Below are 144179 nucleotides of genomic sequence, written 5' to 3'. Positions count from 1 at the left end.
TCCTCCGCTCTGGACAGGATGGATCCTGAGCTCTGGAGAGAATCAAGTGGTACTCGACCAGTAGTTGAGACAGCTTGTGACCCCAATTCTGTAATGTACGGCTAGTGATGTTATCTGTTGTGACGCCAGTGCTAGTCCAGCACACAGGTGGGATGTTGGTACCTGCTTGTATTCCCCAAAATGTTTGGTAACCCCCCCGGGTTGGTTGTGTGTTCCTTGGGCTCTTGTCACAGCAACCTGGAGTGGCAACTGACCCACTCGGGATGTCGGTACCACCACCCACAGAGAAGGGGAAAAATAACCCAAGGTGGTGTGTGTATGGGTGCAGGTGTGAGCAGAGATCCCGGCGCATTTGATATAAAAATATAACAATTTTACTGAGGAACTTTGGTAAGATAACAGTACATGTTTGGAAGACAGTAGTAATCTTGACACTGACTTGAGTGCTTACTTAGTGCTTGAGGTAGGTGCTTGGAAAGAGTAGAAGTAGTAGTGCTTGGTAGAAGGTAGAGAAAAGAGGAGAGGAGTTTGCCAGAGGAGCCATTGCCCAGTATGGACCTTGTACTCTGCCGGAACTATAGTGGAGATCTATAAGTAGTGTAGTGATACTCATACTCACGTTTAGACTAAGTCTGACTGGCTTCTGCCCCTGGTATCGTATAACCCATCCTGGGTGGGTAGCATGACCCCCTGTTTTCAGTTATCTGGGTGTAGCTGGTGCCCGAGATTTCCCAGTTACCTGCACTGCGCAGTAGGATACATAGACCTTCTTTATACGGTAGTTTTGTCCTACTGGGGTCAGCTTCTCTTTCTTCAGGAGTCTGTCCTGCACTTTTTAGAAGGGTTCCTGGCATGAGCTAGGGTATTCCTTGGTGGGTGCTCTCCCCTACTGTTAGTTTAGCAAAGCATTATACACATATATGCCTGTACAAAGAATAAAGTCTTTTGCTACATCTGCCCTTGGTTCCTGTCAGGGGTCCTGGCAAAAGCAAGGCCCTGGCTTAACTACAGCAGGTGTCCTCTCTTACTGAGAAATCTGACTAGACTGACTCACTTCCTCCACCAGTGTAACTCCTCCTACACGGGGACTATCTAAACCCTCCTGTGAGTGGTGGGGCTGAATGTGGGTGAGAAAGAGGATAGAGAGAAAGAGCACCTGTGATAGGTCAGCAGATAACATATGACATAAAAAATTTAACCAATAACCTTCCTTCAGCTGTGCAACAGAAAGATATTTTTTATATATATATATATATATATATATATATATATATATATAGAACAGTGACACCCAGTGGGGAAACTAAACACTTCATCAACCACTAAACTAAACACTTCATCAACGACTTACTGGGGTACACGTACCCAACACCCTTGGTGGGACACCACAATAGGAAGGATCCCCAGCTATGGAGAAGGCAGGAAGGATCCTCAGCTCTGGAGAGAACAGGACAAATCCTGAGCTTTAGAGAGGACAGAATGGGTCCTCAGTTTTGGAGATGACAGGACAGACTCTCATCTTTGGGGAGGACAGGACACATCCTCAGCTCTGAATAGAACGAATCCTCAGCTCTGTAGAGGATATGATGGATCCTCAGTTCCTGTCTGCTGCATTGATATCAGGGCAGAGTATAAAGATGAGAGCGTTTTTTCTCGAGGGTCCCTGCGTAGCTTAGTATGATCCCCCCGGACGGTGCTCTGCAGGCCGTCTGAGCTGAAAACACCGGATTAGGCCGACTGGGGAGGATTAAGCTTCTGTTTTAGTTCTGCAGATGTAGAAAAGACCCCATCCGGGTGTAGCTGTACCCCCGTGGGACCAGAAGGTGAAGTCAGGCAGAGTACACAGCACTGGGAGATACTTACCCATAGAGGAATGTGGGGCGACCAAGAACTGTCCCCGCCACTCCTGGGGTGCGCTTCAACACATGGATGCCAGGCGGTCAGGGTGGTGGCCATATTAGTGGTAGGGTGCCGGATCTATGCACTGCCCTGTCTGTGCTTTTGCTTAGGGCGGCTGCTTCTAGGACTACTGCCGGGTTACTGGCATCCACCCTGACCCACCATACGGCATATGATAATTGTGCAGCCATGTAATAAGCACACATATCGCCACACATTACTGGACACATATCGCCACACATTACTGTACACATATTGGCATACATATCGCCACACATTACTGTACACATATTGGCATACATATCGCCACACATTACTGTACACATATTGGCATACATATCCCCACACATTACTGTACACATATTGGCGTACATATCGCCACACATTACTGTACACATATTGGCATACATATCGCCACACATTACTGGACACATATCCCCACACACTACTGGACACATATCGCCACACATTACTGGACACATATCGCCACACATTACTGGACACATATCGCCACACATTACTGGACACATATCGCCACACATTACCGGACACATATCGCCACACATTACCGGACACATATCGCCACACATTACTGGACACATATCCCCACACATTACTGGACACATATCGGCATACATATCGCCACACATTACTGGACACATATCGCCACATTACTGTACACATATCCCCACACATATCGCCACACATTACTGGACACATATCCCCACACATTACTGTACACATATCCCCACACACATTGCCACACATTACTGGACACATATCGCCACACATTACTGTACACATATCCCCACACATTACTGGACACATATCGGCATACATATCGCCACACATTACTGGACACATATCCCCACACATACCGCCACACATTACTGGACACATATCCCCACACATATCGCCACACATTACTGGACACATATCGCCACACATATCCCCACACATATCGCCACACATTACTGGACACATATCGCCACACATTACCAGACACATATTGGCATACATATCGCCACACATTACTGGACACATATCGCCACACATTACCGGACACATATTGGCATACATATCGCCACACATTACTGGACACATATTGCCACACATTACCGGACACATATCGCCACACATTACTGGACACATATCCCCACACATATCGGCACACATTACTGGACACATATCCCCACACATTACTGTAAACATATCCCCACACATATTGCCACACATTACTGGACACATATCGCCAGACATTACTGGACACATCCCCACACATTACTGGACACATATCGCCACACATTACTGGACACATATCAGCATACATATCGCCAGACATTACAGGACACATCCCCACACATTACTGGACACATATCCCCACACATATCGCCACACATTACTGTACACATATTGGCATACATATCGCCACACATTACTGTACACATATTGGCATACATATCACCACACATTACTGGACACATATCCCCACACATTACTGTACACATATTGGCATACATATTGCCACACATTACTGGACACATATCCCCACACATTACTGTACACATATCGCCACACATTACTGGACACATATCCCCACACATATCGCCACACATTACCGGACACATATCGCCACACATTACTGGACACATATCCCCACACATTACTGGACACATATCGGCATACATATCGCCACACATTACTGGACACATATCGCCACATTACTGTACACATATCCCAATACATATCGCCACACATTACTGGACACATATCCCCACGCATATCGCCACACATATCCCCACACATATCGCCACACATTACTGGACACATATCCCCACACATATCGCCACACATATCCCCACACATATCGCCACACATTACTGTACACATCCCCACACATATCCCCACACATATCGCCACACATATCCCCACACAAATCCCCACACATTACTGGACACATCCCCACACATATCCCCACACATAACTGGACACATATTGGCAAACATTACTGTACATATCCCCACACATTACTGTACACATATCGGCACACATTACTGGACACATATCCCCACACATTACTGGACACATATCCCCACACATTACTGGACACATATCCCCACACATTACTGTACACTCACAGTATCCCCACACATTACTGGACACATATCGGCATATATATTGGCACACATATGGGGCCCCTAGAGTAGATCTGGACAGTTGCCCGCTCCGCAGGAATGGGGTGAGGAGTCTGTACAAAGTCACAAAATTAGCTGTAGGCAAGGGCTCCGGGGTTCCCCTATGTAGGAGTAACAGCTTGGGCAGGAGGACTAGTTTAAAAATATTAATACAACCACCAGAGACAATAGGAGGGGGGGGGGGGGGGGCGAGCTTTTAGCTTTCGTGTCATCACCTCCCAAGATTCAAGGATGGAAAGAGGCGTCCATCACAATGAGCAAAGAAGCAGCTGCTGCAAAGATAGGATCAATAGTATCCAGCGGGTGTAGTACAGAGAAGGGGTCACTAGTATCCAGCGGGTGTAGTACAGAGAAGGGGTCACTAGTATCCAGCGGGTGTAGTACAGAGAAGGGGTCACTAGTATCCAGCGGGTGTAGTACAGAGAAGGGGTTACTAGTATCCAGCGGGTGTAGTACAGACAGAGAAGGGTCACTAGTATCCAGCGGGTGTAGTACAGAGAAGGGGTCACTAGTATCCAGCGGGTGTAGTATAGACAGAGATGGGGTCACTAGTATCCAGCGGGTGTAGTACAGACAGAGATGGGGTCACTAGTATCCAGCGGGTGTAGTATAGACAGAAAAGGGGTCACTAGTATCCAGCGGGGGTAGTATAGACAGAGATGGGGGTCACTAGTATCCAGCGGGTGTAGTACAGACAGAGATGGTGTCACTAGTATCCAGCGGGTGTAGTACAGACAGAGAAGGGGTCACTAGTATCCAGCGGGTGTAGTACAGAGAGAGATGGGGTCACTAGTATCCAGCGGGTGTAGTACAGAGAAGGGGTCACTAGTATCCAGCGGGTGTAGTACAGACAGAGATGGGGTCACTAGTATCCAGCGGGTGTAGTACAGACAGAGATGGTGTCACTAGTATCCAGTGGGTGTAGTACAGACAGAGATGGGGTCACTAGTATCCAGCGGGTGTAGTATAGACAGAAAAGGGGTCACTAGTATCCAGCGGGTGTAGTACAGACAGAGATGGTGTCACTAGTATCCAGCGGGTGTAGTACAGACAGAGATGGGGTCACTAGTATCCAGCGGGTGTAGTATAGACAGAAAAGGGGTCACTAGTATCCAGCGGGTGTAGTACAGACAGAGATGGGGTCACTAGTATCCAGCGGGTGTAGTATAGACAGAGATGGTGTCACTAGTATCCACCGGGTGTAGTACAGACAGAGATGGTGTCACTAGTATCCAGTGGGTGTAGTACAGACAGAGATGGGGTCACTAGTATCCAGCGGGTGTAGTATAGACAGAGATGGTGTCACTAGTATCCAGCGGGTGTAGTACAGACAGAGAAGGGTCACTAGTATCCACCGGGTGTAGTACAGACAGAGATGGTGTCACTAGTATCCACCGGGTGTAGTACAGACAGAGATGGTGTCACTAGTATCCAGCGGGTGTAGTACAGACAGAGATGGGGTCACTAGTATCCAGCGGGTGTAGTACAGACAGAGATGGTGTCACTAGTATCCAGTGGGTGTAGTACAGACAGAGATGGGGTCACTAGTATCCAGCGGGTGTAGTATAGACAGAAAAGGGGTCACTAGTATCCAGCGGGTGTAGTACAAACAGAGATGGTGTCACTAGTATCCAGCGGGTGTAGTACAGACAGAGATGGGGTCACTAGTATCCAGCGGGTGTAGTATAGACAGAAAAGGGGTCACTAGTATCCAGCGGGTGTAGTACAGACAGAGAAGGGTTACTAGTATCCATCGGGTGTAGTACAGACAGAGATGGGGTCACTAGTATCCAGCGGGTGTAGTACCGACAGAGAAGGGTCACTAGTATCCAGCGGGTGTAGTACAGACAGAGATGGTGTCACTAGTATCCAGCGGGTGTAGTACAGACAGAGATGGGGTCACTAGTATCCAGCGGGTGTAGTATAGACAGAAAAGGGGTCACTAGTATCCAGCGGGTGTAGTACAGACAGAGAAGGGTTACTAGTATCCATCGGGTGTAGTACAGACAGAGATGGGGTCACTAGTATCCAGCGGGTGTAGTACCGACAGAGAAGGGTCACTAGTATCCAGCGGGTATAGTGCAGACAGATATGGGGTCACTAGTATCTAGCGGGTGTAGTACAGACAGAGATGGGGTCACTAGTATCCAGCGGGTGTAGTACAGACAGAGATGGGGTCACTACTATCCAGCGGGTGTAGTACAGAGAAGGGGTCAATAGTATCCAGCAGGTGTAGTACAGAGAGAGATGGGGTCACTCGTATCCAGCGGGTGTAGTATAGACAGAAAAGGGGTCACTAGTATCCAGCGGGTGTAGTACAGACAGAGATGGGGTCACTAGTATCCAGTGGGTGTAGTACAGACAGAGATGGGGTCACTAGTATCCAGCGGGTGTAGTATAGACAGAAAAGGGGTCACTAGTATCCAGCGGGTGTAGTACAGAGAAGGGGTCACTAGTATCCAGCGGGTGTAGTATAGACAGAGATGGGGGTCACTAGTATCCAGCGGGTGTAGTACAGACAGAGATGGTGTCACTAGTATCCAGCGGGTGTAGTACAGACAGATGGGGTCACTAGTATCCAGCGGGTGTAGTATAGACTTAAAAGGGGTCACTAGTATCCAGCGGGTGTAGTACAGACAGAGATGGTGTCACTAGTATCCAGCGGGTGTAGCACAGACAGAGATGGTGTCACTAGTATCCAGCGGGTGTAGTATAGACAGAAAAGGGGTCACTAGTATCCAGCGGGTGTAGTACAGACAGAGATGGGGTCACTAGTATCCAGCGGGTGTAGTACAGACAGAGATGGGGTCACTAGCATCCAGTGGGTGTAGTACAGACAGAGATGGGGTCACTAGTATCCAGCGGGTGTAGTATAGACAGAAAAGGGGTCACTAGTATCCAGCGGGTGTAGTACAGACAGAGATGGGGTCACTAGTATCCAGCGGGTGTAGTACAGACAGAGATGGGGTCACTAGTATCCAGCGGGTGTAGTACAGACAGAGATGGGGTCACTAGTATCCAGCGAGTGTAGTACAGAGAAGGGTTACTAGTATCCATCGGGTGTAGTATAGACAGAGATGGGGTCACTAGTATCCAGCGGGTGTAGTATAGACAGAGATGGGGTCACTAGTATCCAGCGGGTGTAGTACAGAGAAGGGGTCACTAGTATCCAGCGGGTGTAGTACAGAGAAGGGGTCACTAGTATCCAGTGGGTGTAGTACAGAGAAGGGGTCACTAGTATCCAGCGGGTGTAGTACAGAGAAGGGGTTACTAGTATCCAGCGGGTGTAGTACAGAGAAGGGGTCACTAGTATCCAGCGGGTGTAGTATAGACAGAGATGGGGTCACTAGTATCCAGCGGGTGTAGTACAGACAGAGATGGGGTCACTAGTATCCAGCGGGTGTAGTATAGACAGAAAAGGGGTCACTAGTATCCAGCGGGTGTAGTATAGACAGAGATGGGGGTCACTAGTATCCAGCGGGTGTAGTACAGACAGAGATGGTGTTAATAGTATCCAGCGGGTGTAGTACAGACAGAGATGGTGTCACTAGTATCCAGCGGGTGTAGTACAGAGAAGGGGTCAATAGTATCCAGCAGGTGTAGTACAGAGAGAGATGGGGTCACTAGTATCCAGCGGGTGTAGTATAGACAGAAAAGGGGTCACTAGTATCCAGCGGGTGTAGTACAGACAGAGATGGGGTCACTAGTATCCAGTGGGTGTAGTACAGACAGAGATGGGGTCACTAGTATCCAGCGGGTTTAGTATAGACAGAAAAGGGGTCACTAGTATCCAGCGGGTGTAGTACAGACAGAGATGGGGTCACTAGTATCCAGCGGGTGTAGTACAGACAGAGATGGTGTCACTAGTATCCAGTGGGTGTAGTACAGACAGAGATGGGGTCACTACTATCCAGCGGGTATAGTACAGACAGAGAAGGGGTCACTAGTATCCTGCGGGTGTAGTACAGAGAAGGGGTCACTAGTATCCAGCGGGTGTAGTATAGACAGAGATGGTGTCACTAGTATCCAGCCGGGTGTAGTACAGACAGAGATGGTGTCACTAGTATCCAGTGGGTGTAGTACAGACAGAGATGGGGTCACTAGTATCCAGCGGTGTAGTATAGACAGAGATGGTGTCACTAGTATCCAGCGGGTGTAGTACAGACAGAGAAGGGGTCACTAGTATCCAGCGGGTGTAGTACAGACAGAGATGGTGTCACTAGTATCCACCGGGTGTAGTACAGACAGAGATGGGGTCACTAGTATCCAGCGGGTGTAGTACAGACAGAGATGGTGTCACTAGTATCCAGTGGGTGTAGTACAGACAGAGATGGGGTCACTAGTATCCAGCGGGTGTAGTATAGACAGAAAAGGGGTCACTAGTATCCAGCGGGTGTAGTACAAACAGAGATGGTGTCACTAGTATCCAGTGGGTGTAGTACAGACAGAGATGGGGTCACTAGTATCCAGCGGGTGTAGTATAGACAGAAAAGGGGTCACTAGTATCCAGCGGGTGTAGTACAGACAGAGAAGGGTTACTAGTATCCATCGGGTGTAGTACAGACAGAGATGGGGTCACTAGTATCCAGCGGGTGTAGTACCGACAGAGATGGTGTCACTAGTATCCAGTGGGTGTAGTACAGACAGAGATGTGGTCACTACTATCCAGCGGGTATAGTACAGACAGAGAAGGGGTCACTAGTATCCAGCGGGTGTAGTACAGAGAAGGGGTCACTAGTATCCAGCGGGTGTAGTATAGACAGAGATGGTGTCACTAGTATCCACCGGGTGTAGTACAGACAGAGATGGTGTCACTAGTATCCAGTGGGTGTAGTACAGACAGAGATGGGGTCACTAGTATCCAGCGGGTGTAGTATAGACAGAGATGGTGTCACTAGTATCCAGCGGGTGTAGTACAGACAGAGAAGGGTCACTAGTATCCAGCGGGTGTAGTACAGACAGAGATGGTGTCACTAGTATCCACCGGGTGTAGTACAGACAGAGATGGTGTCACTAGTATCCAGCGGGTGTAGTACAGACAGAGATGGGGTCACTAGTATCCAGCGGGTGTAGTACAGACAGAGATGGTGTCACTAGTATCCAGTGGGTGTAGTACAGACAGAGATGGGGTCACTAGTATCCAGCGGGTGTAGTATAGACAGAAAAGGGGTCACTAGTATCCAGCGGGTGTAGTACAGACAGAGAAGGGTTACTAGTATCCATCGGGTGTAGTACAGACAGAGATGGGGTCACTAGTATCCAGCGGGTGTAGTACCGACAGAGAAGGGTCACTAGTATCCACCGGGTGTAGTACAGACAGAGATGGTGTCACTAGTATCCAGCGGGTGTAGTACCGACAGAGAAGGGTCACTAGTATCCAGCGGGTGTAGTACAGACAGAGATGGTGTCACTAGTATCCAGTGGGTGTAGTACAGACAGAGATGGGGTCACTAGTATCCAGCGGGTGTAGTATAGACAGAAAAGGGGTCACTAGTATCCAGCGGGTGTAGTACAGACAGAGAAGGGTTACTAGTATCCATCGGGTGTAGTACAGACAGAGATGGGGTCACTAGTATCCAGCGGGTGTAGTACCGACAGAGAAGGGTCACTAGTATCCAGCGGGTATAGTGCAGACAGATATGGGGTCACTAGTATCTAGCGGGTGTAGTACAGACAGAGATGGGGTCACTACTATCCAGCGGGTGTAGTACAGAGAAGGGGTCAATAGTATCCAGCAGGTGTAGTACAGAGAGAGATGGGGTCACTCGTATCCAGCGGGTGTAGTATAGACAGAAAAGGGGTCACTAGTATCCAGCGGGTGTAGTACAGACAGAGATGGGGTCACTAGTATCCAGTGGGTGTAGTACAGACAGAGATGGGGTCACTAGTATCCAGCGGGTGTAGTATAGACAGAAAAAGGGTCACTAGTATCCAGCGGGTGTAGTATAGACAGAGATGGGGGTCACTAGTATCCAGCGGGTGTAGTACAGACAGAGATGGTGTCACTAGTATCCAGCGGGTGTAGTACAGACAGATGGGGTCACTAGTATCCAGCGGGTGTAGTATAGACTTAAAAGGGGTCACTAGTATCCAGCGGGTGTAGTACAGACAGAGATGGTGTCACTAGTATCCAGCGGGTGTAGTATAGACAGAAAAGGGGTCACTAGTATCCAGCGGGTGTAGTACAGACAGAGATGGGGTCACTAGTATCCAGCGGGTGTAGTACAGACAGAGATGGGGTCACTAGCATCCAGTGGGTGTAGTACAGACAGAGATGGGGTCACTAGTATCCAGCGGGTGTAGTATAGACAGAAAAGGGGTCACTAGTATCCAGCGGGTGTAGTACAGACAGAGATGGGGTCACTAGTATCCAGCGGGTGTAGTACAGACAGAGATGGGGTCACTAGCATCCAGCGGGTGTAGTACAGACAGAGATGGGGTCACTAGTATCCAGCGAGTGTAGTACAGAGAAGGGTTACTAGTATCCATCGGGTCTAGTATAGACAGAGATGGGGTCACTAGTATCCAGCGGGTGTAGTATAGACAGAGATGGGGTCACTAGTATCCAGCGGGTGTAGTACAGACAGAGATGGGGTCACTAGTATCCAGCGGGTGTAGTACAGACAGAGATGGGGTCACTAGCATCCAGCGGGTGTAGTACAGACAGAGATGGGGTCACTAGTATCCAGCGGGTGTAGTATAGACAGAGATGGGGTCACTAGTATCCAGTGGGTGTAGTACAGACAGAGAAGGGTCACTAGTATCCAGCGGGTGTAGTACAGACAGAGATGGGGTCACTAGTATCCAGCGGGTGTAGTATAGACAGAGATGGGGTCACTAGTATCCAGTGGGTGTAGTACAGACAGAGAAGGGTCACTACTATCCAGTGGGTGTAGTACAGACAGAGAAGGGTCACTAGTATCCAGCGGGTGTAGTATAGACAGAGATGGTGTCACTAGTATCCAGCGGGTGTAGTACAGACAGAGAAGGGTCACTAGTATCCAGCGGGTGTAGTACAGACAGAGATGGTGTCACTAGTATCCACCGGGTGTAGTACAGACAGAGATGGTGTCACTAGTATCCAGCGGGTGTAGTACAGACAGAGATGGGGTCACTAGTATCCAGCGGGTGTAGTACAGACAGAGATGGTGTCACTAGTATCCAGTGGGTGTAGTACAGACAGAGATGGGGTCACTAGTATCCAGCGGGTGTAGTATAGACAGAGATGGGGTCACTAGTATCCAGCGGGTGTAGTACAGACAGAGAAGGGTCACTAGTATCCAGCGGGTGTAGTACAGACAGAGATGGTGTCACTAGTATCCACCGGGTGTAGTACAGACAGAGATGGTGTCACTAGTATCCAGCGGGTGTAGTATAGACAGAAAAGGGGTCACTAGTATCCAGCGGGTGTAGTATAGACAGAAAAAGGGTCACTAGTATCCAGCGGGTGTAGTATAGACAGAGATGGGGGTCACTAGTATCCAGCGGGTGTAGTACAGACAGAGATGGTGTCACTAGTATCCAGCGGGTGTAGTACAGACAGATGGGGTCACTAGTATCCAGCGGGTGTAGTATAGACTTAAAAGGGGTCACTAGTATCCAGCGGGTGTAGTACAGACAGAGATGGTGTCACTAGTATCCAGCGGGTGTAGTATAGACAGAGATGGTGTCACTAGTATCCAGCGGGTGTAGTATAGACAGAAAAGGGGTCACTAGTATCCAGCGGGTGTAGTACAGACAGAGATGGGGTCACTAGTATCCAGCGGGTGTAGTACAGACAGAGATGGGGTCACTAGCATCCAGTGGGTGTAGTACAGACAGAGATGGGGTCACTAGTATCCAGCGGGTGTAGTATAGACAGAAAAGGGGTCACTAGTATCCAGCGGGTGTAGTACAGACAGAGATGGGGTCACTAGTATCCAGCGGGTGTAGTACAGACAGAGATGGGGTCACTAGCATCCAGCGGGTGTAGTACAGACAGAGATGGGGTCACTAGTATCCAGCGAGTGTAGTACAGAGAAGGGTTACTAGTATCCATCGGGTGTAGTATAGACAGAGATGGGGTCACTAGTATCCAGCGGGTGTAGTATAGACAGAGATGGGGTCACTAGTATCCAGCGGGTGTAGTACAGACAGAGATGGGGTCACTAGTATCCAGCGGGTGTAGTACAGACAGAGATGGGGTCACTAGCATCCAGCGGGTGTAGTACAGACAGAGATGGGGTCACTAGTATCCAGCGGGTGTAGTATAGACAGAGATGGGGTCACTAGTATCCAGTGGGTGTAGTACAGACAGAGAAGGGTCACTAGTATCCAGCGGGTGTAGTACAGACAGAGATGGGGTCACTAGTATCCAGCGGGTGTAGTATAGACAGAGATGGGGTCACTAGTATCCAGTGGGTGTAGTACAGACAGAGAAGGGTCACTACTATCCAGTGGGTGTAGTACAGACAGAGAAGGGTCACTAGTATCCAGCGGGTGTAGTACAGACAGAGAAGGGGTCACTAGTATCCAGCGGGTGTAGTACAGAGAAGGGGTTACTAGTATCCAGCGGGTGTAGTACAGAGAAGGGGTCACTAGTATCCAGTGGGTGTAGTACAGACAGAGATGGTGTCACTAGTATCCAGCGGGTGTAGTACAGACAGAGATGGGGTCACTAGTATCCAGCGGGTGTAGTACAGAGAAGGATCCGGCTCTGCCAGCGTTATTGTGTCATATCTGGAGATCGGTAGAAAGTCGTGTAGGATGGATGTCTGCAGTCTCCCCAGGTGTACAGCCTGACTGACCTGCCCCCGCTATAGACAGAAGGACTGCACCTAGTCTCATCACCACAACCTTCTAAATAAATGAGTGAAATCGAGCGATATGAGCTGTAGAGGTGCGGTGACTTCCAGCTCTATAGATCAGTGAACAATGTGCTCACCACCATGAAGTCCGGAGCAAGGAGAAGAAATAGCTACAGAAAAGATACAGTGATTCATCTGTGCGGCCACTAGAGGGCACCAGAACACCAGCTCTACCCTGGGCCAACTGCTGAAGTTCACCAATAAAAGGATCCTGCTCTCCCATCATTACCAGGGACCACCACAAGGGGGCAGTGCAAGAGGAACAGCACGAGTCCTACTCAGAGAGACCTCAGGTAATGTAGCTGTCCCCTGCAGTCCTATGTAACAGCACAGATAACACAGTGATATCTCTGAGTACAGATAATGTAGATGGCACCTGCAGTCCTATGTAACACCACAGATAACACAGTGATATCTCTGAGTACAGATAATGTAGTAGTCACCTGCAGTCCTATGTAACACCACAGATAAAGGTGATATCTCTGAGTACAGATAATGTAGTAGATGTCAGCTGCAGTCCTATGTAACACCACAGATAACACAGTGATATCTCTGAGTACAGATAATGTAGATGTCACCTGCAGTCCTATGTAACAGCACAGATAACACAGTGATATCTCTGAGTACAGATAATGTAGTAGATGTCACCTGCAGTCCTATGTAACACCACAGATAACACAGTGATATCTCTGAGTACAGATAATGTACTAGATGTCACCTGCAGTCCTATGTAACAGCACAGATAACACAGTGATATCTCTGAGTACAGATAATGTAGTAGTCACCTGCAGTCCTATGTAACACCACAGATAACACAGTGATATTTCTGAGTACAGATAATGTAGTAGATGTCAGCTGCAGTCCTATGTAACACCACAGATAACACAGTGATATCTCTGAGTACAGATAATGGTGTAGCTGTCACCTGCAGTCCTATGTAACAGCACAGATAACACAGTGATATCTCTGAGTACAGATAATGTAGTAGATGTCACCTGCAGTCCTATGTAACACCACAGATAACACAGGGATATGAGTACAGATAATGTAGTAGCTGTCACCTGCAGCCCTATGTAACACCACAGTGATGTACAGATATATAGACAGATCAGGCACAGTGCAGAGCAACCAATCAGATCGCAGCTTTCTTTAGTAGGAAGGTCTATTAAAACTGAAAGCTGTGACCTGATTGGTTGCTATGGGTGACGGTTGTTCTGATCAGTCTCCATGTTATAGTGGGAGCCAGAGATGGGAACAGACCCAGTGTTACAGTGACTGATCCCCATCCTGATAGAGCTGCAGGGCTGTTACAGTGTTACAGTGTATCAGTGACTGATCCCCATAGAGCTGCAGGGCTGTTACAGTGTATCAGTGACTGATCCCCATAGAGCTGCAGGGCTGTTACAGTGTTACAGTGACTGATCCCCATCCTGATAAAGCTGCAGGGCTGTTACAGTGTATTAGTGACTGATCCCCATCCTGATAGAGCTGCAGGGCTGTTACAGTGTATCAGTGACTGATCCCCATCCATCCTGATAGAGCTGCAGGGCTGTTACAGTGTATTAGTGACTGATCCCCATCGTGATAGAGCTGCAGGGCTGTTACAGTGTATCAGTGACTGATCCCCATAGAGCTGCAGGGCTGTTACAGTGTATCAGTGACTGATCCCCATCCTGATAGAGCTGCAGGGCTGTTCCAGTGACTGATCCCCATCCTGATAGAGCTGCAGGGCTGTTACAGTGTATCAGTGACTGATCCCCATAGAGCTGCAGGGCTGTTACAGTGTATCAGTGACTGATCCCCATCCTGATAGAGCTGCAGGGCTGTTACAGTGTATCAGTGACTGATCCCCATAGAGCTGCAGGGCTGTTACAGTGTATCAGTGACTGATCCCCATAGAGCTGCAGGGCTGTTACAGTGTATCAGTGACTGATCCCCATAGAGCTGCAGGGCTGTTACAGTGTATCAGTGACTGATCCCCATAGAGCTGCAGGGCTGTTACAGTGTATCAGTGGTCGGACCTGCCTGCGCCATGTGTGTGAGGAGCACCCAGCGCCACCTGAAGTGTTTGGCAGGAAAGTGACTGTGTGGGTGGGAGGGCGGCCGGTCCCAACCTGTACTGGAGCCAGATGGAGAAACAACTCATAAAAACTATAAGTCTAAACTCCTCTTCCCCCAAATCTTGTGCTGAACCTCCCTGCAATACAGGAGTGGAGGTCCCCAATATATAATACCGCCACGTGGTGCACAATACACCCTCATGTCCGTGCAGCCCTGCACTATAGTCACCTTCTCCATGGGCCACCACCTTCCCTGGAGCCGACGCCGCTTATAATATATAATACACAAACTACACAACAAAACGTGTCCGTACAACCCCGGGCGGAGGAGAGTATCTACACCGGGGGCGGCGGGATTACTCCTGAAGGGGAAACACACAAACTTAAAGGGATTGTTTGTTCACCAAAAAAATTCATCAAAAGTGCCAGAGATTTGTAATTTACTTCTATTTAAAAAAAAAAAACTTATCAGTTGCTGTATGTCCTGCAGGAAGTGGTGTATTCTCTCCAGTCTGACACAGTGCTCTTTCCCTTACGTCCCATTGGCATCACAACATATGGGGTAAATTCGCCCCTGCGAGCCCCTGGGACGAAGGAATATTTAATGAAAAAATAACAATTAAATTTTAATCCCCTCCTCCATGAGGTATAAATAGGCTCCACCTCCCCCTAGACCTCTGTCTTTTTTTACTTCGTTGCTGTTAGCCCTAGGGGACTTTGTCCCTCCTCCGTTTTTATGCTTTGTTAACCTGTTGCATTCAGGTTTTCTCTCCAGGTAATGATTGCTGGGATGCCGCTGGAGCCGGTGTCCAGGTAGTATCCTGATATTTGCTTCTGCAGGTCTTAGCTTTTAAGTTTTTCTTACCTAGTGCGTCTTGGAACGCACTCTGCGTGTCACCCGAGCCGCTGGCTTTTCTTCCAGTTGCATTCGACTGTGGAACGCATCGGCGGTGAGTGCGTCTCAGCACTGCGGCATCAGCGTCATGTAACTTCCGGGGGCCGGCAGCGGCGCGCGCTCTCTGCATGCCGGATTAGCTGTGTGTTCAAGGCAGAAGGTAAGCTGTTGCTACCTCTAGGTCTGGCTGTCTTCCTCTGGAAGGATTTTCTGTGGCTCATTTGGATCTAATAGAATACATCTGAGTGCAAAGTGCTGTGATCTCTCTTCTATATACTTAAAAGTAAGTGTTGCTGCCACCTAGTGTCTCTTTCCGATATCACTCTAGCCAGGCTAGTGGTTTATATGTATTGTAATACATTGATTATTTGCAGATGTCTGAAATGGAGACCAGTCCTGCTGCTGGCAAAAGACCTTCTAAAGAAGCACTTCATGTGCCGAGTGTGAGACTCCACTACCTGACGGCTATGGATACCGTAGGAGGATCATTTTTTCCAGATAAGATTCATCCTTTCTTTCATAAAAATATTTATGAATGCCTAAAAATATTTAGAATGCCTAAGTACGCTGTCCTTCATGCAGACCTAAAACTATGAGGAGCCTGATGTTCAGGATGTAGCTGTATGGGTCAAGGACTATGTGCAAAAGACTTTAGCGGCTAATGAGAATCGCCGCCCGTGTCCTAAGTTAAAGACCAAATGGAGTATTTCTCTCTCTATTCCCAGCCTTTGAGTATATTACTTTATGGCTGTAGGATTATGGTCATTTTCAGTTTTACTGTGATTGATGAAGTTAACTCATCATCTTCTTCTGAAACCTCTTCTACTTCTGAAGATGAGAAAGAATTATTCAGGGGGTATTTCACAGCTGATAGAATTCACAAGCTCTGCTAAGCTGTGCAAGCTGAAATACACCCTGAGGAAATAGAAGAGGATAGGATTGGTCCTCCTCAAAAAAGCCTAGGGCTTTTTCTGTGGGTAAGACTTCATTGTCTATGTTACAGGCGGCAAGGAACCGGAAAAGGCTCCGGGTTTGAGCAAGAGGTTTAAGACCTTATATGTTCTCAAGGAAGAACAATGTAAGGACTGGATTGAGCCTCCAAAGGTGGACCTGGCCATAGCCAAACTGTCAAAATGTACTGTGCTGCCTGCGGAGGACGGATCCAATCTTAAGGATCCGATGGATAGAAGGGTGGAGGTAGCCCTCAAGAGATCATATACGGCAGCGGCAGCCCAAGGGGCAGTCTCCATTTCTTCTTTTGAGGTTTCTAGAAGCCTAAGAAGATGGCTGACCAAGGTCCAGGAAAATTTGGAAGCTAGAGCTAGCAGGGACAAGGTCCTTCGCTCCTTAAAAAAGGTCATTATGGCCATTGACTTCCTCTGCGATGATGCATCTCAGGGAACCAGGTTAGCGTAAAAAAACTAGTACGCTCTCAACCGCTGCCGAAGGGCGCTATGGTTAAAACCCTGGGTTGGAGATGCTAACTCCAAAATTCAGCTCTGTAATATGGAGTTCCAGCCAGGTAGGCTGTTTGGCTCTGAGCTGGATAAATTAATGGAGGAATTGTCTGACAAGGAGGGGAAGTCCCTACCATTGTCCTATAAGAGCGGTGATTCCTTTCGCAGAGCAAAATCTCCTCAGCGAGGCAAAGGGAGATACCAGTACAGAGGTCGAGGAAGAAACTATTCCAGAAGAGGTTCTGGGAAGCAGCAGAATAAGGACACCAACAAGAAACCAGACTTCTGACGCAGAAGCTGTCCAGTGGGAACACGTCTGAGTTTGTTTCTCCCTGCCTGGGAAGAATTAAGAAAAGATCACTGGGTGTTAAATATTATTCAAAATGGTTATGTCCTTCATTTATCATCTCTTCCTCCTCCAAGATTCTTCTGTCAAGAAATCTTAAACCAGAAAGACACTTAGTCCTAGAGACAGAAATTCTTTACCTCCTTTCCATTGAGGCTCTAGAGGATGTTCCTCTATCAGAGATCGGTCAGGGAGTTTACTCCCCAGTGTTACTAGTGCTGAAGCCATCCGGAAATTGGAGGCTTATTATAGATTTGCGATATCTCAACAGGTGCATCGTAAAGAAGACGTTCCACATGGAGAACATAAGATCGGTAAAATCTATCCTCCAGGAGGGAGATTTTATGGTCACCATAGATCTACCGGATGCATATCTTCATGTACCGATTCTGAAGGCTCACAGGAAAGCCTTCGCCATCCAAATCCAGGGGAAGGTAAGACACTTACAATTCAAAGTCCTTCCATCCGGAATACCTCCGCACCCTTTGTTTTCACAAAGGTAGTGTCACCATGATGGTTCGCTTCCGTCTACAGGGGATAAAGTTATCCCTTACCTGGACGATTGGTTGATTATGACTCAGACTCAGGATCTTCTGGGAGTTCAGTTGATCTATGTCCAGGACATACTTCAACAGTTAGGTTGGCTTATCAACATAGAGAAATCAGACTTAATTCCTAATTCCTCCTCGTCAGGTATCCATAAGAACATAAATGCGCTTTCTAGGGCTCCTTGCCTCAGCTGCGGACGCGGTGCCATGGGCGTTATGGCACATGAGATTTCTTCAGAGAGAAGCACTAACAGTATGGAACCGAGGACTGAAGGACTTGGATGCGATGCATGTTCTATCGACTCAAACAAGACATTCTCTAATGTGGTGGAGACAAGTCAAACATGGAGTTTTATTTTCAGAACCACACTGGATAACCATCACGACAGATGCTTCAGGAACAGGTTGGGGAGCTCATCTGACAGTCATCACGACTGCAGGATCTTGGAGTCAACAGGAATCCGCTCTGCCCTCCAACGTGAGGGAGCTTAGAGCGATTTACCTAGCTCTTCTTCATTTTTCTCCTCCTATTTTACAGAGAGCAGTCAGAATCCGGATGAACGACATGACCTGTGTGGCGTACCTAAACAGGGAGGTACCAGATCCCCTTCTCTCCTCAGGGAAGTAGAGAAGATTTTTCTGTTGGGCAGAAACCAGAATAACCAGACTCTCTGCGATTCATATCAGGGGTGTCGACAATATATTGGCGGATTGAGTCGAGGCCTGACATTACCGGGGGAATGGTCTCTCTCAAGGAGAGTGTTCATTCAGTTAACCCAGAGGTGGGGGCTTCCTCAGAGAGACCTCATGGCATCAGCAAGCAATGCCAAACTGAGGAATTTCTGCTCCCTTTACAGGGCAGACAATGCCACGGTAGTGGACTCAATGACAATACCATGGACATACCAGCTGGCGTATATCTTTCCTCCCATAGCCATGATTCCCAGAGTTTGATGAAGATCAGTTGTCAGTGATAATAATAACTTCCTTCTGGCCGAAGAGGGCATGGTTCACCTTGCCCATGAATATGAGCAGAGGGGAATTTTGGAGATTACCTCTGCATCCGGATCTAATATTCCAGGGTCAACATCTGTGCAGGAATCTTTCCAGCCTCAGCTTGACAGCTCGGAGACTGAGAGGACCGTATTGGACTCTAGTTTTTCTGAGAAGGTATAGTATACCCTTTCTCACGCTCGTAGTTGCACTACAAATAAATCTTATGCACGGATTTGGAAGATTTTCAAGATTGGTGTGCAAGCAGGAGTATTGATGGACTTAAACCTTCTACTCCACAGTCATTGGAGTTTTTACAGGAAGGCTTCTATAAAGGATTAAAACCTAGTTCCATCAAGGTGCAGATAGCAGCCCTCTCTGCACACCTAAACTCACGTTTCTTTCAGATCTTGGGAGGTAAAGAATTTTGTTAAGGCTAGACTAGGCCTAACCTGGTAAAGCAGGTAGACCCATGGGACTTATCCTTTGTGTTGAGACGCCTGTGTCTTCCTCCCTTTAAGCCTTGGGAGTAAGTAGACTTCAAGTTAACATTGAAAGTTTCTCTTTTACTAGCCATTACCTCTGCTAAGAGAGTTGGAGAACTTCAAGCCCTTGGCTCCGCACCTCCATACGTGATTTTTTCCCAGGACAAAGTTATCCTTAGGTTCCTTCCAGGATTCCTGCCTATGGTGACTTCATTTGCCAACATCAACCAGCCAATAGTATTGCCTGTATTTTCTCCTACTGGATCATCTAAAGAAGACTTGGATCTTTCTTTATTGGACGTATCCAGAGCTATCAAGATCTATCTACATAGAGTAGGTGATTTTCGTAAAGACGAGAATTTCTTTATCCCTTTCACAGGAAAGAACAAGGGGAGAAAGGCTTCAAAACCTTCAATATCCAGATGGATCTGTGACTCCATTGCCTTATGTTACTCCTCTGCTGATCTGGATCCACCAGAATTTACCAGGGCTCACTCTACTAGAGCTGTGGCCTCCACTTGGGCAGAGCGTGCCGCTGTGCCACTTGAGGACATATGCCAGGCAGCTACCTGGTCGTCTTTGACTACCTTTGTGAGATATTTCAGGCTGGATACTTCTTTCTTGTCAAGAGCAACCTTTGCAAGATCTGTTCTTAATGCGGACGTAATAAATAACCCGCCCATTGGGGATAATGCTTGCTAATTCCCCATATGTTGTGATGCCAATGGGACGTAAGGGAAGCTAAAATTATTATGTTAATTTGTTTTCCCTAAGACCCATTGGCATCACAAGACTCCCTCCCTGTGTTTTATGTTTCTTTATAATTAGACTGAGGTCTAGGGGGAGGTGGAGCCTATTTATACCTCATGGAGGAGGGGATTAAAATTTAATTGTTATTTTTTCATTAAATATTCCTTCGTCCCAGGGGCTCGCAGGGGCGAATTTACCCCATATGTTGTGATGCCAATGGGTCTTAGGGAAAACAAATTAACATAATAATTTTAGCTTGCTACCTCCTCTTTCCATGTCAGGAACTGTCCAGAGCAGCAGCAAATCCCCATAGAAAACCTCTCCTGCTCTGGACAGTTCCTGACATGGACAGAGGTGGCAGCAGAGAGCACTGTGTCACACTGGGGAGAATACACCACTTCCTGCAGGACATACAGCAGCTGATAAGTACTGGAACTCTAGATTTGTAATATATTTCTATCAAAAAATTTTCTATTCATGAATTAAAAACCTTACAACCATTTGGTATAAACGCTGAATAGAAAGTTACAACTATGTTGAGGTAGAGAACTCATTCCTATTACGGTTTAGAGTAGGATTATCTAGTGAACTTGTACATAAAATATCATTTTCTAGGCAAATATCATGATTACTATTACACTTACCTGATTTTCGGTATCATTTCAGATTCCCCTTGTATCATGAGAGCAAAGACCCCACGGAGATAGAGATGCGCCTGGGTTTGTACTAACTCGCTCTTATATATACTTCATACTATGGGTTTTTAGCCAGACATATACCATGGTTAGAGGATTGGTACCAATTCACACATTAACACGCTACCTTTCTACATGGATGGTGCCTAATCAGCTGTGGCGTCTCTCCGTGGTGCCTAATCAGCTGTGGCGTCTCTCCGTGGTGCCTAATCAGCTGTGGCGTCTCTCCGTGGTGCCTAATCAGCTGTGGCGTCTCTCCGTGGTGCCTAATCAGCTGCGGCGTCTCTCCGTGGAGCCTAATCAGCTGTGGCGTCTCTCCATGGTGCCTAATCAGCTGTGGCGTCTCTCCATGGTGCCTGATCAGCTGTGGCATCTCTCCGTGGAGCCTGATCAGCTGTGGTGTCTCTTTATGGTGCCTAATCAGCTGTGGCGTCTCTCCGTGGTGCCTAATCAGCTGTGGCATCTCTCCGTGGAGCCTAATCAGCTGTGGCATCTCTCCGTCGAGCCTAATCAGCTGTGGCGTCTCTTCATGGTGCCTAATCAGCTGTGGCATCTCTCCGTGGAGCCTGATCAGCTGTGGTGTCTCTTTATGGTGCCTAATCAGCTGTGGCATCTCTCCGTGGTGCCTAATCAGCTGTGGCGTCTCTCCGTGGTGCCTGATCAGCTGTAGCGTCTCTCCGTGGAGCCTGATCAGCTGTGGAGTCTCTCCGTGGAGCCTGATCAGCTGTGGCGTCTCTCCGTGGAGCCTAATCAGCTGTGGTGGTTCTCTATGGAGCTGGTGTAATTCCACCGGATGATTATCGTTAAATCATTCGAATCGAAACGAGTCGTTTGGTTGAAATGCAGTTAACGATTAACGACCGAACGAGAAATCGTTGATTGCTTTATAAGACCTGGATCTATTTTTATTGTTGCTCGTTCGCATTGAATAAGATGTGATTCGGTCGTTCGCAGTAGATAGGAACGCAATAGCGAAGAAAAAATACGATCATAAGTAACTATTATCGTTCCATGGAAATGAGTGAACGTTTGCAGGTCTTTCGCAATAGCGGTCGTTTGAGATAGTTAATTATGCGAACGATAATCGTCCGGTGGAATAGGGCCCTAAATGTTCTACGCTCAGACTTTGTTTATATTACAGAGATTTCCAGTGATATATTTAGTTTTTTGTATATACACCCTGCACCTTCAATGATTGGACGTTACATGCACACCTGGCGCTCTTAGGGCCTTATTACACGGGACGATTATCCTGTGAAAAATTGTTAAATAGTTAAAATTTAAACGATAATCGTTCTGTGTAATTACAGGCAACGATTGAAAAACCGCTTGTATGTCGTTGATCGTTTATACAGATCTGAACCGATAATTATCGTTAATCGTTCGCTGTAATTCCACACTCGTTCGCTCAAGTTCCGCATTTTTTCACTAATCGTTCAGTGTAATTGCACATTGTTCATTGTTTTTCTGGGATCAGACGGAATAAACGATCAGAGTAACGATCCCAATAACGATCATAGTAACTAACGACCATCGTTCTGTGTAATATGGTGAACGATTTCAGGTTAACAATCGTTTATCGTTAAAAATCGCTCAGTGTAATAGGACCCTTGATCACTATATTAGACTGATGGTCCCTTAACCCCTTCAGGACCGGACACATTTCCGTTTTTTCCTCCTCCTGTTCAGAACGCCATAGCAGTTACATTTTTTCACCCACAGACTTAATTTTTCTGTACAATATTCTGTGAAACCAGTCGGTACCATACTTGCGTTTATGCGACTTTTTGATCACTTTTCATTACAATTTGTCTGGATTTTGTGACAAAAAAATGCGCTATTTTGCGCTTTGGCGGGTCTTTGCATTTAAGCCGCTTACCGTGCGCAATCTGGAATGTGACAATTTAATAGTTTGGGCGATTACGCACGCGGCAAAATAAAGTATATTTTTATTTATACAATGGGAAAAGGGGGGTGATTCAGACTTATTAGGGAAGGGGATTTTTTTTTACTAATAAAGTATAATGTTTAATAATGTATAAGTGTTAACATTTAGTCCCCCTGGGGGACTTAGTATTGATCTTCCATAGAGATACATATATACTGCAGTGATCTCCCATAGAGATACATATATACTGCACCGATATCCCATAGAGATATATATACTGCACTAATTCCCCCATAGAGATACATATATACTGCAGTGATATCCCCATAGAGATACATATATACTGCACTGTTCTTCCATAGAGATATATATACTGCACTGACCCCCTTGGGGGACCCTCAGTTTTACTGCACTGATCTTCCATAGAGATACATATATACTGCAGTGATCTCCCATAGAGATACATATATACTGCACTGATATCCCATAGAGATATATATACTGCACTGATATCCCATAGAGATACATATATACTGCACTGTTCTTCCATAGAGATATATATACTGCACTGATTCCCCCTTAGATATACATATATACTGCACTGACCCCCTTGGGGGACCCTCAGTTTTACTGCACTGATCTTCCATAGAGATCACTGCAGTGTACTTTATCCAGCAATGATTGATCAGATCATTGCTGTATAACTCTGGTCTGCAGCAGACAAGAGGAATCAAATGCTGAGCCGCGCCCCCCCCCCCCCCCCTTCCCGCATTAGGATGTACAGTTACTCCCTGATGCGGGAAGGGGTTAATGTGAGAGACAGACCGATGCAACAATCACAAGGTTTTTTTTTATAATGTGTGAAGATTTAAATGAGTAATTGAGGTCATTGCACTTGAAAATGACGGTTCCCCCGCCGAAACGTTGTGCTTTGCTGTGTTGTCTCTTTTGAATGTCTTGAACTTTGCCAATAAACCACCATGTTTTTCACTTCATTGGTGTGCCGCACATCATCGGTTATTCTATCAAAAAATCCCTATAAATGGCGCCCGCTCGGAGAGTCAGGACAGGCTGGAGCGTGTTTGAGAATCCCTCCCCTCTAATGCTGGGCCTAGAAAGGACACGTAACATGTGGGTAACAATGGCGCAGTGGGCGGAGCCAGCCCAGATACTCCAAATAAGCAAACCATTCGTGGCCGATATGGAGAGAGATATATTTGCAGATTTCAGGTTACAGCAGCCATTTGTGTACAGCTCACAGAAAACAGAGTCTACAAACCGGGGATGATGGGGAGCAGGTCCAGCAGGGCGCCCCCCAGAGCCCACCACCATGGATACAGGAGCAGTGAGTCAGTCTAGCTTTTATTGTGGTACACATTTTTTTTTTTTTTTTTTAAATCCAGAACAGTAGAGAAGTCGCCGCACGTGTCGTCATCTCGTGATAACAGAACAAAGGGGGAGGGGGGAGGAGACAGGGGAGGGGCATAGGACACAACCAAAATGTAGTGACGGGGGGGATGGAGGGGAGGAGGAGGGGGTGTGGGCGCTATAAATGATATATATGTCACAGACATGATTTCACGGAGCTCTTTCCCCAGGTGGAGGAGCCGTCGTGGTCGTCCTCCTAGTCTTCTTCCATTGTCTGAGAAAGGTGAAGATACCGGCAAGCACTCGTATAGGTTGGAGGTTACTGAGAGGAAGGGCGGGGGACATTCATCAGGGGAGGTTAAAATGGAGGAGGGGTCAGAGGGGGAAGTGGTTTATGCTGCGATGAGGTGGTGAGGAGGAAGGGGCAGTGACTGGTGTGAATGGCGCAAATAAAAGACTCAACAACATTTGCTCTTCCACCCTGTGACGCCTCCACCACTGCTGATATCTACATTCTCACTGTTGGGTTCTTTGACTGGAGTCTGCAAGACAAGAGAGAGTGTTACATCCTTTACTATACTCCAGAGCTGCACTCACTATTCTGCACTATACGGCAGAGCTGCACTCACTATTCTGCTGGTGGGGTCACTGTGTATATACATTACATTACTGATCCTGAGTTACATCCTGTATTATGCTCCAGAGCTGCACTCACTATTCTGCTGGTGAGGTTACTGATCCTAAGTTCCATCCTGTATTATATCCCAGAGCTGCACTCACTATTCTGCTGGTGAGGTTACTGTGTACATACATTACTGATCCTGAGTTACATCCTGTATTATGCTCCAGAGCTGCACTCACTATTCTGCTGGTGGGGTCACTGTGTACATACATTACATTACTGATCCTGAGTTACATCCTGTATTATGCTCCAGAGCTGCACTCACTATTCTCACTGTGTACATACATTACATGATTAATTATACTCCAGAGCTGCACTCACTATTCTGCTGGTGGGGTCACTGTGTACATACATTACATGATGTATTATACTCCAGAGCTGCACTCCCGCCTCCCCCCGGCGGCCATCTTTTACCTTTCGGAGTATGTCTTCTGCTAACGTGAGGAATGCCTTCTCAATGTTTACGTTTGCTTTTGCGCTAGTCTCAAAAAACCTAATTCCATGTTCTCGAGCGATCTGCAGGGAGGAAGAGAGAGGTTACGGAGGACGGCGGACACACGGTACACTGGGATATCACAGCCGCTTCCTCCTACATGGATATTACAGTCTGACTCCAACCATATTCAGAGCTGCATTCATAGTTCTGCTGGCTACGTAGTGGCTACTAATGTATCCTGAGAGGTGATTGTGTGGAATGACAGGGTCTCCATGAGCTGAATGGACGGTATGATGAATACACCAGCCACTGTATACAGCTCTACCGCTACACCACAGCTTCTGTGTTTAGACTGGATGAGCCAGGTCCACACTGCCCGGGCGCCCGGCCTGGAAACATTTACATCAGGTGACACCAAGAAGTGATGGGACGTTTATGTTACAGGATAATCTAGGGGCGGGGGGTTACAGGCCTGGAGTCATGTATACAGGGGGGGGGGGGGGGGGGGGGGGGGGGCGGGGGGTTACAGGCCTGGAGCCATGTATACAGGGGGGTGGGGGGTTACAGGCCTGGAGTCATGTATACAGGGGGGCGGGGGGTTACAGGCCTGGAGTCATGTATACAGGGCGGTGGGGAGTTACAGGCCTGGAGTCATGTATACAGGGGGGTGGGGGGTTACAGGTCTGGAGCCATGTATACAGGGGGGTGGGGGGTTACAGGTCTGGAGTCATGTATACAGGGGGGGCGGGGGGTTACAGGCCTGGAGTCATGTATACAGGGGGGGCGGGGGGTTACAGGCCTGGAGTCATGTATACAGGGGGGGGCGGGGGGGTTACAGGCCTGGAGTCATGTATACAGGGGGGCGGGGGGTTACAGGCCTGGAGTCATGTATACAGGGGGGCGGGGGGGTTACAGGCCTGGAGTCATGTATACAGGGGGGGGCGGGGGGTTACAGGCCTGGAGTCATGTATACAGGGGGGGCGGGGGGTTACAGGCCTGGAGTCATGTATACAGGGGGGGCGGGGGGTTACAGGCCTGGAGCCATGTATACAGGGGGGCTGGGGGTTACAGGCCTGGAGCCATGTATACAGGGGGGCGGGGGGTTACAGGCCTGGAGTCATGTATACAGGGGGGCGAGGGGTTACAGGCCTGGAGTCATGTATACAGGGGGCGGGGAGTTACAGGCCTGGAGTCATGTATACAGGGGGGCGGGGGGTTACAGCCCTGGAGTCATGTATACAGGGGGGTGGGGGGTTACAGGTCTGGAGTTATGTATACAGGGGGTGGGGGGTTACAGGTCTGGAGTTAAAGAGTAACTTTTTTTTATTGCAGAAATCAGTAGTATAAGCGATTTTAAGAAACTCTGTAATAGGTTTTATCAGCCAAAAAAGCCTCCTTCTGTACTCAAGAAGCAATCTCCCAGCCTCCCCCCCTGACTTCTTATCTGAGCATTATCAGGCAAACACGTCTTCATTACAGAGAAGCCAGTGAAGACGGGTTCTGCTCTCTCCATTGTAAGCCTATGAAGGGGGGAGGGGCCGAGGGAGATGAGGGAGCAGGAAGAGGTGACATGAAGGTCAGCTGTTTGTAGACTCTCTGGGCACCTAAACCGCAGGATTCTGGGGTCAGAAAGGTCAGTGCTTATCTATGAACTTACTGAGAGAAGATTGCAGGGTGTTGTGCTGTGCAGGACTGCTCCGTGCTCACTCACTCCTAACAGCCCCTCCCCTCTCCATAGCCACATAATGGAGACAGAAATCCTGCTTCATTTGATGTGAGGGGGGAGGCTGGGAGATTGCTTTTTTAGTACAGAAGGAAACTCTTTTAGTACATAAAACCTATTACAGAGTTTCTTAAAATCGCTTGTACTGTTGATATTTAATGTTTTCAGAAAAATGACCCTGAAATGACAGTTACGCTTTAAGTATACAGGGGCGGGTACAGGCCTGCAGTCACATACAGGGGGCGGGGTTACAGGCCTGCAGTCACATACAGGGGGCGGGGTTACAGGCCTGCAGTCACATACAGGGGGCGGGGTTACAGGCCTGCAGTCACATACAGGGGGCGGGGTTACAGGCCTGCAGTCACATACAGGGGGCGGGGTTACAGGCCTGCAGTCACATACAGGGGGCGGGGTTACAGGCCTGCAGTCACATACAGGGGGCGGGGTTACAGGCCTGCAGTCACATACAGGGGGCGGGGTTACAGGCCTGCAGTCACATACAGGGGCGGGGTTACAGGCCTGAAGTCACATACAGGGGGCGGGGTTACAGGCCTGCAGTCACATACAGGGGGCGGGGTTACAGGCCTGAAGTCACATACAGGGGGCGGGGTTACAGGCCTGAAGTCACATACAGGGGGCGGGGTTACAGGCCTAGAGTCATGTGGCACAGCATCTGCCATCAACACAAGAAAGCAGCAAATGCACTACTGGAATTGCTACTCAGGGCATGCTGGGAGTTATAGTCACCCACTACGGATAACACACCTACAGCTAATAGAGCGGAGCTGTCCACCAGGCAGTGCTATGGAGGGGGACCCCAGCAGTTATGGGGAACCTGGGAGCATGTAATGCCACATCTCTCCTGTAGTGGCCGCTGCCAGGGGTGGTGGGTCAATTGGTAATTTCAACCCCTGCAGGAAGTAGACTCCACCCCCACCCACCCCCCTTGCAGGAAGTAGACTCCACCCCCACCCACCCCCCTTGCCGGAAGCAGACTCCACCCCCTCCCCCCTTGCAGGAAGCAGACTCCACCCCCTCCCCCCCTTTGCAGGAAGCAGACTCCACCCCCACCCCCCTTTGCAGGAAGCAGACTCCACCCCCACCCCCCTTGCAGGAAGCAGACTCCACCCCCCACCCCCCTTGCAGGAAGCAGCAGAGATGACAGGTAATAGCAGGTGGCTTAACAGTACACAGAGGTACAGGTGTGCGGCTGTCACTCCCCGCAGTCATCTCATACAATGAAAAAGGCTGTATACATATGTGTGTGTGTGTGTATACATATGTGTGTGTATACGTTATATACGGGGTGTCTGGGAGGTCACCAGCACTTGTACATTACCTGCTCCCCTTTTGCTTTGGGCACCACTCTCTTATCCTCCATGTCGCACTTGTTTCCTAGCAGCATCCTCTCCACATCTTCATTGGCATGCTGCAAGAGGAGAGCGAGGGGTTAATGCACAGGAAAGAATGCGGCCATCAGGGGCTCAGGGGGTCCACGTACCAGAGCAGGTGTATGTATGGGCCATAGTGCTGCGTCACCCGCGGGGGGCTCGGCAGGTGTATGTATGGGCCATAGTGCTGTGTCACCACCACCCACGGGGGGCTCGGCAGGTGTATGTATGGGCCATAGTGCTGTGTCACCACCACCCACGGGGGGCTCGGCAGGTGTATGTATGGGCCATAGTGCTGCGTCACCCGCGGGGGGCTCGGCAGGTGTATGTATGGGCCATAGTGCTGTGTCACCCACGGGGGGCTCGGCAGGTGTATGTATGGGCCATAGTGCTGCGTCACCCACGGGGGGCTCGGCAGGTGTATGTATGGGCCATAGTGCTGCGTCACCCACGGGGGGCTCGGCAGGTGTATGTATGGGCCATAGTGCTGCGTCACCCCCACCCACGGGGGGCTCGGCAGGTGTATGTATGGGCCATAGTGCTGTGTCACCACCACCCACGGGGGGCTCGGCAGGTATACGTATGGGTCATAGTGCTGCGTCACCACCACCCACAGGGAAGCTGCTCCGGGGCTATTTTAGGATTCAGCAGTGAAGCAGATATGGAACAAGTGATGTGACCTCTCGGGGTATCAGTGTCCAGAGGAACATAGCAGCAATGGAGAGCAGGACGGACTGATCCTGACCCTCACTAAAGACAGTAACATAGCTAAGATCTGATCATCCAGCACTGGCGTCTTCCCTGCATGCTGGGATCAGTAGTTCACCCAGACACCTTTGGGTACGGCTTAGCTGTGTGTGAAGATGGGGGAAGGGGCCTAAAGGACATGTGAAGGTCTCCACTGACCATAGAGGGATGACAGGCCTGGGCCTGTATGGGCATGCTGGGTGTTGTAGTTACTTAACAGATATAGGTGCAGGTAAAGGGTTTACCACCACTGAAGGCAGGGGCTCCACTCATTACAGGGAACAGCAGAGAACAGACTTGAGGTGTAAGAGCAGACATGACTGGGGGTGGTGTCCCTTTAAGAGACACACCTTTACCTTCAGACAGGGAGCAGCCCAGGTGACTCACACACTTATCCTGTACAGGTAGAGATATGAGTCACAGTCCCCCTGCAGACCCCTCCTCCTGCCACCAGGGTGCAGCAGAGCTGAAGAGCTGACAGTCACTGCAGATCACTCCCAGGATTAGTCATGGCTGCCGCCATTCCTCCTGTGCTGCCGGGATCATTGCACAACAACCCGACTGCAGGGGAAACGGCTCAGCGCAGAGATTACAGCTCTGGATCTGCCACACAGGAGGACGGAAGCACTGGCCAAATACTGCAGGACTGGACATCACCCCCCGGCCCAATACTGCAGGACTGGACATCACCCCCCCGGCCCAATACTGCAGGACTGGACATCATCCCTCATCATTCCCACCAGTCGTCTCCAGGGTCATCCCTCATCATTCCCACCAGTCGTCTCCAGGGTCATCCCTCATCATTCCCACCAGTCGTCTCCAGGGTCATCCCTCATCATTCCCACCAGTCGTCTCCAGGGTCATCCCTCATCATTCCCACCAGTCGTCTCCAGGGTCATCCCTCTTACCTCATCTATGTTTCTGAGCCACTTGCTTATGTTCTCGAAGCTTTTGGCATTGGTGATGTCATAGACTAACATGATTCCCATAGCTCCTCTGTAGTAGGAGGTGGTGATGGTGTGGAATCGCTCCTGTCCGGCAGTGTCCCTGCATAAAGTGAGAGAACATTACTGAGGCCTCGTATAACTCCCCGATCATGCAGACGCCGGGGTCAGGACATTTGGAGACCCCTATCAGCTGGACTACAATGATGGGGGGCAATATCCGACAGGGTCAATAATTAATGGTAATAATTGGGACAGCGATGTGGGAAGTCGCTGTGCGGGATGGTCTCCTGGATCAGGGGATGGGGGGCAGCACTGCAGTCACATGACCGCCACACCACGAGGCCACACGGCAGTACAGAGGAATGTCCGCACCCACCACATTGCTGACATTACTGGCCATTACATGGTTAATTGATTTCACTATAACTGCTGTGATCTGAACAATCCTTGTTACAATGAATCAGCCGTGGGGAAAGGTCTGTCACATGACCCAGCTGCCGAAGCACCAATAGGTGAGGGGGGCCAGTGACCCATCCATTTATCTACTGCTTCCTTGTATCCCCCCAAACCCTCTGGTATGCCCTCCATCCATGTGCTGCTCCCCTGTGTGACCCCCTCCATCCATGTGCTGCTCCCCTGTGTGACCCCCTCCATCCATGTGCTGCTCCCCTGTGTGACCCCCTCCATCCATGTGCTGCTCCCCTGTGTGACCCCCTCCATCCATGTGCTGCTCCCCTGTGTGACCCCCTCCATCCATGTGCTGCTCCCCAAGGTGAAGGCCCCCTGGTGACCCCTCCATCCATGTGCTGCTCACCTGTGTGACCCCCTCCATCCATGTGCTGCTCCCCAGTGTGACCCAATCCATCCATGTGCTGCTCCCCAAGGTGAATGCCCCCTGGTGACCCCTCCATCCATGTGCTGCTCCCCTGTGTGACCCCCTCCATCCATGTGCTGCTCCCCTGTGTGACCCCCTCCATCCATGTGCTGCTCCCCTGTGTGACCCCCTCCATCCATGTGCTGCTCCCCTGTGTGACCCCCTCCATCCATGTGCTGCTCCCCTGGGTGAACGCCCCCTGGTAACCCCTCCATCTATGTGCTTCTCCCCTGGTGACCCCTCCATCTGTCCTTCTCCCGTGTGACTGTCCCCTGGTGACCCCTCCATCACTATCTGGTTGTTACAACAGAGCGGTTGTATTTAAACCCGAGCGGTGACTACGCCCTCCACCACACACATCCTAAATATTGACAGTGTAGAGACCTGCTCTCCGCCCGCTCCAACCTGTGACTGGCACTGAGCCCCGGCCATGAGAATGGCAGGTGCATGAGGCAGCAGCTCAGAGGAGCCATTCAGTCCAGCGCAGCTGCGGGAAAGGATCAATGGGCGTCCAGGAAGCCAGGGGAGGATGAATAGGGGCAGTATGTGATAGGGAAGGGGCAGCAGTCATCTGACCATATTCCCAGGCTGCACAGGAGTCCGGGACTTGAGGGACTAGAGGAGGGGCCCAGAACCTGCTCCAGCATAAGGCTCACACAACCAGAGCAAACCCTCCCCAATCTGAGGTCACTTGGCACAGCTGATGGCACAACGCCAGGATGACGGCATGTGCTGCCAGACACCAGATCCTGACCACCGGTTCAGGCCTGGATGGTGAAACAGATAGTAATTGTGTGTATGAAGACCTGCCCGACCCCAACCCTAGGGGAAAAGGGGGGGGGGGTGTTGGTCGTCAGATGAGTCAAGGACAATCAACCAATCAGTGGTTGCTGCTTACTGCCCTACAACGTCTCTGCACTTGAATACTGCCTGAGGGGTATGTGACACCATATTCAGAGTATGGGGCATCTGGGATAGCTAACCCTAACCTAACCCTCCCACGCAGGAGGAGCTCCTAACCCTCCCACGCAGGAGGAGCTCCTAACCCTCCCACGCAGGAGGAGCTCCTAACCCTCCCACGCAGGAGGAGCTCCTAACCCTCCCACGCAGGAGGAGCTCCTAACCCTCCCACGCAGGAGGAGCTCCTAACCCTCCCACGCAGGAGGAGCTCCTAACCCTCCCACGCAGGAGGAGCTCCTAACCCTCCCACGCAGGAGGAGCTCCTAACCCTCCCACGCAGGAGGAGCTCCTAACCCTCCCACGCAGGAGAGCTCCTAACCCTCCCACGCAGGAGGAGCTCCTAACCCTCCCACGCAGGAGGAGCTCCTAACCCTCCCACGCAGGAGGAGCTCCTAACCCTCCCACGCAGGAGGAGCTCCTAACCCTCCCACGCAGGAGGAGCTCCTAACCCTCCCACGCAGGAGGAGCTCCTAACCCCTCCCACGCAGGAGGAGCTCCTAACCCTCCCACGCAGGAGGAGCTCCTAACCCTCCCACGCAGGAGGAGCTCCTAACCCTCCCACGCAGGAGGAGCTCCTAACCCTCCCACGCAGGAAGGAGCTCCTAACCCTCCCACGCAGGAGGAGCTCCTAACCCTCCCACGCAGGAGGAGCTCCTAACCCTCCCACGCAGGAGGAGCTCCTAACCCTCCCACGCAGGAGGAGCTCCTAACCCTCCCACGCAGGAGGAGCTCCTAACCCTCCCACGCAGGAGGAGCTCCTAACCCTCCCACGCAGGAGGAGCTCCTAACCCTCCCACGCAGGAGGAGCTCCTAACCCTCCCACACAGGAGGAGCTCCTAACCCTCCCACACAGGAGGAGCTCCTAACCCTCCCACACAGGAGGAGCTCCTAACCCTCCCACACAGGAGGAGCTCCTAACCCTCCCCCCCAGGAGGAGCTCCTAACCCTCCCCCACAGGAGGAGCTCCTAACCCCCCCCCCCCCCCCCCCCCCCCCCAGACCACAGCGGGGCTCCTAACCCCTCCCAAACACACAGACCACAGCAGAGGTCCTTATGCCTCCTGACACGGCCACCTCTCCTCTGTTATATATGACCGGGGGGATGCCTCCCCTCCTGCACTCACCAGATCTGTAGTTTGATCTTCTTTCCCTGTAATTCCACAGTTTTGATCTTGAAGTCAATTCCTGTAGGAAACAGAGAAGAACCATGAAGAGAGCAATATATATATTTATATCACACACACATTATAGACTATAATCAACTATATCATATCAGTGCCGCTGCTCTTAAAGGGGAATTCCCCTAATAATCCCCGTTTACAACATTCCAGGATATGGGGAGTTTGCCAATCCTTTACCTCACGTGTAGGGAATCTGGGTGACATTCTTCAGGTCTCCTAGAAAGCAGTGCATTGTGGAATCAGACATGGCGGAGGGCAGGGGAGCAGCTTAAAGGAGTAGTTCACAAAAAAATGTTTTCTTTCCAACTGGTGCAAGAGATCTGTAATTTACTTTGATTAAAAAATCTCCAGTCTTCCAGTACTTATCAGCTGCTGTATGTCCTGAAGGAAGTGGTGTATTCTCTCCAGCCTGACACCGTGCTCTCTGCTGCCACCTCTGTCCATGTCAGGAACTGTCCAGAGCAGCAGCAAATCTCCATAGAAAACCTCTCCTGCACTGGACTGTTCCTGACATGGTCACCAAATAATGTCTGCCAAGCTGCCAGTCACTGTGCCCACCATCACCGCCCCATCCCCCGCCACCGCCCCATCCCCCGCCACCACCCCTTCCCCCGCCCACCATCACAGGATGTATATATACACACACACGCGCGTAGCAGAGCTCAAGCTGTCAATCTACTCTGCGGTAACCAGTGTACGGATAATGCAGAGGGGTCACTGGCAGTCACACAGAGAACCTGCTAACTCAGCTCTGCTGCATCTGAGCCCACATAACATCACAAGCTTCATTGTGTCCTCCTCCCACAATGCCCTGCTCTCCAGTAACAGGAAACCAGAGGAACCCTGAAGGCAGAGTATCAGTGACCGACCCTAATGTCCCTGTGTGTACAGAGAGGGATGAGAACACAAAGGAATCACCAGCAGCAGCCATGACATCACAGGACCCCCCCGAAACATAGAGGGGTCACCTGCAGTCCTATGTAACACCACAGATAACAGTGATTGCCCTCATGTGACGCTTCCCCCTCTCTACTATTAATGGTGTGTTTGTCCTGGCTGGGGATGTCATGGGGTGAGGGGCAGGTGTGACTGCAGGACCCGGCTGCATGACTGGTATATCCCAGGAGGGATCCTCACCGCTCCATTCACTGACAGCCGGCAGAGACCCTCTACATACAGAGTAACTGACACCATGTTACCCCGGGGCAGGAGCTGTGTATAGTGACATCAGTGTGGGGGCCCCATGTTACCCCGGGGCAGGAGCTGTGTATAGTGACATCAGTGTGGGGGCCCCATGTTACCCTGGGGCAGGAGCTGTGTATAGTGACATCACTGTGGGGGCCCCAGACTAGAGTGACAGGGAGACAATAGCCGGGCAAGACGAGCGCAGGCTTCAACCATGACATCACCTATGACATCACCCAGGAGGAGCCCGGACACTAACCGCTTCCAGATAGCAGCCGCATTACTCAGCCTAATCCCAGGAGACACCACACGCCTCGTGCCTCCCGCTGCTCTGTACAGAGGTGGAGAGGAAGAAGCACAAAGCTGACGGGCAGCACTGTAATCCTGCAGGACGCCATCATTCCGAGACTAGATCTCAGGCCGGGTCATGTAGACAGGGGGCGCTCTGCTCAGTAACATCACCTACACTCCAACCATACAGAGCTACAATACCATATGCAGCCACACAGATGAGTGGTGCTGTGTGCAGGGAGGACATCCTGTATATGGGATTACTCCTCTCCTATAGGAAGAGTAACAACTCCCATCATCCTCTCTGCCGGACACTCCAGCCTAAACAGACATGACGCTGATGGGGACTGTGGTATCCTGGGGCTGCTCATCCAGTATACCCGTATACAGCCAGCATCCTGCCCCCCCCCCCCCCCACCACCACCACCAAGATGTATAGATACGGGCCCATTTCTCTCCCTGGTTGTAGCATGTGACACAATCTGTCATGTCAGCTAACCCATCACCCTCCCTCAAACCGACAAGGAATGCTGGGAAGTGTAGTTCTCCAGTGACAGCAACCGACAGCTGGGATGGGACGCCGCACATCATTCTCCTGACACACACCTTAGTGATCCCAATCTGCAACTGGCTGCAAAACTACAACCCCCAGCATGCCCTGCCAGCACCAGTCTGCTTGGAGAAGTAGTTGTGCAGCCAGTAGATGGGGCAGCGTGCATGTGACCTGTGCGGCCCCTGACTCAGCAGGCAGTGACATCCAGGAATAGCTATGGCCGCTCTTACACAATCACTGCAGTCACATCAGACTCAAAATTACAGCAGTGAAGCACGAGGCGATGGGCACAGGGGGCGGCAACAGAGAAGACTGGGTACATGAGGTGCTGCCAGATGCCGGGGCACAGGGGGTGGTGCCAAAGGATGAGGGTACAGGAGCTGTGCCAGATGCCCGGGCACAGGGTGGCGCTGCCAGAGGAGACAGGCACAGGAGAGGTGCTGCCAAATGCCTGGGTACAGAGGGGGGCACCAGAGGATGCAGGTACAGGAGGTGTGCCAGATGCCGGGGCGCTGCCAGATGCCCGGGCACAGGGGGCAGCACCAGAGGATGTGGGTACAGCAGGGGTGCTACAGTTTCCTAGGAGCCAAGAAGACACAAAGGAGGGAATTCTCTGCTGTAATGAAAGGACAAACGCAGACGGACAACAAAGGGCAAGAGCGAGCGGGCGGCATTCCTGCTCCATTCACTGCCCGGCCCCAGATCAATGGACGCTTGTCACTGCGGGGGAAGAACGTGCCTCATATCTGCAGGACTATTAAAGGGGCCCGCCGGCCCAGTGCACAGCCACCGGGGCCCCCAAGCTCCAAACCTCACAGACTTAAGGTTTCGATTCCTCATAGCTGAGGTCTCTGCTTGTGGTCGGTGACTGAGAACATTATAACATCCAGAGACTCTGTGTGTAGACAATGCTCTGTGAGCTCCAGATACAATGGTTGTCATGTAGACAATGCTCTGTGAGCTCCAGATACAATGGTTATCATGTAGACAATGCTCGCAGTCACATGACCCCCGATGACTCACAGGACGCCAGGGATGGAAATCCTGAGGAAGTGCTGTGCTGGTGTGATGAGCGCCTCTCTAGGGGCCACATGGAAGTGCAGCCTGTACACGGTTATAGAAAGGGTTAACAGGTGAGGATGCAGCAGAGCCGAGCGCTCATTGTCCTGCAGTATGAGGCTCCTGCATCGGGGACTGAAACATTCCTGAGACGTGAAGTCAGCGCCTGGGATCACCCTGCAGCCTCCATTATATATACACGTATATACAGCACATTCTGCTCCTCCATCAATAAGAGACAACCCCCCCTCTTGATTAGGGGTGTAGTCACTGTGCGCGTGTATACTGATAGGGAAGCAGTCAGTGAGTATAACACAGTTACCGTCTCCTCTTGCACTGGCCTTCTCTCCATGCAGCAGGAGGCTCAGGATGTACACAGGGCAGTGCAAGTTATCTGGGAGGACACGGAGGATATATAACCAAGGACGTGATCAGCAGAACATGAAGGAGGAGCAGCGGGTAACAAGCCTGAACAGGGCGACACCACATCCATATAATTACTGTGTGACGCCGACAACAATGGCTGCACTGAGCCCGAGAACAATCCCCGGCCTGACACCGGAGCCGCTGCACCCTGGCACCAGGAGGAAGGCTGCTCCCACCCCGAGAGATGGCCGATAACAGAGAGACCTAACCTGTACCGCCCCCCTCCAACATGGCCGATAACAGGGAGACGTAGTCTGTACCCCCCCACACATGGCCGATAACAGGGAGACGTAGTCTGTACCCCCCCCCCCCATGGCCGATAACAGGGAGACGTAGTCTGTACCCCCCCCCCATTGGCCGATAACAGGGAGACGTAGTCTGTACCCCTGCCCCCAACATGGCCGATAACAGGGAGACGTAGTCTGTACCCCAACCCCCCCCCACACACACACACGACCGATAACAGGGAGCAGTAGTCTGTACCCCCCATGGCCGATAACAGGGAGCAGTAGTCTGTACCCCCCATGGCCGATAACAGGGAGCAGTAGTCTGTACCCCCCATGGCCGATAACAGGGAGCAGTAGTCTGTACCCCCCATGGCCGGTACCAGCAGGGCTCTGGAGTCGGGGCTAGTTTTGGCTGGAGTCAGAGTCGGAAAAAAAAAATGTACCGACTGCAGCTTTAAAAAAAATCTTTAAACAATTTAGAATTGAGTTTTGATATGAATTTTAATTTTAAGTATATTTTATGAGCAACATTCTAATAGATCAATGGCTCTATGGCTATTACATAAGGGGGGGGGGGGGGGGGGTCAGGGAAAAGTTGTCTGTCACTATTTGGCAGTTTGTTTCCGAGCTGGAAGAATCCATTGTGTGGGGGCAGATCTGTGCTGTTCTCTTCCTGGATGATTGTATATGATCAGTAGTGTAATATGAAGATATCCTGTGTAATATAGAGGAGGAGGAGGAGGAGGAGGAGGAGGAGGAGGAGGAGGAGGAGGAGGAGGAGACATAAGTAGTGTAGCAATAATCTCAGTCCTCAGTGTGGTGTTTTCTCTCTGGGAAAAGATTGTGTGTTTTTCTTCAGTGTTCTATGACTGCAGCAGGCTGTGTGTGTATGTATGTGTGCTATGGCTGCAGCAGGCTGTGTGTGTGTGTGTGTGTATGTGCTATGGCTGCAGCAGGCTGTGTGTGTGTGTGTGTGTTTGTGTGTGTGTATGTATGTATGTGCTATGGCTGCAGCAGGCTGTGTGTGTGTGTGCGCTATGGCTGCAGCAGGCTGTGTGTGTGTGTGTGTGTGTGTGTGTGTGTGTGTGTGTGTGTGCGCGCTATGGCTGCAGCAGGGTGTGTGTGTGTGTGTGTATGTATGTGTGTGTGCTATGGCTACAGCAGGCTGTGTGTGTGTGTGTGTTATGACTGCAGCAGGCTGTGTGTGTGTGTGTATGTATGTGTGTGTGTTATGACTGCAGCAGGTTGTGTGTGTGTGTGTTATGACTGCAGCAGGCTGTGTGTGTGTGTGTGTGTGTGTGCTATGGCTGCAGCAGGCTGTGTGTGTGTGTGTGTGTGTGTATGCTATGGCTGCAGCAGGCTGTGTGTGTGTGTGTATGCTATGGCTGCAGCAGGCTGTGTGTGTGTGTGTGTGTATGCTATGGCTGCAGCAGGCTGTGTGTGTGTGTGTATGCTATGGCTGCAGCAGGCTGTGTGTGTGTGTGTATGCTATGGCTGCAGCAGGCTGTGTGTGTGTGTATGTATGTGTGCTATGGCTGCAGCAGGCTGTGTGTGTGTGTGTGTGTATGTGCTATGGCTGCAGCAGGCTGTGTGTGTGTGTGTGTGTTTGTGTGTGTGTATGTATGTATGTGCTATGGCTGCAGCAGGCTGTGTGTGTGTGTGCGCTATGGCTGCAGCAGGCTGTGTGTGTGTGTGTGTGTGTGTGTGTGTGTGCGCGCTATGGCTGCAGCAGGGTGTGTGTGTGTGTGTATGTATGTGTGTGTGCTATGGCTACAGCAGGCTGTGTGTGTGTGTGTGTTATGACTGCAGCAGGCTGTGTGTGTGTGTGTGTGTGTGTGTGTGTGTGTGCTATGGCTGCAGCAGGCTGTGTGTGTGTGTGTGTGTGTATGCTATGGCTGCAGCAGGCTGTGTGTGTGTGTGTATGCTATGGCTGCAGCAGGCTGTGTGTGTGTGTGTATGCTATGGCTGCAGCAGGCTGTGTGTGTGTGTGTATGCTATGGCTGCAGCAGGCTGTGTGTGTGTGTGTATGCTATGGCTGCAGCAGGCTGTGTGTGTGTGTGTGTGTATGCTATGGCTGCAGCAGGCTGTGTGTGTGTGTGTGTGTGTATGCTATGGCTGCAGCAGGCTGTGTGTGTGTGTGTGTGTGTATGCTATGGCTGCAGCAGGCTGTGTGTGTGTGTGTGTGTGTATGCTATGGCTGCAGCAGGCTGTGTGTGTGTGTGTGTGTGTATGCTATGGCTGCAGCAGGCTGTGTGTGTGTGTGTGTGTGTGTATGCTATGGCTGCAGCAGGCTGTGTGTGTGTGTGTGTGTGTATGCTATGGCTGCAGCAGGCTGTGTGTGTGTGTGTGTGTGTGTGTATGCTATGGCTGCAGCAGGCTGTGTGTGTGTGTGTGTGTGTGTGTATGCTATGGCTGCAGCAGGCTGTGTGTGTGTGTGTGTGTGTGTGTGTATGCTATGGCTGCAGCAGGCTGTGTGTGTGTGTGTGTGTGTGTGTATGCTATGGCTGCAGCAGGCTGTGTGTGTGTGTGTGTATGCTATGGCTGCAGCAGGCTGTGTGTGTGTGTGTGTGTGTGTGTTATTGCTTGCCCCCACAGTGACCCTCAACATCACTGTGTGTGACTATCAGTATGGCTGACCCCTCTGTATCACAGGGATTTGGCAGTGTTAGCAGTGTTTCTGTGTGTCTGGTGAATATTAGTTAGAAACATAGAAGATTGTCAGCAGGAAAAACCACCTGCTCCATCTAGTCTAGTTGTGAGTAGTTCAGGACATGGAGGCTGGAGACTGTCTGCATCCACTGCACACACAGGAGAAGCTGCTTTATATACAGTATTCCTTTATTCACTCAGAAGTTGTAACAGGATCATGTAGGACATTAGGGAGAAGCTGCTGAGCCAGCGCGATAGATAACTCCCCTGGTATATGACCGCCGATTTATGAAGGAGTCGGAATCGGGAGTCAGTCGGTCCTGATAAAATTCAAGAGTCGGAGCTGCGGCTTACAGACTCCACAGCCCTGGGTACCAGGGAGCAGTAAGGCCCTATTCCACCAACAGATCTGATGACAGATTATCTGCCAAAGATTTGAAGCCAAACCCAGGAACAGACTATAATCAGAGATCAGGTCATAAAGGAAAGACTGGACTTCTGCTCTTTTCAAATTCACTCCTGGGTTTGGCTTCAAATCTTTGCCAGATAATCTGTCGTCAGATCTGTTGGTGGAATAGGGCCTGTAGTCTGTATCCCCCCATGGCTGATAACAGGGAGCAGTAGTCTGTATCCCCCCATGGCTGATAACAGGGAGCAGTAGTCTGTATCCCCCCATGGCTGATAACAGGGAGCAGTAGTCTGTATCCCCCCATGGCTGATAACAGGGAGCAGTAGTCTGTATCCCCCCATGGCTGATAACAGGGAGCAGTAGTCTGGAGGGGCAGGTAACCTGAGGGGACAGGTCTCTGCTGGAGGCTTCTCAGGTTTCGGCCGCGCTCTGGAAGCTTCTTTGTCCCTTACACGTCGGCCATCAATATTACATGAGCTTCTGCGTTCTTGGTGCAAAATCAAAGAATAGTTGAGAGTCACCGGATCCCGGGGCGGGGTGCCAGCAACTACTGTTATGGGGGGCAGCAGGTAAACCCCCATTACATGCCCTGAGGGCCCTAGGGGTCACCAAATCTGTGGACAAGATGATGGTGTAATCTACCTGCCTGATCCCTGTGCCCCCCTTCCCAGCGTGATCTACCTGACAGATCCCTGTACCCCCCAGTGTGATCTACCTGATCCCTGCCCCCGGCTGATGGGCCCAGACACGTGCGCAGCGTCACAGGCTGCAGTTATTTTTATGCCATGAACACATTCCTCCGCTATGCCTGGAAGGGCTTCAGAGCAGCGTGCACAGCCCCAATGTTATCTGCATGTCATGTCAGTCACATTAGTAAGCTGGTGTAAGACAGACAGCGCTGCTATCCGGGCTCCTACACTGTGCACCAGGCAGAGGGGAGCACCATGGGGAGCGCTGCTATCCGGGCTCCTACACTGTGCACCAGGCAGAGGGGAGCACCATGGGAAGCGCTGCTATCCGGGCTCCTACACTGTGCACCAGGCAGAGGGGAGCACCATGGGGAGCGCTGCTATCCGGGCTCCTACACTGTGCACCAGGCAGAGGGGAGCATCATGGGAAGCGCTGCTATCCGGGCTCCTACACTGTGCACCAGGCAGAGGGGAGCACCATGGGCAGCACTGCTATCCGGGCTCCTACACTGTGCACCAGGCAGAGAGGAGCACCACGGGGAGCGCTGCTATCCGGGCTCCTACACTGTGCACCAGGCAGAGGGGAGCACCATGGGGAGCGCTGCTATCCGGGCTCCTACACTGTGCACCAGGCAGAGGGGAGCACCATGGGCAGCGCTGCTATCCAGACTCCTACACTGTGCACCAGGCAGAGGGGAGCACCATGGGGAGCGCTGCTATCCGGGCTCCTACACTGTGCACCAGGCAGAGGGGAGCACCATGGGCAGCGCTGCTATCCGGGCTCCTACACTGTGCACCAGGCAGAGAGGAGCACCATGGGGAGCGCTGCTATCCGGGCTCCTACACTGTGCACCAGGCAGAGGGGAGCATCATGGGGAGCGCTGCTATCCGGGCTCCTACACTGTGCACCAGGCAGAGGGGAGCACCATGGGCAGCGCTGCTATCCGGGCTCCTACACTGTGCACCAGGCAGAGGGGAGCACCACGGGGAGCGCTGCTATCCGGGCTCCTACACTGTGCACCAGGCAGAGAGGAGCACCATGGGGAGCGCTGCTATCCGGGCTCCTACACTGTGCACCAGGCAGAGGGGAGCACCATGGGCAGCGCTGCTATCCAGACTCCTACACTGTGCACCAGGCAGAGGGGAGCACCATGGGGAGCGCTGCTATCCGGGCTCCTACACTGTGCACCAGGCAGAGGGGAGCACCATGGGCAGCGCTGCTATCCGGGCTCCTACACTGTGCACCAGGCAGAGAGGAGCACCATGGGGAGCGCTGCTATCCGGGCTCCTACACTGTGCACCAGGCAGAGGGGAGCACCATGGGCAGCGCTGCTGTCCGGGCTCCTACACCGTGCACCAGGCAGAGGGGAGCACCATGGGGAGCGCTGCTATCCGGGCTCCTACACCGTGCACCAGGCAGAGGGGAGCACCACGGGGAGCGCTGCTATCCGGGCTCCTACACCGTGCACCAGGCAGAGGGGAGCACCATGGGGAGCGCTGCTATCCGGGCTCCTACACCGTGCACCAGGCAGAGGGGAGCACCATGGGGAGCGCTGCTATCCGGGCTCCTACACCGTGCACCAGGAAGAGGGGAGCACCACGGGCAGCGCTGCTATCCGGGCTCCTACACCGTGCACCAGGCAGAGAGGAGCACCACGGGGAGCGCTGCTATCCGGGCTCTTACACCGTGCACCAGGCAGAGGGGAGCACCATGGGCAGTGCTGCTATCCGGGCTCCTACACCGTGCACCAGGCAGAGAGGAGCACCACGGGGAGCGCTGCTATCCGGGCTCCTACACTGTGCACCAGGCAGAGGAGAGCACCATGGGGAGCGCTGCTATCCGGGCTCCTACACTGTGCACCAGGCAGAGGGGAACACCATGGGGAGCGCTGCTCTTCGGGCTCCTACACCGTGCACCAGGCAGAGGGGAGCACCATGGGCAGCGCTGCTATCCGGGCTCCTACACTGTGCACCAGGCAGAGGGGAGCACCATGGGCAGCGCTGCTATCCGGGCTCCTACACCGTGCACCAGGCAGAGGGGAGCACCATGGGCAGCGCTGCTATCCGGGCTCCTACACTGTGCACCAGGCAGAGGGGAGCACCATGGGCAGTGCTGCTATCCGGGCTCCTACACTGTGCACCAGGCAGAGGGGAGCACCATGGGCAGCGCTGCTATCCGGGCTCCTACACTGTGCACCAGGCAGAGGGGAGCACCATGGGCAGCACTGCTATCCGGGCTCCTACACCGTGCACCAGGCAGAGGGGAGCACCATGGGGAGCACTGCTATCCGGGCTCCTACACTGTGCACCAGGCAGAGGGGAGCACCATGGGCACAGGTGGTGGAGCCCTGACCATACACTGCAAATGTTCCATCCTGCCCCAGAAAAGTCTCTAGACTCTGGACCTCTGTGAGAAGCAGACATGAGAATCTGCATCGCTGCTCTAGAACACTTCAGAGCTGCACTCACTATTCTGCTGGTGGGGTCACTGTGTACATACATTACTGATCCTGAGTTACATCCTGTATTATGCTCCAGAGCTGCACTCACTATTCTGCTGGTGGGGTCACTGTGTACATACATTACTGATCCTGAGTTACATCCTGTATTATGCTCCAGAGCTGCACTCACTATTCTGCTGGTGGGGTCACTGTGTACATACATTACTGATCCTGAGTTACATCCTGTATTATGCCCCAGAGCTGCACTCACTATTCTGCTGGTGGGGTCACTGTGTAGTCAGCATGTTCTATTGTCTATAAGTACATTTACACAGACAGATTATCTGACAAATTATTGAAGCCAAAGCCAGGAAGACTGTAAACAGAACAGGTCATAAAGGAAAGACTGAGGTTCTCCTCTTCTCAGATCCATTCCTGGCTTTGGCTTCAATAATTGGTCAGAAATCTGTGTGTGTAAACGCAGCATACAGGCCATACATGATGCCTTCCTGCCTCCTCTCCATGTACAGACAGGTGGATGGACACGATATAATCCTATAATTACCGGCCTTCCTTCCCTACAGAATACCCGGTGCTGTGAACGCCCAGGGAAGAGTCACACACGGTGCAGCAGCCGGGGCTCCGCCCACATTGGCCGTGACCGGCGCCTCTGGCTTTCAAAGAACTCACATATGAACCTTGTTCTGTTTATATATATAAAGAATGTACGAGGAGCAGACACTGAGGAAGGCGAGAGCAGCACCCCAAGGGGCACCAGGGGGCACCACCCAAGGCCAGCGCTCGACTACAGGGCTCAACCATGGTGCCAGCCCCCCCCCCCCCCCCCCCCCCCCAGCATGGTTCCATCCCGACAGGATCAGGGTTGCTCCAGGATCAGTAAAGCCCTCCATTTGGGTCATACAAGACCCCCCCCCTTGCACTAGCTGAACCATCTAGCCGACTCCTCACAGCACAAAATTCCCAAAACTGGAACAACATGACAAGGTGTCAGAAGCTCCCGCTGTCAATCACCAGCCCCTGATCATACCAGTGACGAGAGGGCCCCCCCCATACCAGTGACGAGAGGCCCCCCCGCCCCCCCCCCCATACCAGTGACGAGAGGCCCCCCCGCCCCCCCATACCAGTGACGAGAGGGCCCCCCCCATACCAGTGACGAGAGGGCCCCCCCCATACCAGTGACGAGAGGGCCCCCCGCCCCCCCCATACCAGTGACGAGAGGCCCCCCCGCCCCCCCCATACCAGTGAGGTCAGATCTACCATAACGTGATACCAAGAGCACGGCACCCCGCTTGTTACCGCACCATCTGAAGAGGGCAGCACCTGGTTACTACCAACCAACTCCTTGTATAAATACAGGTGGTAGTGCCCCCTACCACAGGTGGTAGTGCCCCCTACCACAGGTGGTAGTGCCCCCTACCACAGGTGGTAGTGCCCCCTACCACAGGTGGTAGTGCCCCCTACCACAGGTGGTAGTGCCCCCTACCACAGGTGGTAGTGCCCCCTACTACAGGTGGTAGTGCCCCCTACCACTACTACAGGTGGTAGTGCCCCCTACTACAGGTGGTAGTGCCCCCTACTACAGGTGGTAGTGCCCCCTACTACAGGTGGTAGTGCCCCCTACTACAGGTGGTAGTGCCCCCTACTACAGGTGGTAGTGCCCCCTACTACAGGTGGTAGTGCCCCCTACTACAGGTGGTAGTGCCCCCTACTACAGGTGGTAGTGCCCCCTACTACAGGTGGTAGTGCCCCCTACTACAGGTGGTAGTGCCCCCTACTACAGGTGGTAGTGCCCCCTACTACAGGTGGTAGTGCCCCCTACTACAGGTGGTAGTGCCCCCTACTACAGGTGGTAGTGCCCCCTACTACAGGTGGTAGTGCCCCCTACTACAGGTGGTAGTGCCCCCTACCACAGGTGGTAGTGCCCCCTACCACTACTACAGGTGGTAGTGCCCCCTACTACTACAGGTGGTAGTGCCCCCTACTACTACAGGTGGTAGTGCCCCCTACTACTACAGGTGGTAGTGCCCCCTACTACTACTACTACAGGTGGTAGTGCCCCCTACTACTACTACTACAGGTGGTAGTGCCCCCTACTACTACTACTACAGGTGGTAGTGCCCCCTACTACTACAGGTGGTAGTGCCCCCTACTACTACAGGTGGTAGTGCCCCCTACTACTACAGGTGGTAGTGCCCCCTACTACTACTACAGGTGGTAGTGCCCCCTACTACTACTACTACAGGTGGTAGTGCCCCCTACTACTACTACTACAGGTGGTAGTGCCCCCTACTACTACTACTACAGGTGGTAGTGCCCCCTACTACTACTACTACAGGTGGTAGTGCCCCCTACTACTACTACTACAGGTGGTAGTGCCCCCTACTACTACTACTACAGGTGGTAGTGCCCCCTACTACTACTACTACAGGTGGTAGTGCCCCCTACTACTACTACTACAGGTGGTAGTGCCCCCTACTACTACTACTACAGGTGGTAGTGCCCCCTACTACTACTACTACAGGTGGTAGTGCCCCCTACTACTACTACTACAGGTGGTAGTGCCCCCTACTACTACTACTACAGGTGGTAGTGCCCCCTACTACTACTACTACAGGTGGTAGTGCCCCCTACTACTACAGGTGGTAGTGCCCCCTACTACTACTACTACAGGTGGTAGTGCCCCCTACTACTACAGGTGGTAGTGCCCCCTACTACTACAGGTGGTAGTGCCCCCTACTACTACAGGTGGTAGTGCCCCCTACTACTACTACTACAGGTGGTAGTGCCCCCTACTACTACTACTACAGGTGGTAGTGCCCCCTACTACTACTACTACAGGTGGTAGTGCCCCCTACTACTACTACTACAGGTGGTAGTGCCCCCTACTACTACTACTACAGGTGGTAGTGCCCCCTACTACTACTACTACAGGTGGTAGTGCCCCCTACTACTACTACTACAGGTGGTAGTGCCCCCTACTACTACTACTACAGGTGGTAGTGCCCCCTACTACTACTACTACAGGTGGTAGTGCCCCCTACTACTACTACTACAGGTGGTAGTGCCCCCTACTACTACTACTACAGGTGGTAGTGCCCCCTACTACTACTACTACAGGTGGTAGTGCCCCCTACTACTACTACTACTACTACTACAGGTGGTAGTGCCCCCTACTACTACTACAGGTGGTAGTGCCCCCTACTACTACTACTACAGGTGGTGGCCTCTCAGTACTGCTCCTGATGTTGCGATAGATGGTGCCCCCCATTACTATAAGCGGTGTCTTCCACGTTAAAGGGGGTAGTTCAGGAAAACAAATTCTTTCAAATCAGCCGATGCCAGGGATTTGTACTTCAATTAAAAAATCTCCAGTCTTCAGGTACTTATCAGCTGCTGCATGTCCTGCAGGAAGTGGTGTATTCTCTCCAGTCTGACACAGGAACTGTCCAGAGCAGCAGCAAATCCCCATAGGAAACAGTTCCTGACATGGACAGAGGTGGCAGCAGAGAGCACTGTGTTAGGGTATGTGCACACTATGGAACCTGGACGGACCACCCACCGTGGATTTCACAGCTGGACGGCAGAATCTGTCTGACTATAGAATGGAGTCTATGGTGCAGGCAGAGATGTGAGTGGGGGTGAGCTGCATAATCCACAGTGGGTTCCTTAGTGTGCACATACCTTCAGACTGGAAGTTCTTTATATAATTGATTGTAATGGAGCCGCGTCACAGAGGGGAGGGGTTTCCTCACACTGGGGGCGGCGGGGGCGGTGCCTGAGGATAGACTGGTCCCATAAGGAGGAACTGGGACGCCCATCTACTCATATAAATACTGATGGTACATTCACTTTACTGCTCCTCCTATTACTATAGGTGATGTCACCCCCCCCACCACCACTACTATAGGTGATGTCAACCCCCCCCCCCCACCACTACTACTATAGGTGATGTCACCCCCCCCACCACTACTATAGGTGATGTCACCCCCCCCCACCACTACTATAGGTGATGTCCCCCCCCCCACCACTACTATAGGTGATGTCACCCCCCCCACCACTACTATAGGTGATGTCACCCCCCCACCACCACTACTACTATAGGTGATGTCACCCCCCCACCACCACTACTACTATAGGTGATGTCACCCCCCCACCACCACTACTACTATAGGTGATGTCACCCCCCCCCACCACTACTATAGGTGATGTCAGCCCCCCCCACCACTACTATAGGTGATGTCACCCCCCCCACCACTACTATAGGTGATGTCAACCCCCCCCCCACCACTACTATAGGTGATGTCACCCCCCCACCACCACCACTACTATAGGTGATGTCACCCCCCCCACCACTACTATAGGTGATGTCACCCCCCCACCACCACTACTACTATAGGTGATGTCACCCCCCCCCCACCACTACTATAGGTGATGTCAACCCCCCCCCCACCACTACTATAGGTGATGTCAACCCCCCCCCCACCACTACTATAGGTGATGTCAACCCCCCACCACCACTACTACAGGTGATGTCACCCCCCCACCACCACTACTACTATAGGTGATGTCACCCCCCCACCACCACTACTACTATAGGTGATGTCACCCCCCACCACCACTACTATAGGTGATATCACCTATAGTAGTGGTGGGGGGGGGGCTGACATCACCTATAGCAGGGCTCCAGACTAAAAAATTTACCTAGGAGCCATTGGCTCCTAACCTGAAAAATTTAGGCGCCAAATAGAATATTTGGTCGCCAACATTTTAAACCATGTAAAATTAATGTTATGTTACATGGGACTTACTGTGTGCAGAGGCCACGGCAGCAGCCTCCTCCTCCTTTAGATTCTCTCTTTTCTTAGTTTGAAAATGTTCAACATGGAAACTTGCAACCTGACAACCATATACAGTCTGACAACCATATACAGTCTGACTCAGTACTTCAGCTTCACTTGGCTAGCCTTCTAATGAGGCTTACTCTTCTGAACTTGAACTTAAAGGGAACCTGTTGACCCCCGTGCCAGGGTGACAGGCTCCCAACCCCCCGTTAGAGCCCCCTATACTCACCTCATTGCGCCGGATCCCGCTTCTGAAGATGGCCGGGTCACGGAGTGTTGGACTCATCTCTCAGTGTGCGCGCCGGGCTGCAGCGGCTGAGATCTCCGTGACCCGACCATCTTCAGAAGCGGGATCCGGCGCGATAAGGTGAGTATAGGGGGCTCTAACGGGGGGTTGGGAGCCTGTCACCCCGGCACCGGGGGTGACAGGTTCCCTTTAAAAGCTTGCAACAGTCTATACATACTGAGCTAGACTTATGACTGCAGCCATAGTGACCCCCCACAAGATGAGTATATAGATAGATATATCTCTCACCTAGTGACTAATGCAAGTGACCCCCTACAATACAGACACCTGAGGGGCCCTGATAATAATAATTGTGCATATATCTATCTCCCAGTGTCTGCAGCCAGTTTGCCCTACACTTATAGATGGCCCCCTCCCCTTATAGATGACCCCCTCCTCCCCCCCATTATAGATGCCCCCTTCTCCCCCCATTATAGATGCCCCCTCTCCCCCCATTATAGATGCCCCCTCTCCCCCCCCCATTATAGATGCCCCTCTTCTCCCCCCCTTATAGATGACCCCCTCTACCCCCATTATAGATGCCCCCTCTCCCCCCCCCATTATAGATGCCCCCTTCTTCTCCCCCCCTTATAGATGACCCCCTCTACCCCCATTATAGATGCCCCCTCTCCCCCCCCCAGTTATAGATGCCCCCTCTCCCCCCCCCCATTATAGATGCCCCCTCTTCTCCCCCCTTTATAGATACCCCCTCCCCTTATAGATAGCCCCCTCTCCCCCCCTTGAACATGCCCCCCCTTCTCTTCCCCCCATTATAGATGCCCCCCCTTCTCTTCCCCCCATTATAGATGCCCCCCCTTCTCTTCCCCCCATTATAGATGCCCCCCCTTCTCTTCCCCCCATTATAGATGCCCCCCCTTCTCTTCCCCCATTATAGATGCCCCCCCTCCTCCTCTATGCTAAGCAGTATTTAAAAAACAACAAACACACAAACTCACCTGACAACCCGCTCCCCCGGTGATCCTCTTCTTCTTTGGACGCTGTCCCCGGCTGATGCGCGGCTGCCGGGGGTGTCCCGTCCTATCCCCGGCAGCGCGGGGCGTCAGTGAGCTCCCTGTACGCCGGGGCTGTGACTTCTGACACAGGAAGAGTCTCTGACGCGCGCTTCCTGTGCCGGAAGTCAGGGCCCCAGGCAGCTCACTGATGCGCCGCGCTGCCGGGGATAGGACGGGACACCCCCGGCAGCCGCGCATCAGCCGGGGACCGGACTTAGAGACAGCGCGCCGCCGCCGGGGCCAGTCGCAAATGGCGCCCAGATTAATAAATCTGGGCGCCATTTGCAAAATATTAGTCGCATTGGCGACCATTTTGGTCGCCATCTGGAGCCCTGTATAGTAGTGGTGGGGGGGGGGTGACATCACCTATAGTAGTAGTGGTGGTGGGGGGGTGACATCACCTATAGTAGTAGTGGTGGTGGGGGGGGTGACATCACCTATAGTAGTAGTGGTGGTGGGGGGGTTGACATCACCTATAGTAGTGGTGGGGGGTTGACATCACCTATAGTAGTAGTGGTGGGGGGGGGTTGACATCACCTATAGTAGTGGTGGGGGGGGGGGGTTGACATCACCTATAGTAGTGGTGGGGGGGGGGGGTTGACATCACCTATAGTAGTGGTGGGGGGGGGGGGTTGACATCACCTATAGTAGTGGTGGGGGGGGGGGTTGACAAAACCTATAGTAGTGGTGGGGGGGGGTGACATCACCTATAGTAGTGGGGGGGGGGGTGACATAAACTATAGTAGTAGGGGGGGGGGGGGTGACATCACCTATAGTAGTGGTGGGGGGGGGTGACATCACCTATAGTAGTGGTGGGGGGGGGTGACATAAACTATAGTAGTGGGGGGGGGGGGGGGTGACATCACCTATAGTAGTGGTGGGGGGGGCTGACGTCACCCCCCCCCACTACTATAGTTTATGTCACCCCCCCCCCCCACCACTACTATAGGTGATGTCACCCCCCCACCACCACTACTATAGTTTATGTCACCCCCCCACCACCACTATAGGTGATGTCACCCCCCCCCCACTACTATAGTTTATGTCACCCCCCCACCACCACTACTATAGTTTATGTCACCCCCCCTCCACCACTATAGGTGATGTCAACCCCCCCCCCACTACTATAGTTTATGTCACCCCCCCACCACCACTACTATAGTTTATGTCACCCCCCCACCACCACTATAGGTGATGTCACCCCCCCCCCCACTACTATAGTTTATGTCACCCCCCCCCCCCACACCACTATAGGTGATGTCACCCCCCCCCCACACCACACCACTATAGGTGATGTCACCCCCCCCCCCCCACACCACTATAGGTGATGTCACCCCCCCCCCCACACACACACCACTATAGGTGATGTCACCCCCCCCCCCCACACACACCACTATAGGTGATGTCACCCCCCCACTACTATAGGTGGTGTCTCCCCCCCATTACCATAGGTGGCCACATAGCAGCCAGCCCTCCCCCATAGTCTCTTATATAGTAGGCAGCCCTCCCCCATAGTCTCTTATATAGTAGGCAGCCCTCCCCCATAGTCTCTTATATAGTAGGCAGCCCTCCCCCATAGTCTCTTATATAGTAGGCAGCCCTCCCCCATAGTCTCTTATATAGTAGCCAGCCCTCCCCCATAGTCTCTTATATAGTAGCCAGCCCTCCCCCATAGTCTCTTATATAGTAGCCAGCCCTCCCCCATAGTCTCTTATATAGTAGCCAGCCCTCCCCCATAGTCTCTTATATAGTAGCCAGCCCTCCCCCATAGTCTCTTATATAGTAGCCAGCCCTCCCCCATAGTCTCTTATATAGTAGCCAGCCCTCCCCATAGTCTCATATAGTAGCCAGCCCTCCCCCATAGTCTCTTATATAGTAGCCAGCCCTCCCCCATAGTCTCTTATATAGTAGCCAGCCCTCCCCCATAGTCTCTTATATAGTAGCCAGCCCTCCCCCATAGTCTCTTATATAGTAGCCAGCCCTCCCCCATAGTCTCTTATATAGCAGCCAGCCCTCCCCCATAGTCTCTTATATAGCAGCCAGCCCTCCCCCATAGTCTCTTATATAGTAGCCGGCCCTCCCCCATAGTCTTATACAGTAGTCAGCCCTCCCCCATAGTCTCTTATATAGTAGGCAGCCCTCCCCCATAGTCTCTTATATAGTAGGCAGCCCTCCCCCATAGTCTCTTATATAGTAGCCAGCCCTCCCCCATAGTCTCTTATATAGTAGGCAGCCCTCCCCCATATTCTCTTATATAGTAGGCAGCCCTCCCCCATAGTCTCTTATATAGTAGCCAGCCCTCCCCCATAGTCTCTTATATAGTAGCCAGCCCTCCCCCATAGTCTCTTATATAGTAGCCAGCCCTCCCCCATAGTCTCTTATATAGTAGCCAGCCCTCCCCCATAGTCTCTTATATAGTAGCCAGCCCTCCCCCATAGTCTCTTATATAGTAGCCAGCCCTCCCCCATAGTCTCTTATATAGTAGCCAGCCCTCCCCCATAGTCTCTTATATAGCAGCCAGCCCTCCCCCATAGTCTCTTATATAGCAGCCAGCCCTCCCCCATAGTCTCTTATATAGCAGCCAGCCCTCCCCCATAGTCTCTTATATAGCAGCCAGCCCTCCCCCATAGTCTTATATAGTAGCCAGCCCTCCCCCATAGTCTCTTATATAGCAGCCAGCCCTCCCCCATAGTCTCTTATATAGCAGCCAGCCCTCCCCCATAGTCTCTTATATAGCAGCCAGCCCTCCCCCATAGTCTCTTATATAGTAGCCAGCCCTCCCCCATAGTCTCTTATATAGCAGCCAGCCCTCCCCCATAGTCTCTTATATAGTAGCCAGCCCTCCCCCATAGTCTCTTATATAGCAGCCAGCCCTCCCCCATAGTCTCTTATATAGCAGCCAGCCCTCCCCCATAGTCTCTTATATAGTAGCCAGCCCTCCACTAGGCCAGATTTAATATAGCAATAGAAAAGCTCAGCGGGCCAGAGTTTGACATGACTGCTATAGGTGGTGCCCTACTCTCCCAATGTGACAATATAAATGTATGGAGCAGTGTGGCCCCAGGGCCCCTGTGTATCTATAGGTGGGGTCTGATAGGACAGGCCCCTACCTGAGCAGTGTGGCCCCAAGGGCACCTGTATAAGTACAGTTGGGCAGGCTCTCAAAGTATGACAGATAGGCCCCGGTAGGAGCAGTGTGGCCCCTAAATACCTATAGGTGAGCTGTGTATGACTGATAGGCCCCGGTAGGGGAAGTGTGGCCCCTAAATACCTATAGGTGAGCTGTGTATGACAGATAGGCCCCGGTAGGAGCAGTGTGGCCCCTAAATACCTATAGGTGAGCTGTGTATGACTGATAGGCCCCGGCAGGAGCAGTGTGGCCCCTGTATACCTATAGGTGAGCTGTGTATGACTGATAGGCCCCTGTATACCTATAGGTGAGCTGTGTATGACTGATAGGCCCCGGCAGGAGCAGTGTGGCCCCTATATACCTATAGGTGAGCTGTGTATGACCGATAGGCCCCGGCAGGAGCAGTGTGGCCCCTATATACCTATAGCTGAGCTGTGTATGACTGATAGGCCCCGGCAGGAGCAGTGTGGCCCCTGTATACCTATAGGTGAGCTGTGTATGACTGATAGGCCCCGGCAGGAGCAGTGTGGCCCCTATATACCTATAGGTGAGCTGTGTATGACCGATAGGCCCCGGCAGGAGCAGTGTGGCCCCTATATACCTATAGCTGAGCTGTGTATGACTGATAGGCCCATAATGTGTGGCCCCTGTATAAGTATGGTCAGGCTCTCAGTGTATGACAGCTGGGCCCCGGCCCGTACAGTGTGGCCCCTGTATAAGTATGGTGAGGCTCTCAGTGACAGCTGGGCCCCGGCCCGTGCAGTGTGGCCCCCGGCCCGTGCAGTGCGGCCCCTGTATAAGTATGGTCAGGCTCTCAGTGACAGCTGGGCCCCGGCCCGTGCAGTGTGGCCCCCGGCCCGTGCAGTGTGGCCCCTGTATAAGTATGGTCAGGCTCTCAGTGACAGCTGGGCCCCGGCCCGTGCAGTGTGGCCCCCGGCCCGTGCAGTGCGGCCCCTGTATAAGTATGGTCAGGCTCTCAGTGACAGCTGGGCCCCGGCCCGTGCAGTGTGGCCCCCGGCCCGTGCAGTGTGGCCCCTGTATAAGTATGGTCAGGCTCTCAGTGTATGACAGCTGGGCCCCGGTCCGTGCAGTGTGGCCCCCGCCCGTGCAGTGTGGCCCCCGGGGCCCCGTCACTCACCGATGGTGGAGATGAAGGTGGTGTTGAAGGCATCGTCCGAGAAGCGGAAGAGGACGCAGGTCTTCCCCACCCCCGAGTCTCCTATGAGCAGCAGCTTGAAGAGCAGGTCGTACGTCTTCTTCGCCATGGGCCCAGCGTCTCCCCCGGGGACCCCTCTCCAATCAGTCGCGGCCGCCGCTCGGCGGTCTCGTCATACACGGAGCCCTCCCCAGTACCGGGCACACCCGCCGCTGCCGACAACAAACCGCTCCGTATGGCGCTGTGGCTGGCCCGGGTTCTCCGCCTCTTCCCCGCGTCTCTTCCCTTCTCCCGCAGGCTCCACCTACAGGGCCTCGCCGGGACAAAATGGCGGCTCCTCCCCCCGACGCGCGCCCTCACCCGCCCCTGCCGCAGCGGCGCCCGCCGACCCGCCCGTCACGTGAGCGCGCACGCAGTCGTTAGGCCGATAGCGCGCATGCGTCCAGTGATTCCCCCTCTGTAAAGAATACCCAGAGCTACAAGAAACTTTATTGTTCGCATGTAAAAAAAACAAACAAACTTCTCTTCACTGCAGGGATGTGCACACAGAAGCCGGGGCAGCGCTAGGGAAACCTCCTACAGGAGAAACTCTATGCTGCCCAAAGCAGCCAATCACAGCACGGCTCTCCTCATGAGCAAAAATATAACTGGTTGCTATAGGGAACAAAGGCAAAGCTACCAATCTAACGCCTCATAGCCGCCTCCTGACAACACCTAACGCCTCATAGCCGCCTCCTGACAACACCTAACGCCTCATAGCCGCCTCCTGACAACACCTAACGCCTCATAGCCGCCTCCTGACAACACGTAACGCCTCATAGCCGCCTCCTGACAACACCTAACGCCTCATAGCCGCCTCCTGACAACACCTAACGCCTCATAGCCGCCTCCTGACAACACCTAACGCCTCATAGCCGCCTCCTGACAACACCTAACGCCTCATAGCCGCCTCCTGACAACACCTAACGCCTCATAGCCGCCTCCTGACAACACCTAACGCCTCATAGCCGCCTCCTGACAACACCTAACGCCTCATAACCGCCTCCTGACAACACGTAACGCCTCATAGCTGTGTCCTGACAACACCTAACGCCTCATAGCTGTGTCCTGACAACACGTAGCACCTCATAACTGTCTCCTGACAACACGTAACGCCTCATAGCTGTGTCCTGACAACACGTAACGCCTCATAACTGTCTCCTGACAACACGTTACGCCTCATAACTGTCTCCTGACAACACGTAACGCCTCATAACTGTCTCCTGACAACACGTTACGCCTCATAACTGTCTCCTGACAACACCTAACGCCTCATAGCTGTGTCCTGACAACACATAACGCTTCATAGCTGTCTCCTGACAACACCTAACGCCTCATAACCGCCTCCTGACAACACCTAACGCCTCATAGCCGCCTCCTGACAACACGTAACGCCTCATAGCTGTGTCCTGACAACATGTAACGCCTCATAACTGTCTCCTGACAACACGTAACGCCTCATAGCTGTGTCCTGACAACACGTAACGCCTCATAGCTGTGTCCTGACAACACATAACGCTTCATAACTGTGTCCTGACAACACTTAAGGCCTCAGATCTGTGTCCTGACAACACTTAACGCCTCATCACACGTAATGCCGCATAACCATCACCTGACACCAAATAACGCCTCAAAACCGTCTCCTGATAACACCTAACACCTCATAAACGATCTCTGACAACACATAATGCTTTATAAACCTTTACTGACAACACAGGCCTCGTCACTGTCTCCTGACAACACCTAACGCCTCATAACGTCACAATGACATCTGTCAACGACGTCACCTAAATCCGCCCACCATCGCACCTCGCTACATGGGGCTGTCCGGCTGACCGTGAACGCGCAAAACAGGGCGTGGCTATACCAGGCTGTAGCCCGCTCAGAGGGCGTGGCCGAGGTTTACACGTCGAAATTACGTCATGACGTTGGCTGCCACGTCCGGATAAGGAGTGCACTTGCTGACATCTTTGGTGTGGGCACGCACCATACGTACAGAAAACGCACTGTACGTTGGTGACTAAAGGTTTGGCCACATGAGGGCGCGCTGAGCACGTGGAGCCTGCGGACAGATCTGCGGCTACTCAAAGTTATTACTATAGGAGGATGAAGACGTTACGGCAGTGAGAGCGCCATCAGGTGGAGACAGGAGGCCACTGCTGGGGATGGACAGGATGACAGGTGAATCAAAGACAGCTCAAACAATGCAGTGACATGACAGCCCCCCATAATGGTGACATGACAGCCCCCCATAATGGTGACATGACAGCCCCCCATAATGGTGACATGACAGCCCCCGATAATGGTGACATGACAGCCCCCCCGATAATGGTGACATGACAGCCCCCCCGATAATGGTGACATGACAGCCCCCCTGATAATGGTGACATGACAGCCCCCCATAATGGTGACATGACAGCCCCCCATAAGTGACATGACAGCCCCCCATAATGGTGACATGACAGCCCCCCGATAATGGTGACATGACAGCCCCCCTGATAATGGTGACATGACAGCCCCCCATAAGTGACATGACAGCCCCCCGATAATGGTGACATGACAGCCCCCCAATAATGGTGACATGACAGCCCCCCGATAATGGTGACATGACAGCCCCCCGATAATGGTGACATGACAGCCCCCCCATAACGGTGACATGACAGCCCCCCGATAATGGTGACATGACAGCCCCCCCATAACGGTGACATGACAGCGCCCCCATAACGGTGACATGACAGCCCCCCCGATAACGGTGACATGACAGCCCCCCCATAACGGTGACATGACAGCGCCCCCATAACGGTGACATGACAGTGCCCCCCATAACGGTGACATGACAGCCCCCCCCTAACGGTGACATGACAGCGCCCCCATAACGGTGACATGACAGCGCCCCCATAACGGTGACATGACAGCCCCCCATAACGGTGACATGACAGCCCCCCCATAACGGTGACATGACAGCCCCCCCATAACGGTGACATGACAGCCCCCCCATAAGTGACATGACAGCCCCCCCATAACGGTGACATGACAGCCCCCCTTAGCAGTGACATCCAGGGCAGTTTCTAGGTCATTTTGGTAACAAAGCGAATCTTGATAATAGCGCCCCCCCCCCCCCCAGGATGATTTCTTGCAGATACGTTTCATCTCTTTAGAACCTGCCAGACAGACATCTCAGGCTCCGCACTTCCAGAAACTTCCTTCCCCTTTTCCCACCTATAACGTCCCAAACTGTAGTAATTCTGCTGTTTGGTGCAGTAAAGTCTGCATGGTGTGACCTCCATTACACTGACATACAGGATGCTGGGAAAGCTGAGTGACCTCCATTACACTGACATACAGGATGCTGGGAAAGCTGAGTGACCTCCATTACACTGACATACAGGATGCTGGGAAAGCTGGATGACCACCATTACACTGACATAAAGGATACTGGGAGAGCTGGTAAACTGTGAACATTGGCGCCGGAGGTGGGGCATATCGCGGGGGTGGGGGGGGGACATATCTGGGGCTCCCTCTGTGCAGGCTTCCCCCCCCACCCCCTCCTCATAGCTCCCATTAGATACTCACCTCTCCCCCTGCAGCCTCCAGCTCCTCCTCTGGTCCCTCCGTCCTCTTCTGGCTTCCGGTGCAGGCAGCCACCTGTCATACAGAGGCCGCCTGCACAGGAAGCCCCGGTGTCTCTGCCCCGGCTGCTGTTACCTTTAGCTGTGCCTGCTGTACGCACAGCTAAAGGTCGCTCTGGCCAGGGGATCTGGAACTTAGATTCCAGATCCCCTGGCAAGCCCTAAGGATGCAGGGGCTGCGGGCCGGGTACTGTCGGGTGCCGCAGGGCGCCCCCTAGCTGTGGGCGCCCCAATGCGGTGGCCCGGCTCGCCCGGCCCTGGTGACATCACAGCCCCCCGATAAGTGACATGACAGCGCCCCTTAGCAGTGACATGAGAGCCCCCCCATAACAGTGACATCCATTACAGGGTTGGCCACAGCCCCCCCATCACATATCCTGCTGCTCAGCCCCCCCATCACATATCCTGCTGCCCCCCCATCACATATCCTGCTGCCCCCCCATCACATATCCTGCTGCTCAGCCCCCCATCACATATCCTGCTGCCCCCCCATCACATATCCTGCTGCTCAGCCCCCCATCACATATCCTGCTGCCCCCCCATCACATATCCTGCTCCTCAGCCCCCCCATCACATATCCTGCTGCCCCCCCATCACATATCCTGCTGCCCCCCCATCACATATCCTGCTGCCCCCCCATCACATATCCTGCTGCTCAGCCCCCCCATCACATATCCTGCTGCCCCCCCATCACATATCCTGCTGCCCCCCCATCACATATCCTGCTGCCCCCCCATCACATATCCTGCTGCCCCCCCATCACATATCCTGCTGCCCCCCCATCACATATCCTGCTGCCCCCCATCACATATCCTGCTGCCCCCCATCACATATCCTGCTGCCCCCATCACATATCCTGCTGCCCCCCCATCACATATCCTGCTGCCCCCCCATCACATATCCTGCTGCCCCCATCACATATCCTGCTGCTCAGCCCCCCATCACATATCCTGCTGCCCCCCCATCACATATCCTGCTGCCCCCCCATCACATGTCCTGCTGCCCCCCCATCACATATCCTGCTGCCCCCCCATCACATATCCTGCTGCCCCCATCACATATCCTGCTGCCCCCCCATCACATATCCTGCTGCCCCCATTACATATCCTGCTGCCCCCATCACATGTCCTGCTGCCCCATCACATATCCTGCTGCCCCCATCACATATCCTGCTGCCCCCCCCTAATCACATATCCTGCTGCCCCCCATCACATATCCTGCTGCCCCCCCATTACATATCCTGCTGCCCCCCCTAATCACATATCCTGCTGCCCCCATCACATGTCCTGCTGCCCCCCCCAATCACATATCCTGCTGCCCCCCCATCACATATCCTGCTGCCCCCATCACATATCCTGCTGCCCCCCCCCAATCACATATCCTGCTGCCCCCATCACATGTCCTGCTGCCCCCCCCTAATCACATATCCTGCTGCCCCCCATCACATGTCCTGCTGCCCCCCCCTAATCACATATCCTGCTGCCCCATCACATATCCTGCTGCCCCCCCCTAATCACATATCCTGCTGCCCCCCCATCACATATCCTGCTGCCCCCCCATCACATGTCCTGCTGCCCCCCCCTAATCACATATCCTGCTGCTCAGCCCCCCATCACATATCCTGCTGCCCCCCCATCACATATCCTGCTGCCCCCCATCACATATCCTGCTGCCCCCCCTAATCACATATCCTGCTGCCCTATCACATATCCTGCTGCCCCCCCCCAATCACATATCCTGCTGCCCCATCACATATCCTGCTGCCCCCATCACATATCCTGCTGCCCCCCCATCACATATCCTGCTGCCCCCCCATCACATATCCTGCTGCCCCCCCATCACATATCCTGCTGCCCCCATCACATATCCTGCTGCCCCCCCTAATCACATATCCTGCTGCCCCCCCATCACATATCCTGCTGCCCCCATCACATATCCTGCTGCCCCATCACATATCCTGCTGCCCCCATCACATATCCTGCTGCCCCCCCCAATCACATATCCTGCTGCCCCCCCATCACATATCCTGCTGCCCCCCCTAATCACATATCCTGCTGCCCCCCCCCCTAATCACATATCCTGCTGCCCCCATAACATATCCTGCTGCCCCCCCTAATCACATATCCTGCTGCCCCCCCCCAATCACATATCCTGCTGCCCCCATCACATGTCCTGCTGCCCCCATCACATGTCCTGCTCACTCTCTTGATATAATGTATCTTGTGTGATGACCTGATGTTAGTTTGTATACTCTGTATACTCTCTCTCCACTGATGTAGTATGGGCTGTGTACAGGATCGGACCCTCATTAGTGCTGTGGATGGTGGGGGGGGGGGGGGGGCAGTAATGAGTCAGGATTCCTCATCACTGTGGGAACGGCTCCACGTTGCAGACGTCTCGGCCTCCGGGTAATGAGTTGCTTATTGATATTAGGGATGAGAATGTGGATGCTGATGAATGCGTCTCTCCTAATTGGAGTCATCACAATGTCCTACTGTAATGTGCACGCAGAGAATTCGTAACAGTGTATCAGTGCAGCAGTATAAATGTGTCTATGTCACATGACTACAGATGGGATGGTCACTTATACCGAGGTGGCCATCTCCTTGCGCCATCCAGACCATGCCAGCAGGCTCATGAAGGTGGTCATCCACCTACTGTTCCTCAGGGGTGGGGCAGACTATGTACTTCGGGGGCGGGGCAGACCTTGGAGCACCTCCCTGAAGGATGGACAGTCATTCAGGTAATTCCCCTATAAATCCTCCAGTATCCACCGCTGCCTCCTTCCTGGTTTGGCCCCATTATACATTTGCGTCCTATTTGGGTGAAGAAGTCTATAGATCCACTAAATGGTCGACCATGAACGGGCCCACCCATGGGTCTATATTGTGGATAATAAGGGGGGCTCCTGAGTAGAGGATGACATTCGTATACCCTTATGATGTATGGGCTGGGGTCCTCATCGTACAGGCCCCTGCAGCCCTTATATTTCACCAGTTATGGCCGACTGGAAGCTCAGAAAGGCTCAACATTTATCATTTTATTTAGAAAAGGAGGAGTTTCCAGGAGGTAACACAGAAAGAAACTGACTGCAGGTGACTGGCCGAGAGAGAGACTGACTGCAGGTGACTGGTCAAGAGAGAGACTGAGACTGACTGCAGGTGACTGGCCGAAAGAGAGACTGAGACTGACTGCAGATGACTGGCCGAGAAGGACTTAGCGTGACTGGCAAAGAGAGAGACTGACTGCAGGTGACTGGCAGAGAGAAACTGAGACTGACTGCAGGTGACTGGCAGAGAGAAACTGAGACTGACTGCAGGTGACTGGCAGAGAGAAACTGAGACTGACTGCAGGTGACTGGCAGAGAGAAACTGAGACTGACTGCAGGTGACTGGCAGAGAGAAACTGAGACTGACTGCAGGTGACTGGCAGAGAGAAACTGAGACTGACTGCAGGTGACTGGCAGAGAGAAACTGAGACTGACTGCAGGTGACTGGCAGAGAGAAACTGAGACTGACTGCAGGTGACTGGCAGAGAGAAACTGAGACTGACTGCAGGTGACTGGCAGAGAGAAAGAGAAACTGAGACTGACTGCAGGTGACTGGCAGAGAGAAAGAGAAACTGAGACTGACTGCAGGTGACTGGCAGAGCCTCCGGCTTTATTTGGGGGCAGAAGCTTCTTTTCCGGTATTTTCTGGTCCCCCCCGGTCTGTGTCTCTCCATGGATCGTCCGGCATTGTCTGCTTCCTCACATCCACGTCGTCTTTCCGAGGTTCCTGCAGAAGAATCGATATATGGATCAGGTCAGGGGAGTGAGATGACTAAAGGGGGGCACTAAGTCTCTATTGGCGGGGGTCCAGCTCTGGGGGGCACTGAGTCTCTATTATCAGAGGTGCAGCTCTGTGGGGGGGCACTAAGTCTCTGTTGGTGGGGGTCCAGCCCTGGGGGGGGCACTGAGTCTCTATTATCGGAGGTGCAGCTCTGTGGGGGGGGGGGCACTAAGTCTCTATTGGCTGAGTCCAGCTCTGGGGGGGGGCACTGAGTCTCTATTATAGGAGGTGCAGCTCTGCGGGGGGGCAGTAAGTCTCTGTTGGTGGGGGTCCAGCCCTGGGGGGGGCACTGAGTCTCTATTATCGGAGGTGCAGCTCTGCGGGGGGGGCACTAAGTCTCTGTTGGTGGGGGTCCAGCTCTGGGGGTGGGGCACTGAGTCTCTGTTGGTGGGGGTCCAGCTCTGGGGGGGGGGCACTGAGTCTCTATTATCGGAGGTGCAGCTCTGTGGGGGGGGGGGCACTAAGTCTCTATTGGCTGAGTCCAGCTCTGGGGGGGGCACTGAGTCTCTATTATCGGAGGTGCAGCTCTGCGGGGGGAGCACTAAGTGTATATTGGCGGGGATCCTGCTCTGGGGGGGGGGGGGGCACTGTTGGTGGGGGTCCAGCGTCCAGCTCTGGGGGGGGGGCACTGAGTCTCTGTTGGTGGGGGTCCAGCTCGGGGGGGGGCACTGAGTCTCTGTTGGTGGGGGTCCAGCTCGGGGGGGGGGGCACTGAGTCTCTGTTGGTGGGGGTCCAGCTCTGGGGGGGGGCACTGAGTCTCTGTTGGTGGGGGTCCAGCTCTAAGGGGGGGGGGCACTGAGTCTCTGTTGGTGGGGGTCCAGCTCTGGGGGGGGGGCACTGAGTCTCTGTTGGTGGGGGTCCAGCTCTGGTGGGGGGCACTGAGTCTCTGTTGTTGGGGGTCCAGCTCGGGGGGGGGGGCACTGAGTCTCTGTTGGTGGGGGTCCAGCTCTGGGGGGGGGGCACTGAGTCTCTGTTGGTGGGGGTCCAGCTCTGGGGGGGGGCACTGAGTCTCTGTTGGTGGGGGTCCAGCTCTGGGGGGGGGCACTGAGTCTCTGTTGGTGGGGGTCCAGCTCTAAGGGGGGGGCACTGAGTCTCTGTTGGTGGGGGTCCAGCTCTAAGGGGGGGGCACTGAGTCTCTGTTGGTGGGGGTCCAGCTCTAAGGGGGGGGCACTGAGTCTCTGTTGGTGGGGGTCCAGCTCTGGGGGGGGGCACTGAGTCTCTGTTGGTGGGGGCACTGAGTATTGGTGGGGGTCCAGCTCTGGGGGGGGGGGGGGCACTGAGTCTCTATTGGTGGTGGTCCAGCTCTAAGGGGGGGGGGCACTGAGTCTCTGTTGGTGGGGGTCCAGCTCTGGGGGGGGGGGGCACTGAGTCTCTGTTGGTGGGGGTCCAGCTCTGGGGGGGGGGCAGCTCTAAGGGGGGGCACTGAGTCTCTGTTGGTGGGGGTCCAGCTCTGGGGGGGGGGCACTGAGTCGTCTCTGTTGGTGGGGGCACTGAGTATTGGTGGGGGTCCAGCTCTGGGGGGGGGGGCACTGAGTCTCTGTTGGTGGGGGTCCAGCTCTAAGGGGGGGGCACTGAGTCTCTGTTGGTGGGGGTCCAGCTCTGGGGGGGGGGGGCACTGAGTCTCTATTGGTGGTGGTCCAGCTCTAAGGGGGGGGCACTGAGTCTCTGTTGGTGGGGGTCCAGCTCTGGGGGGGGCACTGAGTCTCTGTTGGTGGGGGTCCAGCTCTGGTGGGGGGCACTGAGTCTCTGTTGGTGGGGGTCTAGCTCTGGTGGGGGGCACTGAGTCTCTGTTGGTGGGGGTCCAGCTCGGGGGGGGGGCACTGAGTCTCTGTTGGTGGGGGTCCAGCTCTGGGGGGGGGGGCACTGAGTCTCTGTTGGTGGGGGTCCAGCTCTGGGGGGGGGCACTGAGTCTCTGTTGGTGGGGGTCCAGCTCTAAGGGGGGGGGCACTGAGTCTCTGTTGGTGGGGGTCCAGCTCTAAGGGGGGGGCACTGAGTCTCTGTTGGTGGGGGTCCAGCTCTGGGGGGGGCACTGAGTATTGGTGGGGGTCCAGCTCTGGGGGGGGCACTGAGTCTCTATTGGTGGTGGTCCAGCTCTAAGGGGGGGGGCACTGAGTCTCTGTTGGTGGGGGTCCAGGTCTGGGGGGAGGGGTGTCTCCTCCAGACTGAGGGATAAGACATAACCCGATATGTGTGACCACTCTGGAGAAGGTACCTCTGAGGAGATCTGGAGCTGGGTGGCAGAGGCAGGACATTGGGTGGGTATCAGCGCCCCCTCTGCTGCCCCGGAGCGGCCCCCTCGCCATCCCCACCCTCAGCTTGGATTATTCATGCAGATAAAACCTGGAGACTTTTGCTACCAACATCGTATATTACAGACGTGTAAAAGAACCTGGAGGAAGAAAGGTGTTCCCTCATAACAGGTCACCTCTGTCTATCAGGACACCCCTCTGTCTATCAGGACACCCCTCTGTCTATCAGGACACCCCTCTCTATTGGACCTAGCAGCTCTTCCCTTCGGAATGTAAAGTCCTATACTAACACTGGTGCGGTATGTCTGGGTGTAGGGGCCGCCATGATATATATGGGGGCCCCTAATACATTGTGCACCCCAGAAACTGGACAAATGCTTCAATATTATATAACCTGTGTATTATACCTTGTCTGAAGAATGGGGCTCAGCCAGAGCTGCTCACAAGCGTCCCCTACAGAACAAAGGAGATTACTGCATGCTGTACATTATATCACCTTCATTAATACTATAGTAAACACCAAGCAGAATAGTGAGTGCAGCTCTGGGGTATAATACAGGATGTAACTCAGGATCAGTAATGTAATGTATGTACACAGTGACCCACCAGCAGAATATTGAGTGCAGCTCTGGAGTATAATACATTACATTACTGATCCTGAGTTACATCCAGTATTATACTCCAGAGCTGCACTCAATATTCTGCTGGTGGGGTCACTGTGTACATACATTACATTACTGATCCTGAGTTACATCCAGTATTATACTCCAGAGCTGCACTCAATATTCTGCTGGTAGGGTCACTGTGTACATACATTACATTACTGATCCTGAGTTACATCCAGTATGTACACAGTGACCCTACCAGCAGAATATTGAGTGCAGCTCTGGAGTATAATACTGGATGTAACTCAGGATCAGTAATGTAATGTATGTACGCAGTGACCCCACCAGCAGAATAGTGAGTGCAGCTCTATAGTATAATACAGGATCAGTAATGTAATGTATGTACACCGTGACCTCACCAGCAGAATAGTGAGTGCAGCTCTGCAGTATAATACAGGATGTAACTCAGGATCAGTAATGTAATGTATGTACACAGTGACCCCACCAGCAGAATAGTGAGTGCAGCTCTGGGGTATAAAACAGGATGTACACAGCGTATGTTTATATGGATGTGTTCTGTGTATTGTGCAGTAGACGCTGCCATTGATCCGCACCTCCGGGGTTATATCACTTACCTGGCTGATGGTAGAAAATGTCTTCAGGAAATGTTTTTTCACATGAGCCGTGACCTATAACACAGGAAAGATCTGGCTGAAGAATGTCCCTGATCTGTGCTCATCCAGAGCAGCCTGGTGACACCGCAGTGTGATATAGTGTGTAGCCGGTGACCATTAGGACTGATCCTAGCCTGGACACATCTTCAGATCTAAGCCCAGCAAGTCCTACGTAATACCACCATAAAATGCCAAAGTTATACCTATATTATACCATCATGTAATGGCCCAAATAATACCTTCTTATGAAGCCGACCCAATACTGCCTGGTGATTCCTACATGATACTGCCATATATACTCCTACATAGTACCGCCATATAATGCCGAGATAATACTGCCACATGGTTCCTATTAAACAATTATGACTCAGCTCTCAAATAATACCCCCATACACAGCTGAATAATACCGGGTGGCTTTAGTACGGTCCTGGGGTTCCCGTCCTCAGGGCCTCCACCCCTCGTGGCCACGTCCACACTATGGATATGTATCGGGATATTACAGAGTGATCACTGACCTTACTGTCCAGGAGACACCCGAAGAGCAGGATGAAGATGCCCTGCGGGGTAAGAGGAAGCAATGTTAGAGCTCTTAGCTCCGTGTCAGGGAAGTATAAATACGGGTCAGGCAAGGTGGCTTCCCCCATAAGAATGAAAAAAAAAAATTATATAGAGAAAATAGATTAGAAAAAAGAGTGTTTCTGACTCAGTGACAATAATCGATGGTCTGGTCATCAGTATCTGATCAATGACGCCAAAGTGGAGAAGACCCATAGTCTTCCCTTATCTCTAACTATATCATCATGAGCGTCTCGGCCCAGGTAAGTCCTTTTACTATATAAGTTTATATGATGCTGTTGTACTTCATTACCTGTAAGGGGTTGAGGAGATCAAACAGGTAGTGCAAGCATTCAGCCTTAGGATTTATGAGCAGAGGGATCCCGATGGCCCAGGTCAGCCCAAACTGCGGTGTGCAGAAGAGGACAGCCTTGGCCACCTTCTTCAGCACCTCTTCATCCTCACTTTTCTCCTCCGAGATCGTTGGCCGGATGAGCGCACGGATCACAACTATCAGAACCAGAACGTTTAATGACATGATAACTATGGTGGGAATGGTGAAAGTCAACGAAGCACCAGAATGGACATCCAGCCAACATCCACTGTTCACCCTGTAATGAAGAGGATAGTAGGCCAGCATGGTTCCTCCCGCCACAGTCAGAGGGAACGCATATCCCAGCACCACGGACAATACCGTAAATTCCATCATGGTGACGTGGTGAAAAACGAAAAGTAATCGCTGGGCGAGAACAATTCCCTGAACCAAGGTCCAACTGAAGAAACCCAAGAGGGAGAGATGAGTGCAGAAGGTGAGGGCCACACAGAGCTTCTCCTGAACATTGTGATCAATGAGGCTGGAAATCAGGAAGGAGATGTGGCTTATTAGGAGGAATGAGGACATGTGCAGGATGGCCATGTGTCTATGGAAGGCCATGCGGATACGGGTTTGCTTCAGCAGAATCACTTGGATTGAGATACAGATGAGAAGAGATACTATGGAGACCGCAAGTCCGATGATAGTCATATAATCCAGAACGGGAGAATTTGCTATATTTTTGGGGAGATAACCTGACATTAGAATCGAGAAAGAAGTGAGATGGTGGCAGAGGCAGCTGGTGACCCCATCCATGACCTGAGTAACACAACCTCTCGATGACCACATATTGAGATGGAAATCCCAGTACACGCATAGAGTGTTCTGGTCACACGTCCCGTTCCCACAGGTGAAGGTCATGTTGATGTCCACCATGTGGTACTCCATATTATTCAGTGTTAAAACATGTGTCTGTATGTCACCGGCCAAGGAGTAGGAACAGACTTCATCTCTATTACAGTCATATCGGCTGCTGAAGCTTCCGTTCTGGGGTCTGTAATTCATAGACAACAGGTTCACAAGACATCCAGAAGGAAAATAAGTATCGCTGGGCAGTGATATGGTGGTCCCTGAGTCCAGGCTCAGGATCCCATTATCTTCTAGAGCATCACAGGGGCTGACAGAACTGTGTAGGTCCAGATTACTGAAGGATAGAGTAAAGGATTGCTCTGTGGTGTCCAGAACTGATAGAAGGTTCTCCAGACACAGAAGTAACTGAGGACCTAAGTTCTCTTCCAGACTGGGTGCAGGTCCTGAAGAGATGGCGTCTGTTAGCTGGTCAACAACCACAAGCAGCTTCTAGAAAGACCAAGACATGGCTTATATCTTGTAGCTAACGGCCCTTTTACACAGAACTATTATCAGCCGCATTCGGCCGATAACCGTTCCGTGTAAAAGAAGGCATGAACTATGTCGGCTGACTCGTATAGCAGCGATCTGCTGACCTCGCTCCGTGGAATAGGAGGCAGCAGACCACCGCTATCCTCTATGGGCTGCCCGGACCATCTAGCGATCACACAGGCGGCCCCCGCGCAGCTCCCCGTGGCCCCCCGACTCTTACCCGCTCACTACCGCCGCGTGTAATAGAGGCTTATGTATCATGTATTCCTTAGTCCACTGTCTCAGACTCCTCTGTCCCCTCTAGACTCCTCTGTCTGTTCTCTAGACTCCTGTCTTCTCCCCTCCAGACTCTTCTGTACAGACTCTTTTCTCCTTTGTCAAATCCTCCAGACTCCACTGTCCCCTCCATAATCCCCTGTTCCTTCCAGACTCCTCTGTCTCCTCCTTCAGATAACTGTGTCCACTTCTCCTTCAGCTCCCGCCATGATCCCAATACAAAGGAACGTTTATCGCGGCTGAGCATTCTTGTGTTTTCTATGGAGAGGGGTAAGCCGCAGCCAAAGATCCCTGACTGTGGCTTATCCTTCCCTGAGCAAAGGGGCCAGGTTATAATTTTCCATCATGCCGATCTCTATTGTTTGGGAGAGCACCGTCGGTAACGTCACCTGTTAGAGACAGAATCTGTAGAATATTCCAGATAATCACATTGTAGGATTTATAGATAATTATCCACCATTTTATTCCATGATAATGATGTGATACAATAGAAGAAGAGAAGTTCCTATTTGGTGCAGAAACCTTTGTTTGCAGTTACAGAGGTCGGACGTTTCCTGGGGGTCTTCACCAGGTTTGCAGACCCTGCAGCAGGGATTGTGTCCCCCTCCTCCATACACATCTTCTCCACAGCTTTCAGGTTTCGAGGCAACATTGAGTTTCACTCACCTCCATAGATTTCCTTTTGGGTTCAGGTGTGGAGACTGGCGGCCGCTCCATGACCCCAAAATGCTTCTTAGTTGTCCCGGCTGTGTGTTTCCTCCTTAGTTGTCCCGGCTGTGTATTTCTTCCTTAGTTGTCCCGGCTGGGGGTCACCTCTTAGTTGTCCCGGCTGTGTGTTTCTTCCTTAGTTGTCCCGGCTGGGGGTCTCCTCTTAGTTGTCCCGGCTGTGGGTTTCCTCCTTAGTTGTTCTGGCTGTGTGTTTCTTCCTTAGTTGTCCTGGCTGTGTGTTTCCTCCTTAGGTGTCCCGGCTGTATGCTTCCTCCTTAGTTGTCCCGGCTGTGTGTTCCCTTCCTTAGTTGTCCCGGCTGGGGGTTTCCTCCTTAGTTGTCCCGGCTGGGGGTTTCCTCCTTAGTTGTCCCAGCTGGGGGTTTCCTTCTTAGTTGTCCCGGCTGTGTGTTTCCTCCTTAGTTGTCCCGGCTGTGTGTCTCCTCCTTAGTTGTCCCAGCTGTGTGTTCCCTTCCTAGTTGTCCCGGCTGTGTGTTTCCTCCTTAGTTGTCCCGGCTGTGTGTCTCCTCCTTAGTTGTCCCGGCTGTGTGTTTCCTCCTTAGTTGTGCCATCTGTGTGCTTCCTCCTTAGGTGTCCTGGCTGTGTGTTTCCTCCTTAGTTGTCCCGGCTGTGTGTCTCCTCCTTAGTTGTCCCGGCTGTGTGTCTCCTCCTTAGTTGTCCCGGCTGTGTGTTTCCTCCTTAGTTGTCCCGGCTGTGTGTTTCCTCCTTAGTTGTCCCGGCTGTGTGTCTCCTCCTTAGTTGTCCCGGCTGTGTGTCTCCTCCTTAGTTGTCCCGGCTGTGTGTCTCCTCCTTAGTTGTCCCGGCTGTGTGTCTCCTCCTTAGTTGTCCCGGCTGTGTGTTTCCTCCTTAGTTGTCCCGGCTGTGTGTTTCCTCCTTAGTTGTCCCGGCTGTGGGTCTCCTCCTTAGTTGTCCCGGCTGTGTGTTTCCTCCTTAGTTGTCCCGGCTGTGTGTTTCCTCCTTAGGTGTCCCGGCTGTGTGCTTCCTCCTTAGTTGTCCCGGCTGTGTGTTTCCTCCTTAGGTGTCCCGGCTGTGTGCTTCCTCCTTAGTTGTCCCGGCTGTGTGTTTCCTCCTTAGTTGTCCCGGCTGGGGGTCTCCTCCTTAGGTGTCCCGGCTGTGTGCTTCCTCCTTAGTTGTCCCGGCTGTGTGTTTCCTCCTTAGTTGTCCCGGCTGTGTGTTCCCTTCCTTAGTTGTCCCGGCTGTGGGTCTCCTCCTTAGTTGTCCCGGCTGTGGGTCTCCTCCTTACTTGTCCCGGCTGTGTGTTTCCTCCTTAGTTGTCCCGGCTGTGTGTCTCCTCCTTAGTTGTCCCGGCTGTGTGTCTCCTCCTTAGTTGTCCCGGCTGTATGTTCCCTTCTTAGTTGTCCCGGCTGTGTGTCTCCTCCTAAGTTGTCCCGGCCATTTCCCATCTCCTCTGCTCTTTCTGCAGTCGTCCTATCCCCCTTGCAGAAAAGCCCCAAAAGTATCAGCCCCCCCCCCCCTCCTACAATGTGATTATCTGGAATGTTCTATAGATTCTTTCTCTCACAAGTAAAGTTATCCCCCCGCTCTATTCTGTGTAGGTGATCGGCAGCGGATCAGATACTTATTATCCCCCCTGTACGTCCGTACACTCACATTGCTGTTGCCTTGTGGTTATAGGTGACAAGTAACGCCGTGTAGATCCAGTAATCGGCTGCTGTATACTCACTTGTACGGTGTCCACGTCTATCTGCTGATTTCTAATCTCAGCATCCCTAGTGATGTTACCCAGAAGATACAGGACTAATGGCAGATCATCCTGCCGAACCCCAGCCGAGGTGACCGCCAGGAAACTCCTGAGCGCCTGCGTAACACTGCCCCCTACAGAGAGATTCTGGAAATATAAGTCATACAGATCATTACAGCATAGAAAAACATGGAGGCAGCCACAGGCATGTTTTCCTGGCAACCCTGGGGCGGCATCCAACTTCTCCAGATGCCGAACAGTCCGACAACTCCGCTCAACACTACTGACAAGGAAAACACCTAAAGAGTGTAGGAGGGGCGCTGCACAAAAGATAGCCCAAAAATATAGCTGACCTGACACATCTCCATACTGACAGCTCACGGAAATTTGCTGGAAGTGATTGTTGCTAAAGGGAGATGGGTGGATTATTAAAGGGGTAGTTCACTAAAAAATTATTTCAAATCAGCTGGTGCCAGAAAGTGCCAGACATTTTTTAATTTACTTCTATAAAAAAAAAAAATTCTCCAGTCTTCCAGTACTTATCATCTGCTGTATGTCCTGCAGGAAGTGGTTTATTCTCTCCAGTCTGACACAGTGCTCTCTGCTGCCACCTCTGTCCATGTCAGGAACTGTCCAGAGCAGCAGCAAATCCCTATAGAAAACCTCTCCTTCTCTGGACAGTTCCTGACATGGACAGAGGTGGCAGCAGAGAGCGCTGTGTCAGACTGGAGAGAATACCCCACTTCCTGCAGGACATACAGCAGCTGATAAATACTGGAAGACTGGAGATTTGTTAATAGATGTAAATTACAAATCACTGGCACTTTCTAGCACCAGTTGATTTAAAGGAAATAATTTTGGGGTGAACTATCCCTTTAAAGTTCCCTTTTTTTTCCTGCACTGTGGATGGGGACATTAGTGGATCAGATATGTTATTACGTAATCGTTTGTCTATAATGGTGATTTAGGAAACAATCGGGTCACGTTGTATTAATCATCACTGTAGAAATCCAAGGTTCACTTACTTTTTTCTTGTACAATTTGTATTGAGAGGTGTCTGTTATGTGTAGCTGTAAGTGATGGTCACTGGGATGAGGATGCACGGGGACTGACCTGATATATCTGTTCCAGCGGCAGCCGTAGACTGGTCCCAGCTGTAGATCCTGGTATATAAGCACAGTCAGGGTCAGTGTTGGAGGGGCCACACTAAGGATTACAGACAGTACATCCTCAGGGTCAGTGGTGGAGGGGCCACACTAAGGATTACAGACAGTACATCATCAGGGTCAGTGGTGGAGGGGCCACACTAAGGATTACAGACAGTACATCCTCAGGGTCAGTGGTGGAGGGGCCACACTAAGGATTACAGACAGTACATCATCAGGGTCAGTGGTGGAGGGGCCACACTAAGGATTACAGACAGTACATCCTCAGGGTCAGTGGTGGAGGGGCCACACTAAGGATTACAGACAGTACATCCTCAGGGTCAGTGGTGGAGGGGCCACACTAAGGATTACAGACAGTACATCATCAGGGTCAGTGGTGGAGGGGCCACACTAAGGATTACAGACAGTACATCCTCAGGGTCAGTGGTGGAGGGGCCACACTAAGGATTACAGACAGTACATCCTCAGGGTCAGTGGTGGAGGGGCCACACTAAGGATTACAGACAGTACATCCTCAGGGTCAGTGGTGGAGGGGCCACACTAAGGATTACAGACAGTACATCCTCAGGGTCAGTGGTGGAGGGGCCACACTAAGGATTACAGACAGTACATCCTCAGGGTCAGTGGTGGAGGGGCCACACTAAGGATTACAGACAGTACATCCTCAGGGTCAGTGGTGGAGGGGCCACACTAAGGATTACAGACAGTACATCCTCAGGGTCAGTGGTGGAGGGGCCACACTAAGGATTACAGACAGTACATCATCAGGGTCAGTGGTGGAGGGGCCACACTAAGGATTACAGACAGTACATCATCAGGGTAGTCGTCAGCAGATTATCCCCACCTCACCAGCCGTCATCCATCCATCTCCCCCTATAACACAGAACAGTCAGTCAGGGCCGGTGGGGCAGGGATAAGCCGCCAGAGACCCCACCATGATCAGAGATAAAATGTCCAAAAATCTTTATTCCAAAGCATATTAAAAAACAACAACCATGTTAAAAACAGCACGTCTACGCGTTTCGGGGACAAGCCCCATAATCATGACAGTACAACAACATAATAGGCAAACTTATATATGCTTTGGGTAATGGCGTCTGAAAACCCAAGTTCCACCCCTCTGCATCACTGGAATAGGAGAAGGGAGGGGGAGGGGAATGAAGCAAAACGCAGGTGAAGCAGGTCACAGTGGAGTTAACCATGTATGTTCTGTGAAACCACCTGATTAAAGCATAGTGTGTATTGTGCAAACCAAAAACAAGCAATACTGAATAACATGCTATATTATACACTGATATCAGGGCTCTAGATGCATAGCAAAAAAATAAAAATTAAATAAATAAATAATGATTGCAATTGCTATATGTACAGACAGAAAAACAGAATGAGCAGTAAGCAATATAAACAAAAATGTGATTATGTGCAAAAAAAAAAAAAAATCAGTATATATAGAAAAGATCACTTTTGTAATTCAGCCCCTCAGGAACGCGAGTGCCGAGACGTAGAATCCAAAATGCCTGGCGCTTCCTGAGGAGATGTACCCAGTCACCACCGCGATAGAAGGAGAAACCAGATGGATCCCCACCATGTGCATCTCTAAAATGCTTGGCCGGCCCTGATCTGCATCTATTGAGAGCTGAAGTATTTTTCATATCGGCTATATGCTCCATGATACGGATTTTTAGTTCTCTCTTTGTAGAACCAACATATTGTGAATTACAAATGTTGCAATGAGCAACATAAACGACGTATGTAGAATTGCAATTAACAAAAGACTTGATTGCATACGAAGTCCCTGTGCACACTGACAAAAAAGCCCTGCGTTTTTCCGTAAATGTGCATACAGAGCATCTGCTCTCCGCACACCTAAAGAAACCTTGGAGATGCAACCGGTTATTGTGTTTAGTAGGGTTATGTATATCGCTGGGTGAGAGAAGGTTGCCAAGGGTTTGTCCTCTACGGGCAACACATCTCACATCTTCGCATGTTTTATCCTGAAAAAGAATTGGGAAGTATCTGCGTATAATAGTTTGTATCTCTCCAAATTGGGGACTAAAAGGAGTTGAAAAAACTAGACGCTGTTGTTCCTGTTTGGAGTCACTTTGGGGCAGATCACATTTTCTATCCCTCAGGTGATATGCTCTGTCGCGGCTTTCCGCTATCCTCTCAGCCCTATCCACTACAAGCCTCGAGTAGCCTCTCTGAAACAATCTGTGTCTGACATCAAGAATCGCAGCTGCATAAGCCGCATCGTCTGAACAATTACGGCGAGTGCGTATAAATTCACCGATGGGAAGATTGCTACTGGAGGCATGGAGAAGCCCATTACCTGAACTTGGCTTTCTATATAGGGACGTGTGAATACGGCCGTTGTTCAGTGTAAGGGACAAATCCAAAAAAGAAATGGTTTTTAACTCAAATTGGTATGTGAAATGTAGGTTGAGATCGTTACAGTTGATGAACTCAACACATTTTTTGGCTTGTTTCTCAGACCCTGTCCAGATTAGGAGGAGGTCGTCAATATAACGGCCGTACCAGAAAATAAATTCCTGGTACGGATTGTTGGAATGGTATAGTACGACCTCCTCCCAAAATGCCATGTAGACATTAGCCAGGGTAGGTGAGAAACTGGCTCCCATAGGGCAGCCGAGTACTTGCAAAAAAAACTGATCCTCAAACCTGAATTTTTTTTTTTTTGGAGCTGTGATTTCCTTCTACTTTTATGGACTGCATACCTGGGTGAACAGCCCATTTCTTATCACCTGCTCCTTACCAAGAGGGTTGCCGTCAATATTGGGACATATTCACACGGTGAGCTGACCTTGTTCTATATATATATTTTTTTTTTTGCATGATCAGAGATGTTGGTCCGTGCTGTGACTCTACTATGTTATACGGTGAGGCAGAACTGTGCAGAAGTCCTAGGCGGGTGCAGCACAGTCATACACAGAAATACTAAGCAGAAAACTCCGCCCACCAACTGCTGATTGGCAGTTATCTATCCATGCTGTGTATGTGCACTCAGCTGTCAATCAGCAGCTGGAGGGCAGGGGGAGGGGAGTGGCAAGAATCCTTTTCTCCTGCATATTTGGAGAACGGCTGAACAGAATGATGGAAGTAATACACTGATCTGTTCAGCATTTCTGTCACTAGTTTATGCTGCCTTCATTTAGTGACATAAACCTAGTGACAGATTCCCTTAGGGTAAATTCACACGGGCGAGTCCGCAGGAGTTTCAAGCTGCGAGTATTCCCACACAAGATTCAGCTGTGATAATGATTCCATTAGGTTTAGTGCGTTTTTAGCAGCATGTTTAGTTAGTGCGGATTAGCTGCGGGTTAGCTGCGAGTTAGCTGAGGATCTGCCCGTGTGAATTTACCCTTAAAGTATGTTGTAGGATTATAGTCAGGTGTACAATTAACCAATTATCACTTGTTTGGTATAACAGTCATATGTGGGTTAAAACAGTCATTAACTGAAACAGAAATCACTGCACAGAAGTGGAACAGTACATTAGAGGACAGTGGTACAGTACATTAGAGGGGACAGTGGTACAGTACATTAGAGAGGACAGTGGTACAGTACATTAGAGGACAGTGGTACAGTACATTAGAGTACATGAGAGGACAGTGGTACAGTACATTAGAGGGGACAGTGGTACAGTACATTAGAGAGGACAGTGGTACAGTACATTAGAGAGGACAGTGGTACAGTACATTAGAGGACAGTGGTACAGTACATTAGAGGGGGCAGTGGTACAGTACATTAGAGAGGACAGTGGTACAGTACATTAGAGGACAGTGGTACTGTACATTAGAGAGGACAGTGGTACAGTACATTAGAGGGGACAGTAGTACAGTACATTAGAGGGGGCAGTGGTACAGTACATCAGAGGACAGTGGTACAGTACATTAGAGGACAGTGGTACAGTACATCAGAGGACAGTGGTACAGTACATTAGAGAGGACAGTGGCACAGTACATTAGAGAGGACAGGGGTACAGTACATTAGAGGGGACAGTGGTACAGTACATTAGAGAGGACAGTGGTACAGTACATTAGAGAGGACAGGGGTACAGTACATTAGAGGACAGTGGTACAGTACATTAGAGAGGACAGTGGTACAGTACATTAGAGGTCAGTGGTACAGTACATTAGAGGGGACAGGGGTACAGTACATTAGAGGGGACAGTGGTACAGTACATTAGAGGGGACAGTGGTACAGTACATTAGAGAGGACAGTGGTACAGTACATTAGAGAGGACAGTGGTACAGTACATTAGAGGGGGCAGTGGTACAGTACATTAGAGGGGACAGTGGTACAGTACATTAGAGGGGGCAGTGGTACAGTACATTAGAGAGGACAGGGGTACAGTACATTAGAGGACACTGGTACAGTACATTAGAGGGGGCAGTGGTACAGTACATTAGAGGGCAGTGGTACAGTACATTAGAGGGGGCAGTGGTACAGTACATTAAAGGGGACAGTAGTACAGTACATTAGAGGGGACAGTGGTACAGTACATTAGAGAGGGCAGTGGTACAGTACATTAGAGAGGGCAGTGGTACAGTACATCAGAGGACAGTGGTACAGTACATTAGAGAGGACAGTGGTACAGTACATTAGAGGACAGTGGTACAGTACATTAGAGGACAGTGGTACAGTACATTAGAGTACATGAGAGGACAGTGGTACAGTACATTAGAGAGGACAGTGGTACAGTACATTAGAGGACAGTGGTACAGTACATTAGAGGGGGCAGTGGTACAGTACATTAGAGAGGACAGTGGTACAGTACATTAGAGGACAGTGGTACTGTACATTAGAGAGGACAGTGGTACAGTACATTAGAGAGGACAGTGGTACAGTACATTAGAGGGGACAGTAGTACAGTACATTAGAGGGGGCAGTGGTACAGTACATTAGAGGACAGTGGTACAGTACATCAGAGGACAGTGGCACAGTACATTAGAGAGGACAGGGGTACAGTACATTAGAGGGGACAGTGGTACAGTACATTAGAGAGGACAGTGGTACAGTACATTAGAGAGGACAGGGGTACAGTACATTAGAGGACAGTGGTACAGTACATTAGAGAGGACAGTGGTACAGTACATTAGAGGTCAGTGGTACAGTACATTAGAGGGGACAGGGGTACAATACATTAGAGGGGACAGTGGTACAGTACATTAGAGGGGACAGTGGTACAGTACATTAGAGAGGACAGTGGTACAGTACATTAGAGAGGACAGTGGTACAGTACATTAGAGGGGGCAGTGGTACAGTACATTAGAGGGGACAGTGGTACAGTACATTAGAGGGGGCAGTGGTACAGTACATTAGAGAGGACAGGGGTACAGTACATTAGAGGACACTGGTACAGTACATTAGAGGGGGCAGTGGTACAGTACATTAGAGGGCAGTGGTACAGTACATTAGAGGGGGCAGTGGTGCAGTACATTAAAGGGGACAGTAGTACAGTACATTAGAGGGGACAGTGGTACAGTACATTAGAGAGGACAGCGGTACAGTACATTAGAGAGGGCAGTGGTACAGTACATTAGAGAGGGCAGTGGTACAGTACATTAGAGAGGACAGTGGTACAGTACATTAGAGGACAGTGGTACAGTACATTAGAGGACAGTGGTACAGTACATTAGAGTACATGAGAGGACAGTGGTACAGTACATTAGAGAGGACAGTGGTACAGTACATTAGAGGACAGTGGTACAGTACATTAGAGGGGGCAGTGGTACAGTACATTAGAGAGGACAGTGGTACAGTACATTAGAGGACAGTGGTACTGTACATTAGAGAGGACAGTGGTACAGTACATTAGAGAGGACAGTGGTACAGTACATTAGAGGGGACAGTAGTACAGTACATTAGAGGGGGCAGTGGTACAGTACATTAGAGGACAGTGGTACAGTACATTAGAGGACAGTGGTACAGTACATTAGAGGGGGCAGTGGTACAGTACATTAGAGGACAGTGGTACAGTACATTAGAGTACATTAGAGAGGACAGTGGTACAGTACATTAGAGGGGGCAGTGGTACAGTACATTAGAGAGGACAGTGGTACAGTACATTAGAGGGGACAGTAGTACAGTACATTAGAGGACAGTGGTACAGTACATTAGAGGACAGTGGTACAGTACATTAGAGGGGACAGTAGTACAGTACATTAGAGGACAGTGGTACAGTACATTAGAGGACAGTGGTACAGTACATTAGAGGGGACAGTGGTACAGTACATTAGAGGGGGACAGTGGTACAGTACATTAGAGGGGACAGTGGTACAGTACATTAGAGGGGACAGTGGTACAGTACATTAGAGGACAGTGGTACAGTACATTAGAGGGGACAGTAGTACAGTACATTAGAGGACAGTGGTACAGTACATTAGAGGACAGTGGTACAGTACATTAGAGGGGACAGTGGTACAGTACATTAGAGGGGACAGTGGTACAGTACATTAGAGGGGACAGTGGTACAGTACATTAAGAGGGGACAGTGGTACAGTACATTAGAGGGGACACAGGTACAGTTCTTTTGGGCTTGGTATCACATCATTAGGAGACTACAGATGATTTGGGCATGGTTACACAGTGCATTAGGGGGCAGTGGCAGTGTTTATTAGCACGTGATGGCTTGTTGGGGCAGTGGAATTGGTAAATTTAAGGGGTACAGTGGCACAAATAGTTTTGAGTATGTCCCTGTATTACCTGCCCAGTCTCTGGCTTCATGAGCCATCTTCTGCTGAGGCCAGTGACTGACTACGGGGTATATGGGCACATCATCTCTGAGGATAAGTAGTAGAGGAGAAGCGGGGCCGTAGCATTGGACACAGCGGAGATAAATCAGGTGAATATACCAATTTTTAAAATTTTCGGATAATGTTTAGATAATTCAGACAATCCCTTTAAGAGGTCTTGGCATCATAATTATTTAGATCATTGATCACGTTGTGTATTTTGTGACAATATTAGGAGATAGTATAGAGAGTAAGAATACAAAAACAACTTGGCAGCAAACTCCGCATAGATGAGAAGTGACCAGAAGATGTTTTTATGGCATTCTGGGCCAGATGGAGGAGAAGCCCACACACCTTTAGCTACGCCGCTGGAAAAACGTAAACTGGAAATGTGGTGTATATGCACAAACTGCCGCTCATATCTTGTGAATAGGAGATAATTTTGTCAGATGGGAAGACTCCTTTAAGAAATTTACAGGTTAACTACAAAATTGTATTTACTTTACCGGCTGTGGATGATGAGACTCCTCCGCCTGCTGTGGATGATGAGGCCCCTCCTCCGGCTGTGGATGATGAGGCCCCTCCTGCTGTGGATGATGAGGCTCCACCTCCTGCTGTTGATGATGAGGCCCCTCCTTCTGTTGTGGATGATGAGGCCCCTCCTCCTGCTGTGGATGATGAAGCCCCTCCTCCTGCTGTGGATGATGAGGCCCCTCCTCTGGCTGTGGATGATGAGGCTCCACCTCCTGCTGTTGATGATGAGGCCCCTCCTCCTGCTGTGGATGAAGAGGCCCCTTCTCCTGCTGTGGATGATGAGGCCCCTCCTCCTGCTGTGGATGATGAGGCTCCTCCTGCTGTCGATGACGAGGCTCCACCTCCTGCCGTGGATGACGAGGCTCCACCTCCTGCCGTGGATGACGAGGCCCCTCCTCCTGCTGTGGATGATGAGGCTCCACCTCCTGCTGTGGATGATGAGGCTCCACCTCCTGCTGTTGATGATGAGGCCCCTCCTCCTGCTGTGGATGATGAGGCCCCTCCTCCTGCTGTTGATGACAAGGCTCCTCCTGCTGTCGATGACGAGGCTCCACCTCCTGCCGTGGATGACGAGGCTCCACCTCCTGCCGTGGATGATGAGGCCCCTCCTCCTGCTGTGGATGATGAGGCCCCTCCTCCTGCTGTGGATGATGAGGCTCCTCCTCCTGCTGTAGTGGTGACCGTAGGGGGTGTAGTAAATGACGATTTGGTTTTGACGGTTGAGGCTGTGGAGAAGGAAGCTGCATTATACATCTTATATCTACATGCACTAGAGCTGTGGTGCAGTACACCCTATAGCTGCACCACTCCAACATGTTGTAGTGCTGTCCCAGTGTAAAGACCGGGCAAGTCTCAGCTCTTCCTGCTTCCCCATACATACAATCTGGTGCAGACTATGACTTACATGGAGTATCGCAAACAACTTTCATATATCCATTGATATCGATCCCGATCTGGGTACAGCTGCCTAATCTTCCCACAGCTATATTGATAATGTCGACGAGGCAGATCGAGGAGCTTCTATTAGATGGGGACACAGGAACGCACTGACTGATCCCATTGATCGCTACAACAAACAGTAAATGTGTTACTATCCGACTGTGAGTGTACATGATACAAGAGCAATGGCTACAAAATAAGCCGTAAAGCGTCTCCATCAGCTGCAAGCCGGGCCACATGGGCAATGGCTGGAGAGGTGACCCTGTAACGGAATGACTGTCTGCCACACATCTCCATTTATACAGGGCAACGTGCACTTTACTCACCACCTAGATACGTGCAGGCGGACCATGTGGAATCCTTGTCAAAGTCTGCGCTGCATCCGCACCAGTAATACGGCACCCCCCCATCATTGGTGCATTCATTGTAGGAGGTTCCATTGAAAGTGAATGGAAATGTGCAGGAGCCAAATGCCAGGGACAGAACTAAACAACGGAGAAGAAATATAGACAAGAGGATATGGTAAAACCTGTAACATTTTGGTAGGAAGTGCCACAGCCCATCCTCCTTATTACCCGAAAACTGCAATGTCTGAATATATCCTAAAAAGAATATGGAAAAATAGTAGTCACCGATGTATATGAAGAGAATAAGATGAACTCCATCCGTAACTATAGGGCAATGTGAACAGGCCAAAGAGAAGAAGAGTACACATGAAGTAGTGATGAGCGGACCCATGGAAATTCAGGTTCATTCAGTTCAGCATTCGGAGAAAAAAAGTTTGACGACCCAGACTTCTACCTGAACTTTTGCACGGACCCAAATCCCATTGAAGTCAATGGGGACCCACACTTTGGGCCACAAGAATGGCTGTAGAAAGGGTAGAAGGCTGCAAAAACCACCAAAATGTTGGGTAACAACAGGACAAGCTCGATCAAATGAAATTTAAATTTTAGACAAAATTCTTATAGAATTTTGAAGCAGCTCCTGAGAGTAAAACTGCAACAAGTGATTAATACCAAGAATAAACTGTTGTGACCTTCTGCAGTATGGAGAGCGGCTAGGAGGGCAGCGGTGAGGGGGCATGGGGTGATGACCAGGTCCTCGACTCCACATGGACTGGAGCCCATGAGAGTCTGGAGGAAGAGGTGGTGGACACCGAGCCCCAGCCACCCAGTGACCTGTAACCAGTTGGTCAGCTGGTACAGACCACCGCACCCAGGGCACACCAAAGCCAGCTTAGAGGAGCTTACTGGTGTGGCATCTCCACTGGCAAAGTGCTGACGACAAGACTTGGGTGGTTTACAGGTTGTGCCACTGGGGTCGAGGTCTGTAAAATAAGGCTTCGTTCACACAGAGTAAGACAGCCTCCCTGTCATAATAACAGTCTATGGAAGGGTTGCACGCCTCCCTCTCTCCATGCTGAAGAATGTCCATTCTCCGCCCATTCTCCGTGTGAACGGAGCCTAAAGAAAAAAGAGGTTAACAAGAGAGACATGGATAGGTAACAACTAGGGTAAGGATAGGTAATTTCTGGGGTAAGGATAGGTAACAACTGTGATAGGGGTATTTGTAAAGTCCATAATCCCACACAAATCCATAATAATTAAACAGTGAAAACCAGTATGGACCAGGTCCTAGACCCCACATGGACTGACACTCAAGACCCCTGGCCTTAGAAATGCTCCTATTCCGGCTGGCGCTGACCCTGATATTAATAATTTCTAGTCATATAGCGCCTACATATTCCACAGCAGCCGACTATTCTACATGATTGCCAGCTGCCACTACTATACTAGGTGCCATCCCTGCCTGCCCGGCATCAACATAGTGGGGAGAAAATAAGGTGTGAGCTGTGCACCAACATCAAGGTCCACAAAACCACCAACACATGGAGCAGTAAGCCCGGGCAGGGACGTTACATCTCCCTAACTGTCCTCTGGGTCAATGTACTGGTGGCCGGTGAAGCGTTTTGCCGCTTGTCCGATCACCACCCTGGATTGTATATATCAGCATGATGTGACATGCCGACGTGACCTGATAACCTTTAAGCCCCTTTAAGAAGTGGCATATAATAGACAAAACAAGACTATGTAAGTGCCCCCTAACTCTTTCCCACTACCCCGGCTGTGTTACCGCCATGAGGTTTTTTTGGTAATACACTTTAAAAACGATGTTACTGGCCTCCGACTAATAACAATGAGCACAATAGTCTACAGAAGAACCCTGTTTTTGTGGACCAATTTCCCCGCCCGTCTCCTGTCTCAGGGCCACCAGCTCCTCGGCACAGACGCCCCCACCATGTGCCCTGAAAAGCTCAGTTATTGACGTTTGTTGGCCCACCTAACTCTCCCTGCCTGCAGCGCCAACCTCTCCCTACACCGGCGTTATTATACACCAGGGTCACATGTCCCAGCAGAATACCCCAGCTATAGCCGTGTGACAGAATGAATGGTTTCCAGTACTTGTTCTCCTGCTCAGTCTTCCAGTCTTCTGTAACTTGTTCTTCCATGAGTTGTATCCCTGGAGCCCCTGCCGAATCCAAGCAGACATACAGTGAGTGCAGTGATCTAGAGAGCCGCCCCCCCCCCCCCCCCCCCCCCATAGACAGGTGACACACATCGATGGGGAGTATTAGATAACATGCAAACCTATACTGATCCCATATCCAGTTCCCGGCCGCATAGTCCGCTCTGCACTTTACATACACAGGTACAGGGCAGGTATAGATGGCAGCAATCCGAGATCCTACACAAATCTCTGCCGCTCCGGATCTAGATGGATGTGAGGAGGGAAAGACGAGAAGCCTCAACGTACCATGTGCCAGACTGGCTGTGCACAATGTATCTGGGGTCCAGGCTGTAGAGCTCACAGAGCATTGTCTATAGACAGGACTAGCTATGTACAATGTATCTGGGGTCCAGGCTGTAGAGCTCACAGAGCATTGTCTATAGACAGGACTAGCTGTGCACAATGTATCTGGGGTCCAGGCTGTAGAGCTCACAGAGCATTGTCTATAGACAGGACTAGCTGTGCACAATGTATCTGGGGTCCAGGCTGTAGAGCTCACAGAGCATTGTCTATAGACAGGACTAGCTATGTACAATGTATCTGGGGTCTAGGCTGTAGAGCTCACAGAGCATTGTCTATAGACAGGACTATATGTACAATGTATCAGTCTGGGATCCAGGCTGTAGAGCTCACAGAGCATTGTCTATAGACAGGACTATATGTACAATGTATCAGTCTGGGGTCCAGGCTGTAGAGCTCACAGAGCATTGTCCAGACTGGATACAATTGTATCGCTTCTCAGCTGTGACCAGGACTAGCTATGTACAATGTATCAGACAAGACCAGCCCATGAAGGGGACTGGACCATCTAGCATTTGCCATAAGTGCCAGATGGCCAGTTGGGCCCTGTATATATCTACTGATGTGACTGTATATGACTGTATGTGACTATGAGGATGTGTAGGGCCGGTTCGCTGAGGTGCTGGTGCAGTGTGTCGCCCTGGAGGATCCCTCATGTTCCGGAAATCTGGAGACGTTCTCTGTATGGAGGATGTGAGATCAGGAGAATCCAATATTTACTCCGGAAGGAAGAGAAATGCTAGCGGATTATTACAGGCGGGATCCCCGGGGAGAGGGGGGGGGGACTGCTGGAGCCGTGGGGGAGGCAGAGGAGGCCGGGGTCACCAAATGGAGATGGCACACCATGTGTGCAATGTATCTGAAGTCCAGGCTGTAGAGCTCACAGAGCATTGTCTATAGACAGAACTAGCTATGTACAATGTATCTGGAGTCCAGGCACATCTCTGACCCTTTCCCCATTGGCCATAGTGCTGCCATCCCTGCACCTACTACCCCTGTGCAGCCGCCCATCTTCTGCTCTGCGCACCCTCTGTCAGGCTGGGATTTGTGTCTATAATATGGATGAGTATGCACAAGTATGTGAAGCTGGCCCTAGTGATGGATATCTGCTCAGAGGACACAAGATGGACGTGACTCGGACCTCCGGTGTACGGCCGCCACCTGCTCGTCTCCTCTCTATAATGGGGCTCGTTTCCTAGCAGCCAAGTAGTCAAAACTCTAATAAAGTTGTACAACCGGGATGAAACTTTCTGTCACATGAGCAACGTTGCAGTGTCCTGGCCTAGTATATAGTATATAGAGGTCCGTATGGAGAATGGATCTATAGGGTCTGTACAGAACAGCATAAGACAGGTCTACATGAAGAGTATGGAGCGTGAGGTCAGAGAAGGACAAGTGATCTCCAACCTCCATACAACTACTGCTCCCAGCATGTCCTTACAGACCACCGGTGTAGTTGGGAACAGCCATCTATATGAATATAAGAAGTGTACATGAAGGTGTATCAGTGCATGCTGGGAGATGTGGTGCTACTTCAGCTGAAGACTATTGATGTAGATGGGGTCAGTCCTGGAATGAGTGAGGTCTGCGTAACAGAGAGTGCATGCTGGGAGTAGTAGTGTTTCATCAGCTGGGAAGTCTCAGGTTGGAGATCAGTGATGTAAGTATGATGTCTACATGAAGGCTATCTGTCCATTCACCCAGTCCCTGGAGGAGGATGAGCAGACACTAAGGGTATGTGCACACTACGGCATCCCGTCGGAAAATCCGTCTCGGATTCTGCAGCTCACACCTGCTCGCTCTTCATTCTTTGAACGCACAGCGGAATCCGCCCGTGCATAGAATGGAGTCTATGGCACAGGTGGAGACGTGCACGGCCGACAGAGTTCGTGAGCGGGTGTGAGCTGCGGAATACGTCTGTATTCCCTAATATGCACATACCCTTATGGTGGGATCTCAGGGTTGTACATTACTGTATACATTACTCACCGCTGGACCGCTCCTCGTACTCACATTGGACCCTTGTGTTATGTCTTCTGCAGGAACACAGGAAACCACCAGCATGGAGATAGTCAGGAGGCGTCGCAGCGTGGTCCCCGACAGCTCCATCCTCCTGTGTCCAGGTGGAGCGCACAGCTATACATACTGTCTGGCCATGCAAATTCTGTGCAATCTGTTCTGTTCTCCATCACCATGCGTGACTGTGCAAGGATGATGGGAGTTCTCCACTGTCAGACACACTCACGCAACAGTGAAACTTAGACGGTCACAAGTAACCCCTGAATACTGCACGAACCATTCACCAGACACTTTAAGATTTTTTACTGGATAAAGAGGTGACGGGAGGGGGAGATGGAGTCACAAGACTGGTAGGAGATGGAGTCACATGACTGGTAGGAGATGGAGTCACATGACTGGTAGGAGATGAAGTAATAGGACTGGTAGGAGATGGAGTAATAGGACTGGTAGGAGATGGGGTCACGGGACTGGTAGGAGATGGAGTCACAGGACTGGTAGGAGATGGAGTCACAGGACTGGTAGGAGATGGAGTCACAGGACTGGTAGGAGATGGAGCCACAGGACTGGTAGGAGATGGAGTCACAAGACTGGTAGGAGATGGAGTCACAAGACTGGTAGGAGATGGAGTCACATGACTGGTAGGAGATGGAGTCACAAGACTGGTAGGAGATGGAGTCACATGACTGGTAGGAGATGGAGTAATAGGACTGGTAGGAGATGGAGTAATAGGACTGGTAGGAGATGGGGTCACGGGACTGGTAGGAGATGGAGTCACAGGACTGGTAAGAGATGGAGTCACAGGACTGGTAGGAGATGGGGTCACAGGACTGGTAGGAGATGGAGTAATAGGACTGGTAGGAGATGGAGTCACAGGACTGGTAGGAGATGGAGTCACAGGACTGGTAGGAGATGGAGTAATAGGACTGGTAGGAGATGGAGTCACAGGACTGCTAGGAGGTGGAAACACAGGACTGGTAGGAGATGGAGTAACAGGACTGGTAGGAGAGGATGGATATGCAAAACAAGAGTCCGTGGAGTCTCGGTTGCGAGTCTCAAAACACGGCATAGCCAGATGTCTTTTTTTTTTTTTTTTTTTTTTTTAAGGAGAGGATGGAGTCACAGGATTGGTAGGAGGTGGAAACACAGGACTGGTAGGAGAGTCCCAGGACTGGTCGGAGGTAGAGTCACAGGACTGGTAGGAAAGGGAGTCACAGGACTGGTAGGAGAGTCTCATGATTGGTAGGAGATGGGCTCACAGGACTGGTAGGAGGAGGAAACACAGGACTGGTAGGAAATGGAGTCACAGGACTGGTAGGAAATGGAGTCACAAGACTGATAGATTCCCAGGACCCATTTGTTTTAAAGCGACTCTGCACCCACAATCTGACCCACTGGCGTAGCTACCAAGGGGGCAGGGTACGCCGTCGCTATGGGGCCCGGGGGGGCTGGGGGCCCGGGCCCCCGCGGTAAAACTTCCATGGTGGGTGCCGGGAATACAGTGCGATCTGCCAGGCCCCCTGTGACAGCGTGGTTTGGGACCCCCCCCAGGTCCGGGCGGCATTATCAGTACTCCCGTACCCCGCGGCAGCCTCCCCCACCCCCGTCCTTGAGGACGGTACAACGGCTCCCTTCCTGATCTCGTGCACCGGAGGTCCCCGGTGTCCGGAGGAGGCAGCCGCCGCCGCAGGGATAGCTACGTTTGTAGTTGCAGTTGCTGGAGATGTTCAGCAGGTTCGGGGGTCTGCACTGCGCCCCTCTATCCCGCTGAACATCTCCACCAACTGCAACTCCGAACGTAGCTATCCCTGCGGCGGCGGCTGCCTCCGGACACCGGGGACCTCCGATGCAATTGCATGAGACCAGGAGGGGATGGCAGGTGTGTGCCCGGGCCGGTCACTCGGCTTGCTCCAGTCTCCTTCCCAGCTCTCCCTCTGCCCCAGTTCCCCCCCCCAGCTCTCCCTCAGCCCCAGTCCCCCCCCCAGCTCTCCCTCTGCTCCAGTCCCCCCCCCCAGCTCTACCCCAGTCCCCCCCCAGCTCTCCCTCTGCCCCAGTCCCCTCCTCAGCTCTCCCTCTGCCCCAGTCCCCCCCCCAGCTCTCCCTCTGCCCCAGTCCCCCCCCCACCTCTCCCTCTGCCCCAGTCCCCCCCCCAGCTCTCCCTCTGCCCCAGTCCCCCCCCCCAGCTCTCCCTCTGCCCCAGTCCCCCCCCAGCTCTCCCTCTGCCCCAGTCCCCCCCCCAGCTCTCCCTCTGCCCCAGTCCCCCCCCAGCTCTCCCTCTGCCCCAGTCCCCCCCCCCCAGCTCTCCCTCTGCCCCAGTCCCCCCCCCCCCCAGCTCTCCCTCTGCCCCAGTCCCCCCCAGCTCTCCCTCTGCCCCAGTCCCCCCCTAGCTCTCCCTCTGCCCCAGCCCCCACCCCAGCTCTCCCTCTGCCCCAGCCTGCTCCAGTCCCCCCCTGCCCCAGCCTGCTTCAGTCCCCCCCAGCTCTCCCTCTGCCCCAGTCACCCCCAGCCTGTCCCAGTCACCCCTAGCTCGCCTCAGCTGCCCCCAGTCTTTCCGATTCCCCCCCCAGCCTGCCCCATTTCCCCTCAGTCTAACCCAAGCCTGCCCCCCAGCTGTCCCTCTTCCCGTCTCCCCCAGCTGTCCCTCTGCCCCAGTCATCCCCAGCCTGCCCCAGTCACTCTAGCTGCCCCAGTCTGTCCTAGTCTCCCCCAGCTGCCCCCAGTCTGTCCAAGTCCCCCCAGCCTGCCCCAGTCCCCCCCCCAGTCTAACCCAAGCCTGCCCCAATCACCCCCAACTGTCCCTCTGTCCCAGTCACCCCCAGCTGCCCCAGTTCTAATTGCTCACAACCCCATTCAAGGTTTCATGGAGTTTTTTGCTATGGGGCCCCATTACTCCTAGCTACGCCCCTGATCTGACCCCCCCCCCCCCCCCAAACCGCTTGTACCTTCAGATAGCTGCTTTTATTCCAAGATCTTGTCCTGCGGTCTGTTTGGCAGGTGATGCAGTTATTGCCCTAAAAAACAACTTTTAAACTGGCAGCCCTGTGCCCAACGGCCGGGGCCTAGATTGTGTATGCATTAGGCTGGCACACCCTCTCTGTCCCTCCTCCCCGTCCTCCTCATCATTAGGAATGCTCCAGGCAGATTGCCTACTATTCCTCACCTGTGTCAGCACAGCACATGGGCTGGATCGTTAAGCACCTGTGCAATGTTCAGCATGGAGTAAATGTTTCAGTGGCATTCCTAATGATGAAGAGGATGGGGAGGAGGGATGGAGGAGTGGTGCAAAGTTAGGGCACAGATACTCCCTTTGGGCACGGGGCTGCAAGTTTGAAAGTTGTTTTTTAGGATAATAACTGCATCACCTGTCGAACGGACCCCAGGACAGATCTTGGATTAAAAGCCGCTATCCGAAGGTACAAGTGGTTTGGGGGGTCAGATTGTGGGTACAGACTCACTTTAAAGACTGAAAGGTCTCTGTATTCAGGGTGGCAGCACCAGGGAGCAGGAAACAATAATTTTCTTTTAAATCTGGGTCTTTTTGAGAGGGGGGGGGGGAGCGTATAGTGGAATTGGTAAGGTCTGGTGTGGGTGTTATCCAGTCACAGTATGGCGGTATTAGTCAGGTCTGGTATGGCGGTGTTATCCAGTCACAATATGGCGGTATTGGTCAGGTCTGGTGTGGCAGTGTTCTCCAGTCACAGTATGGCGGTATTGGTCAAGTCTGGTATGGCAGTAATATCCAGTTACAGTATGGCGGTATTGGTCAGGTCTGGTATGGCAGTAATATCCAGTTACAGTATGGCGGTATTGGTCAGGTCTGGTATGGCAGTAATATCCAGTTACAGTATGGCGGTATTGGTCAGGTCTGGTATGGCAGTAATATCCAGTTACAGTATGGCGGTATTGGTCAGGTCTGGTATGGCAGTGTCATCCAGTCACAGTATGGTGGTATTGGTCAGGTCTGGTATGACAGTGTTATCCAGTTACAGTATGGCGGTATTGGCCAGGTCTGGTATGGCAGTAATATCCAGTTACAGTATGGCGGTATTGGTCAGGTCTGGTATGGCGGTGTTATCCAGTCACAGTATGGTGGTATTGGTCAGGTCTGGTATGGCGGTGTTGTCCAGTCACAGTATGGTGGTATTGGTCAGGCCTGGTATGGCGGTGTTATCCAGTCACAGTATGGCGGTATTGGTCAGGTCTGGTATGGCGGTGTTATCCAGTCACAGTATGGCGGTATTTGTCAGGTCTGGTGTGGCGGTGGTAAATGTGAAGCCTGGAGCTATTACCTACCAATCCTGTGGTGAGGATTCCCTCAGACAATATGCAGACGCCTCTAATCATTGATTCTATGCGGACATCTGTTTTAAAAAAACATGAAACGTGGATCAGACAATGTTTCTCCATGTAGAGAAATGTATGTGGCCGAAACCAGGCTGCCATTTCTTCCCCAGTAGTCATGTGCTACTGGGGATTATTGGGCATACGCCTATTGGTTACCGCAGGAGGGTCTGGCATCTGCTGCATGTGGTGACGTACAGTAACTAGGGGAACACGGCCTAAGACTGATCAGATATCAATATGATGATCAGAAACTAGAAAATCTTGATGCTAATTGGTGAGAGAAGATGGAGGGTCTGCAGGTGTAGTGCCGGGGGCAGCAGCTGGTAATACGGCCCTGGGTACTGTATATATGGGGGGGTCTGCAGGTGTATAGACGGGGGCAGCAGCTGGTAATACGGCCCTAGCAGTAGCAGGTGGAAGGTTGTGTGTGAGAGAGCTCCTGCAGGAACCAGAACTACCAGAGCTACAGGGGAGGAGTCCATCTTGCTTTCCCCAGGAAGGTGGCAGATTCCTGGGGAGAGTCTCCCAGCCTGCCCATGGAGGATCGGTCCTCCACTCCCCAGTCTAGGCCGGCGGGGGTGGAAAAGGGAAGCAACCAGCCAGCGCTTCAGAGAAGGTCCCGGCCAGTGGGACGAGGAGATCCAGCAGGGTTCGCAGCAATGCGGGCCCCTCTCCCCTGGCGACGGTTGGAAGGTCTCAGGCTCCGGCAGAAAGCGAAGCTGTGCAGCTATGGAGCGACAGAGGCCGTACGGAGTCCGTGTCCACCTATTGCTCCAGGATGACGGCCATGTTCTCGGAGTACGAGCTGCTGGGGAAGCAGCTTAAGAAGGCAAGAGAGGAGCTGCGGTGCGCCAGGAATTTGGCCAACAACTCCTCAAAAGCCAAAAGAGCCGCTTTCTCTGCGAGAGTGAAGGAACTCAAGGAGGAGATTAAGGTGATGAAGAAAAGAAGGGCAGTGATCCTGGAAGGCAGTGGAGCCATGAGGGAGAAGCTGCAGAATGAAGACCGCTTCTCAGTAATGGCTTCCAGTGGAAGAGGTGAGGAGAGTGATGGTGGAAGCAGTGGGGAGAATGGAGACATGGAGAGTGAAGCTGAGGTGGAGCAGGACAGGGGTGAAGAGGGTGGAGAAGGTGCAGTCATCCCAGTAACCCCAAACACCCAAAGTGCTCCTGTAACCCCGGGGGTCCAGTGCACCCCCCTGGAGTCAGCAAGCCTAGAGCCACGCCAGGTAGCTTTACCTGAATCCTTTGAGGAGGATGACGGCAGCGATGATGGCCTCGCGGCAAGCGGTCTAATGAAGGCCATTGTGATGCAAGAGTCCCCTATGGCGCTGGAGAGGTTTTCTTTTGGTGATGAATTGCCAGAAAAGGGGGAAAGAAGAAAGAAGAGAAAGACAAAGAGAAAAGAAAAGAAAGAAGTAAAGCTGGTGTACGTAACACAGCAGTCAGGGCCAGCTGAGAAGCCGATCCAGGCTGCTGGGTCCCCAAAACTGCAGGGGTCTGTTTCTGGGGTGAGGCAGGCCTCGCAGGGAAAGGGGGAACACAAGCACATGGCCAGAGCAGAGTTAATGGCGGAGGAGGCTGGGTGTGGCGTCATCATCGTGGAAGGGCCAGACAAAGGGCCTCTGGGCCTATCGGATGGCTCGGGCTCTGCAGGCCACGCCCCTCATCATGGGGGGTGTGGTCGGGAGTCAGGGTCTGAGATGGTGGTGGGGGGCGACCCCCAGAGTGTGTGTGCTGAGCTTGCGCGCTCCCCTGCAGGCAAAGGGGGAGCGTGGCTGATGTGGATTATGTCCCCCAAGTGCTGGCTGAGGGGCTCGGGCGGCCGAGCAGTGGCGCTGGGAAGGAGGCAGGGGGCGTTCCCCAGGCTGTAGTACACTCCCCTGTGGCCGGGCGGAGCGTTCATGGTCCCGCGGCCCAAGTACAGCAGGGAAAGAAGCAAGAGGACCCATCAGAAGCCCGGGAAAGCTGGGTTAGAAATATACTCAGGCCTGCAACTCTACTCTTTTGCCCCAGCCCTGGCACAAAGGAGGATGTAGTGAGTATGGACACTGCTGTGAGTGTGAATGTGGATGGGGATAACAGGAGGGAAGTGGGGGGAAGTCCCCAAGTAAATGCCATCCCAGTTAGTGTCCCAGCTCAAGGTGGGCAACAGGTTGGGGGGAGCACCCAGGTTACAGCCCCTATTAGCCCCCAGGTAAATGTCATCCCAGCTAATGTTGTAGTTCGAGATGGTCAGCAGGTGGGAGGGACTAGTGGCGGTCAGGGGGTGTCCGGTCCGGCTGCGCCCCCGGTCCGCAGCTATGCTAGTGTGGCGGCCGGGGGACCAGGGGGATCCTCAGCTCCACCTGCAGGGCAGGGTGGTTTGCCACTGCGCCTCCTGGAGGCTCTCAGGCGGGGTGATAGATCGCTCCAAATAGAGGGGAGGGAGGTGGACCTCTCATTCTGGGTCGAAAGACACGGACTGGGGGCCTTCCGAGGACATAATGGGGAGGTAGTGTGGTCGCTCCCTACAGCCGGGCAGGAGGTAGGGCGTAGGAACGTGGCCCGTCTGATTTGGAGGGGCAGTGATGCATGCCCCCAAAGGGGCAAAGTAGTGGAGCTTCTCCTTCAGGCGGGATTCAAGGCGAGAGACATCTTTGCCTTGATCCACCCCTATGGCTCTGTCGAATTCGACGTCAGCTTTGCGAGGGCCGAAGGGCTTGAAGCCTTTTGGTCCTACTACGAGCTGGTGAAGGAGGAGCCCGGCTGGCGAGATTTTGCTGTAAAAGCAATATCTCGCCAAAACATGGTTAAGAAAGTGACCGTTTTGACCCGTAACGAGTCACTCTCTTGCTACGATATAATGACCTGGCTAGGCAGGTATGGGGAGGTGACGGACGTCCCCAAGAAAAATTTTGATCAATACAGGATTTGGTCTGGTGCCTGGACGTTTTTTGTCCGCCTAAGGCTAGGTTCACACTGCGTTTTCAGCATCCGTTTAACGGATCCGTTTTTTTTTAACGTCCAGAAAAATAGGGTCAGCAACGTTTTTTGGTCCGTTTTGGTCCGCCAAAAAAAACGGATCCGTTTTTTTTTATAATGGAAGTCAATGGAAAAACGGATGCACACAAATGAATCCGTTTTTTGCAATCTGTTTTTCATGCGTTTTTTGCAAAAAAAGGATGCATTAAACGGATGCTGAAAACGCAGTGTGAACCTAGCCTAAGGCGTTCGGGCAATACGGTGAAGCACATTCCCTCTGCTACTGTCAGCAACGGCAAACACAACCAGACAGTGGGCCCTGATCTAATCCCACCCACTGTCCCTGCCTAATTGCCTCAGTCGACCCTAGGCGGTCGCGGACAACCACGAAGACGTTCCCTGTACTGAATACGTGGAACACAAAACACGACAGACGGACAAAACACAATAAAGAGAAGTCAACAAGCCAGGTCAAACCACACGGGCAACACAGTACAGAATCGGCAAGCAAAGAATAGTCACAGGTCAGGCGGAGGGTCAAGAACACGAGAAGACAAGCAGAATGGAATATAGGGCAGGGAACGCTGGGACGGAGCAGGGGAGCTGGGACTAGAAGAACTAATAGCCAGAGATAACCTGCTGGCAATGCTGACACTTTATACTGGACCAGGAGCCCGGACCAAAGGCTGATTGGTCCGGCCTCCTGAGTCCAGTTTCACTGCAGCTGGTGCACTGCAGGCTGAGTGGCCGGGCGACCTGTCACTCAGCCTGAGTGCAAGACACCTCAGCTGCGTACCGGCCGGCCGGCTGACGATCACGTGACACCACGGCGTCCCCGGTTGCTAGGGACGCCGTCGGGTCTCCGTGACGTCACTCGGCTCCGGCGGGCGGAGCAGCGGCGCGCTCCTGAGCCGTCAGCCGGAGCCGAGCTGGAAGAAGACGCCGCTGGAGCCGGACAAGGTAAGTTTCTGACAGCTACCTTCCTTGGTCGCGATAGAATCCAGATCTTCTACCAGGGGCAACCGAAGCTGTGTCACAGGTGCGGCGATCCCACCCATCTCAGTGCCCGCTGCACTAGGCAGATGTGCGCGCTATGTGGTGGGGAGGGCCATCTAGCCGTATCCTGTGACCGGATTAGGTGCCACCTGTGTGGTGATCTCGGTCACCCGTTCAGCCAATGTCCGCGCTCTTTTTCCAGAGCTGCGACCGCCCCATCCGGGGAGAGCCTAGCGGTTGCCCTGGCGGGGGAAGGGACCAGCGATGGGGTGAGGGCATCCGGGCCAATGAAGAGCAAGCATAAGACCCCCTCTCAGCTTAGGCGAGAGGAGAAGCGCAGGAGGAGAAGGGACCTTGGAAGTTCCCAGGGTGTAGTTCAAGGTCCAGCTCCAAATGCTGTTTCAGAGGTGCAAGCTGAGGCTTTGGAGGATGTTGTGCTGGATGAGGAGATCAGGAGGATAGAGCAAGAGGAGGGTGAAATTGCCAGCCCCTCTGATTCCTCCCAATATGAGAGTTTGGATGAGGGTCCAGAGGGGTGGCAGACAAAAGAAAAGCGTGCCAAGAGCAAAAACACCAAAAAGAGCAATAAGGGAAAGGGCAAGGGGAAGGTAAGCCTCCCCAAGGCCAAGAAAGCTCATGTCCCAGACCAGAGACCAAAGGAAGGCTCCGCTGCCCCCCCTCTGATCGATTTGTCCAACCGGTACCAGTCCCTAGAAGGAAGGGAGGGACTGGAGGAGCCTTCGGGAGGAACAGGGCCTGCTCCTTTGGAGGTGATTCCTTCAGGGGGGCAGGTTGATCAGGCAGATGGAACTGAGGATCCTGGCATGGATTTGTCCGTGTTGCTAAAACATCCGAAGGGGGATTCTAAAGAGTCCTCCTCGGACAAGGAAGAGCAGGTTAGGAGTGGGAAGAAGCGGTAATGTATTGTTTGGTGTTGTATATTACCTGGTGTTGTGTAAGACCGTCCAACTCAATCACCCTCGATGGCGGTACTCACTCCATTGACGCTGGCCTCTATTAATTGCGCCAGCATTAAGTCAGATACGGCTCGCTTTGCGGCGTATAGCTTTTTTGAAAATGATTTGAGTAATGTAGATATTTTATTTTTGCAGGAGACCAGGTTAACAGACCTTGCAACCATAGTGAAGGCCAGAAGAGAGTGGAGGTCTGGGCCTTCACACTGGTCTCTTGCGGCAGAGCCGTATAGTGGAGTGGCAGTACTTTTTACCGCACCTGTAGAATGCCGACGGGTTATCGAGTTGGAAATGGGGAGGTGCCTGATCCTTGATGTCTTCATGAGGGGACAAGAGCTTCGGCTCATTAACATCTACGCCCCGCAGACAAAGCGGGACCGTAAAGATCTCTTCATGAGGATCAAGCCTTTCCTTTTTACCAGCCGGCAGGTTATTTTTGGTGGGGACTTAAATAATGTCACCAGGTCCCAAGACAGGGGAGGCTCTAGCGACCAGCTGGCCTACGACAGTATCGCCCTTAATAGCATAGTTAGGGAAGCTCGCCTGGAGGATGCGCACATCCGGACCCCCTCAGGCCACGCGGGTTTCACCTTTCATCGAGGTAGCTACAGGTCCAGAATAGACAGGTTTTATTTAAAGGAGGAAGCCGTCTCTTCCGCAGTGAAGGTGGTTGAGGTGGAGTTTTCCGATCACTGTCTGATTTTGTTTTCTTTGAATGTTTCAGAGACTCCGCGGATGGGTAGAGGCTACTGGAAGCTGAATTCGTCCCTCCTGGAAGAAGCGGATGTAAAACAGTCCTTTGAGGATTTTCTTCAGAGTCAGGTACCTCTCCTAGATCTTTGTAGTAGTAAGTCAGAGTGGTGGGAGGTGTTCAAAAAACGGGTTGACAAGTTCTTCCGCCAGCTCTCGAGCCTCAGAGCCCTGAGCAGTTACCGTCTGTATCAGGGCCTGAGGAGGAAACTCGAGCATCTGGTCCGGACTGGAGGTAGCCGTTTGGAGATCTCCAGAGTGAAAGCCTTGCTCATGAGGTGCCAGTATGATAGGCACACATCCTTGGTTTTTGAGAGGGATCTCGGGAGGTACCGCTCGCCCGACCCTTACAGAAACTGTAGGATGTCAGTGAGTTGTAAGGTCATGACAGGACTGGTCGACAGTACAGGATCTCTAAAGCGGTCCAGTTCAGAGATCTTGGAGATCGTCAGATCCTACTACTTGGACCTCTTGGGAAGGAAGGATCTGGATCGGGACAGGATGTCGGCTTTCCTGGCTGAAGCTGCTCCTCAGCTGGAAGCTGATCTTCCTCTTGACGGTTTGACAGATGCGATCAGAGAAGAGGAAGTGAGACTGGCGATTGACAGGCTTGGCCTGAAGAAATCGCCAGGTCCGGATGGCTTAACATCCGAGTTTTACAAGATCTTTAAGGAATGCTTGATTCCCCTCATGACTGAGGTATTCAATGAGTGTCTCTCCTCGGGCACTCTGCCGAAGTCGATGAGGAGGTCGGCTCTGATCCTCCTGTCAAAGGGTAAGGATTCTAGCCGTGTTGAGAATTGGAGACCCATAGCTCTTCTTAACACGGATAGGAAGCTTTTGGCGAAATTACTATTCAATCGGCTGGTGCAGCCTGCGCCACAGCTCCTTTCTGGGACTCAGCATTGCTCGGTGCCAGGCCGAAGCACTTTAAGTGCTGTCCTGAGTGTCAGGGAGGCAGCGGCACGGAGTAGTGCTGGTCTCTGGAGGGGCTACATGCTGTCCTTGGATCAGGCCAAAGCATTTGATCGGGTGAACCATGAGTACCTCTGGTCTGTCCTTTTGAGGTACGGCTTGCCAGAGGGGTTTGTGGATTGGCTTAAGATCTTGTATGCAAGGGCAGAGAGTTTCCCGCTGGTGAACGGTTGGTCTGGCCGCCCTTTTGAGGTCGGGTCTGGCGTTCGTCAGTGTTGTCCTTTGAGCCCGCTGTTATATGTGTTTGCGATCGACCCTTTCCTTAGGATGGTCAATCGTGGGCCATTGGCGGGAGTCAGGATGAGCCTGGCGGAGCCAGAAGCCACTCTAAGGGTGGTAGCGTACGCGGACGATGTCACCATCTTCGTGTCCTCAGTGGATGAGGCGCAGGTGGTGATGTCTGAAGTGGAGCGCTACTCGGAGGCCTCCGGGTCCAAGATCAACCAGGACAAGTGTGAAGGTCTCTGGCTGGGAGGGGAAGATGCCACCTTTGACCTCCTGGACACCCTTCCAGAGCCCCAATCCTCGGCTAAAATCTTGGGCATCCAATTCGGCCCGGGTGATTACCCATCCGTCAACTGGGATGGCAAGCTTAAGGATGCCGCCCAGAAGGTGGACCAGTGGAAGGGTTGGTCTTTGACACTGAGGGAAAGGGTTCACCTGATCAAATGCTACCTGCTCCCTTTGTTTATCTACCTGGGCAGTGTGTGTATTTTGCCAGAAGCATCCTATGTCAGGATCTACAGCCTGTTCTTCCAACTGTTATGGGGGAACAGGTTGAACCTTGTTAAGAGGGAGGTCACGTATCACACGAGGAGACTAGGGGGGTTGTCTATGGTCAACCCCGTGGTGTTCTTAACCAACACCTTTATTAAGATCAACATCTCCTACCTCTGGAAAGAGAGGGCTCCTCCGTGGGTACTCTCCTGCAGGGAATGGTTTCGGCCTTTCTTCCAGGAATGGGAGACAGGAGGGTGAGTGAAGGACTTGCGCACACCTCACAGGCATCTTCCGGCTTACGCTACCCCGACTCTGAGGGCGATTCGTCGGTGGGGTCTGGGAGTGTGGGAGATCAGGACCCAGTTGAGGAAGTTTCTCGACAAACGGGTTCTGTTGACCCACTTTCAGAAGCCCCTGGCGCTCAGGGATTGCCCAGGTCGGGATCTAAGGGTGGGCTTAAGCTTGTTAAATTCTAAGAGGATCCCCTCGAAGTTTTGGGACTTGGCCTGGCGCTGCTTTCAGGGAAAGCTATGTGTAAGGGCCAACTTGAAGTACAGGAGCTCTGATGATCGTGGGTGTCCCCGTGAAGAGTGTGGTTCCACGCTGGAAAGCATAGACCATTTCCTGCTTTAGTGTCCCTTTAATATAGCTGTGTACAAACGGGTGGGAGCTTCCATCGGCCGGAGACAACTTGCCGGCCTCTCCTATGCGGAGTGGGCCTATGGGACATTCAAGAGCCTGGGTGGCCGAGATCGGGTGACACTGTTTTTAGTTAGCTTAGTGGTTAGGTACTACACGTGGAATGCACGGTGTTTAGTATCTACTCAGCAGAAAGTCCTCTCCAAGGTGGAGGTGTGTAGGAACATCACTGGTGACCTTGGGAAGATCAGGTCTTTAGAGTATGGCAGCTTGGGTACAGATAGGGCATCTCTCCTATGGAGAGGCTTCACTTTTGACGTGCCCTAAGCTCTTTAGTTTTAATTTGAAAGGGAGAGAGTAGGGAGAGTGGTTAGGGATAGTTTTAATGCAGGGATAGAATTAGGGTTAAATAGGGATAGTTTCAAATTTAGAGAGTATCTGAGTTGCCATACTCTGCTCCCGGTGATGGGCTGGTGCATGCCACCTTAGCTTTTTGTTTTGTAAGTACTGATTAGGTTTGAAAGGCTTGCAGGATACCGAACTTGGGTCTTGGTTTGTTGTGTTATGTTTAGAGTTGGTGGGGGGCTGTCTGGCGTTGGGGGGGCGTTGCTGTGGTCCTTTGGGGGCGTTGCGGCCCCTACCCTCAGTCCTTAGGGGCTGGGGGTGGGGTCCGTGCTGCCTCTGGGGGGTGGTGGGGGTGTCCTCCTGGCTTTGGATAGTCCCCTCTCTGTTTTTCTAGTCATGCTGAAGTATGTTGAGTTTTTGTTTTCTAATGCTGAAGTAAGCATGTTAGGGTTTGGTTCATAATAAGTATTATATTAGGTTTACTGAAGTAAGTAAGTTGTATTCTTGTTTATTTTAGATGCTGAAGTAAGCATATTTAGGTTTGTGTTTCAAAAAAATTTGTTATAGAGTTGTGTGTATGGGGTTAGTTATAGGTTGGGAGGGGGGTCACGGGGGGTGGTGGATACCCTCTCAGGCATGGCGGGAGGCAGAGCAAAAACTCTGGACTCCAGAACAATAGCCATGTCTGGGGGGAGGGGGGGCCTGGGGTGATTTGGGGCTCTCATGGACAAAAGAGAGGACATTGCCCCACACTGGGTAGTGGGGTTGGTGTAAGTATTAGTGTAAGTATTATTGTTGTGTATAAAAATAATAATATATATATATGTTTGTTATGTTTTTGATATGTTGTATTATTATTATTATTATTATCTTGTCATGTTTCAGTTTTGTATATAGATAGGTTTGGCAGCCGGACCGGCTGTGGGGATTTAGAGGTTTAGGTGGTTAGTTATGGTTAGTTATGATTGGTATTAGTATTATTGTACTACTATTAAGATGAAGTCCAATTTAGGGTGCATGCACACTGCGGAATGGCGACTCCATTCTATGCACAGGCAAATTCCGTTTTCCGTCCAAAGAATGAACATGTTCATTCTTTGGATGGAGGTCGGACCCTGCCCGTGCATAGGATGAGGTCTATGATACAGGTTGAGACGCGTGCGCCCCCCCTCAGTCCGCCGGCGGGTTCGAGCTGCGGAATGTGTGATGGGTTATCTGTCACCATTCCGCAGTGTGCATGCACCCTTAAAGTGGAAAAGGTTAGGTACCCTCTTTCCTGCACATTACATAACCTAATAACCTAAAATGAAAACGAAAAAAATTCTATATAGAAGTATAGAGCGGACGCACCACGTATAGAGCGGACGCACCACGTATAGAGCGGACGCACCACGTATAGAGCGGACGCACCACGTATAGAGCGGACGCACCACGTATAGACCATACACACCACGTATAGACCATACACACCACGTATAGACCGTGCACACCACGTATAGACCGTACACACCACGTATAGACCGTACACACCATGTATAGACCGTACACACCACGTATAGACCGTACACGCCACGTATAGACCGTACACACCACATATAGACCGTACACACCACATATAGACTGTATACATATGTATAGACTGCACGCACCACACTGTCACTCACCAGATTGTGGTGGTGGGTTCTCTTGTAAGAGCCCGGTATTAATGAAGCTGCTGCAGAACATCTTTTGCAGGAAACCACTTGAGACACTTGCTGACACACACATACACACACTGATATATACTGTACATCTATACCCACAGATAGATACATACATGCACACACATATTGACATATATACACATACATATAAACCCACAAATACATGCACAGATACATACATGCACACACACACACACACACACACACTGACATATATACACATACATATAAACCCACCGATGCATACATACATACACACACAGATACATACACACAAACACACAGATACATACATACATACATACATAGCTACAGTGAGCAGGCTATACATTACAGCGGCAGGCCCCTCTTCCTCTCTACATGTGGTATGTCCGCCACTGATCACCACTACACTGTATGGCAGATGCTTATTATATTGGTTGGAGCCCAGTGAGCTTGTCCAGTGACCCAGTACTTCCTTGCAGGGAAGTCTTCACACCCTTCTGCGGGTCCAGATTTGTCACCTGTGGTTTGTCAGGTTGTTACTAGAGATCCAAATCTACACCTGCTGGAAGCGTGCGCCTCTTAGTGAATTTGGTTGAGGGAAAGGGTGCGGGGCCTAATTTAAGAGCGGCGTACTCATATGCTGTCTTCATAAATCTAGTATCTAGTAGTAGGGATGGTCCGAACCGAGTTCGGATCGGGTTCGTACGAACCCGAACCCTCGGTAATGATTCCCGCTGTCTGCCCGATCCGTGCAGCGGGCAGATCCAGCGGGAGAAACGCCTGGAAAAATGGGATACAGCCATAGCCATAGGCTGTATCCCATTTTTCCAGGCGGTCTTCCCGCTGGATCCGCCCGCTGCACAGAGCGGGCAGACAGCGGGAATCCGATGCCGAGCGTTCGGGTTCATCCAAACCCGAACCTCGGCGGGTTCGGACCATCCCTATCTAGTACCTCCCCCCAGTAAATATAGTGGGGGATTCTGACTCTACAAAAGGTCTGATGTCTGGTTAGTATTTAGATAAATTCTCCTTTGACTTTGTAACCACCCGTCTTGGACTGCCCTGCTCCTTCACCCCCCTTTGGTGTATATTCGGCATTACAACAGAAGAATCCCCAATACGATCAGCCACCGACAAACAATTGCTGCAGCAAGGAAGTCCATTCTCCATTGCTGGATAGAACCCTCTCCACCGACAAGAAGGCTCCTTCTTGAGAAACGAGTTCATCTCTTCCGTATGGACTGGGTACAGGCCTCTTTACTCAAAGAAAAGAAGGTCCAACATTTCTACCTCACATGGTCTAAATTCCTCCCTCTTACCCCACTGCATGTAAGAGACAGACTGAAGCAATGCTTCCGCAATACAACATTGTATTAAGAACAGAACATTAGTGGTAGAGACCCATTTGATTTTCATTGACATCAAGTCTAACTGCTGACCTCATCTCCTTCCCCAAGATGCTGCTCCTCCTCCTTTCCTCCGGGTGCCCAGAGCCACCACCCCCCCCCCCCACCCCCCCCCCCCCCCCCCCCCCCCCGCCCCCTAAGTTGTCATGTTAAAAGATCCATTATAATATGCTTTATCTTTATGGGGGAAAAAATTTGCTATCATATTTTTGTTTTGTTATTTGTTGACAATAGGCTCATTGGATCGTACTCCTATATTACTTTTGACCTTCCCCTTTCCTTTCTGTACCCCTTCCCTTTTGATGCTGTTGAAAAATTCCAATAAAAACAGGGTTAAAAAAAAAAAAAATCCCCTTTGACCTTGAGGGAACAATGGGAACTGATATAGGCCTAAAAGAAGAGAAATAGAAAAAGAATGGAGAAATACACGTACAAAAAAAGAAAAGCAACTACTAAATTTAATGAGATCTGGAGTAGATGGTTAAGTACCCCTGACCTTGCACCCACAGGTTCTCGCACATGATCTCCACTTATGCTTCCCATATAGCAAGCCAAAGGTCCGCTTGTAAGGCTAGACGTTGCTGGATATGTTGGGAATAAAAACAAAATTCTGTAAAGAACAAAACTAAAAACTATTAAGGTGAAGCTTCTGATAAAGCAGAAGGCCCCGGCAGCAGGAAGACTGGATCCTTCTGGCAGCTCTGCAGGTCCAAGGAGACAGGAATCAATCCCAGTAGTGGCTATTTGGTTAGTGATCAATACACCAGCTTTACCGTGTGAGGTCTCCAACAAACAGCTCCTCATAGCTCATAGGCTGCAGCGGTGGTCTTTCCTGGTCACTGATTGGCTGAGTGGAAGGATTATACTCTGAGCCTTGTCTTGGAATTAGGTTAAAGAGATGAGTGATGGGGAGGCCTGAAGAAGATTAACCAGAACTGTGGTGGCACTAGTGGGAGATCAGGAGAACCAGAACTGTTGTAAGGCTCAGCAAGGGACCAGAAGATGAACCAGAGCTCTGAAGGGACCAGAAGAAGAACAATAGCTGTGGTGGGACCAGAGGAAGAACCAGAGCTCTGACAGGGCCAGAAGAAGAAGAACCAAGGCTGTTGAGGGATCAGAAAAAAAAGAACCAGAGCTCTGGTGACACTAGAGGGGGGTAAGAAGAACAGGGAGAACCAGAGTTGTGGCGAGACCAGTAGGGGAATCAGAAGAAGTAGAGGTGCGGTGGAACCAGTGGGAGACCAGGAAAAGAACCAGAGATATGGTAAGACCAGAGAAGAAAAGGAAGAAGAAGTGCTGCTGTGGAATCAGCAGGGGATTAGAAAAAGACTCAAGAGATGTAATGGGAGCAGAAGAAAAATAACCAGAGTTGTGGTGAGACTAAAGAAGAAGAAGAACCAGAGCTGTGGTGGGACCAGAGAAGAAAAAGAAATAGAGCTGTGGTGGAACCAGAGAAGATGAACCGGAGCTGTGGTGGGACCAGAGAAGAAAAACCAGAGCTGTGATGGAACCAGAGAAGATGAACCAGAGCTGTGGTGGGACCAGAGAAGAAAAAGAACCAGAGCTGTGGTGGGACCAGAGAAGAAAAACCAGAGCTGTGATGGAACCAGAGAAGATGAACCAGAGCTGTGAAGGAACCAGAGAAGAAAAAGAAACAGAGCTGTGGTGGAACCAGAGAAGAAAAAGAAACAGAGCTGTGATGGAACCAGAGAAGATGAACCGGAGCTGTGGTGGAACCAGAGAAGAAAAACCAAAGCTGTGATGGAACCAGAGAAGAAAAACCAGAGCTGTGATGGAACCAGAGAAGATGAACCAGAGCTGTGAAGGAACCAGAGAAGAAAAAGAAACAGAGCTGTGGTGGAACCAGAGAAGAAAAAGAAACAGAGCTGTGATGGAACCAGAGAAGATGAACCGGAGCTGTGGTGGAACCAGAGAAGAAAAACCAAAGCTGTGATGGAACCAGAGAAGAAAAACCAGAGCTGTGATGGAACCAGAGAAGATGAACCAGAGCTGTGAAGGAACCAGAGAAGAAAAAGAAACAGAGCTGTGATGGAACCAGAGAAGATGAACCGGAGCTGTGGTGGGACCAGAGAAGATGAACCAGAGCTGTGGTGGGACCAGAGAAGATGAACCAGAGCTGTAGTTGGACCACATAAGAAAAAGAAACAGAGCTGTGGTGGAACCAGAGAAGAAAAACCAGAGCTGTGAAGGAACCAGAGAAGAAAAAGAAACAGAGCTGTGATGGAACCAGAGAAGAAAAACCAGAGCTGTGATGGAACCAGAGAAGAAAAACCAGAGCTGTGATGGAACCAGAGAAGAAGAAGAAGAAACAGAGCTGTGGTGGGACCAGAGAAGAAAAAGAAACAGAGCTGTGGTGGAACTAGTGGGAGATCAGATTATGATCAGGTTATGGTCTGGAGTCGTTGTCATCTGGGGATGCCATTCTATGTTGTGGTCTGTAGTCGTTGTCGGGGGGTCGTCTTCCTGGGTTGTCATCTTAGGTTTTTTATAAAAACTTTCAATGAACATAATATGGTAAAAAGAAAAAAACAGGTCTGGTCCATCTGTGCTTGAGTGATGTAAGATCCTGAGGAAATCCTCCAAACAAGTATGATTGTATCTGTGGATCCATCTCTCTCTACAGGATGAACCTGTGGGATATAAGAGATCATTACTGGTCTCACACTCGAGTGATGGCTCCTGTCCTGCATGGCCGTGTAAGGTGACTCATGTTCCTGATTCTACTGTTGTCTCCTGACTGACCTTAGTCTTGTTCCTGTATCACGCACCTATTTCTGGCCTTTCCAGCGCTCGCTTTCTCCTTGTTCTCCGCTATTAACTATTATTAATAATTTATTTAGATTTATAATTTAATTCTATTTAAAAATTTGCAGTCTTCCAGTACTTATCAGCTGCTGTATGTTCTGCAGGAGGTGGTGTGTTCTTTCCAGTCTGACACTGCGTCTCTTTCTATAAGGATTTGCTACTGCTCTGGACAGTTTCTGACATGGACAGAGGAGGCAGCAGAGAGCACAGAGGACACACAGGACACACAGTAGCTGATAAGTATTGGAGAATTGAAGATTTTAAAATAGAAATAAATAAAAATCTTCTGAACCAGATGATCTGTAAGAAAGTACCCATTTTTCTACATTATTGTCCAAAATCTGTAGTCATTAAAGGTTTAGAACAAATGTTATCACCTACCCACAGTCTAACGATCCCAAGACTGGAGAAAAACAAGGACATTTTAAGTGGGGGTCCCTCAGACCTCCAACAATCAGGAAGTTATACCGTGGATAGGGGATCATTTTTTGATCTTGGGATAACCCCTTTAAAATGGGACTAGGCTGCAAAACCTCACACAGCCACAGGGGCGCTATGTCTGCAGACTGTACAGTCTTTATAGACTGTTTTTTCGAATCCTATAAATCTCCCCCCCACACTTACCACAGAGGAAGGTGAGATTCAGCCGCTCATTGTAGTTACCTAAAAGAAACAAAGGAATTGTTTTATTCAGCACAAGATCTACAACATGTGTGTGTGTGTATATATATATATATATATATATATATATATATATATATATATATATAAATAACATATTTTCCAGCATATAAGACGACTTTTTAACCCTGAAAAATCTTCTTAGAAGTCAAGTTCTATAGACCCTTGGCAAAAGTCTGTACATATTGTACTTGTGTGGTGATGAAAGTAGTACTAAAGTTTTGCCACTAGATGTCACTGTATTACACATGTGTATTTGGAAGCTGCACAGCTGAAGGATGTAAAGGGTTATTGTTTCTCTATGTGTCACCTGAATCTGTTGACCAGTTTGTTTTTCTTCGCTCCTCTCTCCTTATTTTTTCTGTTGCACTCTTCACCCATTCACAGCGCACGTTAGTTACGCTGGGGAAGTAAGTCACATGGGTGAAGGAAGTGCAAAGGTCTCTCATGTTGGGCATTGTGGAGGAAGGACGCAAGCTAGATAGCTCTCTACAGTGGTCCTATCTGGGCCCTGGCCCGCTGCCAGGACGCCGTACCCTCAAGGGTCAGTCTTAGCTCTAACAACTTTCTTCTCAGTAACGCTACACAGCACTATGCACTGTTAAACCCTTCTTAGGAGAGGACAAGCCAGAGACAACCACGCCGTGGACAAGGAGAAGTAACAGAGCGGGACAGTCTTCACTAAAGCCAAAGAGCTAGGAACTAATCTGGATAGAGCAAAGTTGCAGTAAGCCTATGAACTCTGTTTTGCAGCGCGGGTGTCAGCAGGAAATCTTTACCATTCTGCTTATCCCAGGTATCTCAGGTCTGGGATCTGTGTCACCCTCTAGGAATGTTCAGCCAAATCTAGTGGGCATAAGATGGCGTGAAAACTATTTAAGGTCAATACACGGACACAGGTGTTGTTGTTGTTCTTCTTCTATGTATTCTACCTCATCCTCCAACATCCCGGCAGAGCACAGTACTACATGGGTTGAGACTCTCGCAGCATCCTCCTCTCTGCTACTCTGCTTCTTTGTATCACTCAGAACACTACTCAGTTTGCACGACTATATCTTCTACTATATTCCTACTACAGATCAGGTTGCTGTATTGTCAATTATTTGTCTGGAACTATTGTCAAGTGCTTTATTGAGATAAACCTCATAATCTTGTAACCTACTGCAAGCAAGCACTTTCTAGTAAACAACAAGCCTATCTAAGTTAAAGAGACTCTGTAATTTTTCCGTTTTCCACCGACACAGCACACACCGCAAACTTGGAACAGTTCCCCTTTCTGTGGGTGGTGGTTCCGATAGTCCGGGAGGGTCACTACACCACTCTGGCCATCCGTGATCACTCTAACCCAAGGGACCCCGTAGCAGCCCAGCAGGACACTGAACAAAGGGAAAAAAGTACAACCGGCCTTGTCAACTAAAAGCAGGCGTGCCCTCACACCTGTGTGCCCCCAGCCACTGGCGTCACAAAGTAACACCGCAAGGCCCGGCTGTATCTCGGCCATCTACCTCCGACGTGGAGTCACACTTCACCACCTAGCAAATGACCGGCCGATCCTCCGACATTACATCACCAGGGGCTCACCACATGTGCAGCCTTCTCTCCCCAATCCCCGCTATACAATTCCTATATCCTGTAGTAGTATTATTATTATTCCTTACCGTGCTGGTGGTGGCGGAGCTCTGCATGAAACTGTTCTTGACTAGATCCATCACCTGCCGGGCCAAAGAAACACAGGAGTAAGCAGAAATGATGTGACTACTACCCCCTCCTGACTATACCCCGGCCGTTACACCCACAGGAGCCTCCAACATACTGACAGGGAGAAAGAGTTGGCTGAATTCCCAGCTACAGTGTCCAGTGGGAACATGAAGCCAGTTACAGGAAGGATGGACAGGCAGGAAGTGGAGCGATGAAGACAACAGAGCAGACAGATTCCATTAGAAGTGGAAGGAAAGCGTAAAAGACAGAAAGATTGTATTAAAACACATCAGCTTTTCTGGCTTCTCCATTGTATTTCACTTGTATTTCCATTGTATTTTTTTGACTTGCTTGTCTTTTTATTGTTTATATGGATGATTAGATTATTAGGATTTCTCACCTTTTTATCCAGGAGACAAGTGAACAGCAGAATGAAGAAGCCCTGAGGGAAGGAGTCAGAAGAGCAGAACAATATAATATACAATACAACACAATACAGTACAATAGTGATAGCCTGAGAGTTACGAGGAATAAGTGGACTCCACCATCTGCTGTCCTAATGCTATCAGACACAGAGTACGGCCACTATCAGATACAGAGAACGGCCACTATCAGACAGAGTGCACGGCCGCTACCAGACACAGAGCAAGGCCGCTACCAGACACAGAGTATGGCCGCTATCAGAAACAGAGCATGGCCGCTACCAGACACAGAGCACGGCCGCTACCAGACACAGAGCATGGCCGCTATCAGACACAGAGTACGGCCACTATCAGACAGAGAGCACGGCCGCTACCAGACACAGAGCAAGGCCGCTACCAGACACAGAGTATGGCCACTATAGGACACAGAGTACGGCCGCTATCAGACACAGAGTATGGCCGCTATCAGACACAGAGTATGGCCGCTATCAGAAAAAGAGCATGGCCGCTACCAGACACAGAGCACGGCCGCTACCAGACACAGAGCACGGCCGCTATCAGACACAGAGTACGGCCACTATCAGACAGAGAGCACGACCGCTACCATACACAGAGCAAGGCCGCTACCAGACACAGAGTATGGCCACTATAGGACACAGAGTACGGCCGCTATCAGACACAGAGTATGGCCGCTATCAGACACAGAGTATGGCCGCTATCAGACACAGAGTATGGCCGCTATCAGAAACAGAGCATGGCCGCTACCAGACACAGAGCACGGCTGCTATCAGACACAGAGAACGGCCACTATCAGACAGAGAGTACGTCTGCTATCAGACACAGAGCATGGCCACTATAGGACACAGAGTACAGCCGCTATCAGACACAGAGCATGGCCACTATAGGACACAGAGTACGGCCGCTATCAGACACAGAGCATGGCCACTATAGGACACAGAGTGGAAGCAATCTGAGGATTCTCTGCGCACAGTCCATACACCCATTAGACGCCATAGAGCAGTGCTTCTCAAACTTTTTCTATTGGAGCCTCACCTAATAGACTAAATAATGCCTGGGCCTCACCAGACTGACCAAGAAGATGCTGGGCCTCACCATCTGTGATAGAAGTCCATGCAAAGATAAAAACTATTGCTCAGTCTACCCTTCATTTGCCTCCTAACCTCTGTATAACATTAAATAAGCACAAAATGAGTCAATAATGGTCCTTAACCAGAGATTTTTGCATTTAGGGAAAGAACTGTGCAGCTTATAGTCACTTTTGTGAATACTGACTCCTCAGCTGGGCCTCACCAACAACTAGGGGGCGCCTCACAGTTTGAGAAGCACTGCCATAGAGGATCACGGTTACACAGTTGCTCCATTCCATGGTTTTGTCTAGCTGAATCCTATAGTGACCTAGTGGGTCCACGCTCCGGTCTGACATGAAAGTCAAGAGAAAGAGGCCAAAGTATCATGTTACACGACTGAGAAGCTCGGCCAGTCACACGGAAGAATCTTCTAGGATAAAACTGAGATCTCCTACATTACAGTACAGATGTCTTATTCTTCCCAACAAGAACTTTCCCCCACATACAGCAATATCAGGGAGAAGAATAACTTTTTGGAGACATATTACCTGGAGAGGGTTGAGCAACACAAACAAGTACTGTAAGTAGAGATTTGTTGGGCTTGCGAACAATGGAATCCCAATTGCCCAGGTCAACCCAAACTGGGGTGTACAGAACAGCACGGCCTTTACCAGCTTCTTCACCACATCCTCGTCTTCACTCTTCCCTTCCGAGACTGATGGTCGGAGAAGTTTATGGATCACAACCATAAGAATGAGAAAATTTAGACCCATAGTTACAATGGCCGGGATATTAAATGCCATCACGGCTCCAGAACTTCTGTCCAGCCAGCAGGCAACATTCATCCTATAATGGTGCGGGAAATATGCCATGAAGGTTCCCAGTGCTATAACCACAGGGCAGACGTATCCCAGTATGATGGAGGGGACCAGGAATTCTGTCTTTGTCACATGGTGGAAGACAAAAACTAATCGACAAACCAAAAACATGCTCTGAACTAAGGTCCAGCAGAAGAAACCTAACAGGGAGAGGTGGGAGCAGAAGGTGAGGGCCACACACAGCGTCACCTGGACGTCCTGCTTAACGAAATCACACGCTAGAAACGATAGATTAAAAGTCAAGAGGAAAGCCGACATGTTAAGGATGGACACGTGTCTGTACACGGCCACGTCCCTCCTGGATCTTCTCAGGAGTATAACCTGTATTGAGATACAAAGGAGAAGAGACAAACTGGAGAGGCAAAGTCCGACCCTTGTGATGTAGCTCAATATGGCGTCATTAAGGTTATCATCTGATACGACGCCTGACATCAAGACGGCAAAAGAGGTCAGGTGATCACACATACATCGGGTCATCCCGTCTTTGACTTGGGTCTGACAGCCATTGGATGACCACTTGTTTAGAGTAAAATTCCAGTACACGCACGTGGCGGTCCGGTCACAGACTCTGGTTCCACAGGTGAAGCTCATGTTGACATTGGCCACGTGATTGCTCTTACTATTCAGCATCATAACTTTGGTCTGTATATCACTGGCCAAATAATAGGAGTAACTCGTCCTCCCGTCGCTGTCGAATTGACTGCTGAATGTGTTGTTCTGGGGTTTACAGGTCAGAGAGAAAATGCTGACATCACAGTCTGAGGCGTAGTCTGCGGCCAGTGATACGGTGCTGTTGGTGGTACCAACCTGCATAATTTTATTATTGTCTAGAGAGTCACAAGCGGTCACGGTGTACTGCAGGTCTAAGTTCTCGTAAGAAAAACTGAAAGGTTCATAGGTGGTGGACATCAGGGGGAAGAGATTCTCCAGACACCAGAGAAGTTGTGAACCAAGACTTTCCTCCATGTCGAGTGATGGATCCGAGGACATGTCGCTCAACAGCTGGTTGGCGATGCCGAGAACTTGCTAAAACAGAAGAAACAACAAAGTCAAGTCTTTAAGTGTTCCTGCGATACAGACACATCAGAAGGTTTAAACACACAGATCCCGACTGAGTCAGGAAAAGTCTCTCTCGAATCTGTGTCACATGACTCAAACGTTTCAATGCAAGTCTATGGGGCTCGTCCAGATCTCAGATCGGGCAGAAGACTTAGACCATGGCACGTCCTCCTATGGTAACCATAAGGTGATACCATATACACACATTAGTAAAAACAACATCACTATGTCTTGTGGGCTCTAGAACACAATCTGCTACAGGGAACAGGGCCCCAACCTGCTGTGTGACATGTCTAATACTGGGGTCTTCTGTTTCAGAGGAGTGTGCATCCCACAAGATCTGTGTGTGTGTGTATACATATATATTAGAATACAACATACAGTAGCTGACATAGTAGAACTAACTATACGTTTGACCCTCTACATGCTATAACAATGTTAATATGGAAGCATCTATAACAAGAACATCGGCCACAGAGTAGTCATACAAGAACGCCAGCCATTGGTAACAGCATTAACATCTATGTAGAAGAACAACTATCTAATCACTGGACACAACAACGAATAGTCAGAGAGGAAATATATGGAAATGTTATACTCACATTTACTGTATCCACACTAAAATAGAGGTCCGCCATCTCCATATTACTTGTGAGATTTCCAAGTATATAGAGAACCAGGGGCACTTGACTTGACTCAAATCCATCAGAGGAGGTTGTGGCGTAACTCCAGAGCGACTGTAATACACCGAGTCCCCCGCTATTCAGCTGATTCTGCATAGGGATGTACAGGATATAACTACTATAATACTGCTCCTATATACAGGAATATAACTACTATAATACTGCTCCTATATACAGGGATATAACTACTATAATTGCAAATGTGAGAGTAATGAATAGCCGGCACCACGTATATCGCAGGTGGGGGAGGTTCAATAAATAGCACATGCAGCTACCACGCCTGAAGTGTAGACCCTTGGAGGTGCTCAAAAATATATACCAGAGAAAACGCACAGTATATAGTTGACAACCAGACGAAGCGCGATAGAGCGCGAAAACGTTCGTTGATATAGTGACGCTCCCTGCTTTTCCATCTTCCCCCTTCCCTGCCGAGTGAACCACGTTCTTCAATAAAGTTTTTTCCACGACCCCAAGCGGTGAGTGCCACTAGTGTTTTTCATCAGTATTTATAACTACTATAATACTGCTCCTATATACAAGAATATAACTACTATAATACTGCTCCTAAATACAGGAATATACTACTATAATACTGCTCCTATATACAGGAATATAACTACTATAATACTGCTCCTATATACAGGAATATAACTACTATAATACCGCTCCTATATACAAGAATATAACTACTATAATACTGCCCCTATATACAGGAATATACTACTATAATACTGCTCCTATATACAGGAATATAACTACTATAATACTGCTCCCTATATACAGGAATATAACTACTATAATACTGTTCCCTATATACAGGAATATAACTACTATAATACTGCTCCTATATACAGGAATATAACTACTATAATACTGCTCCTATATACAGGAATATACTACTATAATACTGCTCCTATATACAAGAATATAACTACTATAATACTGCTCCTATATACAGGGATATAACTACTATAATACCGCTCCTATATACAAGAATATAACTACTATAATACTGCCCCTATATACAGGAATATACTACTATAATACTGCTCCTATATACAGGAATATAACTACTATAATACTGCTCCCTATATACAGGAATATAACTACTATAATACTGTTCCCTATATACAGGAATATAACTACTATAATACTGCTCCTATATACAGGAATATACTACTATAATACTGCTCCTATATACAAGAATATAACTACTATAATACTGCTCCTATATACAGGGATATAACTACTATAATACTGCTCCTATATACAGGGATATAACTACTATAATGCGGTTCAGGGAAGAAACAGAGTGCTGCACCTCACACCTATGGCTGATACTAGTGCCGCTAGGCTAAATAAAAAACACATCAGAATTTTGTGTATGAATTGATCAAGCCATACTGTCCCATGTACCTCGTGCCGGTATCTGATACACATGGGTCCCTACACTAAGTCCACACCATGCCAGTCAGTGGCCACCAACCCCGCAGGCGTGCACAGTCAGGGAACGGGGGCCATGGGACGGCCCTGCGACCCCCATGCCACAGGACCAGACCCAAAAACACCACACCAGAACCCGGCCAGCACCGCCGGCGGAGAAGGTCGCCCCCAAGCAGCACAAGTCTGGATAAGGTATTGCACTCACCATAGCTGCAGCAAACAGAATGGGAAAAAAACAGGAGGGATTAAAACCATGTGCACTCAGGTGTCTCCTGCTAATTGCGGTCATGTGGGTCTCACCAGGAGGAGTGCAAAACACGGAGAAAAGAGAGAAACAAAATGCGGTTCAGGGAAGAAACAGAGTGCTGCACCTCACACCTATGGCTGATACTAGTGCCCCTAGGCTAAATAAAAAACACATCAGAATTTTGTGTATGAATTGATCAATTCATACACAAAATTCTGATGTGTTTTTTATTTAGCCTAGCGGCACTAGTATCAGCCATAGGTGTGAGGTGCAGCACTCTGTTTCTTCCCTGAACCGCATAACTACTATAATACTGCTCCTATATACAGGAATATAACTACTATAATGCAGGAGTATACAGAGAACAGAGCCCGCACTACAGGTATATCAAGGCTTACTGATGGATAGGTATGTAGACTAGTCCTGTGGATGAGACCTATCGTGGTGGTGCAGCTGGAGAAAAGGAGACTGTATATGGCATAAGCAGGTAGACAAAATCCAATGCACTCACCAGTGATATCGGTCTTCAAAGGTTTATTCAGTACAGATCACCATCGGGAGGGGGGAAGGTGGAACAGGTGCGGGAGCAAAGAGCAAACAACAGTTTCACGCCGCAGCGCTTTGTCAAGTCTGATACGTCACTGCCGGGATAGGCGGATCTTATATATCAGTCAGATCACCTGACACAATATACAGGTGCAACACAAGTGAGAAAAATAATGAAAAACAAATGATAAATAATAATAGAAATGCTATTCTTACAAGAAAACGCTCCAATCATTTCTCTCGTTCAGTCCGTTAGGACCGGTGGCATCTAGTTCAGCGATCCATATCGCCTCTTTTCTAAGGAGTCTCTGATGCCTATCACCTTCCCTATTATCAGGATCTACCCTCTCAAGCCCCAAGAATCGTAAGCATGTGGTGTCGCCTGCATGTGTCTTCACTACGTGATCAATGAGGCGGGGGACACCTTTCCCTGTTCTCACAGAGTAGGCGTGCTCTTTATAACGTGTCCACATAGGTCTTTTGGTTTTGCCTATGTAGAATTTGTCACAAGGACAGACAATGGCATACACAATAAATGTGGATCTGCAAGTAATCAGGTTATTAATCTGACAGATTTTGCCATTGAGAGTTATGGAGTCTACCGGCATAAGCTGGGGGCAGTAGTTACATGTGCCGCATCGTTTGTTGCCTTTAATTGGGGCTCTAGTGAGCCAGTTGCTATTGGCCTTCTTTTGCCTTTGGTTGATATTCATATTGAGAAGATCACCAAGGGTGCGATTCCTGCGGAAAGTGATTAGGGGGCCAGCAGATGCAATGTCACCTATGTCTTCATCATGTTCGAGTATGTGCCAATATTTATGTATACTTTTTGCTATGATATTGTTAAGGGGTGAATTCTGAAACGCAAATGTAAATCTTTTGCTTTGGCTATTTTCCCTGGGTACTGAGGCCAGGAGGTTAGTTCTGTCTAGAGTGTCAGCTTTTGTTCTAGCCTTTTGTATCACTTGTATGGGATATTCCCTAGCTAGTAACCTTTGTTCAAGTTCTGAGGCTTGTTTGGTGTATGTCTCTATGGTGTTATTAACCCTTTTTAGGCGTAACATTTGGCCGAACGGAATTGAGTTTTTAACCTGAGTTGGATGGGAACTGGCATAGTGTAGAATAGCATTGCAAGCTGTATGTTTTCTGAAGACAGATGTCTTCAGTCTTTCATCTATGACGTCTACTTGGACGTCGAGAAATTCCAAGGATTTTCCCCCTATTTTGTAGGTGAATAGCATGTTAACCCCATTTTTATTATTAAGAAAATCCACAAACTCGATGAACTCTTTCTCCTCGCCCTCCCATACTATGAACACGTCATCGACATATCTGAAGTATGTTTTGATGTGTCCAATAAATGGATTACGAGTGTTGAAAACCAGATCGTTTTCCAACTTGGCCAGAAAAAGATTGGCGTACGTACAGGAGACCGGCGTGCCCATGGCTGTGCCGATCTCCTGTACGTACCACCGATCTTCAAACATAAACACATTGTTCTGTAAAATAAATTTAAGGGCCTCCTTGACAAAATTGTTATATTCAGGACTTTGGTCACATCTGGCGACAAACCATTCGATCGCCTCTACACCCGCATCATGAGGGATGCGGGTGTAGAGGCTCTCAACATCAATGGACACAAGTATAGACTTTTCAGTAAGATGTACCGATTCTAATGCAGTAATAAAGTCACCTGAGTCCTTAAGGTACCCTGGGGTTTCAACTAGCAAGGGTCTCAAGGACCAGTCCAGAAACTGTGAGAGGTACTCAGTGGTAGAGCCAATAGCTGACACGATAGGGCGCCCAGGTGGTCTATCCAAGTCCTTATGGACTTTAGGAAGGAAATACCACCTGGGCGCCCGATTTACATTTGCGTTTCAGAATTCACCCCTTAACAATATCATAGCAAAAAGTATACATAAATATTGGCACATACTCGAACATGATGAAGACATAGGTGACATTGCATCTGCTGGCCCCCTAATCACTTTCCGCAGGAATCGCACCCTTGGTGATCTTCTCAATATGAATATCAACCAAAGGCAAAAGAAGGCCAATAGCAACTGGCTCACTAGAGCCCCAATTAAAGGCAACAAACGATGCGGCACATGTAACTACTGCCCCCAGCTTATGCCGGTAGACTCCATAACTCTCAATGGCAAAATCTGTCAGATTAATAACCTGATTACTTGCAGATCCACATTTATTGTGTATGCCATTGTCTGTCCTTGTGACAAATTCTACATAGGCAAAACCAAAAGACCTATGTGGACACGTTATAAAGAGCACGCCTACTCTGTGAGAACAGGGAAAGGTGTCCCCCGCCTCATTGATCACGTAGTGAAGACACATGCAGGCGACACCACATGCTTACGATTCTTGGGGCTTGAGAGGGTAGATCCTGATAATAGGGAAGGTGATAGGCATCAGAGACTCCTTAGAAAAGAGGCGATATGGATCGCTGAACTAGATGCCACCGGTCCTAACGGACTGAACGAGAGAAATGATTGGAGCGTTTTCTTGTAAGAATAGCATTTCTATTATTATTTATCATTTGTTTTTCATTATTTTTCTCACTTGTGTTGCACCTGTATATTGTGTCAGGTGATCTGACTGATATATAAGATCCGCCTATCCCGGCAGTGACGTATCAGACTTGACAAAGCGCTGCGGCGTGAAACTGTTGTTTGCTCTTTGCTCCCGCACCTGTTCCACCTTCCCCCCTCCCGATGGTGATCTGTACTGAATAAACCTTTGAAGACCGATATCACTGGTGAGTGCATTGGATTTTGTCTACCTGCTTATGCCATAACTACTATAATACTGTTCCTATATACAGGAATATAACTACTATAATACTGCTACTATATACAGGGATATAACTACTATAACACTGCTCCTATGTACAGGAATATAACTACTATAATACTGCCCCCTATATACAGGAATATAACTACTATAATACTGCTCCTATATACAGGAATATAACTACTATAATACTGCTCCTATATACAGGAATATACTACTATAATACTGCTCCTATATACAGGGATATAACTACTATAATACTGCTCCTATATACAGGAATATAACTACTATAATACTGCCCCTATATACAGGAATATACTACTATAATACTGCTCCTATATACAGGAATATAACTACTATAATACTGCTCCTATATACAGGAATATAACTACTATAATACTGCTCCTATATACAGGAATATACTACTATAATACTGCTCCCTATATACAGGAATATAACTACTTTCTTCTTCGTCTCAAGGCAGCACAATAGGGTTATTCAGCTCCTCCTTAGATCCTCCTAGGAACGCCCACCTAAAAAAACCTCATTAACCAGCACCAATCCCACTGTATGACTCCCTTTAAATCACTCCCACTCACACACTGACACGTGTTTTTTCATATCCTCCTAGCCTGGGAGGTTAGGCAAGTATATGCCATTTTAAGCCCACCTTGTATTAACACTGTTTTGTGTTTGTTTTCTTGCAGAGAGGCCGTTGAGCCTCAGCACTGCAGCCTAGGCTGCAGCAGGTACCCGGCCTTAGGTGCTGGGGCAGTTTTTGGGGTACCTGCTGGCATCGGTCAGGAGTTCCTGGACCTAGTTGCCGGAGAGAGATACCTGTGTCCCAGAACTGGTGTGAGGGATAGGGTGCTGGTAATCAGGCTGGCGTTCTCTCTCCCGTTCGGCCCGTGGTGCAGCGTGGGGGCGCGTGCGTTCCAAGGGCCGGCTTCTGCGTTCCACAGCCCTCTACCGCGTCACTTCCGGTCCGGAGTTCGAAGTCACGTGATCGGGCGCAGCGGATGACGCGCTGAAAGAGGATTGGCCACAATGAATCAGGTGATGCGGGTGACGCGCACAGGAAGTGCGTCACAGAGGGTCCCGGCATCCACGCATGCGCGGCTTCTGCCGGGATATTTAAGCAGGGAGAGTCTGCCGAGCGGTACCCTTTGTGCAGGGCAGCCGGATTCTCTCCTTGCTAAGGTTAGTGGAATTGCGGTTGCACATAGTTAGGGGGGTGGGACCCGGCCTACTAACTGTGTGTACTGTTATCTCCCTACAGATGTCTAGTGAATCATCTAGAGGGAAGAGGAGGACTAAGACTAAGCACAGGTTGTGCCGAGTATGTGAACAACCACTGCCTGATGATTATGGACATTCCATTTGCCATCTCTGCTCATCACAAGCGCCATCAGCCAAGCGCAAAAGAGACCAGTCTGGCCAGTCAGCTGAGTTAGCGACTGGATCTTCTCAAACTGAAACTTCAGCGTTTCTGAATGAGGCTAGATCATTCTTTTCATGGTTTAAAGAGAATATGCCTAGTAAATCAGGGGCAAAAAAGAAGAAAAGATCTAGCAAAAGGAGCGAGCCCTCCTCATCAAAATCTTCTTCTTCCTCTTCTTCCACTTCTGCTCCAGAAAGTGAATCCTCGGATGAGGAACCACCTACAGAGGATTACTATCTCTTCAAAAAAGAGCACGCAGACAAATTAATCAAGGCCGTCAAGGAGATTGTAGAGGTTAAAAAAGATAAATCATCTTCTCAAGATAAAGATAATCTTTATTATTTTCCACGAAAAAAGTCGTGTGTGTTATCTGGGCATCAAGTGCTCAAGACAATTATGGAGAAGGAGTGGAAGAAGCCAGATAAGAGGGTAATCCTGGGTTCTCGCTTCAAGTCTGTATATCGCCTTGATCCGGTTGAATCAGAAATGTGGTAAGCGCCAGGGAAAGTTGACACTGCAGTCGCCAAGTTGTCAAAAAACACCCTCTTCCCTGCAGAGGATTCGTCTATCTTAAAAGACGTCATGGACAGGAAGTCGGATGTCCTGTTAAAGAAGGCGCATTACAATGCCGCAGATTTGAGTAAAGCAGCCTTATCCACTGTCCCAGTGTCTAGGGCAATGCGCGTATGGCTTAGTCAATTAAGCAGACAGATTGAAGACCGAGTCCCAAGGGAGGAGCTGTTGGAACAGGTCTCAAGCCTGAAAGTTTGCGCAGATTTCCTGTGTGATTTTCCGATCGACGTCCTGAAGATCTCGGCAAAAACCATGGCGTTAGTGAACTCTGTGAGGCGTGCAATCTGGCTCAAGCCTTGGCCAGGTGACGTAGCCAATAAAAACAATTTTTGCAGCCTGCCCTTTGAACCTGGTCACCTTATAGGTGATCAGTTAGAGAAGATACTGGAACCAGCTAAGGAAGGCAAGGGACTCTCCTTTCCCATGTCTGGGAAAAAGAAGCCTTTCAAATTTTTTCGAGGCAAAGGTAGGAATGCCTTCAAGCGCAAAAGTTTCCAAGGCAGAGCTGACAAAAGGAATTATAATAAGGGCAAAGGAAAACAAGGAGAAGGACAGTCAAAGACCGAGTTCTGACGCCAGCCTCTCCCTTCATCCACCTCCGGTAGGCGCAAGGCTTTTAAAATTCTGGCAAGTTTGGCAAAGCATCACCACAGACGAGTGGGTTCTAAGCATAGTAAAGACCGGCTACAGAATAAATTTTGCTCACAGACCGAGACCTCGTTTTGTAGTCAACAAGCCAAGCAGCAGCATTGTACCATCCCTACTGGAAGAATTTCTTGCGAAAAATGCGCTAGAAGAAGTTCCGGAGGAGGAGAAAGGGAGCGGAGTGTATTCTCGGGTGTTTCCGGTGCCCAAGCCGGAAGGGAAATCCCGCCTAATTATAGACCTACGGTATGTGAACAACTTTGTAAAAAAGGAAAAGTTCAAGATGGACTCCATTCGGTCAGCAATCAGCCTTATACAGCAGTCAGATGTGATGGTGTCCATAGATCTCATGGACGCCTATCTCCATGTTCCAATCCATCCGATGTCCAGGAGGTATCTCAGGGTAGCGATTCAGGTAGGGGACGAAGTGATGCATTACCAGTTCAAAGCACTTCCCTTCGGCTTAACATCCTCGCCAAGGGTGTTCACCAAAGTAGTGATTGTTCTGGTGGCTCACTTGAGGCTTCAGGGAGTACAAATAGTCCCCTACCTGGACGACTGGCTCCTGATAGCTCCCTCTGTTCAGCTTCTGCTACATCATCTAGCTCTGACGCGCCAGTTACTAGAGTCAGTCGGGTTCCTGATCAATATCAAGAAATCGGACCTATCCCCTGCTACGACAAAGAAGTTCTTAGGCTTCTTGATAGACACGACTCGGATGAAACTTTTTCTGCCAACAGACAAAGTGGAGACACTTCGGAGGCAAGTTCATGCTCTGATAGAGACTTCCACAGTGTCAATTCGGCATGCCATGAGCACTTTGGGCTTATTGACGTCAGTCATCGAAGCAGTCCCTTGGGCCAGAGCAAGAATGAGACCTCTTCAGAAGGAGATTCTGAATACATGGGACAGGAAAGTGACGTCGTTAGCAACAACAGTGACGCTGTCACCTGGGACGCGGAAGGATCTGCAATGGTGGTTGATTCCCAACAATGTGAACAAAGGCAACAGCTTCCGTCCGAGCGATCCGGTAATCTTGACCACGGATGCCTCAGCTATGGGTTGGGGGGCCCATCTGGGGGGTCAGTGGGTACAGAGAGCCTGGTCAGCTATGGACAGGAAAGCAACGTCCAATCTGAAGGAGCTCAAAGCGGTGAGACTAGCCCTGAGACATTTCACACTGCAGTTGAAGAACAGGTCCGTGCTTGTCAGGTCAGACAATGCAGCTACGGTGTTTTATATAAACAAGCAGGGTGGAACCAGAAGCCCCAGGTTGGAGAGAGAGTGCAAGTTCATCATGTGTTGGGCAGAGGACACAGTAACATCTATCTCAGCGCTGCATATAAGAGGATCCTGCAATACAGTAGCGGACCTTCTGAGTCGTCGGACTCTGAGCCCCACGAGTGGCAACTCAACCCTACCTACTTCCAGGAAGTAGTCAGCAGATGGGGCCGACCTTTGTGGGACATGATGGCGACGAGGGAAAATCGTCAGGTTCGGAGGTTTGCATCACTGAACCCCAGAGACGAACCGGATATCCTCGATGCATTCTCAGTGTCATGGAGAGGCAAGTCCATGTACATTTTCCCACCACCAGTCCTTATCCCCAAGGTCCTGAAGAAAATCTTGATGGACAGCCCGAGGCAATAGTCATAGCACCATTCTGGCCTCGCAGGGTATGGTTCCCGTTATTGCTACGCCTGTCCAAAGGGATCTTCTGGAAGCTTCCACAAGTACAGGATCTTCTCATACAAGACGGCCTATTTCACCCTCACCTGGACCATCTCCACTTAACTGCGTGGAATATGAAAGATCTAAGTTCAGACGGTCTGGGCTCTCTGATCAGGTGATAGACACCCTATTGTCGGCCAGAAAACGCTCAACTAATAAAGTATACTCCAAATTATGGAGAAAATTTACAGTCTGGAGACAAGAGAAGAATTTCCAGAATATAGAGCTACCGGTGATATTGCAATTTCTTCAAGAAGGGTTCGTAAAAGGTTTGAAGGCGAACACACTTCGCGTCCACATGACAGCAATTAATTCCTTCACTGATGGCCAGTTTGCAGGTCACCCATTGATTATACGCTTCTTCAAAGCGTTAAAAAATCTGAGACCTGTCATAAAATCTCCAGTTTCTTCCTGGGACTTAACAACAGTCCTAAATGCGTTAACAGGTCCACCATTTGAACCTCTACAGTCAGCAGACATGAAGTGGCTATCCTGTAAGACTGTGTTTCTAATAGCCATCACATCGGCAAAAAGGCTGGGAGAGTTACAGGCCTTATCATCCAGAGAGCCATTCTTGAAGTTCATCCCAGATGGGGTATTAATAAGAACAGTTCCATCCTTCCTTCCTAAGATCTCATCTACTGAGAACATCAATAGAGAAGTCTTCTTGCAAAGATTCATGACGGAGCCGACGTCTGAAGAAGAGAGCAGACTTCACACATTAGATGTGGTCAGAGCATTAAAAATCTATCTAGATAGAGTTGCTCAGTCCCGGATAGATGAAAATCTGTTCCTGCAATTTGCTGGAGGCAACAAAGGGAAAAAGGCGTCGAAAGATACCTTGGCCAGGTGGCTGAAAACAACTATTCTGGAATCATACAGAGTTCAAGACCTACCACCACCAGAAGTTCTTCGAGCTCACTCGACAAGATCTATGTCGACATCATGGGCGGAGAGGGCTCAAGTCCCGATAATTGACATCTGTAATGCCGCATCCTGGACATCCCCGTCTACTTTCATCAGTCATTATCGACTAGACATGCAAGGTAGAGGTCCAGCCTTTAGCACGGTGGTTCTGAGTGCAGCAGCGATACCCACCCTTTAGTAGCTATTTAGCTCCCTATTGTGCTGCCTTGAGACGAAGAAGAAAGTAGAAATTTTTTTCATACTTACGTAATTTTACTTTCTTCGAGTCTAAAGGCAGCACAAATATACCCACCCTATTAAAAGATTAAGCATCTAGAAGGCTATGTTATTACACGTGTCAGTGTGTGAGTGGGAGTGATTTAAAGGGAGTCATACAGTGGGATTGGTGCTGGTTAATGAGGTTTTTTTAGGTGGGCGTTCCTTGGAGGATCTAAGTTGGAGCTGAATAACCCTATTGTGCTGCCTTTAGACTCGAAGAAAGTAAAATTACGTAAGTATGAAAAAAATTTCTACTATAATACTGCTCCTATATACAGGAATATAACTACTATAATACTGCTCCTATATACAGGAATATAACTACTATAATCTCTAAAGCAGAATGCGGTCGGCACCACTGACGCTGTGATAGCAGGAGGATATGCAGTGACACAGAAATTCCAACGGGGTGCTCCGTACAACAGAAGAATGTGTAATGTAAACAGTGAAGACAGAGGTCCGGGCACTCACCGATCTTCAGGAATCTTTATTCAGGCACAGTATACATCAGGGAAGGGAGGACAGGTGAAAGTGCGGGCGTACGCTACCCCAGTTGGGGTAGCGTACGCCCGCACTTTCACCTGTCCTCCCTTCCCTGATGTATACTGTGCCTGAATAAAGATTCCTGAAGATCGGTGAGTGCCCGGACCTCTGTCTTCACTGTTTACATAACTACTATAATACTGCTCCCTATATACAAGAATATAACTACTATAGTACTGCTCCTATATACAGGAATATAACTACTATAATACTGCCCCTATATACAGGAATATAACTACTATAATACTGCTCCCTATATACAAGAATATAACTACTATAGTACTGCTCCTATATACAGGAATATAACTACTATAACACTGCTCCTATATACAGGAATATAACTACTATAATACTGCTCCTATATACAGGAATTTAACTACTATAATACTGCTCCTATATACAGAGATATAACTACTATAATACTGGGCCTATATACAGGAATATAACTACTATAATACTGCTCCCTATATACAAGAATATAACTACTATAGTACTGCTCCTATATACAGGAATATAACTACTATAATACTGCCCCTATATACAGGAATATAACTACTATAATACTGCTCCCTATATACAAGAATATAACTACTATAGTACTGCTCCTATATACAGGAATATAACTACTATAATACTGCTCCTATATACAGGAATATAACTACTATAATACTGCTCCTATATACAGGAATTTAACTACTATAATACTGCTCCTATATACAGAGATATAACTACTATAATACTGGGCCTATATACAGGAATATAACTACTATAATACTGCTCCCTATATACAAGAATATAACTACTATAATACTGCTCCTATATACAGGAATATAACTACTATAATACTGCTCCTATATACAGGGATATAACTACTATAATACTGCTCCTATATACAGGAATATAACTACTATAATACTGCTCCCTATATACAGGAATATAACTACTATAATACTGCTCCTATATACAAGAATATAACTACTATAATACTGCTCCTATATACAGGAATATAACTACTATAATACTGCTCCTATATACAGGAATATAACCACTATAATACTGCTCCTATATACAGGGATATAACTACTATAATACTGCCCCCTATATACAAGAATATAACTACTATAATACTGCTCCTATATACAGGAATATAACTGCTATACAGCAGTACCTTTGATGAATACTTTTCCCCACAACCTTCCCCCAGTTATGGTCCCAGTATATTATATATATATATATATATATATATATATATATATATATATATATATATATATATCTGTGAATGATGAGATCTCCTGGATGTAATAGGGATGGGTACACACCTGAGACGCTTGTTCCGCCCACAGCTGTAGAATGTCGTCGCTGATAGATGTTGTGGCGATGTCTGTGTCAGACATAAGAAATCATTATCAGCTTTCATAAATCTTGGTTAAAGGGGAACTCCAGAGACTAAGCAGATTTTTTTTTGTAAGTACAATGCTTTAATAAAGATATAATAATTTGCAATAAAACTTTATTGAAAGAAATGTGTATTTTTAACGTGTTTTACATATTTTTGGTTGTAACTTTTAGGTTTTTTGGTTGTAACTATGTACATCCACTTGCGGTGACTGTCAGCAGTAAGGGGCGGCATAACCTACTCTGCTGCCACCAACACTATAAGAATATACAGAACACGGGAAGCGGGACCCTGGGCTGCACAGAACAGAGCAGGGGATGGAGACCTGCAGGGGTTAAATCACTTAACCCCTTCCTGGCTGGGCTGGGTGCAGCGCCACCCATTTGCTGTGCTGAGGCCCTAAGCCCACTGCACCTGTCTCAGAAAGGAAGGGGTTAAGTCATCTTTTTTGACAGCATCAATTACGATACTGGGGCTTAATGGGAAACTGCTAATATTAGCCCATAATAATCCCAGTCATTACCCCAGTATGCACTGCCACAGGGTTACTGGGAGGAGCTGGGGACCAGTAGTCCTGGGGATCATAATATGGCGTTCCAATCTAGGGTGGTAGCAGCCTGGTATTACTCGGGAAGGACCAACATGACTGGCCTATCCTACCCTGATGAGAAAAGTTGGGACATTCTTATTTTAAAGTATTTAAAGAGAAAGTCCCACCAACGTCAGGCAAGTGGGGGTGGGTGAGAAAAAAAACAAGTGAACTTACCCATCCCCTGGCCTCCGTTGTGCCGCTCCTGGGTAGCGTTCGTCGCAAACAGCTCTAGTCTTCTGCAGCAGCATCACGGTCCGGCTGAGCGATTGCCTGGTGTCCCACCCCAATAACTGATTGGCTAGGCGGGCGATAACTAAGGGAGGGTGTTGGCATTGCAGTAAGTAGAGCTGCAGGACAGGGGCACCGGGGTGGGTGAGTTCACTTGTTTTTTTTTTTTTCACCCGCCTCCCCGTCTGCCTGCAGTTTTTACAGGTGGTGAGACTTCTCCTTTAAATTACCAGTCAGGTAAAAAAAAGAAAACAGCAGCAGCCTAGTAGTAACACCGGTAGAACAGGACACTTTCTCTTAGTCTTTCCAGCCTAATAATACCAGCCTGTTACTGCCCAAACCAGGAGGGCCATTTTTAGTGCTCCAGGACTGCTGGTACCCCCTGTGGTGGTGAGTACTGGGGCAATACTGTGGAGGTTAGTGGCAGCCATTGTAAGGCCTAGCACTAAGCCCCAGCATAGTAATGGACCCCATTTATCAGACAGCTTCCACAACCAAGCCTGTAAGGTGGGAAAAAAACAATACACCAGAGAATTTTTTTTTATTGAAATACTAACAGTCAGGGTTAGTACCTAGCGTCATACACACCGCACGCGTCTCTAAGTGTGCGATTTCTGCCCAGAGACTGTTAGTCTTTCATGCTGTGTCTCACACTCCCAGTGTCTGGGGGTCTCACTCCTGCACTTCCTGCCAAATGTCCACAGGGAACTTAGAGGGTCAGACACCTACAGAGCCACACGGGACACCCCTATGGGCTACTACCCTCTGCGTCCCGGCTACATGGAGATAAATACTTGCTTACCTGTTATGGTCACTGAAGACATTGATGATGTTGTAGTTAATAGTGAACGTTCAGTTGTTAGTGGTTTTGTAGTTGTTGGTGGAGTAGTAGTGTCTGGTGGAGTAGTAGTGTCTGGTGGAGTTGTAGTGTCTGGTGGAGTAGTAGTGTCTGGTGGAGTTGTAGTGTCTGGTGGAGTAGTAGTGTCTGGTGGAGTAGTAGTGTCTGGTGGAGTAGTAGTGTCTGGTGGAGTTGTAGTGTCTGGTGGAGTTGTAGTATCTGGTGGAGTTGTAGTGTCTGGTGAAGTTGTAGTATCTGGTGGAGTTGTAGTGTATAGTGGAGTTGTAGTGTCTGGTGGGGTTGTAGTGTATGGGGGAGTTGTAGTGTATGGTGGAGTTGTAGTGTATGGTGGAGTTGTAGTGTATGGTAGAGTTGTAGTGTCTGGTGGGGTTGTAGTGTATGGTTGAGTTGTAGTATCTGGTGGAGTTGTAGTGTCTGGTGGGGTTGTAGTGTATGGGGGAGTTGTAGTGTATGGTAGAGTAGTAGTGTAAGGTGGAGTTGTAGTGTCTGGTGGGGTTGTAGTGTATGGTTGAGTTGTAGTGTATGGTGGAGTTGTAGTGTATGGTGGAGTTGTAGTGTATGGTGGGGTTGTAGTGTATGGTGGAGTTGTAGTGTATGGTGGAGTTGTAGTGTCTGGTGGGGTTGTAGTGTATGGTTGAGTTGTAGTATCTGGTGGAGTTGTAGTGTATGGTGGAGTTGTAGTATCTGGTGGAGTTGTAGTGTCTGGTGAGGTAGTAGTATCTCTGTTAGATGATGATGAATAAGTGCTGGGGCCTGCAGACAGTAACAATGAATATAATCAGACATACAGGGAGAGATCTCTGTAACATCTATCTCTTATCTTTAGATTTTCTATTTCCTCATATTTATTTAGTTACCACATATCTATCTTATATATCTGTGAAAAAGACAAACTGTGGAGAGGACACACTGCCCCCTGCTGGTGTGATGATGTGGAGAAGTTACACTGCCTCCTGCTGGTGTGATGTGGGGAGGACACACTGCCCCCTGCTGGTGTGATGATGTGGGGAGGACACACTGCCCCCTGCTGGCGTGACGATGTGGAGAGGTTACACTGCCCCCTGCTGGTATGATGTGGAGAGGACACACTGCCCCCTGCTGGCGTGATGATGTGGAGAGGTTACACTGCCTCCTGCTGGTGTGATGTGGGGAGGACACACTGCCCCCTGCTGGTGTGATGATGTGGAGAGGACACACTGCCCCCTGCTGGTGTGATGATGTGTAGAGGACACACTGCCCCCTGCTGGTGTGATGATGTGGAGAGGTTACACTGCCCCCTGCTGGTGTGAAGATGTGGAGAGGTTACACTGCCCCCTGCTGGTGTGATGATGTGGAGAGGACACACTGCCCCCTGCTGGTGGGATGATGTGGAGAGGACACACTTCCCCCTGCTGGTGGGATGATGTGGAGGACACACTGCCCCTTGCTGGTGTGATGATGTGGGGAGGACACACTGCCCCCTGCTGGTGTGATGATGTGGAGAGGTTACACTGCCCCCTGCTGGTGTGATGATGTGGAGAGGACACACTTCCCCCTGCTGGTGGGATGATGTGGAGGACACACTGCCCCTTGCTGGTGTGATGATGTGGGGAGGACACACTGCCCCCTGCTGGTGTGATGATGTGGAGAGGTTACACTGCCCCCTGCTGGTGTGATGATGTGGAGAGGACACACTGCCCCCTGCTGGCGTGATGATGTGGAGAGGTTACACTGCCTCCTGCGGGTGTGATGTGGGGAGGACACACTGCCCCCTGCTGGTGTGATGATGTGGAGAGGTTACACTGCCCCCTGCTGGTGTGATGATGTGGAGAGGACACACTGCCCCCTGCTGGTGTGATGATGTGGAGAGGACACACTGCCCCCTGCTGGTGTGATGATGTGGAGAGGACACACTGCCCCCTGCTGGTGTGATGATGTGGAGAGGTTACACTGCCCCCTGCTGGTGGGATGATGTGGAGAGGTCACACTGCCCCCTGCTGGTGTGATAATATGGTGAGGACACACTGCCCCCTGCTGGTGTGATGATGTGGAGAGGTTACACTGCCCCCTGCTGGTGGGATGATGTGGAGAGGTTACACTGCCCCCTGCTGGTGGGATGATGTGGAGAGGTCACACTGCCCCCTGCTGGTGTGAAGATGTGGAGAGGACACACTGCCCCCTGCTGGTGTGATGATGTGGAGAGGACACACTGCCCCCTGCTAGTGTGATGATGTGGAGAGGACACACTGCCTCCTGCTGGTGTGATGATGTGGAGAGGTTACACTGCCCCCTGCTGGTGGGATGATGTGGAGAGGTCACACTGCCCTCTGCTGGTGGGATGATGTGGAGAGGACACACAGCGTCAGTGTATATTCCTCTGGAGTATCAGATTCTCGGGTTCTAGATTAGTGGATGTTACTGTGACTATCGGTGTATGTTATTCCTTTATCTCTTGTTTCACGTATTATATTCCGATTCTTCCTTCTTACCCAAAGTATCAAGAGCTCTTCTGCTTCGTGATAATTGTCTCCCCCGATCACTGCCCAAAGTCCTGAGACCGATCTGTAACGAATCAGAGAGATGTCAGGAGTCCTCCAACAACGAGAACAGAATCAGAGAGACGTCAGGAGTCCTCCAACAACGAGAACAGAATCAGAGAGACGTCAGGAGTCCTCCAACAACGAGAACAGAATCAGAGAGACGTCAGGAGTCCTCCAACACTGAGAACAGAATCAGAGAGACGTCAGGAGTCCTCCAACACTGAGAACAGAATCAGAGAGACGTCAGGAGTCCTCCAACACTGAGAACAGAATCAGAGAGACGTCAGGAGTCCTCCAACAGTAAGAACAGAATCAGAGAGACGTCAGGAGTCCTCCAACACTGAGAACAGAATCAGAGAGACGTCAGGAGTCCTCCAAAAATAAGAACAGAATCAGAGAGACGTCAGGAGTCCTCCAACAGTAAGAACAGAATCAGAGAGACGTCAGGAGTCCTCCAACAGTAAGAACAGAATCAGAGAAACGTCAGGAGTCCTCCAACAGTAAGAACAGAATCAGAGAGACGTCAGGAGTCCTCCAACACTAAGAACAGAATCAGAGAGACGTCAGGAGTCCTCCAACAGTAAGAACAGAATCAGAGAGACGTCAGGAGTCCTCCAACAGTAAGAACAGAATCAGAGAGACGTCAGAAGTCCTCCAACAATAAGAACAGAATCAGAGAGACGTCAGGAGTCCTCCAATACTGAGAACAGAATCAGAGAGACGTCAGGAGTCCTTCAACACTGAGAACAGAATCAGAGAGACGTCAGGAGTCCTCCAACAATAAGAACTGAATCAGAGAGACGTCAGGAGTCCTCCAACACTGAGAACAGAATCAGAGAGACGTCAGGAGTCCTCCAACAACGAGGACAGAATCAGAGAGACGTCAGGAGTCCTCCAACACTGAGAACAGAATCAGAGAGACGTCAGGAGTCCTCCAACACTGAGAACAGAATCAGAGAGACGTCAGGAGTCCTCCAACAATAAGAACTGAATCAGAAAGACGTCAGGAGTCCTCCAACACTGAGAACTGAATCACAGAGACGTCAGGAGTCCTCCAACACTGAGAACAGAATCAGAGAGACGTCAGGAGTCCTCCAACAACGAGAACAGAATCAGAGAGACGTCAGGAGTCCTCCAACAATAAGAACAGAATCAGCGAGACGTCAAGAGTCCTCCAACAACGAAAACAGAATCAGAGAGACGTCAGGAGTCCTCCAACACTGAGAACAGAATCAGAGAGACGTCAGGAGTCCTCCAACAACGAGGACAGAATCAGAGAGACGTCAGGAGTCCTCCAACAACGAGGACAGAATCAGAGAGACGTCAGGAGTCCTCCAACAACGAAAACAGAATCAGAGAGACGTCAGGAGTCCTCCAACACTGAGAACAGAATCAGAGAGACGTCAGGAGTCCTCCAACAGTAAGAACAGAATCAGAGAGACGTCAGGAGTCCTCCAACAACGAGAACAGAATCAGAGAGACGTCAGGAGTCCTCCAACAGTAAGAACAGAATCAGAGAGACGTCAGGAGTCCTCCAACAACGAAAACAGAATCAGAGAGACGTCAGGAGTCCTCCAACAATAAGAACAGAATCAGAGAGACGTCAGGAGTCCTCCAACAGTAAGAACAGAATCAGAGAGACGTCAGGAGTCCTCCAACAACGAAAACAGAATCAGAGAGACGTCAGGAGTCCTCCAACACTGAGAACAGAATCAGAGAGACGTCAGGAGTCCTCCAACACTGAGAACAGAATCAGAGAGACGTCAGGAGTCCTCCAACACTGAGAACAGAATCAGAGAGACGTCAGGAGTCCTCCAACACTGAGAACAGAATCAGAGAGACGTCAGGAGTCCTCCAACAATAAGAACAGAATCAGAGAGACGTCAGGAGTCCTCCAAGACAGCAGTATTTGTCTTCCTGGGGTGTAACTGCTGGGGTATATAGGGCGGCAGACAGGGGCATGGACGCTCTGTGAGTACACGGACAGACACTTTATATGACTTCTTCCAGTATAATAGTATAACACAGTGGCTGGGTTGTATCATTGAGACATTTGCATTGGGTAAACCTGCTGTTCGTGCACAGGTGAGCGGAGCGAGCACCAGAGCCCCTCACTAATATACACAGCGTAGCGTCCAGGAGTCAAATCACTGCTTGCTCCCCCACAATGCACTGCAATCATTTGCAAAGTAAAGTGAGGTAATGAGGATGGTAAATAAAGAATCTTTCCATTATGCCACAAAGTGTTTTCTGCTGCAAAAAATTTTTGTTATATAGGGTGTCCTGACCATAACAACGAGAACGCTGCTCTATATCAGTGACATCCTCTACACCTGCACAGCGCTTTACTGCATTTGTTACTTTGTAACCGGGCTGTGACAACCTCCTAACTACTTACCTAAAAAGGCAATGGTTGTCACTCTATACTAAGGCTTGCCCTTAAAGTGCTGTCACAGCTACATCCAGTGACTATATCACTATCCTTACCTACCAACCCTTCTCCTATGTCACTATACTTACCTACCAACCCTTCTCCTATGTCACTATCCTTACCTACCAAACCTTCCCCTATGTCACTATCCTTACCTACCAACCCTTCTCCTATGTCACTATCCTTACCTACCAACCCTTCTCCTATGTCACTATCCTTACCTACCAACCCTTCTCCTATGTCACTATCCTTACCTACCAACCCTTCTCCTATGTCACTATCCTTACCTACCAACCCTTCCCCTATGTCACTATCCTTACCTACCAAACCTTCTCCTATGTCACTATCCTTACCTACCAACCCTTCTCCTATGTCACTATCCTTACCTACCAACCCTTCTCCTATGTCACTATACTTACCCACCAACCCTTCTCCTATGTCACTATCCTTACCTACCAACCCTTCTCCTAAGTCACCATCCTTACCTACCAACCCTTCTCCTATGTCACTATCCTTACCTACCAACCTTCTCCTATGTCACTATCCTTACCTACCAACCCTTCTCCTATGTCACTATGCTTACCTACCAACCTTCTCCTATGTCACTATCCTTACCTACCAACCTTCTCCTATGTCACTTTCCTTACCTACCAAACCTTCTCCTATGTCACTATCCTTACCTACCAAACCTTCTCCTATGTCACTATCCTTACCTACCAAACCTTCCCCTATGTCACTATCCTTACCTACCAAACCTTCTCCTATGTCACTATCCTTACCTACCAAGCCTTCTCCTATGTCACTATCCTTACCTACCAAACCTTCTCCTATGTCACTATCCTTACCTACCAAGCCTTCTCCTATGTCACTATCCTTACCTTCCAACCTTCTCCTATGTCACTATCCCTACCTACCAAACCTTCTCCTATGTCACTATCCTTACCTACCAAACCTTCTCCTAAATCACTATCCTTACCTACCAAACCTTCTCCTATGCCACTATCCTTCCCTACCAACCCTTCTCCTATGTCACTATCCTTACCTACCAACCCTTCTCCTATGTCACTATCCTCACCTACCAACCTTCTCCTATGTCACTATCCCTACCTACCAAACCTTCTCCTATGTCACTATCCTTACCCACCAAACCTTCTCCTATGTCACTATCCTTACCTACCAAACCTTCTCCTAAGTCACTATCCTTACCTACCAACCCTTCTCCTACGTCACTATCCCTACCTACCAAACCTTCTCCTATGTCACTATTCTTACCTACCAAACCTTCTCCTATGTCACCATCCTTACCTACCAACCTTCTCCTATGTCACTATCCCTACCTACCAAACCTTCTCCTATGTCACTATCCTTACCTACCAAACCTTCCCCTATGTCACTATCCTTACCTACCAATCCTTCTCCTATATCACTATCCTTACCTACCAACCCTTCTCCTATGTCACTATCCTTACCTACCAACCCTTCTCCTATATAACTATCCTTACCTACCAACCCTTCTCCTATGTCACTATCCTTACCTACCAACCCTTCTCCTATGTCACTATCCTTACCTACCAACCCTTCTATGTCACTATCCTTACCTACCAACCCTTCTACTGTCACTATCATTACCCAGCAAACCTTCTCCTATGTCACTATCCTTACCTACCAACCCTTCTCCTATGTCACTATCCTTACCTACCAACCCTTCTCCTATGTCACTATCCTTACCTACCAAACCTTCTCCTATGTCACTATCCTTACCTACCAAACCTTCTCCTATGTCACTATCTTTACCCACCAAACCTTCTCCTATGTCACTATCCTTACCTACCACCCCTTCTCCTATGTCACTATCCTTACCTACCAACCCTTCTCCTATGTCACTATCCTTACCTACCAAACCTTCTCCTATGTCACTATCCTTACCTACCAAACCTTCTCCTATGTCACTATCCTTACCTACCAAACCTTCTCCTATGTCACTATCCTTACCTACCAACCCTTCTCCTATGTCACTATCCTTACCTACCAACCTTCTCCTATGTCACTATCCTTACCTACCAACCTTCTCCTATGTCACTATCTTTACCTACCAACCCTTCTCCTATATCACTATCCTTATCTACCAACCCTTCTCCTATGTCACTATCCTTACCTACCAACCCTTCCCCTATGTCACTATCCTTACCTACCAACCCTTCTCCTATGTCACTATCCATACCTACCAAACCTTCTCCTATGTCACTATCCTTACCTACCAAACCTTCTCCTATATCACTATCCTTACCTACCAAACCTTCTCCTATGTCACTATCCATACCTACCAAACCTTCTCCTATGTCACTATCCATAACTACCAAACCTTCTCCTATGTCACTATCCTTACCTACCAAACCTTCTCCTATGTCACTATCCTTACCTACCAACCCTTTTATTAGGTCACTATCCTTACCCACCAAACTTTCTCTTATGTCACTATCCTTACCTACCACCCCTTCTCCTATGTCACTATCCTTACCCACCAAACTTTCTCTTATGTCACTATCCTTACCTACCAACCCTTCTCCTATGTCACTATTCTTATCTACACACCGTTCTCCTATGTCACTATCCTTACCTACCAAACCTTCTCCTATGTCACTATCCTTACCTACCAAACCTTCTCCTATGTCACTATCCTTACCTACTAAACCTTCTCCTGTCACTATCCTCACCTACCAACCCTTCTCCTATATCACTATCCTTACCTACCAACCTTCTCCTATGTCACTATCCTTACCTACCAACCCTTCTCCTATGTCACTATCCTTACCTACCAACCTTCTCCTATGTCACTATCCTTACCTACCAAACCTTCTCCTATGTCACTATCCTTACCTACTAAACCTTCACTATGTCACTATCCTTACTTACCAATCCTTCTCCTATGTCACTATCCTTACCTACCAAACCTTCCCCTATGTCACTATCCTTACCTACCAAACCTTCCCCTATATCACTATCCTTACCTACACACCGTTCTCCTAAGTCACAATCCTTAACTATCAAACCTTCTCCTATGTCACTATCCTTCCCTACCAAACCTTCTCCTATGTCACTATCCTTACCTACCAAACCTTCTCCTATGTCACTATCCTTACCTACCAACCTTCTCCTATGTCACTATCCCTACCTACCAAACCTTCTCCTATGTCACTCTCCTTACCTACCAAACCTTCTCCTAAGTCACTATCCTTACCTACCAAACCTTCTCCTATGTCACTATCCTTACCCACCAAACCTTCTCCTATGTCACTATCCTTACCTACCACCCCTTCTCCTATGTCACTATCCTTACCTACCAACCCTTCTCCTATGTCACTATCCTTACCTACCAAACCTTCTCCTATGTCACTATCCTTACCTACCAAACCTTCTCCTATGTCACTATCCTTACCTACCAAACCTTCTCCTATGTCACTATCCTTACCTACCAACCCTTCTCCTATGTCACTATCCTTACCTACCAACCTTCTCCTATGTCACTATCCTTACCTACCAACCTTCTCCTATGTCACTATCTTTACCTACCAACCCTTCTCCTATATCACTATCCTTACCTACCAAACCTTCTCCTATGTCACTATCCATACCTACCAAACCTTCTCCTATGTCACTATCCATAACTACCAAACCTTCTCCTATGTCACTATCCTTACCTACCAAACCTTCTCCTATGTCACTATCCTTACCTACCAACCCTTTTATTAGGTCACTATCCTTACCTACCACCCCTTCTCCTATGTCACTATCCTTACCCACCAAACTTTCTCTTATGTCACTATCCTTACCTACCAACCCTTCTCCTATGTCACTATTCTTATCTACACACCGTTCTCCTATGTCACTATCCTTACCTACCAAACCTTCTCCTATGTCACTATCCTTACCTACCAAACCTTCTCCTATGTCACTATCCTTACCTACTAAACCTTCTCCTGTCACTATCCTCACCTACCAACCCTTCTCCTATATCACTATCCTTACCTACCAACCTTCTCCTATGTCACTATCCTTACCTACCAACCCTTCTCCTATGTCACTATCCTTACCTACCAACCTTCTCCTATGTCACTATCCTTACCTACCAAACCTTCTCCTATGTCACTATCCTTACCTACTAAACCTTCACTATGTCACTATCCTTACTTACCAATCCTTCTCCTATGTCACTATCCTTACCTACCAAACCTTCCCCTATGTCACTATCCTTACCTACCAAACCTTCCCCTATATCATATCACTATCCTTACCTACACACCGTTCTCCTAAGTCACAATCCTTAACTATCAAACCTTCTCCTATGTCACTATCCTTCCCTACCAAACCTTCTCCTATGTCACTATCCTTACCTACCAACCCTTCTCCTATGTCACTATCCTTACCTACCAACCTTCTCCTATGTCACTATCCCTACCTACCAAACCTTCTCCTATGTCACTCTCCTTACCTACCAAACCTTCTCCTAAGTCACTATCCTTACCTACCAAACCTTCTCCTATGTCACTATCCTTCCCTACCAAACCTTCTCCTATGTCACTATCCTTACCTACCAACCCTTCTCCTATATCACTATCCATTCCTACCAACCCTTCTCCTATGTCACTATCCTTACCTACCAACCCTTCTCCTATGTCACTATCCTTACCTACCAAACCTTCTCCTATGTCACTATCCTTACCTACCAACCTTCTCCTATGTCACTATCCCTACCTACCAAACCTTCTCCTATGTCACTCTCCTTACCTACCAAACCTTCTCCTAAGTCACTATCCTTACCTACCAAACCTTCTCCTATGTCACTATCCTTACCTACCAAACCTTCTCCTATGTCACTATCCTTACCTACCAACCCTTCTCCTATATCACTATCCATTTCTACCAACCCTTCTCCTATGTCACTATCCTTACCTACCAACCCTTCTTCTATGTCACTATCCTTACCCACCAAACCTTCTCCAATGTCACTATCCTTACCTACCAAACCTTCTCCTATGTCACTATCCTTACCCACCAAACCTTCTCCTATGTCACTATCCTTACCTACCAAACCTTCTCCTATGTCACTATCCTTACCTACCAAACCTTCTCCTATGTCACTATCCTTACCTACCACCCCTTCTCCTATGTCACTATTCTTATCTACACACTGTTCTCCTATGTCACTATCCTTACCTACCAACCCTTCTCCTATGTCACTATCCTTACCTACCAAACCTTCTCCTATTTCACTATCCGTACCTACACACCATTCTCCTATGTCACTATCCTTACCTACCAACCCTTCTCCTATATGACTATCCTTACCTACCAACCCTTCTCCTATGTCACTATCCTTACCTACCAAACCTTCTCCTATGTCACTATCCTTACCTACCAACCCTTCTCCTATGTCACTATCCTTACCTACCAAACCTTCTCCTATGTCACTATCCTTACCTACCAACCCTTCTCCTATGTCACTATCCTTACCTACCAACCCTTCTCCTATGTCACTATCCTTACCTACCAACCCTTCTCCTATGTCACTATCCTTACCTACCAACCCTTCTCCTATATCACTATCCTTACCTACCAACCCTTCTCCTATGTCACTATCCTTACTTACCAAACCTTCTCCTATGTCACTATCCTTACCTACCAACCCTTCTCCTATGTCACTATCCTTACCTACCAACCCTTCTATGTCACTATCCTTACCTACCAACCCTTCTCCTATATCACTATCCTTACCTATCAACCCTTCTCCTATGTCACTATCCTTACCTACCAACCCTTCTCCTATGTCACTATCCTTACCTACCAACCCTTCTCCTATATCACTATCCTTACCTACCAACCCTTCTCCTATGTCACTATCCTTACCTAACAACCCTTCTACTATATCACTATCCTTACCTACCAACCCTTCTCCTATGTCACTATCCTTACCTACACACAATTCTCCTATGTCACTATCCTTACCTATCAACCCTTCTCCTATATCACTATCCATACATACCAACCCTTCTCCTATGTCACTATGCTTACCTATCAAACCTTCTCCTATGTCACTATCCTTACCTACCAACCCTTCTCCTATGTCACTATCCTTACCTACCAACCCTTCTATGTCACTATCCTTACCTACCAACCCTTCTATGTCACTATCCTTACCTACCAACCCTTCTCCTATGTCACTATCCTTACCTACCAACCCTTCTCCTATATCACTATCCTTACCTACCAAACCTTCTCCTATGTCACTATCCTTACCTACCAAACCTTCTCCTATGTCACTATCCTTACCTACCAACCCTTCTCCTATGTCACTATCCTTACCTACCAACCCTTCTATGTCACTATCCTTACCTACCAACCCTTCTCCTATATCACTATCCTTACCTACCAACCCTTCTCCTATGTCACTATCCTTACCTACCAACCCTTCTCCTATGTCACTATCCTTACCTACCAACCCTTCTCCTATATCACTATCCTTACCTACCAACCCTTCTCGTATGTCACTATCCTTACCTACACACCATTCTCCTATGTCACTATCCTTACCTACCAACCCTTCTCCTATATCACTATCCTTACCTACCAACCCTTCTCCTATATCACTATCCTTACCTACCAACCCTTCTCCTATGTCACTATCCTTACCTACCAACCCTTCTACTATATCACTATCCTTACCTACCAACCCTTCTCCTATGTCACTATCCTTACCTACACACCATTCTCCTATGTCACTATCCTTACCTACCAACCCTTCTCCTATATCACTATCCTTACCTACCAAACCTTCTCCTATGTCACTATCCTTACCTACCAACCCTTCTCCTATGTCACTATCCTTACCTACCAACCCTTCTATGTCACTATCCTTACCTACCAACCCTTCTCCTTTATCACTATCCTTACCTACCAACCCTTCTCCTATGTCACTATCCTTACCTACCAACCCTTCCCCTATGTCACTATCCTTACCTACCAACCCTTCTCCTATGTCACTATCCTTACCTACCAACCCTTCTCCTATGTCACTATTCTTATCCACCAACCCTTCTCCTATGTCACTATCCTTACCTACCAACCCTTCTCCTATATCACTATCCTTACCCACCAACCCTTCTCCTATGTCACTATCCTTACTTACCAACCCTTCTCCTATGTCACTATTCTTATCCACCAACCCTTCTATGTCACTATCCTTACCTACCAACCCTTCTCCTATGTCACTATCCTTACCTACCAACCCTTCTCCTATATCACTATCCTTACCTACCAACCCTTCTCCTATGTCACTATCCTTACCTACCAACCCTTCCCCTATGTCACTATCCTTACCTACCAACCCTTCTCCTATGTCACTATCCTTACCTACCAACCCTTCTCCTATGTCACTATTCTTATCCACCAACCCTTCTCCTATGTCACTATCCTTAGCTACCAACCTTTCTCCTATATCACTATCCTTACCCATCAACCCCTCTCCTATGTCACTATCCTTACCTACCAACCCTTCTCCTATGTCACTATCCTTACCTACCAACCCTTCTCCTATGTCACTATTCTTATCCACCAACCCTTCTCCTATGTCACTATCCTTACCTACCAACCCTTCTTCTATGTCACTATCCTTACCTACCAAACCTTCTCCTATGTCACTATCCTTACCTACACACCATTCTCCTATGTCACTATCCTTACCTACCAAACCTTCTCCTATGTCACTATCCTTACCTACACACCATTCTCCTATGTCACTATCCTTACCTACCAACCCTTCTCCTATATCACTATCCTTACCTACCAACCCTTCTCCTATGTCACTATCCTTACCTACCAAACCTTCTCCTATGTCACTATCCTTACCTACCAACCCTTCTCCTATGTCACTATCCTTACCTACCAACCCTTCTATGTCACTATCCTTACCTACCAACCCTTCTCCTATATCACTATCCTTACCTACCAACCCTTCTCCTATGTCACTATCCTTACCTACCAACCCTTCCCCTATGTCACTATCCTTACCTACCAACCCTTCTCCTATGTCACTATCCTTACCTACCAACCCTTCTCCTATGTCACTATTCTTATCCACCAACCCTTCTCCTATGTCACTATCCTTACCTACCAACCCTTCTCCTATATCACTATCCTTACCCACCAACCCTTCTCCTATGTCACTATCCTTACTTACCAACCCTTCTCCTATGTCACTATTCTTATCCACCAACCCTTCTATGTCACTATCCTTACCTACCAACCCTTCTCCTATGTCACTATCCTTACCTACCAACCCTTCTCCTATGTCACTATCCTTACCTACCAACCCTTCTCCTATGTCACTATCCTTACCTACACACCATTCTCCTATGTCACTATCCTTACCTACCAAACCTTCTCCTATGTCACTATCCTTACCTACCAACCCTTCTCCTATATCACTATCCTTACCCACCAAACCTTCTCCTATGTCACTATCCTTACCTACCAACCCTTCTCCTATATCACTATCCTTACCTACCAACCCTTCTCCTATATCACTATCCTTACCTACCAACCCTTCTCCTATGTCACTATCCTTACCTACCAACCTTCTCCTATGTCGCTATCCTTACCTACCAAACCTTCTCCTATGTCACTATCCTTACCTACCAACCCTTCTCCTATGTCACTATCCTTACCTACCAACCCTTCTCCTATGTCACTATCCTTACCTACCAACCCTTCTCCTATGTCACTATCCTTACCTACCAACCCTTCTCCTATGTCACTATCCTTACCTACCAACCCTTCCCCTATGTCACTATCCTTACCTACCAACCCTTCTCCTATGTCACTATCCTTACCTACCAACCTTCTCCTATGTCACTATTCTTATCTACACACCGTTCTCCTATGTCACTATCCTTACCTACCAAACCTTCTCCTATGTCACTATCCTTACCTACCAAACCTTCTCCTATGTCACTATCCTTACCTACTAAACCTTCTCCTGTCACTATCCTCACCTACCAACCCTTCTCCTATATCACTATCCTTACCTACCAACCTTCTCCTATGTCACTATCCTTACCTACCAACCCTTCTCCTATGTCACTATCCTTACCTACCAACCTTCTCCTATGTCACTATCCTTACCTACCAAACCTTCTCCTATGTCACTATCCTTACCTACTAAACCTTCACTATGTCACTATCCTTACTTACCAATCCTTCTCCTATGTCACTATCCTTACCTACCAAACCTTCCCCTATGTCACTATCCTTACCTACCAAACCTTCCCCTATATCACTATCCTTACCTACACACCGTTCTCCTAAGTCACAATCCTTAACTATCAAACCTTCTCCTATGTCACTATCCTTCCCTACCAAACCTTCTCCTATGTCACTATCCTTACCTACCAAACCTTCTCCTATGTCACTATCCTTACCTACCAACCTTCTCCTATGTCACTATCCCTACCTACCAAACCTTCTCCTATGTCACTCTCCTTACCTACCAAACCTTCTCCTAAGTCACTATCCTTACCTACCAAACCTTCTCCTATGTCACTATCCTTCCCTACCAAACCTTCTCCTATGTCACTATCCTTACCTACCAACCCTTCTCCTATATCACTATCCATTCCTACCAACCCTTCTCCTATGTCACTATCCTTACCTACCAACCCTTCTCCTATGTCACTATCCTTACCTACCAAACCTTCTCCTATGTCACTATCCTTACCTACCAACCTTCTCCTATGTCACTATCCCTACCTACCAAACCTTCTCCTATGTCACTCTCCTTACCTACCAAACCTTCTCTTAAGTCACTATCCTTACCTACCAAACCTTCTCCTATGTCACTATCCTTCCCTACCAAACCTTCTCCTATGTCACTATCCTTACCTACCAACCCTTCTCCTATATCACTATCCATTTCTACCAACCCTTCTCCTATGTCACTATCCTTACCTACCAACCCTTCTTCTATGTCACTATCCTTACCTACCAAACCTTCTCCTATGTCACTATCCTTACCTACACACCATTCTCCTATGTCACTATCCTTACCTACCAAACCTTCTCCTATGTCACTATCCTTACCTACACACCATTCTCCTATGTCACTATCCTTACCTACCAACCCTTCTCCTATATCACTATCCTTACCTACCAACCCTTCTCCTATGTCACTATCCTTACCTACCAAACCTTCTCCTATGTCACTATCCTTACCTACCAACCCTTCTCCTATGTCACTATCCTTACCTACCAACCCTTCTATGTCACTATCCTTACCTACCAACCCTTCTCCTATATCACTATCCTTACCTACCAACCCTTCTCCTATGTCACTATCCTTACCTACCAACCCTTCCCCTATGTCACTATCCTTACCTACCAACCCTTCTCCTATGTCACTATCCTTACCTACCAACCCTTCTCCTATGTCACTATTCTTATCCACCAACCCTTCTCCTATGTCACTATCCTTACCTACCAACCCTTCTCCTATATCACTATCCTTACCCACCAACCCTTCTCCTATGTCACTATCCTTACCTACCAACCCTTCTCCTATGTCACTATTCTTATCCACCAACCCTTCTATGTCACTATCCTTACCTACCAACCCTTCTCCTATGTCACTATCCTTACCTACCAACCCTTCTCCTATGTCACTATCCTTACCTACCAACCCTTCTCCTATGTCACTATCCTTACCTACACACCATTCTCCTATGTCACTATCCTTACCTACCAAACCTTCTCCTATGTCACTATCCTTACCTACCAACCCTTCTCCTATATCACTATCCTTACCCACCAAACCTTCTCCTATGTCACTATCCTTACCTACCAACCCTTCTCCTATATCACTATCCTTACCTACCAACCCTTCTCCTATATCACTATCCTTACCTACCAACCCTTCTCCTATGTCACTATCCTTACCTACCAACCTTCTCCTATGTCACTATCCTTACCTACCAAACCTTCTCCTATGTCACTATCCTTACCTACCAACCCTTCTCCTATGTCACTATCCTTACCTACCAACCCTTCTCCTATGTCACTATCCTTACCTACCAACCCTTCTCCTATGTCACTATCCTTACCTACCAACCCTTCTCCTATGTCACTATCCTTACCTACCAACCCTTCCCCTATGTCACTATCCTTACCTACCAACCCTTCTCCTATGTCACTATCCTTACCTACCAACCTTCTCCTATGTCACTATTCTTATCTACACACCGTTCTCCTATGTCACTATCCTTACCTACCAAACCTTCTCCTATGTCACTATCCTTACCTACCAAACCTTCTCCTATGTCACTATCCTTACCTACTAAACCTTCTCCTGTCACTATCCTCACCTACCAACCCTTCTCCTATATCACTATCCTTACCTACCAACCTTCTCCTATGTCACTATCCTTACCTACCAACCCTTCTCCTATGTCACTATCCTTACCTACCAACCTTCTCCTATGTCACTATCCTTACCTACCAAACCTTCTCCTATGTCACTATCCTTACCTACTAAACCTTCACTATGTCACTATCCTTACTTACCAATCCTTCTCCTATGTCACTATCCTTACCTACCAAACCTTCCCCTATGTCACTATCCTTACCTACCAAACCTTCCCCTATATCACTATCCTTACCTACACACCGTTCTCCTAAGTCACAATCCTTAACTATCAAACCTTCTCCTATGTCACTATCCTTACCTACCAAACCTTCTCCTATGTCACTATCCTTACCTACCAAACCTTCTCCTATGTCACTATCCTTACCTACCAACCTTCTCCTATGTCACTATCCCTACCTACCAAACCTTCTCCTATGTCACTCTCCTTACCTACCAAACCTTCTCCTAAGTCACTATCCTTACCTACCAAACCTTCTCCTATGTCACTATCCTTACCTACCAAACCTTCTCCTATGTCACTATCCTTACCTACCAACCCTTCTCCTATATCACTATCCATTCCTACCAACCCTTCTCCTATGTCACTATCCTTACCTACCAACCCTTCTCCTATGTCACTATCCTTACCTACCAAACCTTCTCCTATGTCACTATCCTTACCTACCAACCTTCTCCTATGTCACTATCCCTACCTACCAAACCTTCTCCTATGTCACTCTCCTTACCTACCAAACCTTCTCTTAAGTCACTATCCTTACCTACCAAACCTTCTCCTATGTCACTATCCTTCCCTACCAAACCTTCTCCTATGTCACTATCCTTACCTACCAACCCTTCTCCTATATCACTATCCATTTCTACCAACCCTTCTCCTATGTCACTATCCTTACCTACCAACCCTTCTTCTATGTCACTATCCTTACCCACCAAACCTTCTCCAATGTCACTATCCTTACCTACCAAACCTTCTCCTATGTCACTATCCTTACCCACCAAACCTTCTCCTATGTCACTATCCTTACCTACCAAACCTTCTCCTATGTCACTATCCTTACCTACCAAACCTTCTCCTATGTCACTATCCTTACCTACCACCCCTTCTCCTATGTCACTATTCTTATCTACACACTGTTCTCCTATGTCACTATCCTTACCTACCAACCCTTCTCCTATGTCACTATCCTTACCTACCAAACCTTCTCCTATTTCACTATCCGTACCTACACACCATTCTCCTATGTCACTATCCTTACCTACCAACCCTTCTCCTATATCACTATCCTTACCTACCAACCCTTCTCCTATGTCACTATCCTTACCTACACACCATTCTCCTATGTCACTATCCTTACCTACCAACCCTTCTCCTATATGACTATCCTTACCTACCAACCCTTCTCCTATGTCACTATCCTTACCTACCAAACCTTCTCCTATGTCACTATCCTTACCTACCAACCCTTCTCCTATGTCACTATCCTTACCTACCAAACCTTCTCCTATGTCACTATCCTTACCTACCAACCCTTCTCCTATGTCACTATCCTTACCTACCAACCCTTCTCCTATGTCACTATCCTTACCTACCAACCCTTCTCCTATGTCACTATCCTTACCTACCAACCCTTCTCCTATATCACTATCCTTACCTACCAACCCTTCTCCTATGTCACTATCCTTACTTACCAAACCTTCTCCTATGTCACTATCCTTACCTACCAACCCTTCTCCTATGTCACTATCCTTACCTACCAACCCTTCTATGTCACTATCCTTACCTACCAACCCTTCTCCTATATCACTATCCTTACCTATCAACCCTTCTCCTATGTCACTATCCTTACCTACCAACCCTTCTCCTATGTCACTATCCTTACCTACCAACCCTTCTCCTATGTCACTATCCTTACCTACCAACCCTTCTCCTATGTCACTATCCTTACCTACCAACCCTTCTACTATATCACTATCCTTACCTACCAACCCTTCTCCTATGTCACTATCCTTACCTACACACAATTCTCCTATGTCACTATCCTTACCTATCAACCCTTCTCCTATATCACTATCCATACATACCAACCCTTCTCCTATGTCACTATGCTTACCTATCAAACCTTCTCCTATGTCACTATCCTTACCAACCAACCCTTCTCCTATGTCACTATCCTTACCTACCAACCCTTCTATGTCACTATCCTTACCTACCAACCCTTCTATGTCACTATCCTTACCTACCAACCCTTCTCCTATGTCACTATCCTTACCTACCAACCCTTCTCCTATATCACTATCCTTACCTACCAAACCTTCTCCTATGTCACTATCCTTACCTACCAAACCTTCTCCTATGTCACTATCCTTACCTACCAACCCTTCTCCTATGTCACTATCCTTACCTACCAACCCTTCTATGTCACTATCCTTACCTACCAACCCTTCTCCTATATCACTATCCTTACCTACCAACCCTTCTCCTATGTCACTATCCTTACCTACCAACCCTTCTCCTATGTCACTATCCTTACCTACCAACCCTTCTCCTATATCACTATCCTTACCTACCAACCCTTCTCGTATGTCACTATCCTTACCTACACACCATTCTCCTATGTCACTATCCTTACCTACCAACCCTTCTCCTATATCACTATCCTTACCTACCAACCCTTCTCCTATATCACTATCCTTACCTACCAACCCTTCTCCTATGTCACTATCCTTACCTACCAACCCTTCTACTATATCACTATCCTTACCTACCAACCCTTCTCCTATGTCACTATCCTTACCTACACACCATTCTCCTATGTCACTATCCTTACCTACCAACACTTCTCCTATATCACTATCCTTACCTACCAAACCTTCTCCTATGTCACTATCCTTACCTACCAACCCTTCTCCTATGTCACTATCCTTACCTACCAACCCTTCTATGTCACTATCCTTACCTACCAACCCTTCTCCTTTATCACTATCCTTACCTACCAACCCTTCTCCTATGTCACTATCCTTACCTACCAACCCTTCCCCTATGTCACTATCCTTACCTACCAACCCTTCTCCTATGTCACTATCCTTACCTACCAACCCTTCTCCTATGTCACTATTCTTATCCACCAACCCTTCTCCTATGTCACTATCCTTACCTACCAACCCTTCTCCTATATCACTATCCTTACCCACCAACCCTTCTCCTATGTCACTATCCTTACCTACCAACCCTTCTCCTATGTCACTATTCTTATCCACCAACCCTTCTATGTCACTATCCTTACCTACCAACCCTTCTCCTATGTCACTATCCTTACCTACCAACCCTTCTCCTATATCACTATCCTTACCTACCAACCCTTCTCCTATGTCACTATCCTTACCTACCAACCCTTCTCCTATGTCACTATCCTTACCTACCAACCCTTCTCCTATGTCACTATTCTTATCCACCAACCCTTCTCCTATGTCACTATCCTTAGCTACCAACCCTTCTCCTATATCACTATCCTTACCCATCAACCCCTCTCCTATGTCACTATCCTTACCTACCAACCCTTCTCCTATGTCACTATCCTTACCTACCAACCCTTCTCCTATGTCACTATTCTTATCCACCAACCCTTCTCCTATGTCACTATCCTTACCTACCAACCCTTCTCCTATGTCACTATCCTTACCTACCAAACCTTCTCCTATGTCACTATCCTTACCTACACACCATTCTCCTATGTCACTATCCTTACCTACCAAACCTTCTCCTATGTCACTATCCTTACCTACACACCATTCTCCTATGTCACTATCCTTACCTACCAACCCTTCTCCTATATCACTATCCTTACCTACCAACCCTTCTCCTATGTCACTATCCTTACCTACCAAACCTTCTCCTATGTCACTATCCTTACCTACCAACCCTTCTCCTATGTCACTATCCTTACCTACCAACCCTTCTATGTCACTATCCTTACCTACCAACCCTTCTCCTATATCACTATCCTTACCTACCAACCCTTCTCCTATGTCACTATCCTTACCTACCAACCCTTCCCCTATGTCACTATCCTTACCTACCAACCCTTCTCCTATGTCACTATCCTTACCTACCAACCCTTCTCCTATGTCACTATTCTTATCCACCAACCCTTCTCCTATGTCACTATCCTTACCTACCAACCCTTCTCCTATATCACTATCCTTACCCACCAACCCTTCTCCTATGTCACTATCCTTACCTACCAACCCTTCTCCTATGTCACTATTCTTATCCACCAACCCTTCTATGTCACTATCCTTACCTATCAACCCTTCTCCTATGTTACTATCCTTACCTACCAACCCTTCTCCTATGTCACTATCCTT

The 144179-nt window shown here is 49.7% G+C and overlaps 3 protein-coding genes and 1 pseudogene across 8 annotated transcripts; 1 reads left to right on the top strand and 3 right to left on the bottom strand.

Moving 5' to 3' along the window:
• The first annotated feature begins 180 nt into the window (after nucleotides 1-180).
• On the top strand, nucleotides 181-24345 carry LOC138795337 (uncharacterized; annotated as a pseudogene).
• A 61-nt stretch (nucleotides 24346-24406) lies between these two features.
• On the bottom strand, nucleotides 24407-54071 carry RAB10 (RAB10, member RAS oncogene family). The gene is made up of 6 exons (XM_069973213.1): nucleotides 53724-54071; nucleotides 33309-33369; nucleotides 30313-30451; nucleotides 28606-28695; nucleotides 25522-25623; nucleotides 24407-24967 (listed from the first exon to the last, which is right to left on the bottom strand). Exons 1-6 carry the CDS (start codon nucleotides 53848-53850, stop codon nucleotides 24884-24886), a joined length of 603 nt encoding a protein of 200 aa, XP_069829314.1. The 5' UTR covers nucleotides 53851-54071; the 3' UTR covers nucleotides 24407-24883.
• Nucleotides 54072-60860: 6789 nt separating this feature from the next.
• LOC138794520 (adhesion G-protein coupled receptor F1-like) lies at nucleotides 60861-84306 on the bottom strand. Of its 4 annotated transcripts, none has more exons than XM_069973207.1 (11): nucleotides 83996-84306; nucleotides 81601-81667; nucleotides 79462-79620; nucleotides 79101-79262; nucleotides 78169-78921; nucleotides 70855-70904; nucleotides 69724-69888; nucleotides 65637-66995; nucleotides 65284-65325; nucleotides 64729-64782; nucleotides 60861-61185 (listed from the first exon to the last, which is right to left on the bottom strand). In XM_069973207.1, exons 1-11 carry the CDS (start codon nucleotides 84113-84115, stop codon nucleotides 61069-61071), a joined length of 3048 nt encoding a protein of 1015 aa, XP_069829308.1. In that variant the 5' UTR covers nucleotides 84116-84306; the 3' UTR covers nucleotides 60861-61068. The 4 variants fall into 4 exon arrangements, with proteins under 4 accessions (XP_069829308.1, XP_069829310.1, XP_069829306.1 ...); XM_069973209.1 differs by having other exon boundaries at nucleotides 84020-84306; XM_069973208.1 differs by lacking the exons at nucleotides 81601-81667; nucleotides 83996-84306 and adding an exon at nucleotides 63896-63941 and having other exon boundaries at nucleotides 61100-61185; nucleotides 79462-79977.
• Nucleotides 84307-100262: 15956 nt separating this feature from the next.
• LOC138794521 (adhesion G-protein coupled receptor F3-like) lies at nucleotides 100263-123423 on the bottom strand. Of its 3 annotated transcripts, XM_069973210.1 has the most exons (8): nucleotides 123341-123423; nucleotides 121642-121703; nucleotides 109077-109247; nucleotides 107086-108441; nucleotides 105428-105469; nucleotides 104988-105041; nucleotides 103273-103311; nucleotides 100263-102473 (listed from the first exon to the last, which is right to left on the bottom strand). In XM_069973210.1, the coding sequence occupies exons 1-7, from the start codon at nucleotides 123360-123362 to the stop codon at nucleotides 103291-103293; spliced, it is 1728 nt and encodes a 575-aa protein (XP_069829311.1). In that variant the 5' UTR covers nucleotides 123363-123423; the 3' UTR covers nucleotides 100263-102473; nucleotides 103273-103290. The 3 variants fall into 3 exon arrangements, with proteins under 3 accessions (XP_069829311.1, XP_069829312.1, XP_069829313.1); XM_069973211.1 differs by lacking the exon at nucleotides 105428-105469; XM_069973212.1 differs by lacking the exons at nucleotides 121642-121703; nucleotides 123341-123423 and adding an exon at nucleotides 111359-111491.
• Between the last annotated feature and the right edge of the window lie 20756 nt (nucleotides 123424-144179).

This window comes from Dendropsophus ebraccatus, chromosome 6 (assembly GCF_027789765.1).
Source record: "Dendropsophus ebraccatus isolate aDenEbr1 chromosome 6, aDenEbr1.pat, whole genome shotgun sequence".
Lineage (NCBI taxonomy): Eukaryota > Metazoa > Chordata > Amphibia > Anura > Hylidae > Dendropsophus > Dendropsophus ebraccatus.
Note: the sequence above shows the minus strand (reverse complement) of the source record. Positions and strands in the feature narration are given on the sequence as shown.

Excerpts from the sequence above, each read along its gene's own strand:
- RAB10 (XM_069973213.1), bottom strand. The coding sequence starts at position 53,850 with ATGGCGAAGAAGACGTACGACCTGCTCTTCAAGCTGCTGCTCATAGGA. Across the intron at positions 33,370-53,723 it reads CACCTTCATCTCCACCATCG|GAATTGACTTCAAGATCAAA; the intron begins GTGAGTGACGGG and ends TGTTTCCTACAG. Across the intron at positions 24,968-25,521 it reads CAGAAGACATACTCCGAAAG|ACTCCAGTCAAAGAACCCAA; the intron begins GTAAAAGATGGC and ends CTTGTCTTGCAG.
- LOC138794520 (XM_069973205.1), bottom strand. The coding sequence starts at position 79,873 with ATGGGTCCGCTCATCACTACTTCATGTGTACTCTTCTTCTCTTTGGCC. Across the intron at positions 64,783-65,283 it reads GGTGTCTCCTGGACAGTAAG|GTCACGGCTCATGTGAAAAA; the intron begins GTCAGTGATCAC and ends CCTGTGTTATAG. Across the intron at positions 61,186-64,728 it reads CATTTTCTACCATCAGCCAG|GAACCTCGGAAAGACGACGT; the intron begins GTAAGTGATATA and ends ATTCTTCTGCAG.
- LOC138794521 (XM_069973210.1), bottom strand. The coding sequence starts at position 123,362 with ATGTCTTCAGTGACCATAACAG. Across the intron at positions 121,704-123,340 it reads GTCTTCAGTGACCATAACAG|ACATCGCCACAACATCTATC; the intron begins GTAAGCAAGTAT and ends TGTCTGACACAG. Across the intron at positions 105,042-105,427 it reads CTTGTCTCCTGGATAAAAAG|GTGATGGATCTAGTCAAGAA; the intron begins GTGAGAAATCCT and ends TTGGCCCGGCAG.